At 47.1% G+C, this 138,326-nt stretch overlaps 4 protein-coding genes and 1 long non-coding RNA gene across 7 annotated transcripts; 2 read left to right on the plus strand and 3 right to left on the minus strand.

Annotated features, from left to right (window-relative positions):
• Window positions 1–19,358: 19,358 nt before the first annotated feature.
• Window positions 19,359–30,664, minus strand: LOC117889349 (ficolin-2-like). Of its 2 annotated transcripts, XM_034793356.1 has the most exons (10): window positions 30,493–30,664; window positions 27,197–27,310; window positions 26,852–26,905; window positions 26,213–26,248; window positions 25,714–25,749; window positions 25,037–25,072; window positions 23,970–24,097; window positions 22,258–22,387; window positions 21,096–21,230; window positions 19,359–19,935 (listed from the first exon to the last, which is right to left on the minus strand). In XM_034793356.1, the coding sequence occupies exons 1-10, from the start codon at window positions 30,572–30,574 to the stop codon at window positions 19,688–19,690; spliced, it is 999 nt and encodes a 332-aa protein (XP_034649247.1). In that variant the 5' UTR covers window positions 30,575–30,664; the 3' UTR covers window positions 19,359–19,687. The 2 variants fall into 2 exon arrangements, with proteins under 2 accessions (XP_034649247.1, XP_034649248.1); XM_034793357.1 differs by lacking the exon at window positions 26,852–26,905 and having other exon boundaries at window positions 30,493–30,661.
• A 2,697-nt stretch (window positions 30,665–33,361) lies between these two features.
• LOC117889351 (ectonucleoside triphosphate diphosphohydrolase 2-like) lies at window positions 33,362–71,344 on the minus strand. Of its 2 annotated transcripts, XM_034793359.1 has the most exons (10): window positions 71,198–71,342; window positions 61,922–62,051; window positions 55,660–55,777; window positions 46,652–46,802; window positions 45,005–45,164; window positions 42,285–42,512; window positions 39,835–40,107; window positions 38,401–38,496; window positions 35,836–35,970; window positions 33,362–34,867 (listed from the first exon to the last, which is right to left on the minus strand). In XM_034793359.1, the coding sequence occupies exons 2-10, from the start codon at window positions 62,030–62,032 to the stop codon at window positions 34,649–34,651; spliced, it is 1,491 nt and encodes a 496-aa protein (XP_034649250.1). In that variant the 5' UTR covers window positions 62,033–62,051; window positions 71,198–71,342; the 3' UTR covers window positions 33,362–34,648. The 2 variants fall into 2 exon arrangements, 1 of the variants encoding a protein (XP_034649250.1); XR_004648454.1 differs by lacking the exon at window positions 33,362–34,867 and having other exon boundaries at window positions 35,848–35,970; window positions 38,294–38,496; window positions 71,198–71,344.
• NELFB (negative elongation factor complex member B) lies at window positions 71,215–87,844 on the plus strand. Its single transcript, XM_034793358.1, has 13 exons — window positions 71,215–71,535; window positions 73,193–73,356; window positions 73,554–73,653; window positions 75,722–75,952; window positions 77,307–77,492; window positions 79,078–79,190; window positions 79,645–79,747; window positions 81,067–81,162; window positions 83,184–83,326; window positions 85,571–85,677; window positions 86,339–86,480; window positions 87,062–87,170; window positions 87,420–87,844. The coding sequence occupies exons 1-13, from the start codon at window positions 71,251–71,253 to the stop codon at window positions 87,555–87,557; spliced, it is 1,917 nt and encodes a 638-aa protein (XP_034649249.1). The 5' UTR covers window positions 71,215–71,250; the 3' UTR covers window positions 87,558–87,844.
• Window positions 87,845–104,866: 17,022 nt separating this feature from the next.
• Window positions 104,867–107,871, minus strand: LOC117889385. The gene is made up of 3 exons (XR_004648462.1): window positions 107,761–107,871; window positions 106,732–106,853; window positions 104,867–105,116 (listed from the first exon to the last, which is right to left on the minus strand). It is a non-coding gene; the product is annotated as an uncharacterized LOC117889385 (long non-coding RNA).
• A 27,844-nt stretch (window positions 107,872–135,715) lies between these two features.
• LOC117867190 (P2Y purinoceptor 2-like) lies at window positions 135,716–136,687 on the plus strand. The gene has a single exon (XM_034752016.1). The coding sequence runs from the start codon at window positions 135,716–135,718 to the stop codon at window positions 136,685–136,687; it is 972 nt and encodes a 323-aa protein (XP_034607907.1).
• The last annotated feature ends 1,639 nt before the right edge of the window (window positions 136,688–138,326 follow it).

Raw genomic sequence — 138,326 nt, forward strand, 5'->3', positions numbered from 1 at the left:
GATTTCTTCCTGGAGTTCTAGGAGAAAACAGAGTTAATAAGACACATGTACCTTTAGACATACTACTGATTATATAAAAACTAACAATATGTTTCATTCCAAGAACAATTGTTAACCAGTTAACTCTGGGAAACTTTCCCGGGAGAGTGCATCAGCCACTTTGTTAGAAGCTCCCAAAATGTGTTGTATTTCAAAATCAAAATCTTGGAGAGCTAAACTCCACCGAAGAAGTTTTTTGTTATTTCCTTTGGCGGTATGAAGCCACTGTAGCGCAGCATGGTCTGTTTGTAGTTGGAAACGCCGTCCCCAAACATATGGGCGTAGCTTTTCCAGCGCGTACACAATGGCGTAGCATTCCTTTTCGCTGATTGACCAATGGCTTTCCCTCTCAGACAGTTTCTTACTGAGAAACACGACAGGATGGAATTTTTGATCCGGTCCTTCCTGCATTAAAACTGCTCCCACGCCTCGCTCGGACGCATCTGTGGTTACTTGGAACGGTTTGTCAAAGTCTGGGGCCCTTAGCACAGGGTCAGACATGAGTGTTGCCTTAAGCTGGTTAAAGGCCTTTTGACACTCATCAGTCCACTGAACTGCATTTGGCTGTTTCTTTCTGGTTAGGTCTGTCAGCGGGACGGCGATTTGGCTGTAGTGGGGTACAAATCGCCTATAATATCCAGCCAAGCCTAAGAAGGATTGGACCTGTTTCTTAGACTTTGGAACCGGCCACTTTTGGATAGCATCCACTTTGGCCTGTATGGGATTTCTAGTTCCTTGACCCACCTGGTGCCCCAGGTAAGTCACTCTGTTTTGGCCTATTTGACACTTTTTAGCCTTAACAGTTAGTCCTGCCTGCTGGATGCGCTCGAAAACTTTTTCCAGGTGCTCCATGTGCTCTGTCCATGAATCAGAAAAAATGGCCACATCATCGAGGTAGGCAACTGCAGATTCTCCCAATCCCGCTAGGAGACCATCTACAAGTCTTTGGAAGGTGGCGGGTGCATTTCGCAACCCGAAAGGGAGTACATTGAATTCATACACCCCTGCCTGGGTGACGAAGGCTGACCTTTCCTTAGCGGGTTCATCTAGTGGTACTTGCCAGTACCGCTTGGTTAAGTCTAAAGTAGAGATGAATTGGGCATGTCCCAATTTCTCCAATAGCTCATCTGTGCGTGGCATTGGATAGTTGTCAGGACGAGTTATAGCATTTAGCTTACGGTAGTCCACGCAAAAGCGTATTTCCCCATCTGGTTTGGGAACTAGAACCACTGGAGATGCCCATGCACTCTTAGAGGGGCGGATTATACCCATCTGTAGCATGTCCTGGATCTCCCTTTGTATAGCAGTTTTGGCATGAGGTGACTCCCGGTAGGGTGGGGTTCTAATAGGGTGAGCATTACCTGTGTCAATGGAGTGGTATGCCCGTTCGGTCCATCCTGGAGTGGCTGAGAAAATTGGTGCAAAGCTTGTGCACAGCTCCTTGATTTGCTGTCGCTGCAGACGTCCAAGGGTCGTGGAGAGGTTCACCTCTTCCACGCCACCATCCTTTTTTCCTTCATAGTAGACACCTTCAGGCCACTCCGCGTCATCTGTTTCCTGGGCTGTAAACTGGCAAACGTTTAATTCTCTGGAATAAAAGGGCTTAAGAGAATTAACATGGTATACCTTAGGCTTTAGGTTGGAGGTGGGGGAGGCTATGAGATAGTTAACAGCTCCTAGGCGCTCCTGGACCGTGAATGGTCCTTCCCACGACGCTTCCATTTTATGGGCCTGGAGCGCCTTTAAGACCATGACTTGGTCTCCTACTTTGAAGGACCGTTCTCTGGAATGTTTATTATACCAGGCCTTTTGCTCTTCCTGAGCATCCTTTAGGTTTTCTTTAGCAAGGGCCAAAGAATGTCGGAGGGTGTTTTGTAGGTTGCTTACAAAGTCTAGAATGTTTGTTCCTGGAGAAGGCGTAAACCCCTCCCATTGCTGCTTCACCAACTGTAATGGCCCCTTAACCTCACGGCCATACACAAGTTCAAATGGTGAAAACCCTAAACTGGGATGTGGTACAGCCCTGTAGGCAAAAAGCAACTGCTGCAACACGAGGTCCCAATCATTGGAGTGTTCATTTACAAATTTACGTATCATGGCCCCCAAAGTTCCATTAAACCTCTCCACCAGGCCATTGGTTTCATGGTGGTAAGGGGTGGCAACCAAGTGATTCACCCCATGAGCTTCCCACAGGTTTTCCATGGTTCCTGCCAGGAAGTTAGTTCCCAAATCTGTAAGGATGTCGGAGGGCCAACCTACCCTGGCAAAAATGTCTGTTAATGCCTGGCACACACTTTTAGCCCTGGTGTTGCTTAAGGGTACTGCTTCCGGCCATCGGGTAGCAAAATCCATGAAAGTCAGTACGTACTGCTTTCCTCTGGGTGTCTTCTTTGGGAAAGGACCCAGAATATCCACAGCTATGCGCTGAAATGGGACCTCAATTATGGGTAGTGGCTGGAGAGGGGCTTTAACCTGGTCTTGGGGCTTTCCCACTCGTTGGCACACCTCACAAGACCGGACATATTTAGCAACGTCCTTGCCCATTCCCTCCCAGTGGAAGGACTTCCCCAACCGGTCTTTGGTTCTGTTCACCCCAGAATGGCCACTGGGATGATCATGGGCTAAGCTCAAGAGCTTTACCCGATACTTAGTGGGAACTACCAACTGTCTTTGAGGATGCCAGTCTTCCTGGTGCCCACCAGAAAGAGTCTCCTTGTATAAAAGTCCTTGTTCTACAACAAACCGGGATCGGTTAGAAGAGCTGAGAGGCGGTGGGGTGCTCCGCGCCGCCGCCCAAGCTTTCTGAAGGCTGTCATCTGCTTCCTGCTCGGCCTGGAACTGTTCCCTTGATGCTGGAGACATCAGTTCCTCCTTGGACTGTGGACTGGGGCTTGGTCCCTCTGGAAGCGATGCAGGTGCTGGGGCTGTTTCCATTGACTGTGAACCGCTGTCCGCTGGTGCACTATGTGGTATTTCAGGCTCTGGCTGAGCCTCTTGGGTAGGGTTATCTGCTGCTTCTGCCAGTTCAGGCTTGCTGGTGCCCTCTGGCGTTGGAGTTGTAGATGGGTTTGCAAGCGCTGGACTCAGGGCTGGCAATGATTCTGGTGCTGGTTGTGTTGCCAGTTCCGGTTCTGGGACTGGCTTTGGCTGGGTCTCTGGGATTGGATCCACTACGGCTGTTGCAGTCGTTGGCAGGGGATCCAGTTCCACCACCTTTGTCTGGGTCTCCGGTAACACAGACGGGGCCCTGGTGGATGGCTCAGGAACAAGGATGGGGGTGAAAGCTTGCTTAGCCTGGCTGCGGGTGACTATTCCCACCCTCTTGGCTAGCTTCACATGGTTGGCCAAGTCTTCCCCCAGCAGCATGGGAATGGGATAATTGTCATAGACTGCAAAAGTCCACATTCCTGACCAGCCCTTATTCTGGACATGCAACGTGGCGGTAGGCAAGGTTACAGACTGTGACACGAAGGGTTGAATTGTCACTGTAGCCTCTGGGTTGATGAGTTTGGGGTCCACTAGGGATTGGTGGATAGTTGACACTTGAGCCCCAGTGTCCCTCCAAGCGGTAACCTTCTTTCCGCCCACTCTCAAGGTTTCCCTTCGCTCCGAGGGTATGAGAGAGGCATCTGGGTTTGGGGATCTTTGGTGTGATTGGGGTGTAATGAACTGTAATCGGTTGGGGTTCTTGGGGCAGCGAGCCTTTATATGTCCCAGTTCATTACATTTAAAACATCGCCCTGCTAAGGTATCACCGGGACGATGTTGGTTGGTGGAGACTGGTGTGGTGGGGTGAGAAGGCGTCTGGGGTTTCCCTTGGGATGTGGGTGGGGCCTTGGGTTGTCCCCGGTGGTAAGGTTTTGTTTCGGCTTGCCCCTTCTGATATTCGCTCCAACTGCTACTAGTTTTTTTCTTTTCTGCCACCTCCACCCATTGGGCTCCAATCTCCCCTGCCTCAGTTACAGTTTTGGGCTTCCTATCTAGGATGTACCTTTCTATTTCCTCAGGAACACCCTCTAAAAACTGCTCCATTTTTACTAGGGAAAGTAGATCTTCCAGAGATTGAACATTTGCTCCTGATACCCAGGCATCACAATTTTTGTCAATGTGGTAGGCATGACGGGTAAATGACACATCGGGTTTCCACTTTAGGGCTCTGAACCGCCGACGGGCATGCTCGGGTGTTAGCCCCATTCTGAGTCTGGCCTTGTTTTTAAAAAGTTCATAACTGTTCATGTGTTCCTTAGGCATTTCAGCCGCCACCTCTGCTAAGGGTCCACTGAGCTGCGGCCTCAGCTCTACCATGTACTTGTCTGCAGCGATGCTGTATCCAAGGCAGGCCCTTTCAAAATTTTCTAAGAAGGCCTCAGTATCATCGCCTGCCTTGTAGGTGGGGAATTTTCTGGGATGGGAAGTGGTACCTGGGGGGGGGTTGTTAGCATTGGCTGGTGCATCCTGCTTAGCCTTTGCTACTTCCAGTTCATGCTCCCTTTCTTTTTCTCTCTCCTCCATCTCTTTTTCTTTCATCTCCATCTCTCTTTCATGGGCCCCCTCTTTGGCTTTTTCTTCTTTGGTAGTCATTTTCCTGTTTTCTTGTGCTGGGTCTGCAGTTGACTGAAACTGGGAAGCTCTCAGCTCTGGCTGCTGCTGAGTTAACAGACTTTCTAACTAGCTACTCCCGAGGATGTAAAAATTAAAAAAAAAAAACACAATTCAGCTTGTAAATACCTTTTACCAGTCATTTGCTAATTTGAACACTTCTCTTAACAAAGGACCTGTTAAAAAAACTTAACACCTCTGCCTTCAGGCAAGGAGAGATAAGATATGCATCTATCTACTTCCAGCTCGGCTTTCCAAGCAGCTAGAAGGAGAAAAAAAAAATCTCACTGGCTTTTGGGTTAAAAATGATCCCACCACTCTGCCCACCATGTCAAGGCTGGATCCCCACTTTGAACTTTAAGGTACAAATGTAGGGGCCTGCATGAAAAACTTCTACGCTTAACTACCAGCTTAGCTCTGGTTCGGCTGCCACCATTTCAATGGATTCCCTCCCTGGGAAGCCTTGAAAAACCTTCACCAAATCCCTGGTGAAAACAGATCCAAACCCCTTGGATTTAAAACAAGGGGAAATTAACCATTCCCCTCCTTCCTCCCACCAACTCCTGGTGAATCAGTTCCAACCCCCCCTGGGATCTACAACAGGGAGAAATTAACCATCCCCCCTCCTTCCTCCCACCAACTCCTGGTGAATCAGGATCCACCCCTTGGATCTTGAACAAGGAAAAATCAATCAGGTTCTTAAAAAGAAGGCTTTTAATTAAAGAAAAAGGTAAAGATCATCTCTGTAAAATCAGTATGGAAATTAACCTTACAGGGTAATCAAACTTAAAGAGCTCAGAGGACTCCCCTCTAGTCTCAGGTTCAAAGTACAGCAAACAAAGATAAACACTCTAGTAAAAGGTACATTTACAAGTTGAGAAAACAAAGGAAAACTAACACGCCTTGCCTGGCTATTTACTTACACGTTTGAAATAGGAGAGACTTGTTTAGAAAGATGTGGAGAACCTGGATTGATGTCTGGTCCCTCTCAGTCCCGAGAACGAACACACTCCCAAACAAAGAACACAAACAAAAACCTTCCCCCCCCCTCCCAAGATTTGAAAGTATCTTGTCCCCTTATTGGTCCTTTAGGTCAGATGCCAGCCAGGTTACCTGAGCTTCTTAACCCTTTACAGGGAAAAGGATTTTGGAGTCTCTGGCCAGGAGGGATTTATAGTACTGTACACAGGACAGCTATTACCCTTCCCTTTATAGTTATGACACACCTGCTTTAGGATCTGAGCCAAATAACACTGAAATTAGTGGAAATCCTCCCATTGTGGGTAAAAGACCCACTTTTTCAGGTGGTCTTTTACCCACGAAAGCTTATGCCCAAATAAAACTGTTAGTCTTTAAGGTACCACCAGACTCCTCGTTGTTTTTGGGGATACAGACTAACACGGCTACCTCTCTGATACTTAGCGCTCTTCTTGTTCACAAGGCCTGGTTGAGACTAGCACAGATTGCCCATTAGAACCACTTTAATAAAAAGTTATACTTAGACATGCAGCTCAACAACAAAAAGGCAAACTGAAGGTTCCTACCTCAGCTTTCATTTTGCCCTGGGCCTGTCCTCCCCCACACTCCACCTGTAGGCTTGAGACCAGCATGAGCGGCCCCAGAAATGTTTGAGCTGCCTTGCTGTCATGTACATTTATGAACAATATTATGGGGGGCGATTTTCAAAAGAATCTGAGTGACTGAGGAGCTTAAGGCCCATTTTCAAAAGTGAATGTCAATGGGATCTAGGCTCCTAAGTACCTATATCCCTTTAGAAAATGGGGCTTAGAACCCTATGTCACTTAGAACTTAGAAAAAATTACCCAAAGGATATGTCTACACTACAAAAAAAAAGACCTGCAGCACAGTCGGGGCTGGTCCAGATCAGCTGACTTGGGCTCACGGGGCTCGGGCTGTGGGGCTAAAATTTGCAGTGTAGATGTTCAGGCTTGTGCTGGAGCCTGGGCTCTGAAACCCTGTGAGGAGGGAGAGACTCAGAGCTCAGGTTCCAGGCCAAGTGCAACATCGACACTGCAATTTTTAACCCTGCATGCTGACCTCCTTGAGCCCATGAGAGCTGACCCTGACTCTGAAACTTGGTGTTGGGTTTTTTATTGCTGTGTAGACGTACCCTGAGTGACTTAGAAGCACAATTGCTTTTAACTTTTGGAACTTGTGTTCCTAAGTCACTCAGAGCCTGATTGTTAAAGGTGTTTAGGCTCCTATCTCCCAGGCACCTAAATACCTGTAAGAATCTGGCCAAGTCATTTTTGGAAAATCACCCCCTTAATTCTTTAGTTGAAGGATTATATTTTATTTAATCCTTTCTATTTCTTTGAAAGCAACTTCCTCAATTGCACTGGGCTCTTTTACAAGAGTTTGAAAGTACCCATGGCTTTACCGAGGGCAGGGGCTCTCAACCAGATGGTGGGACCTACCGTCACAGGGTGGGGAACCCTGGTGGGCCAGCCTGCATTCCACCTTAGTCCCACGTTCCGGTGGGGATATCAGTTGGCGGCTCCTTCACATAACCGTGAGCATGGGTGTGTACTTGGCGCAGTTCACCCCTGTTCCCTGATGCCTGCCCCTTTTGCGGCGTGAGGGAGACCTTGGCGCACGCTTATCTGGAATGCCCTAGGTTACAGCCCTTGTTCCGGCTCCTCCTGAACATCCGTTTACGTTTCTGGCTGCACTTTTCCCCTCATCTTTTCATATACTCCCACCCTATCCATGACCCCACAAAGTCACAAGACCTCCTTGTCAACCTCCTCCTAGCGCTGGCCAAAGTAGCCATCTATAAGACCAGGGAGAGGATGTTGGCTGAGGGGGTTTCCTGGGACTGTTGGGCCTACTTCCGATTCTGCTTTCACTCACGTATCCTGGCAGAGTTTCTCTGGGTGGCATCCATGGCCTCCCTTTACACCTTCGAGGAGCAGTGGGCGCTATCCGGGGTTCTCTGCTCGGTGTTCCCTTCAGGTTCCCTTTGTTTGACCTTTTGACCTTCGCACCTGCCCCTGTTACATTTTTGGTTGTCCCCCGTAATTATTTGAGTTTCTGGATCTTGTCCATCCTCCCCTAAGGCTGGGGGAGGGTCCTTTAGCAGTGGCAGTTCCCGGTACCCAATAGGACCACTCTCCCACTGCTCCCTGGCCCTCCTGTATCACATAAGCCATGTTTCTCCATTCACAAGCACTGAGTCCATGTATAACACAGGAAAAACTTATTAAGAGAAGAATAAATACCATATTGATTCAGGAAAATACAGTAACAATGACTCAAAAGCATGCAAAGAATAAGTAAAACACTCACCCAGAAGCATCTTGGGCAGTAGTCTTTTGCCTGAGTTTCCCCACCTTTCGGTGGAGAAGTCCAATGGACAAATGCCCCTTTAACACACCACTTCTCCCTTCCTTCACTGCACCCCACTCACAGTTTGTTGGCATGAGTTTATTGTCAGAGGTTAGCAAAGTCCCAGAGGCCAGACATGCATTCAGATGGGTTTGCCTCCACCGCCTGGGAGAAGGGGGGCAAGGTTTGCTGCCTGGCTCCTGTGACCAAATGCCTGTCTCTTGTCTCACTGCTTCAGTCTGTTGCCTCTCATTATTCTACCTCTTGCCACTGCTTTACCACTGATAGCAGTGGGGTTACTACCTCTTTGGCATCTCATTTTCCTGGTTTGCCATTATCACTAGGAAGAGAGGAAGATTTTCAATTGAGTCTATTCAGCTATGTCTTTAAACTCTGCAATCCCAGCAAGGAGAAGAATGTTCAAATGACATCTAGGACCCTTAAACCAAGGCCAGCCACCCACCCAGAAAAAGAGAAACATCCTCTTCCCCTTCCTTTTTGGCTCACTACCCAGCTGTTCAAGAATGAGCTATAGGTTATGGTGATCCCCCTTAATCAGGGCATATGAAGTTCAGTTCTACTGCCCTTTATTCATACAATACAAGGAATAACATTTAACTACCCCTACATCTAAGACTTAAGTGATTTTTAATCCAAAACAGCCAAAAATGATCACTCTGATACAGGGGGAGTCACTTATGCAAATCAGATCTGCTCCTGAGGTCTTTTCCTCTCATTCATCAATAGATGGTCACAGAAAGCTCACTCACCCCATTGGCTTACATCTATAGTCACTGATGTGTACTGACCATAGAATCATCTCCTGTTGGAATGGGTCTGATCTCAGATTTTAATAAATGCTTGTAAAGAGATATATACTCCAGTTCATCCTGGCTGTTTTGTGTGATAGTTTTACCACATTTTTTTTTCTCAAGGAGAATTTCTGCATTCTAAAAAAGTAAAAAATTACCAAGATGTCTGGCAAAAAATGTACCTATCTCTGAACAGAGAAGTGCTTGAGGTTCAGGAGTATCTTGCTTCCCCTTCTTCTAAATTATAATGATTAGAGTTACCATAATTTCTTTTCATGGAGCTAGTGCTCTGGCAATAAGCTTATAGCACCTGAAAATCCCCACAGGTGTCATTGATCTATCTTGAACCTGTGCTGCTGAGATAGATGTTGAAGTTTGGGTGGTTTTGGTGTTTGTTTGTTTTGGGAAGTGGGGGTGGGGGAGAGTTTACCAGAAGGCACCAGCCCAAAGCAGGTAGGTGTTACTTTCCCATTCCATCTCAAACACCTTGTCACTATGCTTAACTGGACCCTCATGACATTTCACATCCCTGATATCAGGTTCAGAATTCCTGCCTAGAAGATGAGTGGGTAAACTATTAAAATAACATCTATGAGGAATGAATAGTTGTGATGTTATACCCCATAAGGCATTATAGAAATATGCTTATGAGTGTAAATATGACATAACTGGAATATGTTTTATGCTAGTGTGACATTATTGGCATAACCTGTGACCGTATAGATCATTGTTGAAACCAAGGTCCTGTAGTGGCACCAAATCTTGAATAAAGGGGGTCAAATAAGGTGTCTAAGACAAGGTTATGGTTTGCTGGTTATGATTATGCTATCTATATGCATGTATCATTTTTGTATTTAAAGTTATAAGTATTGGCTCTAGACTGTTTGTATTTCAAACTTATGCTATGCTTCTGGGTGACACCCCAGACAAGTTGGTGTCAGCTCTGTCTAGCCTGCTTGATGGCCCATTAAGGACCATCAGCTATACAATTGACCCATTGAGAGAAGGCAGATACGCCTTGTAACTCAGCGAGGTATGCAGGGACATGCCTGTGGACAGAAGGGTTTTCTATGCCATGTGCTGGATCGGTGTCTTTGGGACAAAGAAAGCAGAGCCCACATGGCAAGAGACTATAAAAGGCTGATGCATCACCTCCATCTGGTCTTCAATCCTGCTTCTTGCCTCTGGAGGAACCTTGCTGCAAACTGAAGCTCTGAACAAAGGACTGAAGGACCCATCCCAGCTGGGGATGGACTCCAGAGCCTTGATTTGAATCTGCAGTTTATTCCATCACTGCTACAAGCCTGAACCAAGAACTTTGCCATTACTGAATGTAATCGATTCCATTTAACCAATTCTAGCTCTCATCTATATCCTTTTCCTTTTATGAATAAAACTTTAGATTTTAGATTCTGAAGGATTGGCAACAGCGTGATTTGTGGGTAGGATCTGATTTGTATATTACCTGGGTCTGGGGCTTGGTCCTTTGGGATTGGGAGAACCTTTTTTCTTTTACTGGGGTATTGGTTTTCATAACCATTCGTTCCCATAACAAGTGGCACTGGTGGTGATACTGGGAAGCTGGAGAGTCTAAGGGAATTGCTTGTGTGACTTATGGTTAGCCAGTGGGGTGAGACCGAAGTCTTTTCTGTTTGGCTGGTTTGGTTTGCCTGGGTGTACAAAGGAACCCCAGCCTTGGGCTATAACTGCCCTGCTCTAAGCAATTTGTCCTGAATTGGTACTCTCAGTTGGGTCCCATCAAATCCAGCATTGTTACAGCTAGATATGTAGGAAGCACATAAGGCAGATTTGGTCAACATAGTGTGAAGGGGTTATTCAAGTAATTGGGAGTACTTAACTAACAGTGGACTTTGGGAGACACCAATCCACATCTGAGCTTTCCTGGGAACGTTCAAACTAACATGTAAACAATGGCATCGGCATGCAAAAAGCTAAATCATTCACAGACATGTGACTTGCCCAGGTGGCTACAGACTCCATCTTGTGGCTGTGATATTGCACAGGAGAACAAAGGGGTTTCCGCCCACAAGAGAGAATATAAAAGGCCCTGGAAACCCTTCCATTTTGTCTTCAGCTGGCTCAGAAGATAGCCTCTCCACCCCAAACAGATGCCTGAAAGAAACTGGAACAAAGAACAGTAACTATGGGGTTGTGAGTGATTGCTGGACCCAGACTGGGAAGGAGTCTAGTCTGTGAAAGGTATCAGAGGGGTAGCCATGTTAGTCTGAATCTGTAAAAAGCAACAGAGGGTCCTGTGGCACCTTTAAGACTAACAGAAGTCTGTTAGTCGTAAAGGTGCCACAGGACCCTCTGTTGCTTTTTAGTATGTGAAAGAAGCTTATTGGAACATCTCTGAGGGTGAGATTTACCTGCAGTTAGTTTCCAGGCCTAGACTTGTGTGTTTTTGTTTTATTTTGCTTGGTAATTCACTTTCTGTCTGTTATTACTTGGAACCACTTAAATACTACTTTTTATATTTAATAAAATCATGTTTTGCTTATTAATTAACCCAGAGCAAGTATTAATACCTGGGGGAGCAAACAGCTGTGCATATCTTTCTATCAATGTTATAGAGGGCGAACAATTTATGAGTTTACCCTGCATAAGCTTTATACAGAGTAAAATGGATTTATTTAGGGTTTGGATCCTATTGGGAACTGGTGTCTGGGTGCTGGAGACAGGACCACTTCTTAAGCTGTTTTCAGTTAAGTCTGCAGCTTGTGGGGGACGTGGTTCAGACCTGGGTCTGTGTTTGTAGCAGGCTAGCATGTCTGGCTCAACAAGACAGGGTACTGAAGTCCCAAGCTGACAGGGAAAATGGGCTCCGAGGTAGTCTCAGCATATCAGGTGGCAGTCCCAAGGGGGTTTCTGTGACCGAACCCGTCACAATAGTAACTCTGTTCTATAACCTATAGTTCCTTGAGGGGACATCTTACCAGCTTAGTGTCCGTGACTGAGTTATCACAGGGGAATAAACTTGATTTGATTTAAAAGCGTATTTTTCCTCTGAGAGGCTATTTCACATTCCAGATGGGAAAGAATTTATCTTGCTTTTGCCATAGGATGGTGTATATTTATTAGAATTGCATGACTTTCCCCGGCTGGGAGAGGGATAGAAGGTACTCAGAATCCACCTGCAGTGCTGCCAGGAAAGTCTTCCAGAATCAGTTTATATTTTTCCATCTGCCCTATTTTTTTGAATGACTTGTCCCTGGCAAATACACTGTTTTCAAAACTGCTGAGATTAATACAAAGTTCATTATTTCCTGTTAGAAATCTGAAAAAAAATTATTCAGCATGCCCCATTAACAGTGTGTACGACCTTTCCGGGACCTTTTTGGCAAACTTTGGCTGAATGAGGATTCAGCTTGTATCAGCTTTTCCCCTCTGCCAGGACAACAGAGCCTACAGCTGCCTCCCCCTGGGGTGTTATTGCTGCACTTTGTGGTTCAGCCAGTAGGAACTGACTGCCAACTGGACTCCCAGCACCGCTGATTCAATGGGGAACCCTGTCCCAGTAATGATTGCCGTGTGCTGGAGCTGAAGATCCACAAATCAGAAGCTATTAAGAAGATCAAGTGAGAGGTCCCAAGGAAGGCACTCCTGTTAATGGAATATCCCACCTCTTCTCCCCCAGCATTGTGAAGAAGGGAGGGTTTGCTAGGATCCTGCTCCCTCCCCAGGGTCTAATGTTCCAGTTTAACCTTCCTGAAAAAAGTTCTCGGGGTAATGTCCTGTCTCCTCTCAGTTCTACAGGCCGCAGCAGAAACCACAGCACTAAAATGTTGGTAGTGAAATCACTACGGTACCTGAGTGGAAGCTGAAGCCTTCACTCACCAAGCTGCAAGCTCCCTTTTCCGGAGGGTACAGGGGGATTTCCATGCAGTGGCCTGCCAAAATCTGCTCATAGAGAAAGTGACTCGAATGAGAGAAAATAAAAACAGAATATAAAGGAGAGATCTATTTTGCAGTGGGGAGTATCAGGGACCCTCCCCCACATGCTCCCCTGCCCCATTTCCCCCAAACTTGGGGTTCCTCCACCCTGCACCCCCCAACTACCTCCCCACAACATGTCTGCCCCACCCCTTCTGAAACACCTTTAACTCTTCATACACTCCAGCCCACCCACCCCCTCCACCTTCCCATGGACCATCTGTCATCAGTGTCCTCGAGGCATCTTGGACCAAATTGGTCTCGGTGTTGGCCCCCTCATCCCTCTGTCCTAGGGCCAGTCTGGGGTTCTTTGGGGCTAAACCCCTGCACTGATGGGGGTAAGAGGTTCTGTCTCCTTTCTCTGCACACTGTCTCTCTCCAGCTGGAGGGGGCTCTCACCTGCCTGCTGCAGGAGAACCGTGCCATGCAGGTAGAGCTGGTGCTGTGGCAGTACCCAGGCTGAGCAGAACCTGCTGCACCTGCACCAGTGCTGGGCAACACCAAGGGACCTCAGCCACCCCCCTCCCCACCAGTGCTCCTGGGGGGCAGAGGCTGAGGGACCTTGCTTATGGTAAAGAGTGGGGGACATGGAGCTTTGGCTTGATTTGGGGGGTGACGTCAGGGCTTTTTGCCCAGGTCTGCCAGGGAAGGAGGGGAAAGGAAACATGTACATTGTTTGTTTACAGCGTTATAGTTTATATGTATATAATTTTCCTCAAGAAGTGTTAATAGTGGCCCGCGGTGCTTACTGCAGCTGCACAGGGGGGCCTCAGGGAATAAAGTTTGGGAATCCCTGCCCTAGAGAAGCCCCTCAGCCCCTACGATCTGGCCTCTGCCCTGGCCTTGCATGCAATCCATTCCTTAGGTGGTGGCGTCCATTGTTTCAGCTATCACCAAACAAAGAGGCATTTAACTGATTCCTCGTTTACCCTGAATGAAAGGCAGCTATCGTGCCTATCAACTTTGTAAGAAGTCACAGACTCCGCTGGATTAAAGACAGGCTTGTTCAGAGCCACCCAACTGCAGGTTAACAATAATAATATCTAGCTCTTTTATATAGCACTTTCCACCCATAGATCTCCAAGAGGAAAGGGGGAGAGGAGAATACGGGGAAGGAGGAGACACTCTGAGGTTCTGCTCTCTCCCTTTTCATTTGAGGGCTTTTTCAACAGAAGGTGGCACTCCAGGGGAGCCACCCCATGAAAAGCCAACTCTGAAGACTAAGGGAGATGGGCGAAGGGACAGACAATCTGTAGCTTCACCACCTCAAACATTCCCTATGTAACTGCTTGCCTCTGTATCTATCTATAACTCCAGCTCCCACCCCATGCTGCCCAATAACCCTTCTTCCCCCAATTCAACTAACACTCCTTCACTATCCTATAATCCTCTCTTTCCTTTAACACTCACCACCACCCTTAACTTTCCCTCACAGCCCAAGACATTTTCCCCTCTGCATCAGTTTTGGCCCAAAATAAATATATATTTTTCATTTTTCTGTGAACAACTGAAAATGCGTGTGGAAACTAATTTTGTTTTTTCATACAAAATTTCCACAGGACCAATTCAATTTCAGACCAGCTCTACTCCTTAAACCTTGCAGATTATTAATTGGGGCTCCCAGCACATCACAAAATGTTCCCCAGGTCCTTCACCCCTCACACAGCATCCCTAGAATCTCCCATAGTTCCCTGAGCCTCAGAAAGCCTACCCCAACGTACATGCGTCACAGAAACACCCACGGTAGCCTCTGTACTTCACAAAATGTCACTTATGGCTCCCAGACCCACAGAATATAGTCTGGGCTCCCTGTGCCAGAAAGAACTTTGTCCAAGGCAAGCAACCTCTCACGGGTCTCCTGGGGCTAACCATCCCTCACAGATTGTCCCACAGAGCTAACAGCTCCTCACAGAATAACTCCCAGAGCTCCTGTCCCCTCCGATAAACATCTTAAGGGTTCCCCACCCCTCAGAAAACTGCCATCAGAGTAGATCTGCCTGAATATCCCTTGGATTTCTAAATGCCTGTAGAATGGCCCCCTCAGATCCTAGTTCCTCACAGAACCTTCTGGGTCCCCCACACAAGCACAGAGCATCTCTTGGCACTCTTGGAAGTCTTCACAGAATTCCTTCTACCTTAAACATAAGGTTAATTCTGCACTTCCTGGAGTTAAGCACACTGACTCCTCAGCCTCTGACCTTGTCCCTTAAACCTAAATGTAACCTCCAGATAATAACCTGTCTCTGACTCTAGACCTAAAACATACTTCCAGGCTTCAAAACCTTTAAATCATTATCCCCTAATCCAAAACCACCGCAAACTTTGACTAAGACTAGTCCCTCACCCTGAGACTCCACCCTGTCCACCTCTGACCCCATCCACTTAAGCCTAAATCCCTGTCATTTAAACTGGAATTGAAGTCTTTGCCCTGTAAACCTAATGCCCTGGCTGCCCCATATGCCTAACTTCAAGCCATGCCCCCTTAGCCTGAGCCCCAGTCACCCACTTCAAACCATGACCCCAAACCTTAATCCCCATCCCCTAAACCCAACTCCATCACCCCTAATTCTAAAACTGAATCCCCTCTCTCTAACCCTTAATCCTCTTCACACTAACACTAAATTGATATCAGCTAATCCTGCCTCACCATCCCTTAAAGCTAAATCTATATCCCTATGATGACTGTCTGACAGTAGTGAGAAATGTCACACATGGAACTGCGGAAATCTCCCGCTTCTTTCACAAAAGGCAAACCTCACACCAAGTAGCTTCAGCAGGCTTCGGGTAGGGGAGTAGAAGACTTAGTCCTTCCCATCCCCCTTATCCCAGCAGCCCAAGAGGTCACTCAGAACTGGAGCAATTGATCCCAGGGATGCAAGGCAGAGAGAGTCTTCCAGGTGCAGTGCAGTTGCTCTCCTTACCCCTAGCATTTGCCTCCTCTTTCAGGATCATGCTCTTCTAAAAATGTGTCCCTTAACATTTGCCTATGAAGCTACTAACAATAAAAACCAAAGCAAAAGCACCATGAGGCCTGGTTGGGACTAGCACAGGTTGGACATTAGAACAACTTTTGCTAACAGTTATACTTAAAAAACAGATATTCAGCCCCCCAGAAAGCAAACTGAAGGTTCCTACCTCACCTTTCACTGTGCCCCCAGGCCTGCCCGCCCCCACACTCCACCTGTGGCTTGAGACCAGCATGAGCTGCCCCAGAAATCTTTCAGCTGCCTTGCTGTAATGTATATTTATGAACAACATTATGGTGTGTGAGTGACAGAGGAGCCCAAGGTCCATTTTCAAAAGTGAAGATCAATGGGATCTAGGCTCCTAAATAAATGTAAGCAGAGTCAGGATGAGCTCTACCCTGACATCTGGTGGTGAATTATGGCGAGTGTGGAAAAGACCTCCAGGGGCTGATCTTGTTTGCATAAGCACACCCACTCGCCTGGCAGGAAACAACAGCAACTCAAAGTGGTTACTTTGGCTGGTGTGGGATCCCCAGTTTCTCTGTTATTGGGGCAGGAAGAATAAAGTTTTGTTACCCTGATTCTGTGAATCAAGGCCAGTGAACCTGTTGTATGACAGAAGGACTGAGTGAGTCCTTCACCATTACCTAAGTAGCACTTGCTTGACAAGGAGCATGGGTTACAAAACCCAGTGAAGAGAGTGAGAGAATGGGGACAGGTATTTGTACCTGATGGTATGGGCCCTCTCTGAGAGGTTGAAACACCAATTGCACTACCTCCTTTCTCCACTGTTGAATATCAGAGCTAACTTTGATTCCATTAGAAGTCTAGTTACAGACTGCTGAGCTGAATTCACTTTGGGCCAATGGTGCACTAGCACTGGGGCTCCCCTACTATGAGCTGAAATTGCTAAGAGCTGAGATCACTGAGGCTGTGTTAACTAGTGGGAGAGCCTGAAGCTATATTGCTAAGCAGCTGGTAGAGCAGCTAGCAGAGTGGAGCCTCCTGGGGACGAGCGGAGTGGAGCTGAGCGACTCACAGGTCAGTGAGCAGGGTGGAGCGGCTGGAGAAGCAGTGAGCAGAGCAGAGACTTGTGGGAGCGGCCCAAGGAATGGCTGAAGTGGAGCAGAGCTGAGCGGCTCACAGGTTGGTGAGCAGAGTGGAGCAGCTGCCAGAGCAGTTCGTGGGACGGCGGGAGCGGCTCGCGGGACAGCTGGTGGAGTGGAGCAGTTCGTGGAGAAGGCTGCAGCGGAGCCCCACGGAGAGGCAGCCAGTCGGCCTCGGATCACGTAAGGTGCCCCTTAACACCCTGCGTGCCTCCCCTCCCCCCCCAGCTTGAACTCTGGGGCTGCACTGACCAGGGACAGAGACTTCGGGGGGTTGTTGGACTTTGGGGACTTTGGTGATCCTTGGGTTGCTGGACCCAAGAGACTTTGGGGGGTTGTTGGACTTTTGGGACTTTGGTGATCCTTGGGTTGCTGGTTTCAAGAACCAAAGGGAAAGGACACAGCCCAATTTGCTGGGGTGAGGTTTTTTTGCTCATGAAGCCTGTTTATGGTGTTTTTCCAATTTAATGCTGATGTCGTTTACCTCACGTTATTAAACATTTTCTGTTACACTCAGACTCCGTGCTTGCGAGAGGGGAAGTATTGCCTCTTAGAGGTGCCCAGGGGGTGGTATGTAATTGTCCCAGGTCACTGGGTGGGGGCTCGAGCGGGTTTTGCATTGTGTTATTGAAACGGAACCCCTAGATACAGAACCCGGCCCTTGCTGCTGCCAACTTAGATGGGCAGAAGGGTTACATACCTAAATCATTTTAGAAAATGGGGCTTAGGTTTCTACGTGACTTAACTCCCTTTGCCCACAAACTCCTCTCTTCTCTGGGGAATAATATTAGAAACCCCATGAGATGAACTGTGCCTAAGTTACCTGGCTCTGCTCCCTCAGGGCTGATTGCACTAATGTTATTGGCATGGATTGAGTTTTCAGGGAGGTTTGTTTTATTGTTAAGAGCCTTAAGAGTCTTATTACGGCAGTAAGAGCACTGGCTACTACCCAAGTTCCTTTCCTTCCACTTAACGCTAGAAGGCAAAAAATAGATTTAGTAGGACAGAGAGGGAGGGAGGCACTGAGGGATTTACATCAATATTAATCTGCCTAGTTACGAGAGTTGGAGATAGGGTATGGATGGACGTGACCCCTGCTGGAATGTGATTGCAGTGTTTATGCCCAGGACAATATAGAACAATTAAACATTCTGGAACTCAATGTGGGGGAAGGGTCAGACCAAAGAGTGTCTCGAAGTTCAAGGATTTTTACAAACGTTCTGTGCAGTGTTTGTGTAGCTGTATTGGCCCCAGAATATGAGAGACACAAGGTGGGTGAGGGAATATCTTTTATTGCCTTCGGTTAGTGAAAGGGACAAGTTTCTGAGCGACACAGGTCTCTTCTTCCTGAACAAGAGCTCTGTGTAGCTCGAGAGCTTGGCTCTTTCATCAATAGAAGTTGGTCCAATAGAAGATATTACCTCACCCCCTTGTCTATCTTGATTTAAAAAAATGGCAGCCTAATCTGGATGACATTGGACGGGGCTGGAACTTCTGTTGAGCAGAGACAGAATCTTGACTGTGAAACAAAATGAAACATTCTATATCCACAATAAAAAAAAACAAAGCAAAAGCACCATGAGGCCTGGTTGAGACTAGCACAGGTTGCCCATTACAGCAACCTTTTATTAAAGTTATAATAAGACGTGCAGCTCAAAAAAAAAAAAAAAAGCAAACTGAAGGTTCCTACCTCAGCTGGCCTGCCCTCCCCCACGCTCCACCTGTGGGCTTCAGACCATCATGAGCGGCCCCAGAAATGTTTGAGCTGCCTTGCTGTAACGTACATTTATGAACAACATTATGGGGGGATTTTCAAAAGCATCTGAATGACTGAGGGACCTAGGGCCCATTTTCAAAAGTGAATGTCAATGGGATCTAGGCTCCTAAGTACTTAAATTCCTTTAGAAAATGGAGCGTAGGCTCCTATGTCACTTAGAACTTTTTTAAAATGTTACCCAAAGAGTACGTCTACACTGCAATCAAAGACCTGCAGCACGGTTGGGGCTGGCCCAGATCAGCTGACTTGGGCTCACGGGGCTCGGGCCGCAGGGCTAAAACTTGCAGTGTAGGCATTTAGGCTTGGTCTGGAGCCTGGGCTCTGATATCCTGCGAGGACGGAGAGTCTCAGAGCGGCTCAAGGCCAAGTCCAAAGTGCAATTTTTAGCCCTGCAGCCTGAACCCCGAACCCCAGCTGACTCGGGCGCTGAGACTTGGTGTTGTGGGTTTCTTATTGCAGTGTAGACGTACCCTGAATGACTTAGAAGCACACATGCCATTAACTTTTAATGGAACTTGTGTTCCTAAGTCACTCCGGTCCAGATTGTTAAAGGGATTTAGGCACCTATCTCCCAGACATCTAAATACCTGTAAGAATCTGGCCAATAAAATGCCATGCCCCTCCAGCAGAAGCCCTTCCGCATGACGTTTGTAAAGGATTGCAGAATGGGGATGCTCATTATCTGTACAACAGAAACCTGCTTAGAAGGATATTCCTATGTCAACCCTAATTATCTGGAAACAAAGTGCAGCCTCGGTTACCTTATAAAGAAATGTTTTATTTAGTTCTCAAAATGATCAGCAATGCAGAGCAGACAGAGTGTGAAGGATTTCAATTGTTCTTAAACCCTTTGATCCAAAACTCCGTCTCTCCCCACCTTGCACTGCCACTAGATGAACCATGGAAAACCTCAGCTGGCAGGTAAGGTGGCCCAGCATGCAATAGCAAGTCAGGTGCCAGCAGAAAGTAGCAATCTTAAGGAGAGGGGGAAGAAACCCAAAATTATTGATATAGGTAGTGGCATACAAAATAAGTTTACTCCGGTGACGCGTTCACTGCCGTGTGATCGCCCGCCTTCCTGCTGGGCTAAACAGGCCTGAATTTCATTTCGGACCGTTTGTAGGAGTAGTTGTACCCTTTGCCTGAGTGCCAGTTCACACCATCTGCAAAGCTGCTATGGGCTCCCAGCCAGTACATCCCATTCAGGTTGGAAGTATGGCAGTTACTGTACCACCAGGCTCCCTTGTAGGTTGTTGCACATGCGCTCGAACCAGGATCTTGCTGTCTGTCTTTAGTTGAGAACAGCATGTTGTTGTGGTCGGATAACGAATCCCCTGTGTGAAGTAAATGAAATCACTGTTTATGGCAGGTCACAGGCAGTTTACTTCCTCATTGGCCAAGTCTAATGTTCCTGGAGTCATGCTGTCCATTTCCCCCTTTCGTGAGGCACTCAGAATCCCTTGGGCTATAGACAGGAGTCTGAAGCTTAATTTAACTGCTTCCATCTCGGTTCCTGATGGGGCAGATGCTGGGTTACATACCACCTCCAGCTCTTCTGAGGTGCAGGTATTCCACAGAACGCCTGTGGTTACGTCACCTGACTAGGACTCAGAATTTCTGGGTTTTCTACCCAGGTTTGTCACAAACCTCCTGGGAGACTTGGGACAAGTCGCCAGAAAGTCAACGGAAGCTGGGTACCTTAAGCCTCTCTGAAAATGGCCGTCATAATATCTCTGAACTTCAGTTCCTTAGCTGTAAATCATTCTTCCTTACTTGCACCCCCTGTCTCTTCAATTTAGCTTGCCTCATCTCTCACCATGTACAGCACCTGCTAACTGATAGTACAACAGTACTTGATCTCATTTAGATCCTCTAGGTGCTATCATGGTATAAACAAACAATAACTTCAAAGATCATGCCTGTTGACTGCAGCAAACCCAGCAGGACCAAGGCCAAATTCCTTTGAGGAAGGCTGGGATAAGTTGAGAATCCATAAAATTATACACAGGAGGCCTGAAAATGGACCCATATCAAACCAGATTGCTGCTTCTTTCTGCTTCTAATCTTAGTTTAAGTCAGCTGGTGCAGCAATTCATGAACACGATAAATACAGCTAAACCAACTTTTTCTAACCTCAGAGGTTCATTTCAGGATCCATTTGAGGTTGCGGTGAAGATTCAGGTCTGCTCTTCCCTTATCCGACTAACTCTTCCCATCTGTAATGAAGCTCACCTGCAATTTACCTGGACCATGTTTTGAGCTCTTGACTCTGTCCTGACTCAGGTAAAATGCCCAGTGAGTTTGATGGGAGTTTGCCTGGATAAGGACTGAATAGAAGTGGGTAATAACCTCAGGATTTGGCCTTAGAAAATGGCAGAGTTATTGTAGATGAGGAGAAGTTTAACTTACTTTTGCTCTGGGATTCTGTACACCTCCAATGGCATTGTACCATTTCTCTGTGCTATGAAATGTGGAGACCATGCATGGCACCTACCTGCATTACCCCCAAGGAAATCTCCAAGAATCAGCTTGTAATTTTCAGTCTCTCCTAAAATTTTGAATGACTTGTACTTGGCAAACGCATGGTTGTTATCGAAATCTGTGAGGTCAATGCGAAGTTCATTAGCTCCTAATGGAAACAAATTGGAAAGAAAGAAAAGAGCTCATCAGGTTCCATCCACATTTTGCATCTTTAGGAATTCCTTCAACTTCACCTCACCTCTAATAGAGATAAACCAGCAACACCCTTCCCTTCAGCTCTGACACGAAAACCTCCCCCTTTCCACTGGAGTTATTGCTCACCCATCCTAGACTGGTAGGTTGCACCTCTTATCTTGGTTACATCTACATCTTAGAACCCTTAGTGCCAGAAAAACTTGAAGCAATTATAAAGAAACCCTCGAAACCTTCCCTGGTTATGCATGACTGAATGCCAGGGGCTGAGCAAGATATTTGAAATCGGTTTCATTAGCTCCTACTTGCAGAGCAATAATGACTTTTTAAGGTGCGTTGCTAATGTGTTGAAAACCTGATTGATCAACTGGTTTGCAGAGGGATAGAGAAGGGCTACGGGCAGCTGGAAAGAGTTCTCAAGAGGCCCAGATTTTGGAAAACAAAGCCTTCTCTACATATCCTGCATTATTTTTAGAGTTCTTGTTTGCCAACGTAAGAAAAATCAGCAGTCTCTGGGTACATGCTCTTCCTTAACTTGAGACCAACAAACACCCAAACAAGAGGGGCATAAACAGAACAGCTGTGTCTGGTAGGAAGGAGAAGATAGGAACTTCTGGTAAGGAATATTTGCCATTTGATTCATCACTCTATTTGCCAAACCTTGATTGGAGCCACCAGTGTTAGCTGGTCCAATGAGATTTCACAAAAGGACCCTTTTTGTAACACGCATGTCCACTATTACCAGCATTTGACATTTTGTGGCCTTGCATAGAATTAATAGTGCACCTTAACAATTATGGGATGGCAGCCGCTGTGATACTATGCCCCAAGTTCACCATAGTAATATTATGATATGATTATGGCATAATTATGATGCATTTTGTACAAGGTCATGTAAGGTGTCATTGGAAAACGCTCTACAGTCAAGTATATAGAGAGAACTTGGTGGGGAAAAGTGCACACGATGCATGTTTTTTAGTTACCAAAAGAGGTTAATAGGTGAATATTGTCATTGCCCAACCAGAATTCTGTCAGGCGGCTGCCAAAACCGCTCTTGTATGAATTCCAGTCACGGAAAAAGTCCACTGAACCGTCTGCCCGCCTCTGGAAAACCTGCGGGGAAATGAAAGGGATGCAGGTCGGTTTCTTTCCTGATACACAGGCCATAGAATCTCACCCAGTACTTTCTGACTCGAGCCCACCAATAGAAGTCTAAAGCAATGAACAAATACAATTTCACCTCTTACATGCTGGAAAGTTAAGGAATGACTTGTACATAAGGAAGAAGTAAGTGTCATAAGATAGGTTTCAGAGTGATAGCCATGTTAGGCCATATCAGCAAAAACAATGAGGAGTCCTTGCAAGAAGGAGTGAATATTAATGAGGCCAATGTAATCAAGGTGGCTCATTTCAAACAGTTGACAAGAAGGGGTGAGTTTTTGTAGTGACCCATCCACTCCCAGTCTTTATTCAGGCCTAATTTGATGGTGTCCAGTTTGCAAATTAATTCCAGTTCTGCAGTTTCTCGTTGTCAACTGTTGACAATAACCCACTTCCACCTTAATTGAATTGGCTCGTTAGCACTGACCCCCCACTTGGTAAGGCAACTCCCATATTTTCATATACTGTGTATATATACCTGCTACTGTTTTTTTTTTCTACTCCATGCATCGGATGAGGTGGGTTTTAGCCCACAAAAGCTTATGCTCAAATAAATTTGCTAGTTTCTAAGGGCCACAAGGAACTCCTCGTTGCTTTTGTCATAAGATAGCAGCTTTGGACAAAAATTACGAATAAGGAGCTTGTCTACAGCCATGTTCCAATTGTGCAAGTGAAACTTTCTGAATACCTGGTGCCTTAACACCAAATAGGGAAATCCTCCCACTGTTGCGTTAATAGGTTTAACAGGGAAATTGGAAGTTAAAACAATAAAATGATATTAAGAGCTGGTCAGAAAATGCAGTTCCATTGAAACCGAAATGCTTCATAAAATCGTACTGCACTCCTCAACATTTTGTACTATATATTATAATATAATCAAAATGACACATTTGTGCTGATATTATCTAAATGAAACATTTTTGATTGATCCAAAACAAAACAAAAATAGAATATTCCTTTGGAGAATTTTAAAATGTTCAGGTTTCATTCTGATTTGTAAATAAGCCAAATTCTGAAATAGTGAAATCCTAGTGAAACAGAATTCCTCGGCATTGCACATATTTTCCCTCCTCTTTCAACCCCATTTTACACAATGGGCTATGGGGTTTTCCTTTTATACTACTATAGGTATTGGATACAAAGGTAACCAGAACCTGTAAGACCTCCCTTATCCTCATCAGCTCTTCACTTTTTTCCTCATCGTGTGCACCTCCTCTTCCCCCAAATTCTGACAGAATAGATTTAAACCAGCTACCAGTTCAGCCTCAATTTTATCTTAAACACACTGACAAGTTGGGAAGTTTCTGTTTGAAGTCCTGCTCCTAGCGAACATGTATCACTGGGACAGCACAAAGAAAGAGATTTCATTTTCAACAAGGGTTACAAATGCCTTCACATGGTTGATGTCCTTTCTAGGAACTGACTTGTTTGAGCAAACCCTTGGCCCCATCCCACTCCCTGTGAAATCCATCAGTGATTTGCATTGGCTTTGATGGCAGCAAGAATGGGCACTCCATGATTTGTTCTTACTTACTATCCATCCACCTCCATCTGTGTCCATGTCACACAGCACGGTCATGGCGTTACAGTCATGCGGGTAGATGGTGTACCAGCCGCTCATGATGTGTCCTTTGGCTAACAGCTCCTTGCAGTTCTTTGCTCCTGGAGAGGATGGTAATTTAATGTTCTAAATAAATTTTGCTGGAACGGATAATTACACACGCAGCATTGATCCCTTTTCAAGGAACTAGGAATTTCAAATAGTTGTCTTTGGAGTTTCCAAACCCTGGAGGGCTGGATTTCTGTTTGGCTTCCTAAGTCCTGACTCCTGTTTGAAAAGACAGCAGCAAAACGGTGCATTCCTGATGAAACTGACTCCTTCAGACTTCAAATGGCAATGTACATAAGGAACCACAGTGGGTTTTAATCATTAGTCCATCTTACAGGATTACCTGCTTGTATTACATTCAGTAGGGTTTCTGGTATAACTGAACCTCATGTAACTCAATAATGCTAACATAGCAGAAACAGGGGTCAATTACACTAGTTGCTACAGAAGTCAGAATGAATTGCAAGCACCTTCAACTGTGGCTCTACACTGTGAACTGAGGTCCAGGTCCCTTGAATGGGATGAGTTGACACCTCACGTCATAGGCGCCGACTCCGTGGGTGCTCCGGGGCTGGAGCACCAATGGGGGAAAACTGGTGGGTGCTCTGCACCCACCAACAGCTCCCCGCCCTGGCCCCCCACCCAAGCTCACCTCTGCCTTCTCCCCTGAGCGCACCTTCCCCGCTTCTCCCCCTAGCTCTCAGTGCTTGCCGCCGCAAAACAGCTATTGCACGGCAAGAAGCGCTGGAAGGGAGGGGGAGGAGGGGGAATGCGGCGCACTCGGGAAAGAGGCAGGGCTGGGGCAGGGATTTGGGGAAGAGGTCCAATAGGAGCAGGGAGGGGTGGAGTTGGGGCGGGGACTTTGGGGAAGGGGTTGGTATGGGAGCAGGGCAGGGGTGGAGTCGGGGTGGGGCTGGGGTGTCAAGCACCCACTGGCACCAGGAAAAGTTGGCGCCTATGGCTCATGTAATGTGATTCTGGGAAACACTCACCTGTCTTACAGTGTACGTCCTCCAGCTCCTTCTCGGCTGTTCAGGAAGAAAAACAAAAGGGAGGGGGATTGAAACCAGGAAAAGAATGATATTTTCCTAAACTCCTGCTCAGGCCACAAGGCCTTTATGTATCATGAGTTAAGAGACAGTAAAGCATCTTAACGCATCTCTGACTCCAGCCAGCAGTATGTGGAGACAAGTCCTTCCCTAGACAAAGATCCGTGTCCTACATTCTCTCCAACCACAGATTTTACTTCCCACAGCCCCATCCATAAAAATAACATCCACTTACACCTTAGCTAACATTCTTCACAAGCTGGGAAACATTCAGGCAATTGCAGGGTGTGAAATAAATGTTATCCCTTTAGTTCCTTCTGCATCAAAGATGTACAATTTCACACGTTGGCTGTGATCTGAGCCTCCCCAAACTTTCAGGGGAGATCAGTTCTGGATCCAAAAGCAGATGCACATGTGACAGCCCAGGCTCATCTCTATTTATTGAATTCAAGGGGTTTTTTCGCACTCTTGGATAGCTCCTCAGCTACAGGGATATTAACAAATTCAGTATTGTGCGCAAACGAATTACACTCTGAAAGTTTCCTGTGAGTCAAGTGTACTGCTTTTAAAATGAAATCAAATTATACTCTTGCCATAAAAGAAATTGTAGATGTTCTTACTTATAGTTCCAGGTACTCCAATGTCTCCTTTATCTCCTAAAAACACCCAAAAACACACGGGAACAAATCACTATACAGCCAAGAGACAGCATCCTGATCTGAGTGCTCATCCCAGCATTTGTTATTAATTCCATGTTGGTGTAAAACCCCAGTTCCCCTACATCATCCCATGGAAAAAGTATTAACCATTCTAGAGTTTGATAAGCGTGATGAAGAGGAGAGAGGGCCAAATTCTTTTTCACATCAGTGCCACCCCAAGGACTTGAAGGGGTACAAATGAGAGGGTAATTTGGGCAACTGTGTATGTTGAAGTGGTGGGGGTTTTTTTCATTTTTGAGATGAAGGCTGGAATTTCTAAAGGAGACACAGAAAGTTAAGTGTGCAATTCCCATTGACTCTGGGACACATTGGGTGCACTCCCTACTGACTCAGTCCCTATCACTATGGGTAATACCTAAAAGACAGGCTCAACAAGCCAGAATTATTGGAAGACTCTTACCTTTCAGACCAGGAACACCAATGTCACCCTTCGCTCCTGGTGGAAAACAGAAAGAGTGAATAGAGACGTAGCAATCTCAATGAGAGCTTACAATTGGGGTTCTATCGGGATAAGAGCGGGGTGAATACTGAAAACACAGATCTGTGAATTTGTTTGTGAAAAAATGGCCCAAAATGTAATTAATATCCATTCAATGGAGTCCGACTATTTGCTGTTCATGAATATTTAGATCACTGCTAGTATTAATGAAACTACTTACATGTCCTGCAGACTGCATGAATTCATACTGGAAATTCTTCAGTCATCACTCTCATATTAAAAGGATTCAGTCAACTATATCACATGACTCCACACCACAAATTACCAATGCCTGTAGCAAGCATTTCACAAAACAGCCAGTGGCTGAGAATACTTTGGTGAACACCAGGGATAACAGATACATTCTTAGCAATCAGGAACAGTTCATGAGTGAGTCGTAAAACAAAGAGAGGCCTAAATTTGATTCAGTTCATGCTCTAAATTGAGAGAGAGACAGATGTGGGGAGGGGGTTGTTAAATGTTTCATAAAAGGAAAATTCAAATGTTAAAAATTATTTGATGGTAGTTAAACAAATTTACTTAGTCTTTTTATTATTTTACCTTTCTCCCCAGCTGGTCCCATCTTCCCAGGGCTCCCCTGAGTTCCCTTTTCTCCTACAAACACAGAGAATGAATTTAAACATTTTATATATATTCAAACACAGAAGAAATTAGAACAGACCTGAGCTCCAAATTCTACCCTTTCTGGCTTAATCCTAAAGTAATGTAAAGCGACACTAAAGCGAACGGTCCCAAGCCAGTTTTCATCAGTGGATGATCTTGCTAAAAGACCATGTAAATTACATGCAGGATTGCAATCAGCAACACTATGGTTATTTATTGAGTAATTCATGTTTGTGCCTGCACCATCCAAAGCCGATTCTCACTCAGTGCTGAGGAACGTACCTCTCATTCCTGCAGCTCCGGGTTCCCCTTTGGGACCTGTGGCACCGGGAACTCCAGGGCATCCTTGCAGAATAGTGAGCCTCTCGTTACCACTGAGACCCACCACTTTCACTTCTGGAGACATAAAATAATCATTATCAGAGACACCGGATGTGGGATGTTCTGCAAATTGTGAATTCCAGGCGGAAGCACAATACGTCATGAGATCTAACAGAGCCCTTTGCTTGACTAGAAAGGCAAATACAAACAAGCAATGTAGCTGCCAAGGCCTACTCAAGGGATGCTACAGGCACAAGTAGGAGGAACAAGCCCCTTGACCTTCTGAGCCCAACCCCAGAGTGCCTCTCTGTGGCTCCCACTGTGGAGGGCTGCAGAAGAATCTTCTTTGGACCTTGGGGGAAGCTAGAGTCAGAGTGGAAAGCCTCTGCCCCAAACTCCCCCTCCGGCTGTGGGTTTTCTGGCCTGTCCCTCTGTGGTTCAAACTCTCCTGTCCTCTCAGTCCATATTTCCTCTTGCTCACAGACTGAAGTTTCAGGAGCTTCTATAGTTCAGACTGCATTGAGATTTGCATTTAAAGCAGAGATTAAACCTCCTTCTTACATATGTGTCATGTAATTCATCATCCCCAAATTTACAGCACTTATTCTGAGCACAGAATGGAGCTTCTGAGAAGTCCACTAGCTTGAGATATAATTCTTTAAAAGTTGGCCCTTAGAAAAAGAAGTTTAAAAAACAAACCCTTTGGTCCTTCTAGCAAAGACGATAAAAGGGACGTGGGAGTGGTATGTCCATGACACCTGCATGAAGTAAAGATGATTTCATCCATGATTTCAGAGATGATATTACATTTACACATGGCAAATCTTTAACACAGTACAGGCAGTCCTCGGACTTACGACACAATTAGTTCTTGAAAATTGCATCGTAATCGAAACATTGTAACTCGGAACTGCAATCCACTCCACTGTGGGACCGAGCGTCATAAAGTTGAAACCAATTGTCGTAAGTCAAATCAGGGTGTAAATTCAGAAACGTCGTAAGTGCCGTTCGTCGTAAGTCAAACATCATAAAGTCGAGAACTGCCTGTAGAGTACATGACCATGACAGTCCTTCATTGTGTGAACAGTAGGTTTCAAAACAAGGCTGCTGGAAAGAAAGGGGCAAAGGATCAGATCTTCAGCTGGTGTAAACTGGCAAATTGACTTCAACAGAGATTTGCCAATTTACACCGACCGATTCATCTAGCTGAAACATTGATGCATTGACAACTGTGTTAAAATGACAAGCCGTCACTTTATGTTCTAAGGGGTTCCAACTCTCTGCGTGTGTGCCATGAACACAACAACTGTAGCTTGATATAACAGCAGGGTCAGAGTTAGAAAAAGAATCAGAAACATTTTATAAAACCACATTGTGAGAAAGTTCCAGGTACTAACCCATACAAGACATCACCTATAAATACTGAAAACAGGGGAATGAATAATAAACATCAACAACTTCCTCCTAGCAGAAATTGCCAACATTACAACACATAGGAAATGTGATATGTGAGAAGCATGTTTTGAGTCTGGGATTCTACTTGGAAATTGTTCACTGATGGCTTCACTGTTCATTTCCCTGTTTTCAATGTTTGTGTAGGTGATGTAACTTATAGGTTAGTATCTCTAACCTTTCTTACCATAGCTTTTCGTTTTCTACATACTGAAAGCCATTTGTGAAGGTGATCTAGGAACGAGATTTATACAAGAATGTGTATTAAAAGTGCAAACTTAACTATATATAACATGTTAGAAAATTCTTGAACACTTTAAAGTACTTTCTGAACTGAAAGCCTGTGGAACAATAGAATGGAATGAAGATTAGCAACTGTGCCGCTGTTGGTTTATAGCAACCTGAACCGCAATAGAAACTATCCACCACCAAATAGCTCAATAAACGCAAGTCTGTATGGAAGAGAAAACAAAACAGCTTCCCCAGCTCCTTGTATCCAAGTGCACAGAGTAACAGAGCCTGTCACCAAACCGTATCTTTTGGTGCATCCTTTGTACTAAGGCGCCATTGATAAATGTTGAAGAGATGTTATAAGCACATTAGAAACACAAGTCGTAGGTGTTATAGATGGTGCGAAACACATCAGCAGAAGATGTTATAGATGGTTTTATTCAAAGGTTTATTATAGTAAATAATCATTCGTATTATTGATTATTATAAGCCGTGGTGAGCACCCCATTGACTTAATGGACACTAGGACAATCTGTAGCCATAGACAAGCCATGTATTAAAACATGTTAATCATTTATTAATTGTTTAATAATGGAACCTTAATTGAAAAGGGGATTGTGTTCTGGATGTGCATTAGTACAGCTGCATTTTCCCCCTTATTCTACATTCCACATCAATTGCAAGACTCCGGGTAATACCTCCCAGGGGTAAGGGAATGAGGAAACAGTGTTGTGTAGCCCATACATTGGCTTTGTGGGGGCTGGCACATAAGCAAGTCTTTCATTACATGAGGATGATTAATCAGCCAGAATTGGAGCGACTGGGGATGATATTGGAGATGGTCTCATTTTGAGAAGGGGAGTATTTCAAAGTTCCCCCTTAGTAATTGGGAATTTTACAGCCTTGTCTCCCTCATCCCCATGTCCTCAGGTCTGCCACAGCCCGGAGAAGAGTCCAATACTAATGGGGAGAAGCTGGAAGCTATGGAGTGAGTCTGATGTGTCCAGTTCCTCCCCGTTCAGAGCTCTGCTGTATCATGTGTGTTCCCCGCTTCTCCTCAGAAATCAGCGGAAAGTCCTTTCTACGTGCTCCATGGAGTTAGGGCCCCTGGCTCTGGGGTAATGAGGGAATGGAACTAAGTGGGCAGATGGTCCCAGCAACATGCTCCGTTTGGGACCCAGGGAATTTCCCATCAACACAAACTCCCACTCCACAGCATCCCCTTCCCAGAGAGGAACAGTACGGGGTAGGCATGGTGGGGTAGCCAATGGTAGCATAGCCATTCAGAGAGCCATGCTGCCGAAGAGCATGGAGGAGCTTCCTTTCTCCACAGTTCTCTGGGGTTTGGAGGCTGGGACCCTGCCCCCCTCACCCACAAATTCCTCTCTCCTACGGGGAGTGTTTCTTAGAAACCCCATGAGATGAACTGTGCCTTGGCCTGGTGTCCCCTTCCTGTGACCTCACTGCAGGCGAGTCTACAGTGGCGCTTCGCCATCAGGAGTGGACAGTAACTACTGCAAAGTAGCTAGTCAGACCCATGTTGTTAAAAGGTAACAGCTTTGTTCCTCACTCACCTGGGCAGGTGTCCTGAACCTCACAATCCACAGCTGCTAGACAGAGTAAGGCGAGGAGGGTTTGCTGGACAGCTCTCCCCATGGCTGGTGCTGGTCTCTGCAACGGCAGCTCCACTCGTCTTCTCACTGCCCTCTCCTCTGCTTTAGCATTTCAGAGCTGAGAGACTTTTCCAGGCAATACAAATTATAATATTAAGCTCCACCCCTGACCTCTCAGTCTCCTTAGCCAGTCTCTATAGTCCAGTTTTTTCCCCTGCTGGGATCATTGTACAGGAAGTGTTGCCACGTGGATACAGGAAAATCCGCAAAAGGGTTGACCCTTTTTTTTTTTTTTTAATATAAAACCTCCTGTGGCCTTCTGGTTCCATTCTTCTGGTTCCCCTTCAGAGAGCCGGGGGATTTACACTGAACGTAGAGCGGTCAGTGGGGAGGGTTATTAGGAGCTTAATTCCAAAATTCTTAAGAACTAACCCACAACTACGGAACTAAATACACCTCAGACAAGTCATTTTCATGCAGCGGGTCCTGTAGAAGTGGTTACCACATTCAAATCTCTTGCCCTTTATAAAGCAGCAGCAATGTCCATCCATGCTCTGTGCATTTGCATAATTTCAGTCACACACATACACATTTGTATTCTGCTCTGTTCAGGTTCTTATATCAGGCCCGTCACCTTGGTGTGTGAGCACCTTCCAGAAAGGCATGAAGCCTCGTGATGTTTGGATTCTTCCTAATGGACTGTCCCACCTGCTTTAGGATCCGAGCCAAATAACACTGAAATTAGTGGAAACCCTCCCATTGATTTCAATAGGGTTTGGATCAGCCCCTGAATAAATACCCATCAACAGAGCAACAACCCCCTTCCTGTGGCAGGTATCTTAAAAAAAAAACCCTCACTCCAAAATGTTTGGACTATTAGCACCCCCTAGGATGTAAGAGATCCCCTAGTATGCCTTTACCTAGCACCTGAGCAGAGCACAGGCAGAATAGGGAGGTGGGTTAGCACTCTGAGCCACCCCTCAACTTTGACGAGAGTCATGCTTCATATGGACGCCAATAAAGGTGCCCGCTGTGATGTATCCCTTTTGGTTCTTTCATTTCTCCCCCTGGTTCCCTATAGATAGGAGCCCTCTTCCTTGAGACCAATGCACAGCCTACTATCTATCTCTGCTGTCAGAACTGCCTTCTTCCACTAACTCCACCGTCTCTACCTGCTACCGTTTCCATTCCTCGACCTTCTCAGACTCAGGCTGCAGCGCCGAAGAGAACTCCATAAAGAGGGAAGTTTACACCAGTCTCCCGTTACTCCTGAAAACCCAGTTTGTTGCCTCTGCCACATGCTCAGTCTTCACTGGTCCAAGAACAGATTATTGTGAGGTGTCTTTGGAACCTGGGTCTCTCCCGTACCAGGATGACGTGACCCCCATCCCTTCAATGTGCTTACGTTACCTGGCTCTGCTCCCTCAGGGCTGAATGCACTAACTTTATTGGTGTGGATTGAATTTTTAGGGAGGTTTGTTTTCTTGGTAATAGCCTTAAGAGTCTTATTACGGCAGTGAGAGCACTGGCTACTACCCAAGTTCCTTTCCTTCCATTTAATGCTAGAAGGCAAACATAGATTTAGTAGGACAGAGAGGGATGGAGCCACTGGGGGACTTACATCAACATTCATCTGCCTAGTTTATGAAAGGAAACCTATCTTTCTTCACAACAGCTGGAGATAGGGTATGGATGGACGTGACCCCTGCTGGAATATGATTGCAGTGTTTATCCCCAGGGCAATATAGAACAATGAAACATTCTCAAACTCAATGTGGGGGAAAGGGTCAGACCAAAGAGTGTCTCAAAGTTCAAGGATTTTTACAAATGTTCTGGGCAGTGTTTGTGTAGCTGTATTGGGCCCAGAATCTGAGAGACACAAGGTGGGTGAGGGAATCTCTTTTATTGCCGTCGGTTAGTGAAAGGGACAAGCTTCTGAGCGACACAGAGCTCTTCTTGTTCACGAGGCCTGGTTGAGACTAGCACAGATTGCCCATTAGAACCACTTATTAACGTTATACTAAGACGTGCAGCTCAAACACACACACACACACACACACACACACACACACACAGAGAGAAAGTTCCTACTTCAGCTTTCACTGTGCCCCCAGGCCTGCCCTCCCCTACACTCCACCTGTGGGCTTCAAACCAGCATGAGCAGCCCCAGAAATGTTGGAGCTGCCTTGCTGTAACGTACAGTTATGAACAACATTATGGGAGGGATTTTTCAAAAGCATCTGAGGAGCCTAAGGCCCGTTTTCAAAAGTCAATGGGCTCTAGCCTCCTATATCCCTAGTACCTATATCCCTTTAGAAAATGGGGCTTAGGCTCTTATGTCACTTAGCACCTTTTTAAAAAAAATGTTACCGAAAGGGTACGTTTACATTGCAAAAAAAGACCTGCAGCACGGTCGGGGCTGGCCCAGATCAGCTGACTTGGGCTCACAGGGCTCAGGGGCTAAAATTTGCAGTGTAGATGTTCAGGGTTGCACTGGAGCCTGGGCTCTGAAACCCTGTGAGGAGGGAGAGACTCAGAGCTCAGGCTCCAGGCCAAGTGCAACATCGACACCGTGATTTTTAACCCTGCATGCTGAGCTCCATGAGCCCGTGAGAGCTGACCCTGGCTCGGAGACTCAGTGTCGGGGCTTTTTAGTGCAGTGTAGACGTACCCGGAGTGATATAGAAGCACAAATGCATTTAACTTCTGGAGCTTGTTTTCCTACGTCACTCAGGACCTGACTGTTAAATGTATTCAGACACCTAACTCCCAGGCACCTAAATACCCGTAAGAGAATCTGGCCAAGTCATTCTTGGGGGGGGAATCACACCCTAAATTCTTTAGCTGACGGATTATATTTCATTTTATTTAATCCTTTCCATTTCTTTGAAAGCATCTTCCTCAATAGCACTGGGCTCTTTTACAAGAGTTTGAAAGTACCCATGGCTTTACCTAGGGCAGTGGCTCTCAACCTTTCCAGACGGCTGATTTGTCTTGCCGACCCCCAAGTTTCACCTCACTTAAAAACTCCTTGCTTACAAACTCAGACATAAAATTACAAAAAGTGTCACCGTCACACTGTCAGCAATTTTCAGTAACTCATTTTTACCATGGAATTATAAAATAAATCAACTGGAATATAAATATTGTATTACATTGCTGTGTACAGCATGTAGAGCAGTATAAACACGTCATTGTATGAAATTTTAGTTAGCACTGACTTCACTAGTGCTTTTCACATAGCCTGTTGTAAAACTAGGCAAATATCTAGATAAGTTGACGTATCCCTGGAAGACCTCTGCGTATCCCTGGTTGAGAACCACTGACCTAGGGAACCACCGTCTCTTCCTAGGATTGATATCAGTGTACGAAGGGTTAGTACCAAGAATGATGGTAAAACAGCAGAGACAATGATTGGCTAGTGATGTGATGTGATATTCCCAGAAGCACCATGTTCCAGGAATGCTGGACTAGCACACCACACTAGAAGTGCTCAGGTATCACTGCAATGCTCCAAAGGAAATTTGGATGTTGGAATATAAACTAACTGCTTAACTTTAATCCTGGTCTACCAGATAGGTCATTGGACTGGAAATCGGAAGATCTGGCTTCTATTCCTATGGTCTCTGTGGGCCAGAGTTTCAAAAGAGCACAAGGCCAGATTTCCAATTGATTCTGCTATCAGCCACCAAGGTGCAAATCCAGAGTAACTGATAGTCAGGGAGATACCCCAGAGTACCTCTAGGAGGAACTGAAATCCGAATCTCTTCCACTGGGATCTGCCTTCTGAGCGCCACAGAAAACAACTACCAGCATGTACCCGGCATTCAGGGCTAGTTACCAGGCACTTTCTATGGCATCAGTGTAAGCGACATGTTTACAGCCTGTCTGGCTTGGTGGGGAGGCTCAACGCCGTACTGAACTCCGGAAACCCCATCTGGCTGTTTGCCTCTTGGAGAAGTGGTTGGATGAAAAAAATTAAACACTAAAGAGCTTTTCCTGACACCTATGCAACAGCTCTGCAGCGTCTCCTAGGCCAGACACTCCTTTGTGTGCGCTCATTCTCTCGGTCCTGTAATTGCCCTCTGCTGAGAGCTGACAACCCCTGGGACAACAGTCAGAGTCCTTCCAAGATGCGGTCCTCTCCGTTGTCCTTAGCCATCACACGGTATGCGATGCGCGTGAAAGAGCCAGTGAGCATCAGGACAAAGAGGATAAAGAGCAAGGGCCAGATCCCATATTCAATCGCTTTCAGGGAGCTCAGCTTATCCTCTGGGATGGTGTTGGTCAGATTCAGCATGTACCCAAGAGCCCAGCCAGCTGATAGGTTACCAACCTAAAGCAACAAAACCACAGAGTAAGATTGGGTTCGTGGCAGGTGACTAGTGACAGGTGAAGCCCAGGGCTGGAGGCTCAAACAGATCTCTCAATGCCCAGACCCAAAGCTTAGTTAATTTTATCCAAGTTTCTTTGGTCTCAAAATTGGGTTAGAACACTCAATAGACCAGGCTTTATCAGGAGATTACTAGTTTCTGAAGGGCACTTCTGCTTCCAGTCCTGGCCAAAGGCAGGAAGGGCAGAAGTGCGACTTTTTTTTTTTTTTTTTTTTTTTTTTTTTAAAAGACGTGTCTAGCCAATCACCCCTGCCCCCCAGAGGATTCAGAATCTGAACCCAAATTTCACAGCTGGCCCCTGGCTCTGTAACAGACCACACTAGCTCTCCAGATGTGAACACTCCCAAACTTGGCAAGGCATTCAAAAGCCAGACGGATCGGATCTCTCAACTCAAAGTCATGAAGATGTCCTTTTGCCCTTCGTTTTAAATTCTCTCCAGGCCACCTTCCCTGATCTACCACCTGGAACGGTGTCCTGCACCCCATGATACACTGCATTGTAATAGAGGCCTAGATGCTCGATGTTGGAATTTTGGCCCATTCATTTGTGAGGTCTGTCAAGTTTCACAACAGTGACTGACTGAGATGATAATCTTTCTGTGGCTTGGTTGATGGTCCTGCTTGTCAGACTAGTGACTTTATTTTATAAAAATATGGCACTGGGGTATAACTGCATAGCTCAGGTTCTGAATGTTTGGATTCATTTCTTATTTTATCCGAACTATTCCTCCCTCTCACCCCACCCCTATCACCTTTGCCTGGGAGGAACTGCTGCCAGCCAGAAATGACAGCTTCTATGTAAGATATCACAAAAATGATCATGGGAGAGGACATATCCCTCCCAGGGACTGTTAGCTACCTCCCCACAGACACATCTGTTATCTAAAGCATCACATACTATATTACTGACCTTCTCCTGGAATGTAATCTGGCCAGAGCTGTCCAAATCGAACAGGAATCCCCTTGTACTTAGATAGTAGATGAACGTGGACACGGAACAGTGATCAGCAAGACTGTCTGGTGTCATCTGAAACCTCTTGCTCAGCTTAACAGCATTTGGAAAAGAAGTTAGACACGTAAATATTCACTAACTGCATTTCTGAATGCTCCTAATATGGTAAAATCCAGCCCTTGTTGCGCTGTACCACCAGCTGCTGAATTGCAGCAATGCTCAGGAATGCTCTCAAGCATCTTATTTATGGGTATGAAGTCAATGCTTCTTTCAGCCTGCTAAGCTGCAGGGCTGGTGCAACCTATTAGGCGACCTAAGCGGTCGCCTAGGGCACTAGCATTTGGGGGGCGGCATTTTCTTCGGCGGCGACCGCAGCGGCTGGATCTTCGGCCTCCTCAGTCGGCGGCGGCAGCTGGGGTGGGGGGCGCAGGGAGGGCCGCCTGCAGCAAGTAGGGGGGGACGGCACGCAGGGGAAGTCCCCAGCCCCACTCACCTCTGCTCCGCCTCCTCCCCTGAGCACGCCGCCCTGCTCTGCTTCTCTCCCTCCCAGGCTTGCAGCGCTAAACAGCTGATTGGTGCCGCAAGCCTGGGAGGCGGGAGAAGTGGAGCAGCGACGGCGTGCTCGGGGAGGAGGCAGAGCAGAGGTGACCTGGGGTGGGGAGCTGCCGCACAGCTCCATGGGTGGGGAGGAGCTACCACGGGGGGGTGGGGAGCTGCCGCAGGGCTCGGGGAGGGGGCGGAACAGAGGTGAGCTGGGGTGGGGACCTGCCACACAGCTCCCCGAGCAGGGGTGGGGGGAGCTGCCACGGGGGAGGCGCTTCAGGGCGGAGGGGTGGGTGGGGCAGAGGTAAGCTGGGGTGGGGAGCTGCCGCACGGCTCCCTGGGCCTGTGGGGGCAGAGAGCTGCCACGGGGGGGGCGGGTCGCGCCTTAGGGCGAGGGAAGGCAGGGAGCTGCCGCAGGGCTCGGGGAGGGCGCAAGGTAGAAGTTTTGCCTAGGGCGTGAAACATCCTTGCACTGGCCCTGCTAAGCTGGAGACTTATTTCACCCTCAGGGAAGGGAGAGACCCTCCTTCATCCAAATCACTTTAAAATTTCATTTTTTCTTTGTCTTTTCAAAGAAAAATCTCTTGAATTCCCCATGGAAGGATCTCCATGGGCCCCCTGGGTGTTGAAGGACCTCACGTCATGGGGTGTCCCATGTGGGAGAGAACAAGAGGATGAGGATAGTTTTGTATGGAAAGAAGACATAAGTACGTATAATACAGAAGGGCCAGTCAGCATCCCCTGTCTACTCCTTAATACAAAGGAAGAAGCACTTGATTAAATGAGAAGCCGAGGGAGAGGGGCTTTGATCACAGCTCCCATGGGTGATCTCTCTTCTGCATAACACTGTACAGATTCTATCAAAGTCAGGGACCCTATTTGTTCGGCACAATGTACCTATTGTCCAATGCTGTGGCTTCCTAAGGCTGCTCAGAACAACCACAAAGCAGTGATTAAAAATGGAAAAAACAGGCAAATTTAGATTGGACAAAGTTTGACATTTGCAGAGATTTGGAGTTTTTTATAACCTGGGATCTCCCAGGGACGTCCCAAACATATGGTATAAAATAGCTTGTGTGCACCCTGTGAAGGTAAGTCCCATTCACAGCTAGATGGCACCGCCAGCCAGCTTGAACCACCCAACCATTTAGGCCACATCTCATTGGTGTCAGCAACGAGGTGGAAATATTTCTACCAGGAGGAGCCACACGATGGCTGGAATGTTCCGAAGGGCTCAAGCACTGACAATCACGGCCAGATTTTGAAAAGAGCTCAGCATGTTGTGCGGAAGGTGGGTGCGGATGTTCAGCCCTTGGAAATCTGGCCCAGCCAGACCAAGGAGGACTCGTTACATTCAGCTGTTGTCAGAAGCTGGAAACACCCTGGTCACGGAGGAGGTTGGAGAGTGTGTCTGCTCCTAGTACTTTCTCGCTCTCTGCCTTAAGATGAAGCAAGGGCTTGTGCCATGCTTTACAAAGCATAAAGGAAAGCCTCACCCAATAGGTTATTACACCCATCCCACAGTACCGTTTATGGACAGGTGACTGCCGCATGCGCTGTATCGATGACGAGGCAGAACAGTCTCTGCCTGCATCCATGGAGACCAGAATAGCTCATACGGACACGAGCACCAGATCAAATAGCCAAATAACAGATACGCTGGGCTTGCTTCTGTTACACCCGTGGAGTCCCTCTGCTCAGCCCCACTAACAAACAGCACAGTCTGGCCCACTGAGGGTGTGGAGAGAGTCTGGGTTTAGAGTATTTTTGCATTCACTAGACCCCATTTCTTGAAAGTCCCAAGGCTTTGGAAATGGGCTAGATCTTAACCCAGCACCTAGGAGAACCCCAAGCTCCCCTTCGCTGGGGTCACCTGCTCGCAGTGCTTTCAGGAGAACCGAAGGTCTGAGTTGGGTTTTGCCCGAAAGCGTTGCCTGCCTCACTTATCCCCATGGTACAAGTGGGTTAGCTCACAGTCACCTCTTCCACAGACAGCCCACAGAAGGAGTCGACTGCCTGGCCCAGGTCGGTAGAGGGCGTCATCTTCTTCACAAGATCCAGAGCCTCGGAAATCACCTAGGACAGCAGCAAAAATACTCATTGGAAACTTCCGCCCGTTTGTAGAATGAATCAAGCGAGGCAGCGGCGTGAGGGCGCATATGGCATGTTCCCAGGACACTCTCCCAACACGTCTGTGTTTGGTAGCTGTATGTCTCCATGACACGCACCAGGAGATCAAGCAGAATTCGTTACACCCCGTTACTGACCAAAGGGGCAAACAATAGAAATGTCTCTGGGAAGCTGCTTTTCTGGCCTTTAGCACAGACTAGGGCAGCCCTTGAGCAACTCAGCACCCGACTCCCGCCTGGGGCTTGCAGCAGCAGGGAATAACTGGGGTGCAGAACCATCCTGGCCACACCTCTTCCCAGCCCCCCTCACTGCTAGCCTCAAAATGCCTCCAACATGCCCCTCCACCCCCTGCACCACGGGTCTGGTGGAGGCTCCCTGGGCCAGGAGTAGGGTAACTAGTTAAACTGATCCTCCAGCTACTAAGCTGAATGACTTTCCCTTGTAGCTTGTACGGTAAAGATGTGGCTGCAGCTGCTAGAGACAGACCAGCACCCAGGAGAGAGTCTGGTCTCATCTAGCACCTTTCACGCTCAGACTTTCCAAGTGCTCTTTGCAGACAGGGGAGTGAGGTACCAGCGGTGCAATAGCTGCAGCAGTCGTATGTTCACCCCTGGCTCCCACATGACTCTGGACACTAGAACCTGTGGTTCAGAGAAGGGATGTTGGGCAGAACATCAAAGTAATTCCCTACATTCTGTTTAGAAAGTGCCAGAGGATCTGTAGCTTCCACGTGAACAATAAGCAGATATGAGAAAGGATAGCGCCTCCAGAAACACGGCACCCTGGTACTTCACTGCAGGCTTGGACAGCCTAAGCCTCTGTTCCATCATAGCACTTGAAGCCAAAGCCTTCTAGTCTAGAGGTCTAATAAGTAACCCAGGCTGACACCCGTGATGGCTATCTGGTTCATTAAACCCATGCCCACGTAGACACTTGAGAGTTGTCACTAACCAGAAAGCTATCACTATTTGGAACCTCAAAGAAGCAACACATGTCAGATCCTCTTGGCTTTAGCTAAATAAAATAAATAAATAAATAAATAAAATAAATAGATCTGTTCCTATTATTAATGTAGGGTCCATGACACACGGTAGAACAGGTCTCATTCCCATCCAGTAGAGGGCAGTGCTGCAATACTACCCAGAGTAATTCCAATTCCACCCAGCAGAGGACAGAGCACTAATACATACTAGTCAATCTTACAATGTTTATTAGGTGTTGAGCTGAGTACATCTCTTAAGAACTCCATGCGTAAAGCACACTTTAATGTAATGGAGAACTTACCTGAAATCTAGTTATGTTGGGCTGGAAAACTCCATTTAGGGAACACTGCGAGAAGCCGCAGAACAAGGAGGAGTCGAACAAACTTCCCATGAGTTTCCTGCAGGCAGAAGAGTTGCTGGAGCCAGTTACTTGAAACACATCTTCAGAGGTAGGTGTTCTTAAAGAGGCGTTACTTCCAGTGCAGGGCCCGTCATGCACAGAACCGAACCGAACCGCCCGGGGATAGGAGAGAGGCCAGCAGGGATTAGACACATCTCTCACATAGCCGTGGTCCTAGAGGGAGAGGATAAAACAGGAGCACAGAGAGCGAAAGGTGGTGCTGGAATCTGAACAGGACTTTTCAAATAAAGACAAAATACAATGAAACTAAGGAGAGTTTGGTTTCAACATACGAGGGTTATAACAGAGAAGGCGGATTTTAACAGCTTTGCATAAACCAACCCCCTGCCATTCAGATTCTCATCCAAACTATCTAACCCTCTGCAAAGTTGGGGCTTAAACCTGCATGGTACTGAATGTTTTCGGCTTCTATGGATTTCAGTGGGAGCTGCAAGTGTTTGGCACCTTATAGAACCGGGACTAGTGGTGGGAATTTAGAGAACATGTCCCTTGTAAGTTTCCTGGTCCTTCTTTTCGGATCAGAAATACTGCTCCTCTGACCTTCCCCTTCCCAGCCCAAAGCAGATATGCAGGGAAGCTAAAGGATTTTCACAGGTCAGACTTATCGAAATTTCAAGAACAGGCTGTCTGAGTTTGGGATGAATGTTCCATCTACCAGTCCAGTCCAACCCTGAAGAGAAGAGATCCCCGCAGCCAAACTCCTCTCATCCCTTTGAGACTGGGGAGACACCGCTGGGAATTTGGTTAATCACTCTGCTGTAGCTCTCGTCACACTGATTCTCTAGCATGAATCAAAAGGAAGAACAATCTATTGGTTAGACCACTAGCCAGAGCTGTGGGGGACCGGAGTTCAATTGTTGCTCTGCCATAAACATCTGGGCATTTCACTTAGGGGACTGAGGCACTAGCAGACTATCTGTACAATGGGGAGAATGGCACTGCCTTATCTCACAGCGGTGTTTTGCTGCTCATGCTCTAGTAATGGGTAGTACCACACCTAGGGCTAGCATTTTGGGCTGGAAGCTTCATTTCCTGAATAACCCTTGAATGGCAATATACAAAAACCTGTAGGAGAACACTTCAACCTCCCTGGACACAATAGCAGATTTAAAGGTAGCCATCCTGCAGCAAAAAAACTTCAGGACCAGACTTCAAAGAGAAACTGCTGAACTTCAGTTCATTTGCAAATTTGACACCATCAGCTCAGGATTAAACAAAGACTGAATGGCTAGCCAACTACAGAAGCAGTTTCTCCTCCCTTGGTGTTCACACCTCAACTGCTAGAAGAGGGCCTCATCCTCCCTGACTGAACTAACCTCGTTATCTCTAGACTGATTCTTGCCTGCATATTTATACCTGCCTCTGGAAATTTCCATTACATGTGTCTGACGAAGTGGGTATTCACCCACGAAAGCTTATGCTTCAATACGTCTGTTAGTCTAAAAGGTGCCCCAGGACTCTGTTGCTTTTTACAGATCCAGACTAACACGGCTACCCCTCTGATTCAAGAGCTAGTGTTTATGATCCCCACGACTCTATCATAATGCAAGTGGAGCACAGAGGTCTCTCTGGGTTAAATCGGGTCTAAAGCGAGAGCAGTTCCTCACAGAGAGGTGCAACAGAGCGGCTTTTAACCTGTGTGTGTTACTCACACATACGGTACACAGTCCATCTGGCCATGTATGCAGTACATGTATTGCTCAGCAGCTAGGAAGTAGATGTAGCCTTGGCAGAATTCAATGTTTTATACATAATTTTGCTGGAGAATATGGATGTTTATTTTTAAGCATTTTTTCTATTTTTATTGATTTCAATTTTCAGTTGCAGGAAATTGTGCGTGGGGGGGCAGACAATAATTATTTAATGGCAGTAGATGTCGAGATTCAAAGTTAAAGCTTTATAGCTGTATAAATACAAACTGCCAACATCACATCAAAATATACAAAGTAAATATCCTTCAATCAGACTCTAAGAAGTTCTTAAGGAGCGTTTTTCTTACTTTCCCTATCCGTACATTTCAACCACCATTGATGGAAATATTTTTTCGTCGGTTTGGGCGGGTGCGGGGAAATCAACGTTTAACAATGAAAATCTACTCCTTCCAAGCCTAAGTATACGCCTGTGTTCATGCTACAGACACACATTCTTTGCACGCTAGTATAAACAGTGCTTGTGACGCAGGCTCTATGCTTGTGTACTCATAGGCAAGCTCCTGCATGAGAGAGGGTGTCTGATGTTACCCGACTCTGTATGCGCATTGACTAGAACTTAAGGCATTTAACATTATAGGTTTGAAGCAGCCATGAAGCACATGAGCATGCTCCACTCACCTGTATGGCTTTCAACAGCAGCCTCTGGCGGAGCTGGTCTGTGCCGGAGCACAGGAAGTGGTGGGTGTAGACCCTGTGTTCTTGCCCGTACAGCCGCAGGGTCACTTCGTTCTCAGGATCTGTGCTCCTTTCTTTGATCTTGAAAGTGATCCGGGTTGGGGCTTCTCCTATGGTCATGACTCCAACTGTTCCCTTCCTGGAGCGGCTCCACCGCCCAGTCCAGCCATACTAGACAAAAGGGAACCAGAGAGGTCGATTTTTCGTACACCTGACAAGTATCTGAGTTCAAATGCTCTGAAGGAATGAATGGGGAGGAACTGGAAATGCAACACTACACCTGCCCTCATCGGGGGCACCACCCACTGCCAATCCAGCCCCTGCCACTTCTCCCCATCGTCGAATCTCAGCAGCAAACTACTGATATTCTCCCTTTCTGTATTGGTGGCAGAGGAATCTGTTTAAACAATAATAATAATAGGCCGTACCCACGTTAACATGATACACCGTCACCCAGGGAATTTTCCAAAGCCTTATTCCACATCTAGCAAAATCAACTTTCCACTGGAAAATGGGCACAACCTTTAACCCCAAGCAAGACATCTAGGAGTCTGAGGTCTTGACACTGAATTGCTGCCACACTGTGGAGTGAACCTGTAGCCAGAGGAGTACAAACTGGTAGCATTATTTAGGTTCTAGGAGCAGTTTTGTTTATGGGATGGATCTCGTGTGTTTGAGATAAATGGACGGTAAATACAGAACGAGGGAAAAGGTGTATGGACAGTCTCTGCCAATCACATGCAGGAGGTTGTTGAGTTAAAGACTGCTGCCGGGTTCTTAAAGACTGGATCATTTTTAGAGCTGAGCAAATTCTGGATAAAAATATCCCTGGACTAATATACACGAGAACGACTGCATCATTCCGAAAGCTATAGTAACTCGCACTGAGTGGCTGGGTCACGACAAAAAGTAATTTTCCCTCTGCACACCTTCTTGTCAACTGTTGGGGGGGAATGGATGATGTCCACCTTGATTGAATTGGCCTCGTTAGCCCTGACCCCCCACTTGGTAAGGCAACTCCCATCTTTTCATGTGTTGTAATATATATACTGCTTACTGTATTTTTCACTCCATGCATGCGATGAAGTGGGTTTCCAGCCCATGAAAGCTTATGCCCAAATAAATGTGTTAGTCTCTAAGGTGCCACAAGGACTCCTCGTTGTTTTTACTGATACAGACTAACACAGCTACCACTCTAAAACTCTCACTGTGATTCACTGAATAACGTACTCATTTAAGAGCCGCATTAGTTGTTGAATAGGTGACTCCGGCTACAGGAGTGGACTAGCTCCAATCATTTAACACCAATCATTGCAGACATGAGCACTGAGAACAGCAGAATCTCACCTATGTTTAAAGGCATTGGTCAGTAAGCAGTGATTTGTTACACCATTTCTCTCTACAGAGGCATATCGATAACTACACAGGACTCTCCTCCTAGCCCCACTGAAGTTCAAGTTCCATGGGGAGATCTCCCTTCAGGAGCATCTTGTAGTCGGAGTTCTCATACCCCACTGCTTCCTGCACAGGCAGATGTGACTGGTGCTGATGTTAGTGATAGAAAGGGGCCACAAGAAAAGGCAAGGAGATGTATAGTCAAAACAGTAGCTGCTGTTCTGAATGGCACTACAAAATTAGTTAATTACTGTGCCTATTTTTGGCTAGTCTCACTGCGTTCTACAGCCTGGTATAATAAGCCCTTTGTGGAGGACTCTGTTGTACAGGCATTAGTCTGACATGTAGGACAATCTTAACTGCTTTGGAGTCAGTGTGACCAGACTCCCAGATGTGACTTTTCTAAAACGGCTTTCCACAAATAAAATAATGAAGGGTTTATGGACCGTAGCCAGCAAATGCATGGAATAATGAGCCCTTCCCTTGTACGGCACTGCCAGTGTGGGAATGCAGTGTTCTGTTTAATCCGTACATCCTTGGAACAGAACGAAGGAAACTAATGAATGGGCTAGAGCATGACATGCACAATGCTGCCCTCTACTAGCCAAAGTCAGAACTGCTCACAGCCCCAATACTAAAGGAGATTTTACCTGAGATGAAATGCTAGGGGCCTGTGATACTGGAGCAAAAGGACATGAATTCTGTTCGCTGTCTTTGGCAAGTCCTGAGAGGTAACTGAACAGAACCAAGTGACCCACCAATCTGGAACAACAGTGAAGAAAATTGGTGGTGGTTACCATCTGCAGTAGAGCTGCAGGACTGAGGGGTCATTTTGGTTTTTTGTTTTAAACAACCCCTAAGTCTGGGGCCAGGGTTACTAAGAAACAAACTTCGTTAAAACCTGGACAAATTTTTCTTTAAGCCTTGGGGAGCTTTGGTGCACATCTGTAGAACCCTATCCTAGGGCAGGGGTTCTATTAACCCAATAGTAACAGTTTGACCCCTTCCACACAGGCCAGCCAAACACTATTATCATATAGACTGCCATAACTGAGCGCATAAGAACGGTTTCAAAACTCTGTTGGAAGCCCCATGCAGGCAGAGCCCTAATGGTCCGGTCACTATCTCCACTTGGTTACTATATACTCCTCCAGCCCCGTTCTTCTCTCTGCTATGCTGCGGTGGCACCAGTGAAGTCAGTGGAATCACCCCGGTGTGATGGAGCAGAGAATCCTACTGGTGTCCTAAGCCAACCCAACAGCCTTTACCTTGATGAAGTTCTCCAGAAGATAGTTAACAGTGACCCAGCCAAACACCCCCTCGTTTTGACTGGACAGAATTTCTGCCCCCTGAAAGTCAAAGGGGTACGACTTCAGCGTGGCGGTGACAGCGGCAAGCAGAGCATCTGACACAGTGGGACTGGTGAGGCTGGGTGAAAAGGGAAGAAGCACATTAGTTGTTAAAGGGCCCCAAGCACAATCCTGAGCAACAACAGCCTCAATGCTTCCGGCACGTTGCTCGTTTTGGGGAAATAACACAGTGCAAGTTCTAATACGGCACCAATCAACTGCACTAATCACCAGCTTGGTCAGGTGGCTGGAGAGGAGCACACACAGGCTGTGCCCTTGGGAAGCAAAGCATAAGGTCGTAGAGAGGATGCAAGGTCCAGTGGTTAGGCCACGAGGCTGGAAATTGGGAGATCCAGACCCAATTCCCCACCCTACCCCAGACTGCCTGTGTGGGCATGAGCTAGTCAGTCCATGGGACTTAGACTCCTAAATACCTCTGAGGAGCTGTGCCTCCACTCCTCCTCTGTGAAATGGGGACAGCAGTGCTCCCCTCCCTCTCAGGGTCACTGGGAGGAGAAATAGGTTAGACTGTGATGCGCTTCGAGAACAGGGGCCACTTAAGTACCTCAGATGCAGGGCCGGCTCCAGGCACCAGCGGTGGAAGCACGTGCCTGGGGGCAGCTCATGCTAAGGGGTGGCATTCCGTCCAGTCTTGGGGCGGCACAGTCTGGGCGGCTTTTTTTTTTTATTGCTTGGGGCGGCAAAAATGGTAGAGCCGGCCCTGCTCAGATGGTTTAGCTGGCCACTGTAGTCAGGGATGAACAGAGATGGGGAGCATGGGCAGAGTATAACGGAGGCTAGGGGAGGCAAAACCTCCCCAAACCTCACACCCTCGGGGGGAGGGGCAGTGGTGGATTTGGGGCCCCTGGAAGAATCTCCCCTGCCACAGCCCCAGGGCTGGAGGAGCTCTCGCTTTTCCAGTCTCAGGACCACAAGGGGGGGGGGGGGAAAGGGGGGGCAGAGGGGGGGGGGGGCCGGGGGGGGAGGGGGGGCAGGGCCACAGGGGAAGGGGCAGAATGGGATGGGACCATGTGCAGGGCTGCAGGTGGAAGGGGCGGAACGGGGGAGGGGCTCCAGGCTTGGAGCTCCAGCCAGGGCCAGGAGCTCCAGCGCGGTCCCGGCTCAGGCTGAGAGTAGGGTGACCAGACAGCAAGTGTGAAAAATCGGGACGGGGGTGGGGGGTAATAGGAGCATATATAAGAAAAAGACCCAAAAATCGGGACTGTCCCTATAAAATCAGGACATTTGGTCACCCTAGCTGAGAGCTCGACCCTGGCTGGGGCTGAACTCTCAGGCCCCCCCACCCCACCCTCTCCCGTGGCTCCAACTGAGCTCTCAGCCCCCCTGTCCCAGCCAGGACCATGTGGGGGGAGGGGCCGAGCTCTCAGCCTCCCTCCCCCACTCCAGCCAGGGCCACAGGGGGGCTGAGAGCAGCAAGCGGGAGTGGGGCCTTGGCAGGAAGAGGCAGGGAAGGGAGCTAGCCTCCCCAAGGGGAAGCTAGTTTATAAAATGGTCGTTCACACCCAGTCTGCCATCGGCACATGGGTAGCTGAAACCTTGACTCACTTCAGCAGCCTCATGCCAGCAGTCGCTCCCAAATAGACAGGGGTTTGGTCGTGCTGTTCCTTAGGGATTTCCTTCATTGCCTGGCCGAGGCACAGCTTTAAACTGTTCCCAGCTTCCCCCGGGGATCTGGAGTAGCTGGAGATTCCAGGACCTAAGGACACAAAAGAAATATACGAAATATTACGACAGGGTGGGGGAGCCATTAGCCACAGCGATACATGCGCCTTTCGAGATATAGACAGTTCTGTGCCGAGTTTAGGATTTGCTACAGCAGATCTGCAAGGCGATGAGTCACCTGTGCGAGGCTCCAGCCAATCCACAAGCCAGGGACTGGTCTGGTGACACTCAGGGCTGGTATAAGCGCCTCACTGGTGGAACAGCAGCGGAGTCTGCTCAATATCATTTCAGGGCTTGGAACCCTCTTCTGCCTGCTAGTGGCAACCGACTCCAAGCCTTAGCCTGCCCCTGCCCTGTTCCTAGTCCTTCTCCATCCTTGCTCCAACCCTGCTCTGGACTCCTGATGCTGGCTCTGACCCTTAGCTCTGGTCTACACTACGAGTTTAGATCAAATTTAACAGCCTTAGATCGATTTAACCCTGCAGCCGTCCACACAACAAAGCCATTTTTGTCGACTTAAAGGGTGCTTAAAATTGATTTCTGTACTCCTCCCCAATGAGGGGATTAGCGCTGAAATCAACAACGCCGGGTCGAATTTGGGGTAGTGTGAACGCAATTCGACGGTATTGGCCTCCGGGAGCTATCCCGGAGTGCTCCATTGTGACCGCTCTGGACAACACCTTCAACTCAGATGCACTGGCCAGGTACACAGGAAAAGCCCCAGGAACTTTTGAATTTCATTTCCTGTTTGGTCAGCGTGGCGAGCTCAGCAGCACAGGTGACCATGCAGATCTCATCAGCAGAGGTGACCACGGAGTCCCAGAATCGCAAAAGAGCTCTGCATGGACCGAACGGGAGGTACTGGATCTGATCTCAGCATGGATTCATCTCCCCATACAATCTGAACTCCATTCCCAAAGACAAAATGCCAAAATATTTGCAAAAAAAAAAATCTCCAAGGGCATGAAGAACAGAGGCTATAACAGGGACCCACAGCAGTGCTGCGTGAAACTTAAGGAGCTGAGGCAAGCCTATCAAAAAACCAAAGAGGCAAACGGCCACTCCGGGTCAGACCCCCAGACATGCCACTTCTATGATGAGCTGCATGCAATTCTAGGGTGTGCCCCCACCACTACCCCACCCCTATTTGTGGACTCCTGCAAGGGGGTGTCTCATGCAACAGGGATGAGGATTTGGGGGAGGAGGAGGTTGAAGATAGTACACAGCAAGCAAGAGGAGAAACCATTCTCCCCGACAGCCAGGAACTGTTTATCACCCTGGAGCCAGTACCCTCCCAAGGCAGGCTCCCAGACCATGAAGCCGGAGAAGGCACCTCTGGTGAGTGTACCTTTGTAAATATAATACATGGTTTAAAAGCAAGCATGTTTAATGATTAATTTGCCCTGAAGACTTAAAGAAGCCAAAAGACTGTGGCTTACCATGGCTGCCTGCAAGCCGAATTCTGTTGCCCGGCCCTGCGTGTGTGTGATCTCTCACACCAAACTGGCAGGCCCTCAATATAAGAGGCAAAATGCAACCTTGTACTCTAAAATGTGTCTTTTTAAATACTACTCTCTCTTTTTTTCCCCCTGCCACATCTGCAAATGTTTCAACGCTCCCCCTATCATCTCCATCCCAGAGGCTAGCATAGATAAGGCAAAAAAAAAAACACCCGCACTCGCGATGACATGTTCTCTGAGCTCATGCAGTCCTCCCACACTGAAAGAGCTCAGCAGAATGTGTGGAGGCAAACAATGTCAGAGTCCAGGAAAGCAGAAAATGAATGCGAGGACAGGAGGGACAAGCAAGAAGAGAGGTGGCAGGAGCAAGACGAAAGATGGCGGCAGTGCGATGAGAGGAGGCAAATGCTGAGGCTACTGGGGGATCAAACTGATATGCCCTGGCATCTGGTGGAGCTGCAGGAAAGGCAGCAGGAGCACAGACCGCCACTGCAGCCCCTGTGTAACTGCCCGCCCTCTTCCCCAACAAGTTCCATAGCCTCCTCACCCAGACACCTAAGGACGGGGAGCTCTGGGCACCCAACCACTCCACCCCAGAGGACCGCCCAAGCGATGGAAGGCTGGCATTCAATAAGTTTTGAAGTGCAGTGTGGCCTTGTCCTTCCCTCCTCCCCCACCCCTCCCGGGCAGAGTCACTACCCTAGATAGCAGCTCAGTGATTGCATTGGCTACTTGGATCACAGCAGCCCCCACAGTAGATTTACCCACTCCAAATTGATTCCCGACTGATCGGTAGCTGTCTGGCGTTGCAAGCTTCCATCTTGGTATTCTTGCACTTCAGGGCAGGGGAAAGCAAGTCACCAAGTTCCATGAAAGTGCCCTTATGCATGTGAAAGTTTCGCAGCCACTGGAATTCATCCCAGACCTGCAACACTATGCAATCCCACCAGTCTGTGGGTGTTTCCCAGGCCCAGAATCGGCGTTCCATGGCATGAACTTGTCCCATTACCACCAGGATGTCCACATTGCCAGGGCCTGTGATTTGAGAGAAGTCTGTGTCCATGTCCTCATCGCTCTCGTCACCGCGCTGCCATCGCCTCCTCGCCTGCTTTTGCAGGTTCTGGTTCTGCATATACTGCAGGATAATGCACGAGGTGTTTACAAGGGTGATAACTGCCACGGTGATCTGAGCATCTGCAGGAGATGGTATGTAGTATGGCGTTTGCAGGACAGCAGAGTTGCAGCGGAAGCGGTGGATGATGGAATAGATATTTATAGAGAGATGCCACGAGAACAGATATTTATAGAGAATGACGAGAGGACCTGGGAAGTGGATTCATGAGAGCAGAGTTGCAGCGGAAGCAATGGTTGGAATGCCAGTTTTTCCAACCTATTGCTCCGTCTGCGGCCAGGGCAGGAGAACAGAGTGGCAGTGGAAGCGGTTGTTCGATGATGACAGTTAGCAGTCCTACTGCACTGTCTGCTGAAAGCAATATGGTGCCCACATGGAAAAAAAGGCACAAAACGATTGACTGCCGTTGTTTTCATGGAGGGAGGGGCAACTGACAACATGTACCCAAAACCACCCGCGACAATGTTTTTGCCCCATCAGGCATTGCAAGCTCAACCCAGAATTCCAATGGGCAGTGGAGACTGCAGGAACTGTGGGATAGCTACCCACAGTGCAACGCTCTGGAAGTTGACGCTAGCCACGGTACTGTGGACACACTCCACTGACTTAATGCGCTTAGTGGGGACACACACACACACACGTATAAAATCACTTCCAAAAAAAAAAAAAAAAAAAAAATCAATTTCTATAAATTTGACCTAATTTTGTAGTGTAGACATACTAGGGTTACCATATTTAACAAACAAAAGAGGACCCTCCACGGGCCCTGGCCCTGCCCATTTCCCACCCCCAGCCCCGCCCTAACTCCACCCCCTCCTCCCTCCCACTCCCAGCCACGCAAAAAGGGCTGCCCGAGCGCTACCGGCTTCACGGTTTGCTGGGCAGCCCCCAGACCCTGCGCCCCTGGCCGGCGCTTCCCCAGCGCAGCTGGAGACCGGGAGGGGAAGCGCCCAGCCGAGGGCGCAGGGTCTGGAGGCTGCCCGGCAAACCGTGAAGCCAGTAGCGCTTGGGCTTCGGGCAGCCCCTATGCCTCCGGACCCTGCGCCCCAGGCCGGGCACTTCCCCTCCCAGGCTCCGGCCACGCAAGGTCCGGAGGCATGGGGACTGCCCAAAGCCCGTAGCGCTCAGCTCTTAAATAGAGCCGAAGAGTCAGGGGAGGAGCAGAGCAGCTACGGGAGGGGGAAGTGCCCGGCCGGCATTTTCCCGGACATGTTCGGCTTTTTGGCAATTCCCCCTGGGCGGGGGTTTGATTGCCGAAAAGCCGGACATGTCCGGGAAAAAACGGACGTATGGTAACCCTAAGACATACCCCTAGGCCCAACTGCCATGACTCTCACCACTAGGCCTGACCATCCCCCCTCATGGTTTCTGATAAGATCAGACCAGAATCCTGACTCTAATAATGGCCAATACATGATGCTTTAGTGGAGAGAGATAAAAAGTGAGTAACACGATGCACCTAATTAAACCAACAGATGCAAGTTTAAGGTATCTACCAAACTACATACATCAACATAAGAGACCCACATGAGAGATCTGAGAGTGATAAGTGGGAAAGGATGCAGGAAACTGAGCTGAGGCTGTCAGCTTCCTTCTTAAGTCATTTTCTCATGTTCACAGGGAGGTTTCTACACCATCATTGTGGCTGCTATCAGCCACAGCACAGGAAGCCTCTGTCTAGGAGACCGAGGAAGTTGTCAGTGCAAAGTGTCCTGTGCATGCAAAAGGACACTGCTAAAGCAAGATTCATGGGGGTCTGAAACTGGATTTTTTTTTTTTTTTTTTTTCCCCCAGAATAGCCAAACTATGTGGTCACTTGCACTAAACACTCAGGATGTTTTTTCTGTTTTAAGACCTCATGAGGAAAATGTATCTTCTCCTGCTGAGCTCAATTTATTGTTCAAAACTCAACTCCCGTTCACATATAATTGCAGTTTGTAAAGCACCATTAGCATGCACAGCATTTTATGCAACAGCTAGAAGACAAGCTCCTTGCCCAGTGCTTCTTCCTCTTAAGCCCTGTCAATGCTACAAACAGTGTTGCCAACTCTCATGATTTTATCACAAATCCCCAGCTCCCAGAGGCTTGTGATTATGTGATAGAGAGCTGAGATTTTTTTTTTTTTTAAATAAACAAAGTTTTGGCCCACATGGTTGTGGAGAAAAGCTTGAAAATATGACCCTGAAAGGTTATAACAGCAGAAGACAAAAAGAATTCAGAAGTTATTTTTAAAAATTGCATGATTTTTTGGGCCTGACCCATGATTTTTGAATGTGTGGGGTCGGCAAAGCTGAAATCACCAGAATTAGTCATGGTTTCTGCCAAACTTTTTATTTCATAGCCTTATTAAAATATTTTTAAACAAGATACCTTAGAATTAAACAGACAGCTACAAATATCCCACTCAATTTAACATGACTATCCAATGCCACACAGGCCTAAACAGAGGAACAACTAATATATTGTTCAGGATAATATGGTGTACATTGTTTAGAGTTCTACAGTACTAGCTAGAACAATGGATTGTCATATTGGGACCTGACATATGCCCCCTGAAGTCAGTCTAAGCATGGCCCCAATTCAGGCCAGGATGTGCTTGAAGTTAAGCTGTTCAGTTTTGCCCAGGCCGCACGGATATCAACACGATTCAGCAGCAAAGCAGATGCCAAAGCTCAAGCTCAGTGACAGCACATGGCTGTGTGGTGGAAAAGAGAAAGTTGTATGGACACAATTCAACTGCGGTGGTTGTAACTGGGTCACAGCGAGTCAGCGGCAGGGCCAGGGACTCTCAGTCTCCAGCCTGATGCATTTTCCATTAGCGCATTTTGACAATAGCCAAGACAAGACTAACTATTGTGGGACTTAGACCTACTGAACGTCATTAGTTCTTGTGTATATAAAAAAAGGGGGAGTCCTTTTGGCACCTTAGAAACTAACCAATTTCTTTGGGCATAAGCTTTCGTGGGCTAGAGCGCACTTCAGATGTATGAAGTAAAAAATACAGGAGCAGGTATAAATACAGGAAAGGATGGGGGCTGCTTTACCAAGTGTGAGGTCAGTCTAATGAGATAAATCAATTAACTGCAAGATACCAAGGGAGGAAAAATAACTTTTGAAGTGGTAAGAGAGTGGCCCATTACAGACAGTTTTGACAAGAAGGTGTGAGTAACAGTAGGGGGAAATTAGTATTGGGGAAATTAAGTTTAGGTTTTGTAATGACCCAACCACTCCCAGGCTTTATTCAGGCCTAATCTGATGGTATCTAGTTTGCAAATTAATTCCTCTTCTTAATAATTAATTCGTTCTAGTTCTTGTGTGTCTGAGTTTAAGTGCTTTCCTGAATTGGGGTCTATACCAGTTCCAGTCTCTTAGCTGATTAGTAGCTTCCTCAGTGTATTCATCAGGCTTAGAGGTTTAAGGTAGTTAATAAATTCTTTCTAGCAGGTTTCAACGGATGGGTGTGTCCCAGAACGCAGGTCCCTCACAAATCCAGCATTGTCATTGATAATTCCAAGCAGTCACAGCTCTGTCATGAAGTGCCGTGTAGTTCCCATCATCTCATAAGAGACTTGTTGAATTTGGGACCAGAAAAAAAGAACTTAGGTGAAAGCTACTGGTAACAGCATAAAGCAATCCTAGGCAGACCATAGTTAAAATTTAATCAACTAATCTTTAGTTCTATACATTAGATAGTGAGGAGATGAATGCAGTAAACTATATGCTCCTTTCCAATTTTTCTTTTCAACAAAGTGTCATGAAAATGCTAGATTTTCTGGACACTTAAATATTTCCATTGCTAAGATATTATAATTCAGGTACTCCTTGCTCAATTAACTTCAAATTTGATAGAAATGATTTATCTAGTCCTAAAGCCTAATCCACATCTTTAATCCAATAAACTGTTGCTTATGGATTTTATAGGGGGACCAAAAATCAGGTTTATAATGGAAATTCACTGCAAATACGGAGTGGCAACTGCTGCTCCATATAATAATGTGACTTTGTTTGTCTAGGAGTAAAGCAAGCAGATTTGATCATAAGTTTTCAGTCCTACTGTTAGCCCTAGAACCAATGCAGCTATGCGAGAGTGAGGTGGATTCTAGTGCACCCTGTACATCACCAATAAAATTGCCAGCTAAATACTGTTTGGATCATAGAATTTTTTCCACAGATGACGGTGTAAGAAGCAGAAGAATCTTAGCTGGATTTTTAAATCCCAGGAGGAGCAGTTAGAAAAAGTGTCTTCATTTGATATGAAAAGTCATCCACAGAGGGGTCAGTTTTAGGTCTGTCTACATTACAATTTTGACCCATTTTGTAAGCAATTAGTGGCACAGATGGATCTGAACACAAACTATCTACCTTAGGTACTTACCCTACTGCCACAGTATCTGAGCAGCACCCCACAGCCTTTAACATTTATCTTTACAACAGCCCGTAAGGCAGGCCAGGGCTATTATCTCCATTGTATGGGGGGGGGGGGAAACTAAGGCACAGATAGGCTAAGTGACTTGCCCAAGGTCACTGTCTTGTGGCAGAGCAGAGATTTCAATCCCAGGCCCCCAGGCCCTGGGCTACTGCCCTAACACTAGCCCTATCCTTCATACTCACAGGTTATGCCCACTCTAGGAGTGCTTTACTGGTATAGGAATACCTGTATATGGCAAAGCACACCTCGTATGGATGCAGCTAGCCCAGTAAAACTGTTTTGTGCCAGTAGAGTAAAACCTCAGACATACCCGGAGCAAAACGAGCTCTACTGGTAAATGCAATTTTTCCTGGCATAACGGCATCTACATTAGGGGCTTCTGTCAGCACAGCACATCTCTGACTGGCCTAGCAATGCCAGCCGAAGTCTGTAGAGTAGATCTGCCATCCATAACCAGAGAACCATGTTTCTCCCCCTGCCGATGGCCTATGCTGGCACACAGCTATTTGCTTGTAATTTGTACGTGTCTCTCTACAGCTGGTTTGGCCAGTCTTCCTCCTTCCCAGCTGCCTCATGCAGTAAGGTATCCCAGAGTGCATTGCTCCACATGCTGCTGCTTCAGGGCGTCTGCCCAGCACTCCTGCCTCTGCTGGGGCACTATGGGATAGCTGTTCAGATTTTCCCAGTATGCACGGAGATAAACATGGCTCAGCAGCAAAAAGCAGATGCAAAAGCTTAAGCTCAGTGACTGCACACGGCTGTGTGGTGAAAAAAAATTGCTGCATGTGCACAATTCAGTGGCGTCCATTATAAGTGGGTCAGATGACAAGACCATCCACGTACTTGTGATCGAGACAAATTTCACACCTTGAGAGCGAGAGAGATGGGGTGAGAACAAAGCTCACATGTTTGCCAAATCAGCTGGGAGGGAGGTGGAATTTCACACTTTGGGTGCGTCTGTGGTCTAGCTGGAGGCAGTTTTCTGCATGGCTCAGTTAAGACGATGCCTAGAAGCCTTCTTTGCAGGGAAACGGGCTAGAAACCAGATTTTGCTGTACATGAAAGATAATGCTCTTGCCAGAAGCGGCTTTACGAACGAATAGCTTTCGGTAGGTGCTAACGGAAAATGCATCAGGCTGGAGATTTAGTATTCCTGGCTCTGCTGCTGACTCACTGTGACACTTTCACCAGGTCCCTTCCTCGCTGTGTGCCTCAGTTTCCCCATCTGTAACGTAGGGGCAAAAAAAATGTTGACCTGTCTTTGCAAAGAGTTTTGAGATCTTTGGCTGACAAGTGATCTATCTATCTACGAGGCCACCCAGTAAGGTCGGGCCGCCTGGTTTTCGGTATCTAAAGATCAGGATGCTAATGATATCTAGTACTTTACCTGAGGAGCTTGCAAAAATCAGGTGCTGCTCCTGCAAGCTGATTCCCACGGATACAGAGCCCCTTGGAGGGGTTGCAGCACAGCGAGAGCTATTGAATTGTATTCAAACCCAATATCAATTGTCCCTATAACAGTTGATGCACACCACTGACTAGTGCCACTGACACCAGATGCTGGTCCCAGTGAAGAGACAATGCCATAAACAGTCAATACCACTCCTCCCAAGACATACGGGCCTCTCAAATGCTTCAGCTAGTGCCATCTAATGGAATAGGCAGTTCTGCTTAATTTCCCACCAGATGCTTCAGTCACGAGGCAGAGTAGAAACAGTTGCCTGCGTCTTTAGTTTGTAGGGGGATTTATTTGCACCTCATAATTCTTTTGTGCAGAGTTAGCAAGAGACTTTGTGGTGGACATTGACTATGCAATGAAACGTCATCCAGCGCAAGTGTCCGTACATTAGCAGCAGAACACCACCTTACCTTGCACAGCACAGGAGCTATGTTCACTGATCACCCCCGTATTGTTCTCTTTGCTGGCTGACCACTGGTATATGAACAGGGTAGTGCGGGATGGGCCAGCATCCAGCACGATGCCGTACTGAAAAACAACACATAGGTCATAAATAGATACACTCCCAAAGACACGCATTTGTGCACTGGTTTGTTATTATGAGGTTGCTCGGCTGCACACATACTCAGCATTGTGAACTCCAAGTGTAACCTAAGAGCATCCCAGTGCTTACCGGTGTCAGGAAACGAGTTTCAGATGCCCTGACCAGTTCAATGTACCTCTACTCATAATCTGTATCTAATATGTGGGATGTAATAAATCCTTGGAAAAATAATAACTTACTGATCATGAATATTCTTGTATGGTTAAAAAAAAACCCACGAGGAGTCCTTGGTTTTTTGCTGATACAGACTAACACGGCTACCATGGACTCTTGTGTGGTGTATATACGGCAGTGGTCACCAGCCAGTAGATTGCGATCGGCTGGTTGATCATTGAGCCTCTGACAGTCAATCTCAGTCTGAGTCTAGGGTTGCCAACCCTCCCGGTTTCACTGGGGGTCTCCCAGAATTGGACTTGGTCTCCCAGAGGCTCCTGCAATCAAACCGGGAGATCAGCCACTAACAGTCTGGCAGCACAGTGGGGCTAAGGCAGTCTCCCTCCCTGCCCTGGCCCCACACTGCTCCCAAAAGTGGCTGGCTGGGGGAGGGCAGGGGGTCTCCGCACGTTGTCCTCACCTGCATGCACCGCCCCTGCAGCTCCCATTGGCCAGGAACAGGGAACACTGTCTACATGGGTGCTTTACAGTGATGAAACTTGTTGCACTCGGGAAGGGGGTGGGGGTGTTTTTTCACCTCCCTCCTTTCACTCTGAGCGAGAAAGTTGCAGTGCTGTAAATTGCCAGTGTAGACAAGCCCAGAGACAGGACTTTTAGCTCAGACAAGAAGCATTAAGATCTAGAAGTCCCAGTCCGAATCCCTGCTGCCAACAAGCCACCCAGAGGTGTTGGTGCTATACGACCATTTCAGAATCAGGACTCCAACTGCAAAGAAATCCAGGAGATTGGCTTAAATCACGAGATAAAAGACCCCCCCCCTTTTTTTATCTTTTCGTTCTGGTTTCAGGGCCTTTCAGTTTCACTCACATCATGTTTTCTAGCTTCTCTACAACACCGAAGGCTAGAAACTTAGCTTTATTTTTAATGTTCATGTGATTCCAGGAGTTGGGGCTTGAAGAAAAATGCCAAATAGCAGAGAGTTGTGGTAAAAAAAATCACAAGAGCCGGCAGCAAGGGGACGAACTCTACGTGTGAAGAAATACATGTCTTAGGAGCACAATGAGGGAATGTCTATTAGATGCGGTTTGCCTAATGCACCAACTGGCCTTGCAAATGTCACTATCATAGTTGTTTTCAGGCCCTTCCCCACCCCTGTTCCTCTCAGAAGTTTGCAATGATCCCCTGGAAGCAAAAAAAAAAAAAAAAAAAAAATCAGATCTGCCTCCACCTTCCTTACCGGGAATGTTTTATCTCTAGCAAACCCGCACTTTGGTTTGTTACTGTAGGGTTACTCAGTAAGGAGGGCTGAGTTGTGCACAGTGCTTTATGATTCTAATTAAAACTTGGCAAGTACTGCAAGAAAATTCCTGGCCAGTTGAAATTTCACACAAGCTCATGTGAGCAGTTTTTGATCCTTGTGCATGCTTCAGGGTAACTGCAAAAAGCAAACAAATTCACTGGGAAGGATGTTCCTGAACCATGTTTTAGGGCAAGCAAATGCCACCAAATAATAATCCCAGAAAGTTTCAAATTTGTAACAGTGAGCATTTGCACTAGCAGTCCTGATTCTCATCTAATCAGGGAGCAACATAACATGATCAACATGCCCAGTCAGAAATGCTCAGGTTGGCATTTTTAGAATCCTATAGGATTCGGTCACCCAGCTCCTGTTGAAAGTTGATATAAATTGGGTGCCTAAATCCTGTCAGCCCTTTGAAATCCCAACTTCCAAGTCCAAAATGTGAATTTGGAATGTTCAAAGCAGGGGTTCTCAAACTGGGGTCAGGACCCCTCGGGGGGGGGGGGTCACAGGGTTATTACAGGGGTGGAGGCTGACAAGCTTGCAATCCCACCCCCACCCCCCAAAACCTACTTTGCCTCCAGCATTTATAATAGTGTTATAAATAAATAATATATGGAGATATACCTAACTCATAGAACTGGAAGGGACCTCGAAAGGTCATCGAGTCCAACCCCCTGCCTTCACTAGCAGGACCAAGTACTGATTTTTGCCCCAGATCCCTAAGTAGCCCTCTCAAGGATTGAACTTACAACCCTGGGTTTAGCAGGCCAATGCTCAAATCCACTGAGCTATTCCTCCCCCATGTTAAATATATTAAAAAGTGGTTTTAATTTATAAGGGGTGGGGTCAGACTCGGAGGCTTGCTATGTGAAAGGGGTCACCAGTACAAGAGTTTGAGACCCACTGGCTCAAAGTAATCGCCACTAAACCGTTTGCCAGCAAGCCACAGGCTTAATTCTGTTTGCATATAAAGCTCACTCATGTACATAAAGGTCACTCTCCACTGCTTAAGTCATTAAAGTGAGAGATTCACAAGTACTTTAAAGGTCTCCATTTACACTGTGAATTGGCCTTGCTGTAAATCAGAATTGGGTCCTGGATAATTTTTAAACGCCATTTCCATGAATCTGTTCAATCTACTCGCAGACAAGCCACAAATAGAGAAGGGCTAAATGTGACTCAAAATCTGCTGTGAGCAGTTCCCCCAGCCCTAGTTAGAAAGCTGTTAGTGAGCATTTGTGAGAGGCTTAGGATGACAGACACTGTGGAAGTGCTAAGTATTATTCCAGTCGCTGCTCTCCCCGCTATAATAGCAAACGCTTGCCGGTAAAAGTCACACAAGACTGTTTCATTATGCCCCCTACTCAAGGGGGATGAGGACTGCTGAACTATGAATCGATCTGTGCAGGAAATCGCTTTCAGAAGTTTCCTATGCCGCACTGGGATGAAACCAAGACTTTTCAAGATGGTCATGAAAAACCAACAAGCGACACCGACCCCAGACTAGCCAATAGCTTGGTGGGGGGCACTTCCTGTGATGTGGAGGACTCCAGGGTCACCCACATCGCTGATGAGTGCCCTTCCCACCAGGTTATTGGCTGTGATGGGAGGATCCTCCCTCCCATCCTGGACCTGAGAAACTTCCCCATGAAAGTTTCATCAGATCTGGCCATTTCCCCTGACAAGTTTCAGTTTTCACAGATCGAAGGTCCCCCCCCCCCCCCCAAATCAGCTCTAGCCAGAAGCCCTGTGCCGCTAACGGTTCATTGTCAACAGGCAGGGCTCTGTCCTTGATGTTCTGAGGCCACACTAAGTAGCAAGGTGACAGCACAAGGTTGTTACAGCATGTATATCCCACTTTTACATGATCATAATTGCCCAGAGCAGCAGCTACTAGCCAGCTCCCCAGCCATATAAAGGCTTGCTTTGACTAAACTGCTAATAGCAGAGCACATGCTCTCACCAGTCCACACATCCAGCCCTCCACATCCATCCTTCATCCCCATTCATTCACACTTACCAGACATCTAGAAGTCAGAGAACTAAACCCACTAGCTAAAGGCCATGACAAGAGATACCGTCCCAAGGCAAAGCCCAGGGGTGAAGCCAACTCTCTCCTTCCCCAGCTGCTGGAAAAGGGGATTGTGCTGAAAATCCTGTCAGGTGCTGACCCTGCTTTGGGCTCTCTCATCTCTGGCAAACAAATACCTGATCGCTATTAAGCCATCCCCATCTCTATCACCTCTGCTGCTAGAGTTTTGTCTGTGTTTCCTAATTGCGGTGTGTTGAATGCTATGAGGGTGTGTGTGCGGGTGTAGTATCACTATTAATCTAACCCTCCCTTTGCTTTTCAGCTGGTGCAAAGAGGTAAAGTCTGAGGGTGGAAAAGAGATTATTTTTGACTCAACCTCCATCCTGTGAATAGTTTCAGCCTCACTACTGCTGGCCAGAGCTATCCCAAGCATGGGCAGAATGAAATTGACCTGATTCTGATCAGTTTCGCAGCTACCTGCAGGGTTCTAAATAGCAAAGTGAAAAGGGACAAAAGTGGTCAGTTTTCATTCATTTAACCTTGGGAAAACTCTGAGCAGCACCAGACACACTGGCGCCGTCATTCTTCAGACTCAGGCAGGCATTGCTTCCTCAATTACACTCTGTTCACATTTATAAGCTCATCTTTACAAACATTACAGCTAGAAACTTTTTTCTAAAATGAGAACATTGATTCTCCAAAAGTTGATAGTGCTTGTCTGTAGAAAGCTTCCTACTCTTCATGGATGAGTAGATTTTTCAAGCCCTGCCTAATAAGCAAAGGCTAGACTATCTGGTGGGGGGGGGGGGGGGGAAACCAACACAAAACCACAACTGTGCCACCCATTGATACAGTCACATTCAATGGGAATGCTTCCATGGATGTGAGCAAGGTTGAACTTGGAATAGGAAAGTGTAGGGCCCTCAACTGTGGAGGTTCTTCTAGCAAGAGATCATGGTCAAACTGAACAGCCATTGGGGAGTTCAAATGAATGCTCAAACATTTTTTGCACTATTTAGACGGCTTTACTCCCAGCTACAACCAAAGATGGAGCAAATGCAAAGTATTTTCATATCCTGTCCAAACTTTCTTCATATGTCAAATTAGAGGTCACTGGGGCACAATACCTGTACAATTCCTTATAATGCTGCTGTAGGGAGCGCCCAGGCAGTTCGCAGTCCTAACCAAATTCACAACCTACACACCATTGTAATAATCTTCGTATAAATATGCCTTGTAAGATATCATTTGAAAACTAATAACTCACTGGTCAATAATATGATGAAATGCATGCATTTCATCATATGTAAAGTTATAAACATAAGCTGAAGTTAGGTCTGAAATAGGTTTACCAGACAAGTTTGGATAAATCTGTTTCTCAAGGACAGATCTTTGGCAAGGAAGGGGGGCAGGAACAAACAGATCTGCCTCTTAACAAACAACAGCATGGAACCTCTCTCACCAGACTCCTTGACTGCAACCTCAAGGCAGGAATGAACTTTATCTAGGAGTAACTCTCAGGACAATGCATTTCAAAGGGGGACTGGACTATGAAAGTGAGTGGCAAGCACACCCCAAGTTCTCCCTCCCTATCCATCTCTCTCCTTTTCAGAGAAGATGACAAAAGAAACAGCCTTTGGGAGAGGATCCTGGACTGAGTTTGGTCAGCAGTGTTACTGGAAACACATTGTAAGGGACTTCACCTTGAACCAAGTCTAGTTTGCTACGTTTAGTACTAGGAAACATTTTATCTTTATTTCTCTTGTAACCATTTCTGACTTTAATTCCTTATGCTTCTACTCATTTAAAACCCAGCTTGTTTTATTCTTTAAATCAAAACTAATCCAGTGTTGTGACTGTGTGCGTAACTCCATTTAAGGTAGCAAACTACTGTATGTAGATCCCCTTAGAGGGGCAAGGGACCTAACATATCTGAACTATCCAGGAGTGGGCTGGACAGCGTAGAACACACTTTGGGGGGGGGGGGGGAGAAATCAGAGATTGGGAGTATGTTGGGGTCATCCTACAAGTGGTAACCAAGGCTGTTGGAAGCCAGAGCGTGGCTGGAGTTGGTTGACAGGCTGCTGGGATCAGAGTTGCTGGACCAGGGCTGTGGCTTTACGCAGACACGCAGGGTGTTTGTGAGGAGCCCAGCAGCAAAGCATTGTGAGGCACCCCAGGTTGCAGGGCAGGGGTGACAACCCCTCGTTGGTCTGGACTGTACCCTGGAATGTCATAGCAGTAAAGATATTGTACAAAAAGGAAGTTCACGGTTATTAGTGCCTGTTGCAGCTTCAAGGAGCCATATACCAGAGCAAGCTTTCTGCCTATGGCCCTTTGAAGAAAGGGGGGCAGGCACTCCTGAATTTTGCCACTAAGTTAGTTTACTTACTGGTACAGTGTGTTTAACAGCATCAAACAAGGCAGTTAATGGATTTAGAGACAATGCTGCAACAGATGCAAGTCAAGCCCAAAGTAAAGAGACAGGCTCCCTTTTACAGGGTGACCACATTAGACAGGGATCGAGAATAGTCAGTGCGTGCGGATGTCCATATTCACCCTGGCACATCTTGCACGCCATATGCCAGGCTACGCCCACCTCTGCCGGCCATTCCTTACCTTGCACCTGGGAGGGTTCGGCACATCTTTCGTGGTGACACAAAGCAGCAGGATCCCAATCAGCCCAGCTAAGATCACCAGGGAAGGGGGAAGAAGCTCACGCCAAGACATCAGGCTCCTTTGCCTGCTTCTGCTAAGCAAAAGAGGAAGCTGTGGAGCAGCGAGCACAGAGACAGTGTCTGAAAGTTATTTGCAGCCTTCGGGGGCGGAGCCAGATGTTGGCTTTCAACACAGCTCAAGCCACAAGGCATAGACTGAGGCTTGGTGTGTGTGAAGTGGGGTCCTCTTTCCTACCACCACAGTAAATAAAAATACAACTTCATGCTTATTTAGTGTCTCCAATGCTCAAAGACATTCATGGAGCACGGGGTTAGTATTAGCCCATCTGTAGGTGGGTCTCTTCATCTGCCGGATGTTCTTTTCCTGTGTGACAGTATGAAGAGCTTACTTTAGGCCACTCTTAATTGATACCCTAAAGCCAAAGAAGTCATACATTCTCCTTGGAATGGCCATTGCTGCCTCCTTTATGCACAGTGTGACAAAGTTCCTCCTCTATCTTGGTGGGTCCTGCGCTTATTGGCAGATTTTCTTGCCTCAGAGATTCACCATGTGGGTTGGGGAACAGCCCAGAGACCTTTCCCTCTGGAAGAGCCCACAGTCCAGATCAATTGGGAGGTTTGGGGGGAACCGGGGCCCATCCTCTACTCCAGGTTCCAGCCCAGGGCCCTGTGGACTGCAGCTGTCTATAGTGCCTCCTGTAACAGCTGCATGACAGCTACAACTCCCTGGGCTACTTCCCCATGGCCTCCTCCAAACATCTTCCTTATTCTCACCACAGGACCTTCCTCCTGGTGTCTGATACCGTTTGTGCTCCTCAGTCCTCCAGCAGCACACCCACACCCTCTCACTCTCAGCTCCTTGCGCCTCTTGCTCCCAGCTCCTCACACTCACACCACAAACTGAAGTGAGCTCCTTTTAAAACCCAGATTAGCCTGCCTTAATTAATTCTAGCAGCTTCTTCTTAATTGGCTCCATGTGTCCTAATTAGCCTGCCTGCCTTAACTGGTTCTAGCAGGTTCCTGATTACTCTAGTGCAGCCCCTGCTCTGGTCACTCAGGGAACAGAAAACTACTCATCCAGTGACCAGTATATTTGCCCTCGACCAGACTCCTGTACCCCACTGGTCTGGGTCTGTCACAACAGATTATAGTGTGGTCAGGAGAGCTGGTGCATTTCTGTGCTCTCTAGTATTGTCTATGTCCAGTGGAACTTTAACTTTATTTCTTTTGGGTAAAGTACAGAAAATTAAGGGGAAGTTCAGCAGAGAAGTTTGTGCAAGAAGTACAGGATAAGTGTCCAGAAACAGATCTGGCATCAGCTCAAGAGGAGCGGAACTACCTCAGAGGAATGTGGATTGTGGTGGTGGCAGAGGCTTAGAGATGAAATGGGGAAAACCAAGGGAAAGTGTAGGAGGAGTGGTGGACCAATGAAGTGAAAATAGTGATCCAAAAAAAGAAAACATGATTCATAAAGAAAAAACCCATCCAGTGTGAATGAAAATGAATGCAAAGCATCAAAGCAGGCTGCCAAGTGGGCGGTGAAGAAGGCCAAAGAAAGAGTGTCCTAGATGTCCTGTATGCTGGGCTTTTAAGTGCATTGCAAAAATGAGATGTAAAGGGAAGGAGGATGGTATTGCAGTACCATTGTAAATCTCAGAAATGTAGGGTGGCAAGGGACCTCGAGAAGTCATTAAGTCCAGACCCACCCACCCACCCCCCCGCCCCGTGCACAGAGGCAGGACCAATTAAACCTAGACCATCCCTTACAGGTGTTTGTCCAACCTGTTCTTATAAGCCTCCCGTGATGGGGATTCCACAACCTCCTTTGGAAGCTTATTCCATAACTTAACTACCATTAGAGTTAGAAAGTTTTTTTCCTAATATCTAACCTAAAACTCCCTTGCAGCAGATCATGTCCATTACTTCTTATCCTGCCTTCAGAGGAGATGGAGAACAATTGATCTCAGTCCTCTTTATAACAGCCCTTAACATACTTGAAGACTTATCAGGTCTCTTCAGTCTTCTTTTCTCAAAACAAAACATGCCCAATTTTTTTAACCTTTCCCAATAGGTCAGGTTTTCTAAACCTTTCAGAATTTTTGTTGCTCTCCTCTGGACTCTCTCCAATTTATCCATATCTTTCCTAAAGTGTGGCATTCAGAACTGGACACGGCATTAAGGCTGAGGCCACACCAGTGCTGAGCAGGACAATTATCTCCCATGTCTTACATGCAACAGTCCTCCTAATATACCCCACAATGCCATTAGCCTTCTTTGCAACTACATCAGATTGACTCATTCAATTTGTGATGGACGAGAACACCCAGATCTTTTCAGCAATACTACCAACTAGCCAGTTATTCCCCATTCTGGAGCTGTGCCCTTGATTTTTCCTTCCTAAGTGAAGTACTTCACATTTGTCTTTATTGAAATTCATTTTGTTGAATGAAGACCAATTCTCTAATTCGTCAAGGTCATTTTGAATACTAATCCTGTCCTCCAAAGTGCTTGCAACCCCTCCCAGTTTGGTGTCATCCCCTGATTTTAAGCACATACTCTCCACTCGGTTATCCAAGTCATTAATTAAAATATTGACTATTACCAGACCCAAGACTGACCCCTGCGGAACTCCACTAGATCCAGCCTCCAGTTTGACAGCAAACCATTGATAACTACACTTTTGAGTACAGTCTTTCAGTCAGTTGTGCACACACCTTATAATAAAGGTGGTGTAAATTAAATTCTCTAGTTTGCCTATGAAAATACAATTTGGGATTGCGTCAAAAGTCCTACTAAAAACCAAGATCTATCACTTGCACTGCTTTCCCCACATCCGCTAGGATAGTAACCCTGTCAAAGAAGGAAATTGGGCTGGTTTGGCTGTTCCCCAACCTTTTTCGTCTGGCGGGCACCAGACGATGAGCCACGGAGGACTGTGCCAGCAGACGAGCATCCGCCGAAATGCCGCCGACAAGCAGCAACGTCAATAGGTGTCGCCGCCGAAATGCCGCTGACAAGCAGCGTCATCGCCGCCAAAATGCTGCTGATTTTCGGCGGCATTTCGACGGCGACGCCTCTGGATGACGCTGCTTCTCGGAGGCATTTCGACGGATGCTCGTCCACCGGCCAGAACGCAGGCGCACTTAGACGCCCCAGCGGGCGCCATGGCACCTACAGGCACCGCGTTGGGGACCCCTGCTCTAGAGGTTTACAAATTGAGTGTTTAATAAATTGTTACAGTATCTTTCCAGGTATCCAAGTTAGACTGACAGGTCTATAACCCTCCAGGACCTCTTTGTTCCCTTTTGAAGGCAGGTCCTGTGTTTCCCCTTCTCCAGTCTTCTGGCACCTCACCTATCCTCCAGGCGTTCTCAAAGATAATCACTAACAGTTCTGCGATTGCTTCAGCTAGTTCCTGAAATCCCCTAAAATGAACTCCATAAGGTCCTGCCAATCTGAATGCATCTAACTTATTTAAATATTTTTAACCTGATCTTTCCCTATTTTGGCTTGCGTTCCTTCCCTCTTGTTAATATTAATTGTATTGAGTATTTGTCACCATTAACCTTTTTCGTGAAGACTGACGCAAAATAGACATTAAACACCTCAGCTTACTTGATGTCATCAATTATTAGGTCTCCTTCCCCACTAACCTACACTTGCCTTTGTCTTTCTCTTGCTTCTAATGTATTTAAAGAATCTCTTCTTATTGCCTTTTATGTCCCCGGCTAAGTGTAACTCATGTGGTGCCTTATCCTTTCTGGTTTTGTCCCTACACACTTATGCTATTTGTTTGTACTTCTCCTTAGCGCTTTGTCCAGGTTTCCACTTCCTGTGGGATTCCTTTTTGATTGCCAGGCAATTAAAGAGCTCCTGATGGAGCCATATTGGTGTCTCACTATTCTTCCTAAATTTCCTTTGCATTGGAATAGTTGGCAGTTTTGTGCTTAACATCTCCTTGAGAAACTGCCAGCTCTCCTTTACCTCTTAAATTTTCTTGCCATGGCACCTTATCCACCAGTTCCCTGAGCTGAAGATCGGAGGAGACTACTAGTAACACCTGAACAAGTGAAGAAGAAGGGAAAACAATACTTTGAACATCTCTTAAATGAGACAAACCCCTTTAGGGCAGAGGTGTCAATGTGGTGCCTGATAAAACAAGTTTATTAACTACAAAAGATAGATTTTAAATTACTACAAGTAGTAAGGCATACAAGTCACAATTGGTTACAAATAAATACAAAGTAAAACACAACGAATACCTAACTTAACCAACTAAGTCAATTCAAGTCCTATCAGCCAGTAACCCTCTCCAGTCCAACGATGCTTCCTTTGTCCTTCAAATATTGTCGACGCCGCAAGTAAAGATGAAGGGAGAGATGATTTGGGAGCTTTGTTCTTCCTTCTTATGCTTTTCTTCTTTGAGGGTCATCTCCAACTGATGTTCAGGATAAATCTGTTGGATGGGAATCCTCAGCTGTTTCTTTGTCAAAATGTAAATCTTTGCACAAATCTTCCTGCCAAAGAATGGCCAATGAACTAGATGATAGTCCACTTGATTTTGTTGACACCTGGCTGAGGCGTTAGCTAGCCTTTTGTCTCTGGGGAACTGGTTTGTGGCTGTTTTTAGTACTACCATACAGTAGAATCTTATAACTTTACATACAATGTTGACACACATTTTACCAGGACAATAGTGATCAGCAAATTATGAGTTTTCAAATGATACCTCACCAGGCATACTTTGTAAAAGTTTTATCATAGTCCTATTAAAAGGGGTGAATGTAGGGGTACAGACTGTCACACCAACAGGATAGCTTCTGGGCTTTTATAGACCAAGAAAAGGCATACAATACAGTGTTCACATCAGTGCTGAGGAAATATGGAGTGTCTGAAGTTTTAATAACTATGGTGAATGCCCTATATAGATCACCTAAAACAGTGACCCGAATGTTTTTTGGAATTAAACGTCTATTTGCAATGAAAGTCAGACTGACCCGGGGATCAGCCTGCACCCAGAGCCAGCCCTAATTCTGCTGCTGGTTATCATATTGATGGACTATGTCAGCAGGAAGATCCCAGTTGGGAAAGGTGAGAAGCTGCTATATGCTGATGACATAGCAATAAGGGCATCCTCAAATGAAGTCCTAGAGAAAATAGTAAACCAGTGGTATGACCAGCTAAGCTGGCATGGGATGAAAATGAGAATGATGAAGATCGAGGTTGTGTGGGGCAGTAGAGGTGCCTCCAGAAGACTGGATGTAGAGATTAATGGAGTGAGATTAAATCAGACTGAGCAGTTCAAGTACCTTGGCAGCTGGGCCATGGAAGATGGAGAGCTTGAACATGAGATTTGGGGATGCTGGAAGACTAAAATAACTCAGGTGGTGCATTTGACAAGCATAATGTGACAGGGTGGGGGAACCCCATCCAGTGCAAGATGAATGCACCCCATCCTCCAAGCTGCGCTCTACCTCAGGCCAGTTAGGCTAAATGGCTAATGGGCTGCCCTTACCCACAGGGCAATCACGGTAGGGGGCCAACCTGCTCCACCAGGTCCCAGCCCAAGACCCTAACAATAGTGGAGTGCTCTGCCACGGAGTCAGAAGGGCTCCAACCAAAACATGCCAACTTCCCACAGGACTATAGCTAGTCCCCCCGGGCCACTTCCTACCATGTCTCTCAGAGCAGTAGTTGGGGTGACATCTGGGTCTCTGGGCTTCCCAGAACACACAGTTCCTGGTGACTCCAGTTCCTATTGGACAGCCATAGGTATCTGGGCATCTGTCTGGGTCTTAGCACTACTGGCTTCTACAGTCAGGGTTCCAGCTGCTCCCAGGATGGACCATGCAAAGTACATCCTTCCTCCTTGGCAGTCAGCCCAGACTGAGTTGGGCTGATCCCTATTATACTAGTGCATTTACACTTGGAGCATGCCCAGTAGGGATGGGGTGGGTGTGTGGCTTCTTCAGCCCACAATGAGGAATTAGCCCTTCCCCATCCAGTGCAGGGTGAGTGCACCCCGTCATCCATGTGCTGCTGAGACTGAAAACCCAACTGTCTGGAGCAACGGTGCACCACACAACGCTGTACAGCGGAGAAGCCTGGCGATAAAGAGATGGCGCGTTCAGTGTCTACAGGTGTTTGAAGAAATGTCTTCACACCATACGAGGAGTTACACAAAGAGACAGGTTTAGAAATGAAAGTACTAGGATGGAAGCCAAAGCCTGTGATGTGGCCAACAAAATCCAGGACACGCAACTTCGCTGGTTCAGACACATGTGGAGAGTGAATGAAGGGCACTTGGTGAAGACAGCATGGCAGGCAGCACACGGGGGCTATAGGGGAGGAGGCAGTACACCTATAGGGTCTCCATAGCCAGGGGAGCAGGCAGCACACGGGGCTATAGGGGAGGAGGTGGTGTACCTATCGGGTCTCCATAGCCAGGGGAGCAAGCGGCACACGGGGCTATAGGGGAGGAGGCGGTGTACCTATAGGGTCTCCATAGCCAGGGGAGCAGGTGGCACACGGGGGCTATAGGGAAGGAGGCGGTATACCTATAGGGTCTCCATAGCCAGGGGAGCAGGCAGCACACGGGGGCTATAGGGGGGGGGAGGAGGCGGTGTACCTATAGGGTCTCTATAGCCAGGGGAGCAGGCGGCACACAGGGCTATAGGGGAGGAGGCGGCACACGGGGGCTATAGGGGAGCAGGCGGTACCTATAGGGTCTCCATAGCCAGGGGAGCAGGCGGCACACGGGGCTATGGGGGGGAGGAGGCGGTGTACCTATAGGGTCTCTATAGCCAGGGGAGCAGGCGGCACACAGGGCTATAGGGGAGGAGGCGGCACACGGGGGCTATAGGGGAGCAGGCGGTACCTATAGGGTCTCCATAGCCAGGGGAGCAGGCGGCACACGGGGCTATGGGGGGGAGGAGGCGGTGTACCTATAGGGTCTCTATAGCCAGGGGAGCAGGCGGCACACAGGGCTATAGGGGAGGAGGCGGCACACGGGGGCTATAGGGGAGCAGGCGGTACCTATAGGGTCTCCATAGCCAGGGGAGCAGGCGGCACACGGGGCTATGGGGGGGAGGAGGCGGTGTACCTATAGGGTCTCTATAGCCAGGGGAGCAGGCGGCACACAGGGCTATAGGGGAGGAGGCGGCACACGGGGGCTATAGGGGAGCAGGCGGTACCTATAGGGTCTCCATAGCCAGGGGAGCAGGCGGCACACGGGGCTATGGGGGGGAGGAGGCGGTGTACCTATAGGGTCTCTATAGCCAGGGGAGCAGGCGGCACACAGGGCTATAGGGGAGGAGGCGGCACACGGGGGCTATAGGGGAGCAGGCGGTACCTATAGGGTCTCCATAGCCAGGGGAGCAGGCGGCACACGGGGCTATGGGGGGGAGGAGGCGGTGTACCTATAGGGTCTCTATAGCCAGGGGAGCAGGCGGCACACAGGGCTATAGGGGAGGAGGCGGCACACGGGGGCTATAGGGGAGCAGGCGGTACCTATAGGGTCTCCATAGCCAGGGGAGCAGGCGGCACACGGGGCTATGGGGGGGAGGAGGCGGTGTACCTATAGGGTCTCTATAGCCAGGGGAGCAGGCGGCACACAGGGCTATAGGGGAGGAGGCGGCACACGGGGGCTATAGGGGAGCAGGCGGTACCTATAGGGTCTCCATAGCCAGGGGAGCAGGCGGCACACGGGGCTATGGGGGGGAGGAGGCGGTGTACCTATAGGGTCTCTATAGCCAGGGGAGCAGGCGGCACACAGGGCTATAGGGGAGGAGGCGGCACACGGGGGCTATAGGGGAGCAGGCGGTACCTATAGGGTCTCCATAGCCAGGGGAGCAGGCGGCACACGGGGCTATGGGGGGGAGGAGGCGGTGTACCTATAGGGTCTCTATAGCCAGGGGAGCAGGCGGCACACAGGGCTATAGGGGAGGAGGCGGCACACGGGGGCTATAGGGGAGCAGGCGGTACCTATAGGGTCTCCATAGCCAGGGGAGCAGGCGGCACACGGGGCTATGGGGGGGAGGAGGCGGTGTACCTATAGGGTCTCTATAGCCAGGGGAGCAGGCGGCACACAGGGCTATAGGGGAGGAGGCGGCACACGGGGGCTATAGGGGAGCAGGCGGTACCTATAGGGTCTCCATAGCCAGGGGAGCAGGCGGCACACGGGGCTATGGGGGGGAGGAGGCGGTGTACCTATAGGGTCTCTATAGCCAGGGGAGCAGGCGGCACACAGGGCTATAGGGGAGGAGGCGGCACACGGGGGCTATAGGGGAGCAGGCGGTACCTATAGGGTCTCCATAGCCAGGGGAGCAGGCGGCACACGGGGCTATGGGGGGGAGGAGGCGGTGTACCTATAGGGTCTCTATAGCCAGGGGAGCAGGCGGCACACAGGGCTATAGGGGAGGAGGCGGCACACGGGGGCTATAGGGGAGCAGGCGGTACCTATAGGGTCTCCATAGCCAGGGGAGCAGGCGGCACACGGGGCTATGGGGGGGAGGAGGCGGTGTAGCTATAGGGTCTCCATAGCCAGGGGAGCAGGCGGCACACGGGGCTATAGGGGAGGAGGCGGTACCTATCGGGTCTCCATAGCCGGGGAGCAGGCGGCACACGGGGGCTATAGGGGAGCAGGCGGTACCTATAGGCTCTCCATAGCCGGGGAGCAGGCGGCACACGGGGGCTATAGGGGAGCAGGCGGTACCTATCGGGTCTCCATAGCCGGGGAGCAGGCGGCACACGGGGGCTATAGGGGAGCAGGCGGTACCTATAGGCTCTCCATAGCCGGGGAGCAGGCGGCACACGGGGGCTATAGGGGAGCAGGCGGTACCTATAGGGTCTCCATAGCCGGGGAGCAGGCGGCACACGGGGGCTATAGGGGAGCAGGCGGTACCTATAGGGTCTCCATAGCCGGGGAGCAGGCGGCACACGGGGGCTATAGGGGAGCAGGCGGTACCTATAGGGTCTCCATAGCCGGGGAGCAGGCGGCACACGGGGGCTATAGGGGAGCAGGCGGTACCTATAGGGTCTCCATAGCCGGGGAGCAGGCGGCACACGGGGGCTATAGGGGAGCAGGCGGTACCTATAGGGTCTCCATAGCCGGGGAGCAGGCGGCACACGGGGGCTATAGGGGAGCAGGCGGTACCTATCGGGTCTCCATAGCCGGGGAGCAGGCGGCACACGGGGGCTATAGGGGAGCAGGCGGTACCTATAGGCTCTCCATAGCCGGGGAGCAGGCGGCACACGCGGAGTCTCTGGGCAATGGGCCGTGAGCCCCACGCAGGCCCTTCAGGAAGGCGGAGCGAGCTCCCGGCCCTCCCGCCGCAGCCCGGAACCGGCGCGCCGAGGAGCCGTTTCGCGGGGGACGAGGAGCGCGCGGGACCCGACAGGGCTGGGGGGGCGACAGCGGGGGCGGACCCGGCTGGGCCCGCCGAGGCCGCCGCCATGTTCGCGGGGCTGCAGGAGCTGGGGGTGGCTAATGGGGAGGACCTGAAGGAGACGCTGACCAACTGCACCGAGCCGCTCAAGGCCATCGAGCAGTTCCAGGTGGGGCGCGCGGCCCGGGGGACGGGGCTCGCCGCGGGGCTGGAGTTGCTCTGTCTCCCTTGGCCCAGCGGGGGCTCAGGCAGGCTCCCAGCCTGGTGGGGTCAGCGGGGAGTCAGGGCCCGGGCCCGGTGGGGTCAGCGCTGATCCCTCCTCAGTAAAACGGGTCCAGAGGCCGTGACATCCACCCTGGTGGTGTCCGACGGCTGCAGGTCTTCTCTGAAGCCTCCTCTAGTTGTTTCTGACCCGGACTCTGCTCCAGGGCGGTCCCCTGGTGCTTGCCATGGGCGCAACTGTTTCACCTTCGCTCGTCCTCCCCTGAGATTGCACCGCGTTTGCTCTCTGGCCAGGTCTAGCCGCGCTGCTTCCAAGATGTGGGACAGCGTCAAGGAGGGGTTTGAAATAGATCCAGACTTCTTATTTTTGATGTTATAATCGAGACAAAGTTTGGAGGCCCTCATCACAAGGGGATCTTTAAAAGCAACTTTTAAAATGAAGGGAGTCTCTCTCCCCATTGAACAGGATTTGACAGTTGTGAGAGTAGGTTTCAGGTGTTGTTTTTTGCAGCTTCACACAGGATGAGATGTGAAAAGGAAGCTTTGGTTACTCTTGGCTCTTAATGACAGGTTTCAGAGTAACAGCCGTGTTAGTCTGTATCTGCAAAAAGAAGAACAGGAGTACTTGTGGCACCTTAGAGACTAACACATTTATTAGAGCATAAGCTTTCGTGGACTACAGCCCACTTCTTCGGATGCATATAGAATGGAACATATATTGAGGAGATATATATACACACATACAGAGCTTGGCTCTTAACACACTGGTGCTCTGTAGTATCTTTTCACCTCTGCAATGTAATTTTCTGTAATACAAATGAAAACTGACTGTGTATGTTACATGGCATCTCTAAGGCTTCATGGAACTATTGCATGTGTCGTTACACGATGCTTCAGTGTTTTTAGGATTGGGGTATTGATCGTTTAGCAAAGCTTTGGTATATTTCAGCAGTGGCAGTCTATATATTTAGATTATAAAGTTGGGTTAATGGTGTTTAGCATAAGCTAGCCAAGTGCAACCGTTTTAAAAGTCCTGGTAGATTTTTGAATGATTAGAGAAACATTGTAAGGTACTTCAGGCCCCAGATTTAAGGATAATTTAAAAAAAAAAAACTTGTGAATGTTTTTGTATACAAATGGATAAATATTAATGGAACAATATTTTTTAAACAAATAAACATTCCTCTGCACTGTTTCCTACCCATGCCTAGGAGTCAGAAGCATGGACCAGGACTCTATTGTGCTAGTGTGTCCACACTCCAGTTGTTGCACTATTGCATGAGAACTAGAAAAGGAAACTTGCGAGTCTTTCTTCATTGCCTCGGTTGAGTAAAAAGTAAACAAATGGCATCAGTGATGAAAAGTGAACTAGATTTTTAAGTTCTTTTAACATTAATAGTATTACGCTAGTGCCAGTAGCATAACTAAAGACTTTTTTTAAAATGTTATATTGTTTCTCACTCAATAATGACCATTTAAATTTATCCGAGTGCTTACTTTTTCTTAACATGAGTTGTTTTAGTACTCTGTCTTGTTATTTATTGCCAGCAAGGAATTTGTGTTTAATCCAAATGTATAACTCTGTATGGTGTTTGCTTTGCTAGACAGAAAATGGAGTCCTCCTGCCCTCTCTCCAGTCTGCTCTGCCATTCTTGGACCTCCATGGTACTCCTAGGCTGGAATTTCATCAGTCTGTATTTGATGAGCTGAGAGAGAAATTGCTAGAGAGAGTTTCAGCCATTGCCTCGGAAGGAAAGGTTGAGGAAAGGTGTGTTACTGATCTTGCTGCTGATTATTAATCATCATTAGAAATTAATTGCAAAATTAATCATGGCAGGTAAAGTTTTCAAAAAGCTTAAATGACTTAGTCACTTTTTCAAAAATGACTTAAGCACTTAGGACCCTAAGTCACTCAGGAATTTTGAAAACTTTACCTGGCAACTTTTCTTGCTTGCATGTTTCCAGATACAAAAAGCTGGAGGATCTGCTGGAGAAAAGCTTTTCCTTGGTCAAGATGCCGTCTATTCAGCCTGTGGTGATGTGTGTCATGAAACACCTGCCCAAGGTAAAATCTGTTGCATCTCCTGGTTACAGCCTCTTTCATTCTCTGCTGTTAGCCGGGCTGTATGCCACGTTTGCAAACTCTTCAGTCAGTTTGTCATTCACTGGCAGAAAAATTTGTCTTATACTTTGTTTGATTCTCATATCAGTTAATTTAATGTAGTTCAAAAAGCATTTCATGTTTCATAAAGCACACTCTACTTAGAGAAGTATGTTCTTCTATTTTTAAAATGTGCGTGTCCCCCCTATCTTTCCCAAAAATAGTTTGAGCTCAGTGGTAGGGGGCTTTTCCAGAACTGATTTAAATGGCAAGTATTTGAAGGATGCGGCTAGATTTTAAAAGGGGGCAATATTTCTGGAAAAGGGTACTTAAGAGGAAACAACTCTTCATTTAAGGCACTACAGTACCTTTAATGTAATCATTTCAAAACTTGTACTAGTGCTATTGTATGCTGTAGACTAGAGTTTTGAACTATCACCATAGAATGCTGTGCTCCTTTTTTATAGATTCATAGATTATAGGACTGGAAGGGACCTCGAGAGGTCATCGAGTCCAGTCCCCTGCCCGCATGGCAGGACCAAATACTGTCTAGACCATCACTGATAGACATTTATCTAACCTACTCTTAAATATCTCCAGAGACGGAGATTCCACAACCTCCCTAGGCAATTTGTTCCAGTGTTTAACCACCCTGACAGTTAGGAACTTTTTCCTAATGTCCAACCTAGACCTCCCTTGCTGCAGTTTAAACCCAATTGTTTCTGGTTCTATCCTTAGAGGCTAAGGTGAACAAGTTCTCTCCCTCCTCCTTATGACACCCTTTTAGATACCTGAAAACTGCTATCATGTCCCCTCTCAGTCTTCTCTTTTCCAAACTAAACAAACCCAATTCTTTCAGCCTTCCTTCATAGGTCATGTTCTCAAGACCTTTAATAATTCTTGTTGCTCTTCTTTGGACCCTTTCCAATTTCTCCACATCTTTTTTAAAATGCGGCGCCCAGAACTGGACACAATACTCCAGCTGAGGCCTAACCAGAGCAGAGTAGAGCGGAAGAATGACTTCTCGTGTCTTGCTCACAACACACCTGTTAATACATCCCAGAATCATGTTTGCTTTTTTTGCAACAGCATCACACTGTTGACTCATATTTAGCTTGTGGTCCACTATAACCCCTAGATCCTTTTCTGCCGTACTCCTACCTAGACAGTCTTTTCCCATTCTGTATGTGTGAAATTGATTTTTCCTTCCTAAGTGGAGCACTTTGCATTTGTCTTTGTTAAACTTCATCCTGTTTAACTCAGACCATTTCTCCAATTTGTCCAGATCATTTTGAATTATGACCCTGTCCTCCAAAGTAGTTGCAATCCCTCCCAGTTTGGTATCATCCGCAAACTTAATAAGCGTACTTTCTATGCCAATATCTAAGTCGTTGATGAAGATATTGAACAGAGCCGGTCCCAAAACAGACCCCTGCGGTACCCCACTCGTTACGCCTTTCCAGCAGGATTGGGAACCATTAATAACAACTCTCTGAGTACGGTTATCCAGCCAGTTATGCACCCACCTTATAGTAGCCCCATCTAAATTGTCTAAATTTAATAAGGGAAGATGTTTGTTTAGGAGGAGGGATAGCTCAGTGGTTTGAGCATTGGCCTGCTGTGAGTTCAATCCTTGAGGGGGCCACTTGGGGATCTGGGGCAAAATCAGTACTTGGTCCTGCTATTGAAGGCAGGGGGCTGGACTCGACCCAATGACCTTTCGGGGTCCCTTCCAGTTCTATGAGATAGGTATATCTATCTATCTATCTATCTATTTCAAAATTAACTGAAGGAAAATGTAATGCTTTCTCTAGGAAGCTAAATACTTTAAAACCAGGGTGGTATTGGAGGGGTAGGGTCATGAAAGAAGGGTTTCTGCTGTTTCCTTGGGTTTTAATTGCACTGGTTGTAGAAGTTACTGGCCAGTTCAAGGTTGTGATTTAGATTGGGCTTATAGTCAACTACTTACCATTTTAACAATCAGGTAGGTGAACCCCTAAACTCTTTACTGACACTGCATTGTTGTTCGCAGGTCCCTGAAAAGAAACTGAAGTTAGTGATGGCGGATAAGGATTTATACAAAGCATGTGCCGTGGAGGTGAAGCGCCAGATCTGGCAGGATAACCAAGCTCTGTTTGGTGATGAGGTGTCCCCATTGCTGAAACAGTACATCCTGGAGAAAGAAAACACTCTCTTTAGTAGTGATCTCTCTGTCTTGCACAACTTCTTCAGTCCCTCTCCAAAAACAAGACGTCAGGGAGAGGTAAGAGCAGGGAGAACTTTTACAGTGACGTTTGGAATGGAATTCTCCGATCTCTGTCTTGAAAAGGGAGCATATTTGGTTCCTATCCTGCCAGCATCATCAGATAATTGAGTGTTTGTCTGGCCTTACAACTTTGCTATCACCTGGAAAAAGCTATGTAAATATTTTGGCTAGTTATTTAATGTTAGTTCATCTTCATTAAACAAGTCTTAATTAAATCAACAGGTTAATCTTATATTTAATAGTTACAAATATAACAATACTGAACATTATCTTTATTAGAATAGCACCTAGTGACACAGAGTAATAGGTTAATCTTTTGTTTAAGCGGATTTTAAAAAATAACATTTAAATAGCTAATCAACGTCTTTAGTCAATAATATTTTTCCCCGGTTCTGTCTGTCAGTCTGGGATTTAACCCATCATAATAGTATCTAAGTACCTTTAGCGGGGAGGGAGAGCTCAGTGGTTTGAGCATTGGCCTGCTAAACCTAGGGTTGTGAGTTCAATCCTTGAGGGGGCCATTTAGGAATCAGGGCAAAAATCTGTCTGGGGATTGATCCGGCTTTGAGCAGGGGGTTGGACTAGATACCTCTTGAGATCCCTTCCAACCCTGATATTCTATGAAATCAGGGTTTGGGGTTTTTACAATTTTTATTTTGTTTTTGCAGGAAATAGTAATAGTTCAATAAAAAATTGGGAAGAAGCATCAAAAGCTGTGCATGTAGCTAGACTATGGGACAGTGTGATCTTATTAACGTTACCCTCACCCCAGCCACTCTTCCCTCCTGTTGTATACTACCCTCATTAACGTGTCTTAAACTCGATTGTAAGTTCTTCAGGGCAGGGATTGTGCCTTCCTATGTACTTGTAGAGTCTCTGTTGCAGTGGCGCTTTTAGACACTCCCACTATACACATTTTATTAAAATGCCCCAAGTAGTGTTTTTACCCCAAAAAGGGAGAAATGCCAGAGACTCCATGAAGTCTCTAGGGACTTTGCTGTTACTTTTGATTTTATGTGGTGGGCACTCTGGAACTATGGTGATAGATGGCAGTATAAAACCCTAAGATCACATTTACAACAAAAGCAATTCCTACTGGTATAGTTGGTATAACAGGTCAGATTGTTTAGCAAAGGGAACAGAAGGTCTTGCAATTACAAAAGTCTAGACAAAAATCAATTAAAGCACAAATGGAGTTGAAATGCTGAAAAAGTCTGGTGTGACATGTCCTTTAAAGCTGTATGTTTTAGTTCAGGCATTCCATAACTGATGGTGCAGATAATGAAATAGTTTGAAAGCTGTCGTGTAGGAATATCTTTTGGTACCCTGTGTTTTTCCATTTGGGCTTTAGGTGGTTCAGAAGCTGACACAGATGATTGGGAAGAATGTGAAGCTATATGACATGGTGCTACAGTTCCTAAGAACATTGTTCCTTCGGACAAGGAATGTCCATTACTGCACGCTACGGGCAGAGCTCCTGATGTCACTGCATGACCTGGACATCAGCGAGATCTGTACTGTTGACCCCTGTCACAAGGTAATGAATAGATGGACCGGACACAAGTAGTACTTCAGAGTTTTCAGTCGGAGCAGCTCTCATTTGTGCCTGCTGCCTTGAAGGTCAATAACCCAGAGAGGATATTATCTCCAGGCATAGAAAATGGTTCAAACCTCAAGTCTGAAATTCTTATAGTCCTTGGAATGACAGGTTCAAATCCCAGCAGTGTTAACAAAGCCCTTTGTCTTTCTATGGTAGATAAATTGTTCGTCATGCTGTTTGTGGTGCTTGGTATGAAGTCTTAAAAAACAGTGTACCATCTGACCTACATGGATGCTGCCAAAAACAAAGTTCTTGCCATTGGTTTGCCCCAGTGTTCTTGGCCAGTTTCCTTCCCCTCCCTGTTGTGCATAGGACTGTGCACAAACTGATGCTCTTTGCCCAGAAGTGATTGCATTTCATTAGTTTAGTCTGTGAAGTGCTATGGAGCTTGAAGTATACAGAGCATAAAATTAACAACTATTAAAATATAAGAAGTTTTGCTGTCTTATTTAGCACTGCATTGGCATTTGTAATGTGAATTAAGTCATTCATCCACTATAAATACAGAGTCGCATTCTGTTCTCTACACTTACGTCCTGGTTACATTATTTACACAGTTTTTATTTCTCGTGCGATGTGTGCTTCTGAAGAAAAGATACCAGTGATGAGAAATATATTTAGCACCTTCTGTACAGTGGGCTCCAAGCACTTCAGAAACATGAATTGATCAAGACCCACAACATCCTTGTGAGGAATATGTGGTTTTAATATAGACAGGGAGACTAACCCATAGGGGTTATGGCTTGTCCAAATTTCCAATGTAAGTCAGTGATAGAGCCAGGAATAAAGTCCAGATCATCTGACTTCCAATCCCATGTTCTTACCACTAAGTGATACTGCCCCCTCAGTTACCATGTACTCCATTGTGAACGTGATTCCACATTGATGGGGGTGGGCCATGAGATATATTCACATACTACATGGTATATAGTACGTGTTAATTTTCAGGGAATGCTTGTTGTGGGAGAGGAAAAGGTGATGCCAGTTGAACCTGCAGTACAACAGCTCCATAGATTGATCTTGTGTGTTTGGATGCCTGTTGGGCTTCCTCTGCTGCTGATGTCAGACTGCCTTTAGAACTTCCCAACACACACAGGACTGTGCAAGCAGCAGATACTGCTGGTCAGAGGTTGTTGCTGTTTGTATGGATTGAAAACTTTGTCTTCCCCCTTCACATGCTGCCACATGAACCCATGTTCTGTTGCACTGATGGAGGTATTTGAATATAATTAGAATACCTGTAGGAGCTTAATGCAAAAGCCTCACCGATTGAGGACCTGTTTTGTCACTAGATCTGAAGCCTTTGAAAAGTGGACAAGAGTCTTAAAACTGACATGTGGTGGATCTAATGTTGCAGCTTCCTGTACAACTGTTGGGGAGGGTCGGAAAGGCTTATGTGGGTGTATTTAATTAAATATCGAGCCAACAGTATTACAGTGAAGCCTTGAGGTGATTCATATATTGTAATGGTAGTTTAGAGGAGTTGCCATGAGTGTGTTAACAATGTTGCCTTTCTTTGCAGTTCACCTGGTGCTTAGATGCCTGCATTCGGGAGAAGTTTGTGGATAACAAGAGAGCTCGAGAGCTGCAAGGGTTCCTGGACGGAGTGAAGAAAGGACAAGAACAAGTATTGGGGTGAGCAGTTCAGGCTCAAGAAACTGAGGGATTGATAGCGACGTTCCCATTATCCAGAGGGGCTGAGAATTACTTCAGTTGTTAATTCTCCACAAGTGTCTAGTAACAAAACCAATCATTACCAAACATAGCCCTTCTTAGTGCATTCAGCAAGATAACAGGTTTATTCTCAGTATCCTATCCCAGGGGTCTAACTAGTCAGTGGCCTGTAAAATACAAGTTAAAGGGGTTGTTGTTTTTTATCAGGCAGGACTTGCCACTTATAAGCATCTAATTAGTGATCTAAGGCAGAAACATATTTCAGTTGATATAATACATTAGGTTTTATCATTATAGTTTTTGCTGCCTGTCTTCCTTCCCTCATAGCTTTTGGTATTCTGTGGCTGGGTGTGTGGTTGGGCCATGGGGTTTGTTAGTATATATAAAATGCATTTGTGGTTCTGTTTCCCTTCAGAGATTTATCAATGATCTTGTGTGATCCCTTTGCCATTAACACCTTAGCTCTGAGTACCATACGGCATCTGCAAGAGCTGGTTGGGCAAGACACCTTACCCAGGGTGAGTCTGAGAAACCTGCACAGATTACAAATGAGCCCTGTTCAGGTTATAACGAGACTGTATTTTTCAGCAAGGGAGAAACTGACTGACATTACAGGAGAAGGAATGAAACTGTGTGCTGTCAAATGCACAAGTAAACTGAAAAAGAGGAAAAACATATATTTTGTCCTCATTTCTTTCATTTGTAGTCATTTTAGGTGTCATGTAATTATCGTAGGTACACAATTTTCAGACATATGTGATTTTTCAAGTTGACAGTGCCCCCTTAACATTTCTCACTCTCTACTAGATGCATGCTCTTCTAATTATGCATACTTGCAGGCAACTGCTTTCTGCCTACTTAAACTCCTGCTTCAGTTACAGCATTCCTTACTCCCTGTGCTAAACTCGGTATCTTGCTTTGCTTTGGGCTGGTGGTAGGGGGGATCTAGTAAAGTCAATTCCTGCTGAATGGGGTAACGGAGAGAGAGTTCTCTCTATTGTACGCTTTATTGAACCATCTGAATGTAAAATTATAGGTGTTGCTCTGCGTTTACATCAGCCACACGGAGAAGAAGATGGTACACTTCATAATGTTGTGAGGCACTTGCTCTCTGTAATGCTGCGTTCGGCTGCCGACAATCCCTCGGCGGGGGAGGCAGAATTACATCGGGAATGGCGGCTGGCAAGTGACCGCCGTTCAGCCCTAGAAAGGACTTAGAATGCGGTCTGCTGGTTGGATCCTCAGTTTCCCTGGTATGAACTGGGTACTCACGGGCTGTGCAACAAGAATGTGAATCTTTGCCCCCAGTGGATCAGGACTCAGATTCTATGATGGGAACCATACAAGGATCTAAATAGAAACACTTCCTATATTTCATCCCTTGGGCTGCTTTTTCATTGTCAAATTAAATAATTTCTTTTTATCCTTTCAAGCTTGCAAAAAGGCCAATGTAATTTTTACACACTCAGTATTGGATTTTACTGACAAACATGGATAGTTTCATTCTGACACATATTGTACTTTGTGATGTCACGTAGTTTTTGAAAAGTCTCTAGCCAGTCGTCTGATCAGATGGCCTGACTATCTCCAAGCACACTATCAAATGATTACACTGAGGTGTGTTCTGTAGCATTTGCGGCTGTTTGTGGCCCTTGAGCTATAATTCATTATTTAAATCATAGAAATTGACAGCCCCTGGCCATCTTTTGCGATCTAATGTCTCTGGCTAATGCTTCTGAATCCAAGAAAACCCCTGAATATAAATTACTTCCAAATAAATCTCCAACAGGTCGAGAATTGAGGAAGAACATCACTTTTATTAAATTTGCATTTCCAGGAAAGCCCAGACCTCTTGCTGCTTCTAAGGATGCTGTCTCTGGGACAGGGGGCCTGGGACATGATTGACAGTCAAGTCTTCAGGGAGCCTAAAATGGTAAGCTTCTTGAAGAGTATTTCCTCGTTGATTTCTTCATCTTCCTCTCTCTTAAAAAATCCTCAGGGTCACCTTTTCCAAATGCCTCTAATAAGCACTTGCAAAATTTGTAAACGTCCTATTTGTACGGATGACCTGGGGGGATTTGATAGCTGCTTTCAACTACCTGAGCGGGGGTTCCAAAGAGAATGGAGCTCGGCTGTCCTCAGTGGTGGCAGATGACAGAACAAGGAGCAATGGTCTCAAGTTGCAGTGGGAGAGTGGTGGTGGTCTAGGTTGGATATTAGGAAACACTATTTCACTAGGAGGGTGGGGAAGCACTGGAATGTGTTACCTAGGGAGGTGGTGGAGTCTCCTTCCTTGGAGGTTTTTAAGGCCCGGCTTGACAAAGCCCTGGCTGGGATGATTTAGCTGGGGATTGGTCCTGCTTTGAGCAGGGGGTTGGACTAGATGATCTCCTGAAGGCCCTTCCAACTCTGAGATTCTATGATTCTGTGATTTGCATGCACCAATAGGGTGAGAGTGTACACAAGTGAGTCCTCTTGTCAACTCCTCCCCCCTCCCGCGCGCCCCCCCCCTTTTTTTTGTAGTCTTGAACATCTGGGCTTTAACTTTTTTTATATCTGAGTTTTGCCTCTAACAAATTCAGCACCAATAGCTCATAACTCCTGGGATCTCCGTCCAAATGGCGAGACTGTAGCTCAGAATGAATGTGAAAATAATATTGCTGGGGCTGGCCCTGAACTCTAATAGCAGCTCATTGCATTGTCATTCAGTGGCTAGCACGTCTGCCTCCCCAGTGTTGTGATAGGAATGCTGTGGCGGTATCACATTCAACCCCTGGAAAGCGTATTTTGGATCGCTCAGGTGACCCTCCTCCCACTTTCCCTCTGGCCTGCACTCTGAACAGGTTTGGTAGCTCTGGGAGAAGTTCTATTCAGCTCTCTACAGAAGAGAGGTTAACCACAATACTGGGCAGTGGGAGGAACCTCCAAAAATTCCATTGCTGTTTCTGTTCTGTGCTGCAAAGTGGTGCAGCTCTTCCCCAGGGAGGGTGATTGAGGCATTGACTGTATAAACTGCTAGCTGACTGCACGTTTACCTCAGTGATGTACGTTTTCCATAGGTGTTTGCATAGGTGCTGGAACTAGGGGTGCTGCTGCACCCCCTGCCTTGAAGTGGTTTCCAGCATATACAGGGTTTACAGTTTGGTTCAATGGCTCTCCGCACCCCCTACTCTACAATTGTCCCAGCACCCCCAGGTGTGTGTGCATGAATAGTCAAATACTAAGGTGATTAGGTACTTGCATCGCCCTCGACAAAGCCTTGGCTTACCTCATAACTTAATTGAAAGGTTCCTTCTTCACCTGTTGGTGCTATATGGAGAAAGCTCCACAACCTGCTTCATTTTTAATGAACTTTGTGGTTCCATACGCTGCCGCTTCCCGTTGTTTTAATTTGATACAAAATAAGTAATTTTCAACTGCTGTGGGAATGGAGGAAATGAGTGTGACTTTCCCCTGGCACTCCTCCTGGGAGCATGACTAAGTGTGCAATGGTTAATACTGGTTCAGGGAATTAACAAGATGACTTGTACTCATTAGCATACTACCCTGTCCTTACCCAGACCCTCTGTGTCCAGCAATAATATAGGATAAGGTGCTCTAGACCAGATATGTATATCACAGGGTAATTCTGTTACAGCAGAAAATTCATTCAATAGTGTTCTTGTGTACAAAGTGAAGGATAGTTTTCTGATTATCTCCTTATATTCTACTGGAGGACATGAAAAGAGAAGTCAGTGGTTAGAGCAGGGACTTGGTGCTGGATACCAGTGTTTTATGTTCCTGTCTACCATTGGTTTGCTGTGTGGTCATAGGTAAATGGTTTACCTTAGTTTTTCTAGCTGTAAGATGGGAATATTACATGTCACCTAAACACTTTGAGATTCTTGGATGGAAAGTTACATAAATGCTGAATGGCTTTTTTTATATTGCAATGGCTTTTTTTCCCCCTCTAAGGAACATGAGTTGATCACCAAGTTCTTGCCGATGCTGATGTCCTTTGTGGTAGATGACTACACATTCAACGTAGATCAGAAACTGCCATCGGAAGAGAAAGGGCCAATTCCCTACCCCAGCACCATTCCCGAAGCTTTCACCAAGTATGTCATCCACTACGCACATTAGATCCTTTTTCCAACAAAGCATTAGGCTGTGTCTACACTACATCAGTTACAGCGACGCAGCTGCATTGCTTCTCGTGCAGACTCTCTAAGCCAACGGGAGAGACCTCTCCCATCAGCTCAATAGCTTCTTTCTCAGCTATGTCAGTTGGAGAAGTTCTGCTGCCGACATACCACAGTCCACACCGGTGCTTCGGTTGGTGTAACTTGCGTCACTCTGAGATGTGGATTATTCACACCCCTGAATGATGTAAATTATACTGAAATAATTTGTAGTCTAGGCGTAATCTTAGGTAGCTAAGCTATACCACCGAGGAAGCCCATTATGTGCAACCTGGCACAATTACGAGAGAAGAATTAACTCTAACAAATTCAAGGCTTCAGTTCCATTCAGTGGAACAGTTGATTAAAAAGACACCAGTAAAACTCCAGATCTTGAATAGGTCACTAGAGATTGTGCTGCTGTGGAGCCCGTGAGGGTGCTGTCCAGTTTAGACGTTTCCAGTCAGAGAGCTCAAATACGGTGGCATTTTTATCAAGGGCTCAGATTGAAAGGCACCCGCACAAGAAACAGAACAAAACACGAAGGCCCTGATTCAGCAAGGTACTCTATAGTCGGTGTGACTATTCGTGTACTTAAAGTTAGGCCCGATTCGGCATATGCCTATGAGAAGAGAATAATATTGTCTTGGTGCCTTTGGCCTGAGTTATTTCTACATGGACACTACTGAGGAAAGTCCGTTGTAGACAGAGCTGACATTAAAAAGAAAATTTCGCGGTGTAACGTATTGCCAAAATTAATTAACCATGAGCTACTGCTGTTTAAACCAGATTGTGTGTAAGTGGGTTAGAGAGACCTTGGAGTGAAAGCACAAGAGGTTTGCTGTAGTACTTAAAGCTTTTGTGACCCATGGAAGAATGAAGGTTCAGTTCAGGCCTTTGTAGTGATTAGAAAGAGAATAGTTCTTTGACTAACAAACATGGCTGGTGCTCAGCAGTAACACAATTAGGGAGGTGTGAGGGACTGATCATCGACACTGCTTTTAAACGAGGCACATCAAATGGCTTTGCCCTCATTTTCAAGGAAGCAGAGCCTGTGTCATCCTCTCATAAAGTTCTCAGTGTCTCCTCTATTTGAAAACATTGACGCAACCTGTGTGGAGCAAGTATCGGAGGGGTAGCCGTGTTCGTCTGAATCTGTAAAAAGCAACAGAGGGTCCTGTGTCACCTTTAAGACTAACAGAAGTATTGGGAGCATAAGACTGAATCTTGCATCTGAAGAAGTGAGGTTCTTACCCACAAAAGCTTATGCTCCCAATACTTCTGTTAGTCTTAAAGGTGACACAGGACCCTCTGTGTGAAGCAATATTTCTTACTGTTGATTTTTATATAGGCCTGGCCCAAGGAGGTGGACCATCGCAATAATGTTTCTTGCTCTGACATTTCAGTTCAGTCTTTGCAAAACAAATTCATAAGATTTTTTTGCATTGCTGTTTTCAAATAAAGAAGACATTTGTGTGTCCTTCACAAGCAGAGGAAAGCAACCACTGTAATGGTATTACTGAATTTAGGCGCATTTGGACTGACCACCAATACTTTTTAGCGAGAGAATGAGCACCTTCAAATGCGCTACTAGAAATAAGATGACTATACATGTGATGAGAGGACTTCAGTTTCTCTTTGAAATCCTAAATGTTTGGAGGTTAAAAAAGAAACTTCTCACGTCTTTGCAAAGCAGACAGAAAAGATCTCCGTATGCTCAGTTGTGTTCAGATCTTACACTTGTTCCCAGTACTCTTCTTGTTTGAATGTCAGTACCCAGAATACCACATCCAGTTAGAATCACACTCACAACTATTTCATAGCAGAATTGGTGTCTGAGCTGGGAAACTTTCCAATGAAGCAGAATCAGATTTTCCATTGTGTTTAGCTTAATCCTGAAGCTTCCTTCTTATTATTAACTGTTCAGTTAGTACTGATTATTGGAAAGTAACAATGTTGTTGAACAATTATTTCTTTGGGCCTTGGCAGCAGACAAGCTCTCCTAGATCTGAACACTTTCTCTTAGCCACCACTTCACAGGAGACTTCAGGTTAGCTATTGAGACATTTCCCTGCTTCCTACTCTGTGGCTTCCAGGTTGTGGACCCTGTCTTCTTAAGGTCCTCTTTCGTAAATGAGTTCTTGTTCTATTGGTTAAGAAACTTTGTTTGTGCCATAACAGATTCCTCCAGGAGCACAGAATAGCCTGTGAGGTTGGGCTATATTACATACTTCACATAACTAAACAGAGGAACAAGAATGCTTTTCTCAGGCTCCTGCCAGCACTAGGTGAGTCTTGTTTTCCTCTTATGTTTTGTACCCACTTGTCACATATAGAAGGCCTAGAAGGAGGAAAATAAGGGCTATGGGGGTGACTGTGGTTAGTGGTGACAGCTCTTGGATTCTGCTAGTTTCAGGTCTGCTAGTGATTCACTGTGTGAGCCTGTGCAAGTCCCATGAGTTTACTTACCTGTTCAGTGGTGATGTTTTCCTACCGAGCAGGAGTTTTGTGAAGATTCTTGAGTGTTTGTTTGTAATTGCTCGAATGAAAGACACTGTACTAGCAATGTGATTAGCTGTAGACTGGTCGGAATATTACTGGAAGATATATTGTGTCTCTGAGCAGGTAGCTTCCTGCTCTAAACAGTCCCCAAAAGTTGCAGTGGATCAGAACTTTCCACTTTATCCAAAAAGGGAACTTGTAATGAAACAACACTGAATCTAGCCCAGGCTTAGCTGCTTCCAGAATTCTTCCTCAATAGCTGCTCAGCCCACATCCTGGGTTCTTTCCCACCTCCCTTTATACCTGGGTAGGGTAGTCAGCCACCTGCAGTGGCCAGTCGGCGAAGTGCACATAAAGTTTTTCAGCAGGCTTGTCTTCTGCTAATATGGTAAAGCTTTCAGGGAAATGCTTGCCAGCCTGTTAGTCATTGTCCTTCGTGTTGTGCAGTCGAGACATTCAGTGACCTGGCCTTCAGTGATATTTTCCTGCACCTGCTCACCGGTAACCTCACCTTGCTGGCTGATGAATTTGCGCTGGAGGACTTCTGTACCAGTCTCTTCGATGGCTTCTTCCTCACTGCCTGCTCAAGGTAACCGACGTCCTTCAGAAAGCACAATATTTACAAGATGAATGGGACAGTTCACACCTCTCTGAGCCTGTCTGCAGACTCTTCACTTAGCTCACTCTGGAAAGGCTATGATAGCTGTTGTGATGTTTTTTTTATATGTTTAGATTTTGCAACCAATTCTGTAGAAATAAAATCACTGGAAATAGCAAGTGTTGGTTTATAAACGATTACACAAACCCTAAATCGTTATTCAGAGACAGAAGTTGCAGTGGGGCAACATCCTCCTTACCGTGCAGTAGCAGATCGAATTTCTGCTTTAAACATTATATTTAACTTCAGCCCTCTAATTTCTAAATGCACATAAAGAACCTGTTAGTAGTTCTAAACCCTTGTATTAATTCCTGGCAAGCCTATAGAAGCCTAACGTCCTGTAGCATACAAGCCATTCCTTTACAACTTAAGTATTTTTGATGATTGAAAACAAAACTCCCAGTGTTGGAACGCTCTGACGTTGTTGTGTAACTTTCTCTCTAAAGTGTGGTTGTGTTCTGTACATTGTGTTCTGTGCATTGCTTTCACCACTTTACAATTGCTCTTTACAGAAAAGAGAATGTCCATAGACACATGCTAAGATTGCTACTTCACCTGCATCACAAAGTGGCACCTGCCAAATTAGAATCCCTCCAGAAGGCTTTGGAACCTACCAAGCAGGTAAGAAGGGTCCCAAAAGGAAAAGTAATTGCAGATGAAGGCAACTGCATTCCCTGAAGCTGCTTACTGGAGCCTGTGTTCTGTTTAGATAGCAGCTTTCAGAGTGTATGGAGTATTGACTCAATTATATCATGACTTCCTCTTCCCACTTTCCTCTGTGTTGAAACACTCCCAGTAGTCCTAGTACTTCATGTTCCAGCTAGTAACAGCTTCTTTTGTTTGTTTGTTTTCCCAATGCTTGTTCCGCAGAGCGGCGAAGCTGTGAAGGATCTTTATAACCAGCTCAGCGAGAAACTGGAGCTTCGCAAACCCAGTCCAGCCCAGGTGGCTGAAACTCCATCCATGGAACTGACTTTGCCCACAGTGCCCACCCCAGCCTCGCTCTGAGCCACATGAGCGGGACTCTGAGACAAGAGAAACTAACCTTTGCGTCCTGCAGAGTGGAGGCGTTTCAATGTGTCGCTGGCTACCATGGTGGAAACTTACCTAAAGCCACTGAGCCTTTTGCAGAAGCAGGACATGGTCAGACACTGCAGTTTGTCCTTGAGCGTGCTCAGTATGCAGTGTATTGCATAGGTTTACTTTGCCTGAGGATAGCTAGGTGGCTTCTTGTGGATCTACTCAGCTTGTATGATTTTTTTTTTTTTTTTCAAAAGACAAGTCTTGTTTTTAAACTTTGTCTCTTCTTGCATTTTTAGACTTACAGTTTTCTGGGGCAGTAAAAACCCGGTTGTGTAATCAGGCAGAGGGAGCGAACCCTTGAAGTCTGAGCAGTTTCGCTCTTTGTCCCCACCCTGCTTCTTTGGGGCTTTAAAGCTGAGAGATGGTTCTCAACAAAAGGGAACAAGGCTGCAGATTTTATACTTTGTTCAAAACGGGTGCTTCCCTGTGACCTCCTGGAGACAAGGGCTGTGCATACCTGTTGGTCAATCCCCATGGGAGCAGGACAGGCAGGGCGGGGCCTAGTTCCAGCTCCCTCGTTGGGTTTGTGGCTCACCCTCAGACATAGGGGGCAACATAGTTGCAATGCACCTGGCAAGTTAGGCACCTGCTTCTGATGGCAGGGGTTGGCTGTTCACCAACCTGATCCCCAGCTTATTCCACAGCAACTGGTAATTGGCAGCCGTCCCGGACCTTGGACAGCAGCCCAGGTAGGAAGGAGAGGAGAGGGTTGGAAAAGCTCAGGCGTTTCAATTTAAAGGCTGCTTTTTGTGAACCCAGAGTCACAGACAGGCTGCACCTCCCATCCCTCTCACATCTCCCCTCAATATTTGTACCCATCTCCCAAGCTCAGGCTGGTTGGCTCTCTTTGCACTGAAGAGCCTGCACGAGGTCACCCCCCTTCATCCCCACATGATGCTGCCCTGATGCTGTGGCAGCATCTACCAGGGTCATCACTGGGACCCGGAAACTCAGGACATTCATTAGGAACGGGGCAGACGTGTTGAGTTGCTGCCAGCAGGTGATTGAAGTCCCCAGTCCAAAGTGAGTAGCGCCTAATACTCCCTATGGTCCAAAGACCATAGAATTGTAGGACTGGAAGGGACATCAAGAGGTCTTCTAGTCCAGTACAGCCCATGGCCAACTGCGGGGACCCTTGAGGCCCCCTACTGGCCAAGCTGCCATTTGCCACCTCTTGCGCCATTGGTCGAGGGGGCTCTGGCTGCCTGCTACTGAAGTGGAGCAATGGAACGCAGATATCAGTCTGGGCTGGCCCCTTGGAGGCTAGCTGCACTGAGCAGAGGGCCACCCAAGTCACCTCACTCCATGCATGTGGTGGTTAGTCACTTGGAGATGGCTTGCATGAGCCAACGTACCACCAGAGGGGCCATGGGCTCATAACAAGACTATCCCTGCCCTCAGGAGCTTGCCACCTAAGACACGAGACAACAAAGGGCTGCACCAGAGAGACGGGAGTACAAGGAAACAGTGGTCCGCATGGAAAGTAGCAGCCACAGCACAGCAGCTGCCTAACCACTGTCAAGTCTTTTTTGTAGACCTCACTGCAGAGGAAGAGCCTGCAGGAGGAAAGCCCGTGCAGCCGGTTTATGGGGAGCTACTCCCATGTTAGAGGGGTGGCACGGGAGGAAGTGTGTGTATACCAGGATGGGGTTTCCTAGAGCCACACGCTCAATTTCTGCCTCCAGGACACAACTCTATAATACAAACACCTAGTGGTTCTCAAGCACTTTTCATCACTAGCTTTTAAAGCGCTTTACAAAGGAGGTCAGCGTCATCATCATCATCGTTCCCATTTCACTGGGGAAACTGAGGAACAAAGCGTTGACGTGATTTACCTGCGGTCACCTAGCAGGTCAGTGGCAGAGCTGTGCATAGAGCCCAGGTCTCCCAAGTCCCAGTCCAGTGCTCTCTGTAGTCTCCCCTCCCCTCCCGGTGTACTGGGGCGAGGCCATGCTTGGGGCAGTCACTCAGGATTAGTGCTCCAGTAGCGCTAGTTGCTTTAGGACTCCTCCTGTCCCCCTGCTGCAGCACAACCCACCTCTGTGCTGCTACACCAGGAATCCTGCTCCCAGTGCACCCTCGTCCCCATTCCATATGCTGCTAACTACCCTGTGGCACATCCCCTCCCTGGCCCCCTGTCATGTGGGAAGGGAGAGCCAGGAGCGATGGTATCTGAGGCTGACTGCAGACAAGAGGGAGACCATGGACCTGAAGCTGTTGGAAGAGCTGCTCTCCTGCCAGAGTTTCCCCAGCTAGTAAGTCTCTGATAGTCGACCAGCCTGCATGCTGGCCCCATATGGTTCCCCCCAGTGACCACCACACACCCATCTGTCCCATCTCCCCAGCTGCTTCCCTTGCTTGGCCACTCTCCGTCCCTGGCTCGGGTTTGGTTGGGGAGGGGGCACCTTGGCAGCAGTAGAGAATGGAAGCAGCTGCATAATCCATACTCAGTCAGGTTGGCTTGTTGCAAAAGGAAAAGACAAAATACTGACGCTCAAATAGCTTGTATGATGCACTGATTGACGCGATAAGGGTTATGCCTTCAAAATACTGAAGTTACGAATTTCTTTGTTAAGTTACAGAAGAGCAAAAAGAAGGGAGACACTCTGGGTAGAGTATCAAGAATGGGCCATTTTCAGATATTTATTTTTTAAAATTAGATAATTTTTCTAAAAGTGAACATCCTAGAGAGTCTGCTGCTATCCACAGCTCCTGCTATGCAGACTTGGAGATGAAAACACTTTCATTTTATTGCCTGAAATTACAAAAACTTCTGCTTTAAGGGAAATCTCAACACAGCCTCAACTAGAAGTTGTGTCCATGTTGCATGTTCTCTCTCTGTTCTCCCTGGCCCTGAGTGCAGACTTCAGAACTCTGTATATTGCTTCAGAGATCCTGTCTGCAGAGGATCTTTTCCTATCCTTTGGTCTTAATATGTTCTTGGATTGGATCTTGCCATACTTGACTCACATGGCAAAATAAAACTGGACTATAAAGCAGTGATTTTTTTTTTTTTTGGTATGAATTCTCATTGTGCCTCCATATGTGAACAGATCTGGGTGTTGCGGACCATGAGTCATGGCAGCAAAGACGCAGTGGTGTATGTTTAATAATCCCTAGGTGTCTCACATGGGGCACCGAGAATTAGTGGACACCTCTGACAATTTTGGCCTTACTCTGTCTGTGCCTCAGTTCCTTAGCTGTAAAATGGGAATAATACCACCACCTAATCTCACAGAGGCGTTGTATAGATAGATTCAGTAAGTCTGTGAAGCACTCCGCTAGTAAGGCGAGAACACATGCATGAGGATAAGTTTATGGAGGGAATGGTTTAATGGGATAACGTGATTTTACTCAAATCAACAGCGTGCCATCGCTGGTAAATAGTATCAATGGTCAATAAGGGTCTGGCTGGAGAATCTTCCCTACATGCTCGGGGTTCTACTGATCGCCATATTTGGGGTCGGGAAGGAATTTTCCTCCAGGGTAGATTGGCAGAGGCCCTGGAGATTTTTCACCTTCCTCCGCAGCATGGGGCGGGGGTCGCTAGCTGGAGGATTCTCTGCGACTTGAAGTCTTTAAATCACAGGATTCGGGGACTTCAACAGCAGTGTCAAGGGAAAGGGGTTGGGTCAGCTTTTGTGGCTTGCATCATGCGGGAGGTCAGACTAGATGATCATAATGGTACCTTCTGACCTTAAAGTCTATGAGTCTATGAGGAAACTAATAATTCTATATTCACTGCAGGGTTTGAATGGCGTGTGGTAATAAATAAGCCTATGGGCCACACATTGAATGAGGATAAGAAGAAATATTGGATTCATTCATTGAATGAGGCAGGGGTCCTTTAGAAAAAAATAGTGAGTGAGCATGTAATTAAAGACTGTATTATAATGCACATGCACAAGAAGGCTGAATTAAGGCTGTATTTAATTCTGGAATTTCCTAATTTGGGAATGCTTGACTTTGCAACCTGAATGTTCTCTTCATGTACTTTTACTTGATATAAAAATCATAATAATTAAGTTACTAACAAATTGTTTTTATCTAACTTAATTACAACATAATTCCTGCAAATGCTGCTCTGCATCATGTTAGCTGTCTGGGAAGTTTTATTCTGTTGTTAAGTTCTTTCACGACAAAAAAAAAAAAAAAGATTGGCAGATGCTAAAGTTCTTAAAAGACCCAGTTTTAAATTAAATTTCCACTTAAGCTAATTAAACAGGTTTACTAGTAAATGCTCAGAAAATTCATTTCACATTCTATAAGTAAAATGGAAACTCAACCATAATTATGGAACTGTGACCGGTCTCTCCATAATTCACTGGGAATTTTCTTTAAGGAGCAGCAGGTGACTTTAATTTCCAAGGACAGATTGCAGTCCAAGTGTTGACCACCCCCTGGTGTCCACAAACCAATAATGTATGATTTTTCAGGTTTCAGAGTGGTAGCCCTGTTAGTCTGTATCAGCAAAAAGAACGAGGAGTCCTTGTGGCCACCTTAGAGACTAACAAATTTGCAAACTGGACACCATTACATTAGGCTTGAATAAAGACTGGGAGTGGATGGGTCATTACACAAAGTAAAAACTATTTCCCCATGCTAATTTTCACCTACTTTTACTCACACCTTCTTGTTAGCTGAAATGGGCCATCCTGATTATCACTACAAAAGTTTTTTTTTCTCCTGCTGATAATAGCCCACCTTAATTGATTAGTCTCGTTAGAGTTAGTATGGCAACACCCATTTTTTCATGTTCTCTGTGTATCTATATCTTCCTACTGTATTTTCCACTGCATGCATCCAATGAAGTGAGTTTTAGCCCACGAAAGCTTATGCCCAAATAAATTTTAGTCTCTATGATTTTTCAAAAAAAAAAGAACAGGAGTACTTGTGGCACCTTAGAGACTAAGAAATTTATTAGAGCAAATTTATTAGATGCATCCGAAGAAGTGGGCTGTAGTCCACGAAAGCTTATGCTCTAATAAATTTGTTAGTCTCTAAGGTGCCACAAGTACTCCTGTTCTTCTTTTTGCGGATACAGACTAACACGGCTGTTACTCTGAAACCTATGATTTTTCAGTGTACTTAGGATTTTATAGTACTTTATCTGTTCAGCGCACAGCCCCAAGCCACCTCAGTTGCAACTGTACATGCTCAGCATGCCTGCAAGTCTGGCCCCAGGTGTCACGTTAGACACCCAGAACATGAGGAAAACACAATTTAGTGACCACTCATAAAAAGTTTTTGGTTTAAGTGACTTGCTCAGAATCGCTCAGGAACTTGGTGGCAGAGGCAGGACTCGAATCCAGTTCTCCAGGGCTGCACTCAACTGAGAGATCCTGCAGACAACCACCTCCTTCAGTACGCAACCCTGATTCATCCCAAGAGCAGGTCTGTCCCATGCACTGAAGGAGGATGGGATCCTATGGAAAAACTAGTACATCATCATGTACATATGCAATATGATGCAGTCTTTAATTACAAGGGAGTTGAATTAAGATTTATGATGAGAGTTAACTGGAGCTGGAGAGCTCCATTAAGACACCTGGTTGCAGGGAAGCAGGCCCAATTAAAGATGAGACCCAGCTGGAGAGAACCTGGGTAGTTACTATAAAGAAAAAAGTTTGGAGCAGGAGGAGGATGCAGAGAGAACTGTGTGCAGTGTGAGAGAGTGGACAGACTGGCAGGATCGAGAAGGAAACCTGGGGGAGAGATGATTTTGGGGTCCTCTCCTGAATAGAAGGTTAGCAAGAGGCCAGGACAAAATTAGAACAGCGACTGGGGGTGGAGCAAGCTATGGGGGTGAGTCCTGGAAAAAGAGCAGGATTTGGACTTCCAGGGAACAGGCCCTGGGAGGTGTTCAGTGGAGGAACAGTCAAGCCTGAGGAGGTCAGAAGTTGGTTTAGGTTTGTTCTCTTGGTCTGGGATTCCTTGGGGATTACACAGCCCTGCAAGTCCTGGCCCTGAAAGAAAGATGAAGCTAGAGAGATTATAAGGGGAAAGCTACAGAAGTCCAGGAAGGCAGCTGCAAGGAGTCTGATAGAGCAGACTGCAGTGGGAAGGCTTAGGTTCCCCTACCAGCCCTTACAAAGGGGGTAAGGAGGACTGAAAACTCAGAGAGAAGGATGCAAAGACCCTGGGGGCCCAGAGTTGGTGCTGAAGACCTTGGACTATTGGTTGTTTTTTCTAGGTGAGGAGCTAGAACATAACCTAGCCGGGGGGCTGAGTTGCATTAGGAGAGACCATTGCAGGTCTGAAGCAACCAGCAGGGGCCACTAGAGAGGAAATAACTCTATACGACACTCAACTCTGAGGAGGCGCACAAGTGGTGAGTCCGTTCTTGTACAGGTTGCATAGGCAACCTGAATTGCCTAATTTTTGGAATGCTTGACTTTGCAATGTTAATGTTCTTTTCACATTTTCTTTTACTTTTTTTAAATCGTTGTCATCACAGCCAATCCCAAGGGAACATAGTCTCCTTGCAAATCAAGCCCCACCCAGCCTGATCTCTGGCAAGGCACTTACGGTAGTCTGATTGTACATTCTGTTTACATCCATCACTAGCAGTCTTGTTATGCCACCAAAGCTTTTGGCACGCGTGATTGTTGGCCGTGTAGCAGCATCCCGGGGTGTACACACTCCAGAATTCATTGGAGCTCTTTTCTTCTAGTATGTCCATACCAAGAAAGCTGCCACAGCTGACCAGTACTGATGGATGCAGTTGCTGGGTTTGGCTTCAAATAGCCTCATTTCTGATCTTGTCTTGCTCCTTGATATGGAGCAGCTGAAGGAGGTGACGAGAATAAAAGCTATCAGTCTGGTGTTCTTCAGCCTCTCCTAGTGTCCTCCTCTGCTATCTGCTGCACTCCAGCTTCAGTCCCTCTCCTCTTATCTAACCACCCCACAACCCGACCACCTCCCCTCTGCACCTCTATACCCCTAGCTTCTTCACCTCCTCCCTTGTTCCTATTCAACCTCTGGCTCTTGTAACCCATCTCCTCTCTACCCCCATCCCTCACCCCTCTGCATGTCCATGCCCATGAAGCCTTCTACACATTGCCTGGGCTCAAGTAGGGTGGCCCTGGGACACAGGAGGCCTGGCTCTCCGTTCTGGTGCCCAGTGACACAGTGGACCCCAGTGACCAGGAGGCGTAACTGCAGAGAAAGTCCTGATCGGCCCCTGCAGCCCTGGGCTGGATCATGCCTAGCGCAGATGGAATCTTCAGAAAATGTAACTGACAAGTTTCTACTAAGCAGCTGTGAACTGCAAATTTTTTTTTTAAAGGCTTAAAATTTGGCCAAATTTGGTCAGATTTTCATAGGGGATGGCAAAAGTCATATCCCTAACAGCAGGGCAACTCCTCCTGCCAAATTTCAAGTCCTTCCTCCAAAACATGGACGTGCTAAAGCTTCCCCATGAAACAAGTGTAAGATTTTTTTTTTTTTAATATTAGCGAAACATTTTATCCTAGTCTTGTTCTTGAGCCATTTTAGCTGAACCTTTCTAAAAAATATTGAGGCAGACACCCCCCGACATGCCAGCCTGAATGGTTAAAGTTTGGCCAAGTTATAACAAAATGAAAACCAGGTCTTATAATGGAAAGTTTTAAGCCACCTTAACTATAGGCAGCATGAGCACCTCAGTTATCTAATAGGGCAAGGTCCCTCGCATAGTATCAATTAGTATAGTTTCATGTGATTTACACTAGCTGAGTATTGAACCCAAAACATGTCAAATGAAGTTAGATCTAAGTAAACTATTATTACTGCATTAGAGAGTGAAAGGGGCATTGGATTTACACTCCGTGTCTGTCTAACCCTCAGAGCACACGTTCAGTACCGTTCCACAACAAAGCCAGAATACAAACTGACCCCTGGACTCCGCTCCCTGTAGTCATCTGGTGAACTGCTGTGATACAAAGAAAGCAAATGAAGCTGCTCTGATCTATTAACCACATCATCCTAGCTGAGCTGCTGAGAGCTGTTTGGAGATAGGCTGCTGCCTAACTTTGTCTCTCTATCTCAGGGGTCTCAAACTCAAATGACCACGAGGGCTGCATGAGGACTAGTGCATTGGCCCGAGGGCCGCATCATTTAGCTGGGGATTGGTCCTGCTTTGAGCAGGGGGTTGGACTAGATGACCTCCTGAGGTCCCTTCCAACCCTGATATTCTATGACACCCCCCCTCGCTGCCCGCACCCCTTCCATGAGGCCCTGCCCCTGCCCCACCTCTTCCCTGCCCCCATTCCAACCCCTTCCCTGAAGTCCTCACCCCACTCTGCCCCCAGGTGGTGCAGGAGGGGTGCGGGGTGTGATGGGGGCTCAGGGCAGGGAGTTGAGGTGCAGGAGGTGTGTAGGGTGGGGGCTCAGGGCAGGGAATTGGGGTGTGGGGTGCAGGAGGGGAGAGGGGTGCAGCAGGGAGTTGGGGTGTGGGAGGATGTGGGATGTGGCAGGGGTTCCAGACAGGGGGTTAGGGTGCAGGAGGGGTGGGGGGTGTGATGGGGGCTCAGGGCAGGGAGTTGAGGTGCAGGAGGTGTGCAGCAGGGGGCTCAGGGCAGGGAATTGGAGTGTGGGGTGCGGCAGCGGACTCAGGGCAGGGAGTTGGGTGCAGGAGAGGTGAGAGGTGCAGCAGGGGGTTGGGGTGCAGGGTGTGGCAGGGGGCTCCGGACAGGGGGTTGGGGTGCGGGAGGGTGTGGGATGTGGCAGGGGGCTCCGGACAGGGGGTTGGGGTGCGGGGTGCAGGCTCCAGCCTGGCGCTGCTTACCTAGAGCAACTCCAGGGTGGCAGCACCTCACTGAAGAAGGGCAGCCTGCCCTGGCCCTATTGAAGAGGGACACTAGGACCTGCCGGCAGCCTGCAGAGCAGAGCGCATTCCAGGTGTGCTGCAGGCTCCAGGCTCTGGGGCAGTGAGGAGGCAGCAAGTGGGTGCCGGGAGACACTGGGGGGGGGGGGGGCGGGGGGGGGGCGGGGGCCCGAAACGGGGGGGGGGGGCGTGGGGAGCTCCACGGGCCCCAGGGAAGAGCCACGTGTTTGAGACCCCTGTTCTAGACAGTGAACAGGAAACTTTCCAAAGTGTTAGGTTTGATCACATTTGAATGAAGACAAATGCATATGGAAGGATACGGTTAAGAGGTAATGATCAGTCTATAAGTACCTACATGGGGAACAAATACTTGGCAACGGGCTCTGCAGTCTAGCAGGCGAAGGTGTAACAACTTCCAAGGTCTGGAAGTTAAAGTTAGAAAATTCAGACTGGAAATAAGACGGACATTTTTAACAGGGAGGGTAATTAACCAGTGGAACGATTTACCAAGGGTGGTGTTGGATGCTCCATCAGAGTCAATCTTTAAATCAAGATTGTGGTTTTCTAAAAGATCTGTCTAGTTCAATGATTCTCAAACTTTTGTACTGGTGACCCCTTTCACACAGCAAGCCTCTGTGTGCGGCCCCCCCTTATACATTAACAACACTTTTTTACATATTTAACACCATTATAAATGCTGGAGGCAAGCAGGGTTTGGGGTGGAGGCTGACAGCTCGTGACCCCCCTGTAATAACCTCATGACCCCCTGAGGGGTCCCGACCCCCAGTTTGAGAACCCCTGATCTAGTTCATCCAGAAATTACTTGGGGGAAGTTCTCTGATCTGTGTTATGTAGATCTGACTTGATGATCACAATGATCCTTTCTGGCGTTGGAATCTATGAACCTCTATACAATGGCACCGCTGCACTGGTACATCATGACGCAGCTGTCGGGATTCTGGCTTAAACTCATTCAGAGCAGATTTTACCCCTTTGGGTTATCGTTTGCCTCCTTTTAGAGACCCGATACTCACAGAAGGGATGATGGCTGCTTGGTTTTGATGTCAGCCAGTGAGAGATGTATGTGTTGAGGCTGGCTGTGTAACATTCCCAGACAATTGCCTTCCAAAACCCAGTTCTCTCCATGATTGCGAACACGAGCTAAATGTTACGTGTCAAAAACAATAATGGAAACTGCTTCTAAAGCAAGGTAACGCCCCAAGTGTGGGTTTAAACACTAGCATTAGCATGCTCAAAGGAGAGAAAACAATTCCCCACTTGCTTTGCTACCACAAAATCATATGGTCTTAACAAAGCATTTGTCAATTCATTCACGGATGCCTATTATATGTAAAGAAGGTCTTTGGAGGCTGTTATCAGCACATTTGATGCGTGCACAATGGCTCTGCACAAGTGGAGCCTTGGAATAACTTTGGGACAAATGTTGGTTGTTAAAGAATTCTGGGCCCGGTTCTCCGTTACACTACAGCCCTATTATGCTCCTCTGGCAGCATAAAGGGGATTTAAAGTGGATAGAAATGGCCCCCTGAGAATACCCCTTACCAGGGGGCCCTCCAAGCCAGTGTAGAGCCTGTATGTGAGCTCTCCACCATCCCCACTCATGTCTGTTGTGTGACTGGGAGTTCCATGTGTTTTTTCAGCTCTCCCTGCAAATCTACGGGTCCACTCTGGTACCTGGAGGAGCAAGAACTCTATAACCACTCCACAATGGCCCCAGGACACAGGGTACCGACCAAGGGTGTGTCAGAGGCACAGCCAAAGTGCGCTGCACTACACCTGTCTTTCTCCAGTTCCCATGGGGTGGGGGGCCATTGGGAAGCACAGCTTAAGTTAGGGCAACTCTGAGGCCGCATTAATTTACACCAAAGGCTGGATACAGGAAACCTAACGATGGCTTAAAGCCACCTTTCCCCACCTTCTCTGCCTAAGTGCAGTAACTGAGAATCAGACCCTTTCTTTTGTCATACGTACAAGTCTAAAAGTGGCAGTGACCTCAGATAGTTTCAGATTCCAACAAAATGCTTCCCCCTTCTCCCCCCCCCCTTCCTGCACATGGTTCATCTTAAATTCTTTAAGAGTCAATCCGTGGCGAACAAGTTTGGAAATACACTAGGACAAGGCTTGGTAAGAAGAGTTAATAACAAGTGACAATGTTTCTATTCTCAAAGATACTTAGCTTCCAATACTTCCATTTTCTTTAAAGCAAGCTTTCCACATCCCCCTCAGTCATACGAACAGCTCCTGGGTCCCAGCTGAAGTATTTGTCACTGGTTCCCATCTCTCTTCCTCTTCTACTCATCATCATCAACATCATCATCATCGGACAATGAAAAGAGGACTTCTGTTCCCAGGCACTTCCTTTGGAAGGGAACAGAAAGACTGTCCATACTACAGAATGCATCCTTTTCATTCTCTGGGTCCAAGGGTCCTTGCAGGGTTCCTGAGAACCTATAAGTGCTGCATCTGCTCTTCTCCATGGAGATGCAGTGTTTGAGAACACCCAAAGGTTTTTCCCATAGTGAGGTAAAAGACAGGTCACTGGGTCTTACTGTTCTGGGATGAGACGCCTGACCCTTCTCCCCTGCTGGAGATTCAGCAAGCTTAGAGTTGCTTGAATGCACATTGGATAGCAATTCCACGTCTGTGCTCTCGTCTGGCGTGAGTGGACGATCGAGCGTGGGGATGATAATGGCGCTGTCCTTACTGTCATGAGCTACCCCAGTATCTTTACAGATGCTGCTTTGTGGGAGGTTCAATAAGGCTTCAGCCGTATCCTTTCTATCTGCTGAGTCCTTGCTAAAACTGAGCCCTACGATGTTCTTTAGGGCCTGGCTATTTCCAGTGCCAGGTGTCTTTTTCAGAGCGGTAACAGCGTGATCCCTTCCTCTTCCCTTGTTGATTATTTCTTGAACAGCTTTTAAAGCCTGTAGCGTCTTTATACCAGAACCTCGTGGCAATGTATTCGCATCGAATCCCTGTTCCACGGCCTGCCCTTCCTTGCTTTCCTTTCCTTCCGTTGCACTGCTTAGTTGGAGCTCCTTGGCTGAGAGGATGGGTTTTTCGGTATTTGGCTGCGGCGGCACATGGCTTCGATTCTCTGCTCTCCTCTTGGGGGAGTTCTCTTGATGCACACGCATTCTTTTGCTGACAAGCGCTAACTTGCTGACCTTGTGTGCTAGCTCCATCATGCCATGTGGCATGGGGGATGTGTGCAGGCTGGAGACGTCTCCCAGAAATTCACCAGTGGCACCAGTGAGTGGATTTCTCCTAGTTGTAAAGGAAAACACATACAGTGGGACAGCAGTTAGCATGACCTCCCGAGAAAACACACGGCCACTTGAGGTTGAGAAAGGAAAACCCTGAGTGGATTCTTTTCTGCCAACCCACTGAATTTGTAGCAGCCAATCGGACTGATTCACTAGTAAAAAATCCCTCTCTTCTCAGCTGGGACATAACCTGCAAGTCAAGGGGAGTTTTGTCTGATTGAAAACTTGGCATTCCCATTTTGTAAGAAACGTCAATATTTCAAAATGTGTTCTTCGTCTGAATCGGAACAAAAACCAGTGTTCTCCAAATTTCCTGTGAAAGGGACGTTCTGAAAGTTCCAGTCCAGAAAAATGTAGAAATTTCATTTCAAAATGAACGTTTTGGTTTGAACTTGGTTTTGTTGTTTTAGTTGTATATTCCTTTTACGTTTACACTATTTCGTGCTATGCTAGCAGCAGTGTGGCATAATGACACGTGATATCAAGTTATATCATCATAGGACATAATGTGTCATACTATGCCCTACCGTTATTCATTTGTTCTAATACAACATGATTTGCCACATTATGACAAATCTAGTCGTTGAAATATTTGAATTTATTTTATTTCTAAATTCACTGAGGGCAGCAGCTACTTAGTACTAAGTGAAACATCTTATTTTCTCAAAGCGTTTCCTGTTTGTGTTGTAGTGAAATAGTTTGGCAATTGAACAAGAAAAGAAGATAAGCACTCAGGTCTAGATCCTCGAAGGTATTTGGGTTCAACTTCCATTGATATCAATGGACGTTAGGAGCCTAAATATCTTTGAGGAACTGGGCTTCCGTGTAATAATTAGAGTAGCTTTTTTCAGTATACTTGTGTTAGTCAGTAACCAAACTGCTTCAATGAAAATTTTCCCATCAGCTCCAGAAAGGACCTCAGGTCTGGGCCCTGAATGAGAAACCAGCTTAATGCACCAGAAACCTTTAGGAAAACATTGTAAACAATTTAGAAACAATTCTGTGTCTCACTTCCTGGGGCATTTTCCTCTGCCCTAAAGTTTACACGTTAAAGGACCCAGTCATAAAACGCTGATAAATGGATAAAACTCTGAAATCAGTGGGTGCTTTTGACTCTATGAGATGCATACCCTAACAGTGCCTCCACTCCTGCTTTATTCGTGCCAGGAAGCTGTTTTTATCCTGTGGGACACCACCCTAACTTTGCATACAAGTTAGTTTGTATAGGGGCTGCGAGATGAGAAGCAGCAGTCGCCCCCACAGAAGTCTTAGCGGTTCCATTGGTAGCACCAGGAGCTACTGAGTAGAGCTGATCACATCTCTTGCATGCAGACCCAGAGGGAGGGATAGCTCAGTGCTTTGAGCATTGGCCTGCTAAACCCAGGGTTGTGAGTTCAATCCTTGTGGGGGCCATTTAGGGACCTGGGGTAAAAATCTGCCTGGGGATTGGTCCTGCTTTGAGTAGGGGGTTGGACTAGATGACCTCCTGAGGTCCCTTTCACCCCTGATATTCTATCTCCCACAGAGGGATACCAGAGAGGAGTTGGAGAAAACTGCCCCGAGGAAGCATAGCACCTTGGGCAGTGAGGAGCCAGCGGGCATGCTGAGTGGAGCCTCCTTTCGCCCTTGGACTCAGTGCTGCTGGCATCTTTAAGCATGAACAAAAGGCTTTAAAAAACATGCAATGACACCTGTATAAAAAGATCCAGCCTGAGCAGAGTTGGGCTCGAGAGCTTTGCACCCCGAACTGAGGCCAGATTTTCAACACACTCCGCTCCCATTTAGGCACCTAAATAAGGGTCAAGTTTTTGAAGGAGTTCAACGCCCACTGAAAATCTGCGTCCCCGGCTGGGTGCTGAGCCCTTCTGATGCTCCTGGCCTTGCGGGTGATTCCACCACTCAGAACGCTTGAGGGTCATTGATGGTACGGTGAGAAATGCTCCCTGGTTCACCACAATGCATCTACCCGATTGGAATATTTACAATAAGGGGCTTAATTCTGAGAGACAGTGAGCACCTGCAACCACTCAGGGTGAGGCCAAAACTCATTCGAAATAGACCGCGTCGCCACATCCATCTCCTTGAATGTTCTGGAGCAAAAGGACACCGAGGAGGCCCAGAGGCAATCTCTAGCCCATTGACGTTATCCCTCAGAACGACACCTGGGACTATCATGAATTAATGACACCAGCAGGCTGTGATGCAAAGGATGAAAAGGGGAAGAGAACCAGCAATTTGAAGGTATTAGGATGCAGCCCTGCAAGTCTGATCATTAGAAAACGTGTGCTTGCTGGCCAAACACTGGGTTCTCCCTTGCTCCTGTGGATAACAGACCCATCTGAAAAGGACAGCTCTCATGGGCAGATATGACGCATTGTGATGCAGATGGCTGGAGGGAAATTATGTGTCAGGCCAGAGGCCAGCAAAGTGGGGAGTTGCTGTGCAGAAGAGCTTTGGGGAGGGAAGCACTGGATTGTCATTTGGATCGCTTCTCTAGGGCAGTTTGCTGTGACAACTGCTTTGGGGCTTTTCAATCACCTAAAGATCATTTCCAGTGTGCTGTGTGTATCCGGAGAGTTAATATGTGCTCTTCCTTATAAAGAAAACCCCTCCCTAGCAGTAGACTGCCTTTGGCTTTGGTGGAGTTGGAGCTAGCCCTGATAATGTAGTGGTCTAAGGAGTTGGCAAACCTACTTCGGTTGTAGCCTGTTACTTAGCTCAGTAGTTTCAATATAAGAGGGACACATGCTTTGGTGCTGGCTAAGCTCTGCTTTAAAGAGGATTCCAGCTAAAGTTGTTTCCTAACACAATTTAGACCTGTCTACACTGGGGTCTCGTCTACACATGGAAAATTAGGACCTGAAAATCCCCACCAGTGGTACCAACCCTGGAACAGTAGAGTTGACAGGGTTCAGGCAATTTGATCACCTTCTTCTAGGAGGGTGGTTTAAAAAAATGCCTGGGATAGAAACATCCTGGTGGTAAAACCCCCTGAGTCCTGTTTGCACTACAGCCTGCGCTGGCGGGGTCATGATGGGTCCCCGTTTCGCTAGAGAAGAGCTAGCCTAGCACATCTTGAGGTGGCCAAACCCTTGTAGTTGGGTCCATGTTTACAGCACTGTTCTCAAACCCAGAGAAAAGGCTGTGTGACAGCTCGTACCTGAGGGTCCTATGTCTCTCCTGGCAGCAAACAGGAGGCCAGTTTGTTTGAAGGGCTGATTTAGGTGGCTTCTGACCTGGCTGATGAGCTAGGTAAATGGAGCGCAGATGCTGCTTCACATTCTCCCTGGTACAATAGTAAAAGGTCTTTCCTGGAATAAAAGTACAATGATCAATATGGCATTTCTGCCAGAGAGCCTTAGACAAAGCAATTTCAAATAAGGAAGCAAATATTTTCCATTCGTTGCCTTTGCGGTCTCAAGATCACACCCAAAGCTGCAGAGTTCTCCGCCTTATTTTCCATTTCACTTCCCCCGTGTGCTGGGATGTTGATGCCAGATATCACTGAGAACCCAAGTGTGTCATTCAATATACTTACAGGAATATGGAAGTCACCCATCTTCACTGCCACTGAACCAAGGTGCATCGAAACCACCTCCCGAGTCCTGCAAACTGCATCCTGGCATACAACATGTGGGGGGGGGGCTTGTGAAGGCCCACAGCTCTCCACCCTTCTAACCTTGATTTGAGTCATTTAAGAACATTGATCAAATATGCACATATTCCAATCTTGCAGCCTTATTCCTATTGGCTAAGTAAAGGCAATGAAGAGCCCTTTGCAATGAATGGAACAGCAGAGCAAGGTGGATGCATCAGTTGTGGAGTCCGGTCGTATCTGATAACAGGAACAGCAGAAAAGTGGTGATTGATCATTAATCTCCAGAGTCAACACTACAAACATGGGAGCTTTGTACTTCTCTCCAGCCCTATCTATAACACAGAGACACTGTGTTAGCCAGAGATGTTACACCTGAGCCTTCCCACAAAGGTGCTAGTACACCTTCAGCTCTGTTTCCCCAGACAGTCCTGGCCTATGCTGTTATCTGTACCATGATAAGGAGACATGGTTGACAGAGTGATCGATACAGCTTCACTCTGTCCCTTTCTGACCTGCAGCTGGAGATGGTCTGCCTGCTAGTGTGATGTAGGATGGGCCAGAGCATGATCAGCACTTATTACCCCAAGTGTAGCCAACCCCTACCTCTATTGGGATCGGTCTGACTGCTTGCCATGGCCAAAGAGCATAGTATGGGTCCATCGACAGTAGTGGGCAAACCATGTCAAGCCAAGATTGGGCAGGACTTAGAGAATTGTGGTTGACAACAGTTGTGAACAGCTTTGCACTTTCCTAGCATAGTTCCTCTGTGCTAGAAACTCATTTGCACCCTGTCTTAGTGCCCCGGCTAGGTTTGTAAAGCAGTTCTGAACACAGTTAGGTCTGACACATGGAGGCTGGAGAAACCAATGCTGACATGTTTTCTCCTTTCTTAGAAGAAACCACATTTAAAAACCAGGCTAGTGCCATTTCCCTGTGGTGTGGACAGGATCTTTGTGCTAGTGTTTCAGTCTGTCAGCAGATTCACAAGCATGGTGCAGCCATTCATGTTCTAGAGGCCATCTTCAAAACCAGATGGGGTCCAGTTTGTTCCTGGTGTAACTCTACTGAAGCTGAGGGAATCTAGCCAGGGATGTTGTACAGACTTGTTCTAATGAAAGCTAAGAGGTTGGATAATCCAGTAAATTCTACTGAAAATGGCTAAAGCTCTTGGATTTCTATTGTCATGAGTTCTTACCATCTGCTTTGGGGCCTATGAGAAATCAGCAGGGAGGTGGATTGATGATGACCACATCACAAAACCCGCACCTTCACAACTGAGCCCCTTGGTGGGACTCCTGGAGGAGAGTCACTAATTTCTAAAGAGAAGTGTGTAATTGTTTGCTTCTTAATTAATGCACAATACAATTTTAAATGCCAGGTAGAGGTGTCTTATTGACAAGGTGCATAGAATATAAAGCTTCGTTTCCAGGGCAGTTCAATCAGCAGCATTGAATGCAATCAAGTATCTTAACACGGTGCTCCTACAGCGTCGCCTTTAAACTTTCCAGCTTTACCTTTGCTAATAATACAATGGCATTCCCTATAAAGAAACACTAAGAATATTGTAGTAATGTCACTTAGTTGCAAAGCTTTTAAGGATGATTACAGCCTGCTGTGCTGGTTAGAAAAGCTTGTCTGATATGGGAAGAGAAAGTTACATGTTGATTGAGAATCAACTACCGTACTTCTTGTAAGACACTTGCCTATTGGATATGGACTTCTTACCTGGAGCTATAAACTGGTATTCTGCAATGGTTTGATATCGCTTCTTCTCCAGATCTTCAGGGGTCAGCCTTTACCCAGAAAACAAGACAGGGAAAGCATCAGAGTTAGACCAAGTGTTCGCCTCTTCTCAAGTCCAGGTGTGAGAAAAGCAGGTGACCAGACCTGAGTATCAAATCTTTTCACCTATGCTACTCTCTACTTGCTACTCAGATCATAGCGATTATATGTGCCCGATGTGAGGGTTGAAGGGGAAGGGTGGCATTTGTATCAAGAACATATAAAATACTATTTCAAAAGCTTAAAGAGTGCTTATACCCTGAAAAGCAACTCTAAAAACAGCAGGACAGGCTCCAGGCCAGGGGTGGGCAAACTACAGCCCGCAGGCCACGTCTGGCCCGCCAGCCGATTTAATCCTGCCCTCGAGTTCCTGCTGGGGAGCGGGGTCGGGGGCCGCTCCGCGCACCGTGGCTCCTGGAAGCAGTGGCATGTCCCCCATCTGGTTCCTATGTTTAGGGGCAGCCAGGGGGCTCTGCACATTGCCCCATCCACAGGTCTGCCTCTGTAGCTCCCATTGGCTGGGAACTGCAGCCAATGAGAGCTGCAGGGGTGGCACCTGGGGACGGGGCAGTGCAGAGCTGCCTGGCCATGCTGGAGCCAGAGAAGAGACATGCCGCTGCTTCTGCGAGCTGCTTGAGGTAAGTGCTGGCCAGAGCCTGCACACCTGACCCCCTCCTGTGCCCCAACCCCCTGTCCTAGCCCTGATTCCCCTCCTGCCCTCTAAACCCCTCAGTCCCAGCCCGGAGCACCCTCCTGCACTCCAAACCCTTCATCCCGAGCCCCACTCCAGAACCTGCACCCCCAGCCGAAGCCCTCGCCCCCACACCTCAACCCTCTGCCCCAGCCCGGAGCCCTCTCCCGTACCCTGAACTCTTTTTTTTTTTTTCTGGCCCCACCCCAGAGCCCTCACCCCCTCCTGAACCCCAACCCCAATTTCATGAGCATTCATCGCCCACCATATAATGTCCATACCCAGATGTGGCCCTCGGGCCAAAAAGTTTGCCCACCCCTGCTCCAGGGCCATGTCTGTTCTCTCAGTGACTCACTTCTGAAGAAGTGAGGTTCTTACCCATGAAAGCTTATGCTCCCAATACTTCTGTCAGTCTTAAAGGTGCCACAGGACCCTCTGTTGCTTTTTACAGATTCAGACTAACACAGCTACCCCTCTGATCAGTGACTCAGTATCAAATTTGCTCAGTTTACAAGTAAAAAGATTGTTTCTCTAGCTACCAACCCTCCCTGAGTCAAGGGGGCTGTTCCTGGTTCACACACTATCCCCCAGGAATAATTCTCCAGCTGCAACTCAGTACACATAGCTGAGGATGCTTTGGCCACATGAATTCAGCTCACTCTCCCAAAATTGCTCTGCAGGGTTAACAGGAGTAAAAACTTCTTTGTTGTTGTTCAGTGAACTCAGTGGCAATGCCTCAGAGACATGCAAGAAGATCTGATGTGTGCTATTTTTTACAGTCACTGTTCTGATCATAACTGCATTGAACAGGTCGCACATTGATACAAACCTGAAAAGAAATGCCATTCTTCAGGTAAGTACTTGCCCATTGGTCCATTCTTCCATTATAGCCTATAAGTCAATCAGTTAAGAGTGTGTTCAGGAGAGTGTATTACCTTTTATTCTCCCTCAGTCTGCTGAAAGCACTGTGTCTTTGAGCTTGTGATGGCTGTAAGTGGTGCCCTCTGCAGGCCACACTTCTGTCTTCACCTCTTGTCACAGGACTGTACCGCTTTCCCTGCAGTTAGAAAGGAAAAGAGATGAGTAAGAAAAGAAAGGTCAAATGTATTTCCAGATGAAGTGAATCCCCATGAAACACAAAGGAAGAATCAAATTCAGGGAAGTTGGACAGAGTATTTGTTGGTGGCAGACTCTTAATTGTACTTCTCTTGCAAATAATACCATGCTCTGAAGTTAAAATGAAGGCATTTGTCGCAAGAGATTATTAATGGGATACAGAAACCTTCACTTCTAGGTCACCAGTTCAAATCCTCCTCATGTAGCCAGGAGCCAAAAGTTGTTCCCATCTGATGGGCTATATGAAATGGGTTTGATGGTCTCAGTCTAATCCCTAGTTGACAGATGACCACCTAATTACAAAGCTCCTAGCACCAGGGGCGGCTCCAGGCACCAGCGCAGCAAGCGTGTGCCTGGGGCGGTAAGCCGCGGGGGGCGGCCTGCCTGTCACTGTGAGGGCGGCAGACAGGTAATCTTCGGCGGCTTGCCTGCTGGAGGTCTGCCGGTCCCACAGCTTTGGCAGCAATTCGGCGGCGGGGACGCCGAAGGCGCGGGACTGGCAGATCACCCGCAGAAATGCCTCCAAATCCTTGTGACTAACCGTGCTTGGGGTGGCAAAAACATAGAGCCGTCCCTGCCTAGCACAATAGGCCTCCTTGTTAAACAATCTCTGCAGAGGCCAAAGACAGAATGGGCCATGGAGACTGACCTACCTTCACGCCCACTAGATGTGGTCCCACCACAACAGGGTGGAAACACTTTGGTGAAGAAGAGATGGTGGGAATGTGGTTAGCACCACTGCTGCTAGTGCTGTATCGTTCTGGTGTTCTTCGAGGAATTCAGATTCGAATACACACTTTCTCCAGCAATAAAGGATTGATACGTATATATTCTATGGCGATACTTACACTTCCCGAGTTTTGTTTGATTGCTGGCTTTGGGGGAGCACTGTAGCATCTGGATTCTGCAGGTATCTTGGAGTGAGACCCCAGTGGGCTACCATAGCAGTTGCTCCGCCCACTCTGTCGGTTTTGTATAAACATCCTGTGTGTGAGAAACTAAACATGGTTTCCAGTTCTTTAATATATGAGCCAAATTAATCCCTGTTGTAACCCAATGGTTTCAATCGGCTTACACTGGGGACAAACATAGCCCAATGTTTTCAGTGTAACAAAGTTGTTTTCCTCTAAAAAATGAATATTACAAATAAGTGAGGGGAACTTGAGCACCTCACCCAGCTCGCTGTTTGATTCGATGTCTTAACAATGAGTTTTGCCTTTGTCGGTGAAGTCTGTGTGTTGCAGCTTGCGGTTTGTGAGGCTTTCATGCTCTTCTTCTGAAGTCTTAGTAAGCAATCTGATTAGCACCCCCATGTGATTTATGGAACAATGAATGACGTGGCTTAAAAGCACTGCACCCACCAGGTATTTTTTTCCAACTCAAGACTTCAATTATACTGTTTTCTAAGTGGAAGGACTCAATGGAGCCAGGGGTGGCTTCTAGGGAGCTTGAAGGTAAATGAGTTCTGGCCTTCCTGCACACCCAAGGGAAGCGGCACACTAAATTTAGTATTGGACTGAATGTAAGTACCAACTAAAGGAGAGCAGGGATACTCACCGCATCTCTGTCTCATCTCCTCCTCTAGTGGTAACTAGACCCAAATCACCCTCCACAAGACAGAAAAATAGCCACTGCAAAAAAGACCGTGACAGGACATAATAGGTCCTTCACTGAATCCCATTGCTCTGACCCCATTCAGACTTCCCTGCATCCCAGCGCTTCCCCAGTGTGCATGGCACGGCTAAAGCCTCAGAAGCGATGGGATTTAAGAAAGATGATGCATCTAACTAGCAGGGAAGTCCCTGAGCACTGGGGGGTGCAAATGAGGCTGCAGCAGTCAGACCAGAGGAGAAGCGACTGGGTGTTGCCACCATCTGAAAATTGGGGACGTGGTGGCATTTCAGCCAGGATTCTGAACTTTTCTGCGTGCTCAAATATTTCAAAACAACAGGAACTAGTGTATTGGAGAAATACAGGGCTGACATTGGTCCCAGACCATTTTCTCAAAGTAGCTGTGCACACTAATGTGTTCGTTCCCTAGGGATTTCTGCATGTTAACCACTACGTCGATGGTGGCCCTGGAGGTGTCAATTCCAGATCAGGTAGACATACCAGCGCTAGCTCTGATTGAACAAGCACACCAAAAATAGAAGTGCAGCTGTGGGGATGCAAGAAGTCGTAGGGTTTAGGCAACCTGCGTCTGATTCCAACCGAGACCCTCGGTACGTACTTGGACGGGTTAACCTGTTCCACTGCAGTCACACCCTATTTTTCGAGCTAGTGCAGGTATGTCTACTCAAGCTGGAAATTACACCTTCCCACTCCAGTGTAGATGTACCCTTAGAGAATGAGATAATCTAAATACATGCAAGGAGCAGCAGACAGGGCATGTTGCATTACCTCTTGTGGGTACTTAAATCCTGGTCCGAAAGAGTTCTCCTCTGGGCTGGTTTCTGTCCCACAAGACCTGATGTTGGTCGTTTTGTAACCCAGTGGGAGAGTCTGGTTTTCATTTCCTTCTGTTTCTCAGAGTTTTTCTTAATTCTCGGCTGTCTAACATTTGGTCCTGAATCCTGCCTGCCTCCCATACCAGACTGCAAGAGGATTTCCTTCAATTGGGCTGCTTCAGCCATGCTGTCTTTATGTCTTTTTGATCTTTGTCCTTTATTGTAAAACTAGAGAATTATTTATCTGAAGACAAAAGGAGAGGGGAAGGATTATTATATAGAGAGAATCCCAGACCCACATTAAACAACTAACTTGCTGTTCTGTAAATGACAGACACAAATCAAAGTTATAATATTAATAGTAATGTCCGTGTGTGCATTTGTGTGTGTACACCTGTTACATGAAGGTTTAGTATAAAGACTTTATTGGCATGGCTGCATTATTCCCGAGTAGCAAAGCAATGCACGAGTCAAATCAATACTCAACCAAAATCCTTAATGGTCCACAATGTTGTCGCTCACTACTGCTTGTCTCGCATCTCTCTATCCGGGACAGAGTCATCATGAAGGTGATGTCAAACCGACTCCATTAGCATTTGATTTTTGCCAATAATATAGTGCTCTCCTCCTCAGTGCACCTGGCTGCAGCAAGGAGCCGGCACTGGGTGAAACAGTAGCTCTTTATAGCCAGTGCCAGCTGACAAATATTCATGCTGATTGCCCATGAGGGAATTTTGACCCATCCCAAAAAAAATGCTGTAATGACCTGCCCCTTCCTGGGTGCACACACTATTCAACAGTGGTGTCTCCAGGTCACTAGCACAGCCTTTTTACCCCTCTGATCTTCTCAGGGCACCCACTTTTTTTCTTAACTGTGTTTCGAGGGCTGTGCAGAACTCTTCAAAACCCACCAATTGACTGCCTCACTGACCTCTGGGTTTGACAAAACACTAACCCAAGTAAATGTAACAATGGTGTCCAGTAACCTTCCTATCTCTTATTCCAATAGGGACAGCCTAATCTTATCTGAGCCCAGCCCCTTGTGACTCAGACTAGCTCTCCCACGCTGTCTGGGCTGCTGCTCCCCCTCCTCAGAGGAGCCAATGGACCAGCCTTTGAATTCAAACCCCCAAAGTTCCAAGTGAGCCGTCTGGGTGGAGCTCTTAGTCAAGAGTCCAAGCCCCCGGATACATCTACACTGCTTTATAAACCCAGCTCTGTCAGACCTGGGCTTGTGGACTTGGTGTTTCCAAGCCCATGCTTGTGTCCACACTGCATTGTAAATCTGGGCTTATAAATGCTGGACCCAGGTCTCTCAGCCATATTAATTCATCCAAACTGCACTACACAGACCTTCTGGCTCGGGTCTGTGTCTTGAGGTGTGTCCACAGTGCAAAGTGACAGGGCTTGGACCTGTGTGTGGACAGAAAGAGGGTTTGGGTTCAAACCTGAGTCAGACCCCAAGCTTAGTGTGCAGTGTAGACATACCCTCTTTGTCTCCATGCACCCAGTTCTTTTTTGGGCTTCACCCCATAACATACCCCATCATACAATTTTGCTTAACATATATCCTTTGACAACATCTCGTATTAAACAACTTTCAAATCAGCATAGTTCTTTCTCCACCAATGCTAGTAATGCTTCTTGCCCGAGTCTAATCTACCCCATCATATGTTTTATTTATGCCACATACTTTAGTTTATAGGAAACTGAGGTAGTTTAAGGAGATTATAAAATATATATTGATGATTTTCATATCGTTCCCTCATTACAGCAAACCTGCATTAGTATTTTGAGTCTAACTCTACAGGCCTAGAACAGAGAGGGAAATTATAACTAATACATTTTTAAAAACCTCTGAAATGGCTTTTGTGTATATATAATAATTTCAGTTGACAGCCTGATATTTCCCTGTGTTTCTAATGGACAGAACTGATGGACTACATTGGAAAGAAGGGTTTTCAGCAATCAGGTGGGATAATGAATGCATTTCTAGCCCTACAGGTTCACAAGGTATTTGCTTCTTAAACTTTTCACTAGTCCAGGACTGAATATTGCTTTTTCTGCACCTAGAGCCCTTGTCCCTTGGGGCAAGGGGAGGGGAAGAGGGAACTCCACAGATGGGAGAAAGCAGCACACACATTTTGTAGCAGCTTGGTGGTTTTGCTCTGGTTTTAAAAGGCAGCTTTTTGAAGCTGTGCAGAGGTTAGGAGTGTTAGAAGTTGTCACAGCAGAAAAGAGTCAGTGGACACAGGGCAGGTGAGCTGGTCAAAAGTGCAAGAGCAAAGACTTGCCGGATTGGTTTTATGATTTGCTGAGCTCTTCTTGACTTAAATGTGAGTTGAGGACTTCACAGGATTGAACACGGAGCAGTTCACTGGATTGATCTCTCTGGGATCCAGATCTACAGCCTTTATTCACACAGACCTCAGTTCAGCGGAGCACTTAAGCAAGGGCTTAGTTTTATCTGAGTTCCGGTTGTCCTCAGTATTAGGACTAGAGGTTGAGAGTTTCTTTCTACCAAGCTCTTGATTTGAAATGAGAGTGGCGGAGAGGGAGGAGGGGGGGGCAGAGTAAGGAAAAGAAATGACTGTGCAATTAGGAACGGAATTAGCATCTGATCATAAACCAAAGAAGAGAAAATAGTACCAGTGTATGGGTGGTGAATTAAAAAAAAAAAAAAGCTTTTTTGTTTTTAGGAAAGGCGGGATGGTCCAGTGGTTAGGGTGTTAACCCAGGACTTGGGAGACCCAGGTTACATTCTTTGCTTTGTCATAGACCTCCAGAGTGACCTGGGGCAACCTCTTTGTACCTCAGTTCCCCATCTGTAAAGTGAGGGATAACAGCACTGCCCTGCCTCACAGCGGTGGCGTAAGGATCAATATATGAAAAATTGCGAGGTACTTGGATACTCCGGTCAGGGGAGAGGGGCGGACCATGTAAGTCGCTTTACCAAATTTGAGATCCAGTTAGAGGGAGATGATAATATGCCTGTGTGGAGGGGACAAAGGAGATGCACTGATTGCTGTACTCTGGTCCCACCTGAAGGTGTCAGAGCAGACAGCAAGGTAAATACATTTTCACCCTCCCGCCTCCCCGTCTCCTCCATACATGAGTGCTACAAAGCTCAGCTGCCTTTGATGAGCCTCCAGGGGCATCACGGGCGCAGACGGGCTTCCCTCTAACACAGCAGTCTCCCCGACCAACATCGAGGGCACCCTAGGCGGGGGTCGTCCTGCAAAAAGTCCAATGCAGAGCCCCCCCTTGGTGTGAGAGCAGGGCAGGCGGGGGACTCACCCGAGAAAGTAGCCGCTACGGGGGGGGAGAGCCGTTGCCCCTCAGCCCCACACGGGAGAACAATGAGGTGGGGGGAACCAACTCCTCCGGCTTGCGGCTCTGTCCCAGCATTGGAACGTTCAGACACTGGAACGTTCCAGTCGCCCCGCCCCGGGACGTTCAGACAATGAGCGTTCCACCCGCTTCCCCGGGGCTCAGAGGGGCTGACAACGGTCAGGTGCAGGGCGTTCCGCCCTCCGCAGTCAAGGGAACAGGGCGCCTGCCGCAAGGAGGCAGGAGGGGCTGTGGCTGCTGCAGGGTTGCTCTTCAGCACCAGGGACAGCTCCCTATGTCCTGCCTCTGTCCTGACGCAGGGGTGGTGCGGCGCTGCATCCTGCTCCCTGCCCCCTGCCCATTGGGGCAGTGCACAGAGGCTGTCACCCTGGGCAACGTGCCGGCTCTCTGGGGAAGAGGCTTGTCACTGGAGGGGTCCACTCCAGAGCACTGATGAGGGAGGAGGTTGAAGGGGATCCTCTCTTTATCCCTGGCAGGGGCAAAGAAGTTCCTTATCATTGGGAGAAGAGGTGGCGCTACCCTTAGCTAGTGTGGGGATGCCTGGTGGGAAGAGGAAACAGGCTTGGAGTTATTTGATTCCCTGGATGGTGGAACATGGGTGTGGGGAGGACCCTGAAAACATTTTCCTGGCTCCTGGGAGGAAGGGTTGGGAGACCTTATCCTGCTCCATGGGAAGGAACCTTGTTTTAATGCCCCTCTCATTCGAGAGCCCAGTCAAAGGGGCAATGACCTGTCTGGTCATTAGGATAGTCTAAGGAACTATATTCATAATAACAGAATAATGAAACACCCAGAGCACTTTTCCTGCACGCTCCAAAGCCATCCCATAAGCCTCAGTTTTGCCTTGGACACATAATGCAATGAGTATCTGCTTCTCCTCACTCCCACACTGGATAAAATATTTTCACAAACAAGATAAATAATTGTAAAGTCCCTTTTACTTTTAATGACTGGGCCAAATTTGCAAAAGGAACAGTTAGGCACAACTCCATTGCCTTCAGACAAATTTTGCCTGTGTATACCAACAGTGAATTTAGTTCAGTAGATTCAAATTAGACTCATGTAAAGAATTCCTTAACTATGCAGCAGTATCTGTTATCCCTAATATCTGGTGCTGGGAAGTTCAAAACAAGTATCTCTTTGGGAGAGGAGTGATTCATGTCTTCAATAGAGCTGGTAAAATTATTCATTGCAAATAATATTCACCGTGAAGTTAGCCATGGTTGTTTTTGAATCATTCACAAAGTAACCCTTATAGTTGTGAATGTACTTGTTGTTCATTGGTATTCACCAAACAGGTTGGAAGAACAGTTTCCAGCCTATGGTTTGTTTTTACTATTTGCCATGTGTGAGTAGTCGTTCATTTCACATAGGCCTTGTCTACACTAGAACAGGCTTGCCAGTAAACCTATACTGGCAAACCATCCTAATGTAGACACAGCTTATTCCGGTTTCCTGAACAAAATAAGCGATGCTGGCAAAAAGACTTCTACTTTTCTAAAACTACATCTACACTGGGGCTTTTGCCAACACGGCGGTCTCAGGTGGGACTGTTTTTTTTTTTTTCACTCTTAACTGACATCGCTCTGAAATGTAAACTAGGCCATATCGTAGTCTTCCTGTTCCCGGATTGGATGAAACTTTTCTACGGGAAATTAATATATATCAAGTAGCAAATATTGCACAATGTTTGTGCTTCCTGTGGCTTTTGGATGAAGAATCTGTGTGCTAAAATTCATATAAATGTCAAGACGTGAACATTTTCAGGTGTATCCAGTGGTTGCTGGAATGTTCATTGTGGCAACCCAGTGAAGTAAGGCTGTTTATTCATGAATATACCTTCCAATCTGTGGGGGGAAGGGTTAAAATGTTGTTATTCAACCAGCTGTAATTTTCTCCAATAATCAGAGGGCATGGGAATCATTTTGTATTCACAAGATGCAGCACATCAACAAATAAAACTCTTTAGGGTCAAATTGTGCCTCCTTTTGTTCAGACCAGTGAACACTTTCTCACACGAGTGGGTCCACTGACTTCATGTGAGCTCACCACTGTAAGCCAAGGGGTCGCCATATGCCCTTTATTAATTAAAAATTGTAGAGAGTGATTTATAAAATGTCAATGTTGTCTTTAGTAGGAACTCCCATGCAATATGAGTTATGCGGTACATCTGAACCTATCTCCTGCAGCCTGGCAACTGTCTCTGTTGCTATAGAAACATGGTTTCACCATCCTTTCATGCTGAACTTCAAGTATTTCCATTCCTCCCTCTTGTTAACATTTTATAAGTTGCCAAACACCCTCAGTTCTTGTTTATTTTATTCTCTTGATTATATGAATAATTAGGATCTCTTCCCAAATTATGCAATTAAAAAAAAACATTATTCAGCACTTCTTGTTTCATTAACCGAAGAGTATTTGATAGCTGAATAAAAGTTCTAACACAATTTAATCTACACAGTCAGTTTGCACTGTAACTATTATTGGATGTGTTTAAGATACAGATTTATAACCTATTTAATGTTTATGAATCATCTTTGTGAATCATCATGTACATAACAGAGGTGATGTGTTTAAAAGAAAAATGTTGAAAATATGCCTATTGCACAAAAGTATCCATTAGCTCAAACACTTTTTCTTAACATAACAAACAGCCTTTGGAACTCACTGAGACATGATCTTCCAACACTAGAGCAATGAAGTCTATATAAGTAGATAATATTATGCAAAGAGCTTAGCAGGATTCAAAAAAGGATCAGACCATTGGCTGGACAGCTCAAGAGTGCTACATGACAGCAATGTATTTTTCTTATTATCTGTGTAAATAATAAAAATATCTGCAGGCTACGTTCCATAGGGCACAAGACTCTGGGAAATACCTAACCTCATGCTTCAAAACATAAGGCTACCACTAATTGCCTGGAGTTGGGAAGCCATGTCCCCCTGGTTACTGCAACATTTACATTATGGGGCTTTCCCACCTTTCCCTGAAGCATTTTGTCCTGGTCCCTGTGGGAAAGAGGATTCTGTGTTAGATGGACAGTTGATCTGATCCAGTTCAGCAATTCCTGTTTCCATAGTAGTCAGCAATGTAAAGGTCATCAGGTTCACTTTGTGTCATTCTGGGCCCGATCCCTAACTGGTGTAAATTCTCACAGTTCCATTCAGTGGCGCTAGACCAATTGGATCGGGCCTTGGATTTATCACTGGAGGGGTCCAGATCACTGATGGGAGAGGAGGTTGAAGGGGATCCTCTCTTTATCTCTGGCAGGGGCAAAGAAGTGTCTTTCTTATTATCATTGGGGGAAGAGGTTCGGGCCCAGTTTTGGGACCTCCACTACAGAAGGGATGTGGACAAATGAGAGAGAATCCAGCGGAGGGCAACGAAAATGATGAGGGGCTGGGGCACATGACTTATGAGGAGAGGCTGAGGGAACTTGGGTTATTTAGTCTGCAGAAGAGAAGAGTGAGGGGGGATTCGATGGCAGCCTTTAGCTACCTGAAGGGGGGTTCCAAAGAGGATGGAGCTCGGCTATTCTCAGTGGTGGCAGATGACAGAACAAGGAGCAATGGTCTCAAGTTGCAGTGGGGGAGGTCCAGGTTGGATATTAGGAAACACTATTTCACTAGGAGGGTGGTGAAGCACTGGAATGGGTTACCTAGAGAGGTGGTGGTTTTTAAGGCCCGGCTTGACAAAGCTCTAGCTGGATGATTTAGTTGGTGTTGGTCCTGCTTTGACCAGGGGGTTGGACTAGATGACCTCCTAAGGTCTCTTCCAACCCGAATCTTCTATGATTCTAGACATTTCTACTGTTAAAGGCCTGATCCTGCAGGTCTGATTCTGGCAATCGCTCGCTGATGCAAATGGGAGTTTTGACTGAGGAAGGGTTTCTTCTAAAACCCAAGGCAGAATCTTTTGTAAATGCTGCCTCTTGATTTTAAGTGCTGAATAGACGTGGCTCTCTCCATTAGTCCTTCAAGTATCCAGACAAGGCAGACTATTCAGAGAAACCTTTACTGTTCTGTGAAATATAATGCCGGTTTGTTTTGTATAGCCAGGGGGTCGTGCACAGGTGCTGAGGTCAAGACCACCCTACCTTTCCCATCTTGCTAAATAGGAGAGGGTCCAGAAAGTGGAGAGGGAAGTGCTGGTGTAGTAAAGAGTGAGACCTAATGATATTATGTACTCCTTTCTCCTACACTGGACAAGTCTCAAATGCTTTACAGAGTTAAATACCAATTGAAGGTTTAAATAATGAATAATAGCAATGGGAGCAAAAAAAAAAAGGAGAGAGAAAAAAGCAAGGGGGGAAGAGATGTTCTGCCTGAGAAATCCATATAGAAAGAATTTGATTTGATACTTGTCAGCTGTGGGTCGTAATCCTAACAGAAATACTGGGAGGAGACCAGCAAGAGACTCCAGATCAGTTGATTTTTGGCATATACAATGCTACAGTTCCTAAGCCTACGGGGTACAAAAGCCAACTCTCTCCTACTCCCGCCAATCAAAATGGATTGTTCTGAAGCCGGATTGCTTGTGTGATAAAAGTGTAGGAAGCTGATGGCTGCAGAGTAATGCAGAAATAGCATGAGAGAGAGAGAGAAGACAAGAATCAAGTAGCAGAGGAGATCATCAACAGCATTAACGGAGACGTCTATAACCTCAGCAGCTGTGTTGATGCTGCTTTCTGTAATAGGCATCAGCCTTCTATCCCTGGGGAGATTTTACAGCATTAATTTGCTCTGCACAATTGCAGCCAGCAAGGCTTCCCTTCAGCAGCAGCCTTTCCCGACTCTCCACCTCCCTCTGCTACAGAGAGAGAGAGGCCCAGTAGGAATCGTACCTCTCCAGCTGATCTTCCTTCGCTCTCTTGGCCCAATGTCTCCTGTGCCCAATGAAGCAGATCCCGAAGTGCCCCGAATGGACCCAAGGATTCTGATTTTCCTTCTCTATGTGGTGATCCTCCATGAGTTGGTCAGTGGCTGGATGGAGTATCAGAAGCAGGTAACCAAACCTAAGAAGCAAGTGGGTCCAGTTTGGTCCTCTAGGTGAGTTGATGCTTAATATTAAAGAAGAGGGGACTAGCTGGATGCTTGATTCATGTAGGTAAAGACGGGGAAGGTTGCTCTCTTATAGATGGTTACATTGTGTACGTATATCTCCCTCTGCACTGTGTGAATACGCTATCGTGGGTTAGGGCTGTTAATCTTTTGACCATGCACAATACAAACACATTGTGGATTTGATTGATAGTCACGGATTTATGCTTATGATTTGTTTTAATGTGGCTAGATACTATAACTGAGTGACTTAGTCTCCCAAACAGCGTATATTGGAGGAAAAGAATGTGGATAACTATATTTCATGCACAATATTCATCAGTGTAACATAAACCTCAATAGAGGACTTGCAATCTGAGCATTTTAGATTAAATCACTAGAGATTATGTTACTATCGAGTGCTCTCTCCCCCACTCTTTGTTTGGGCTCTGCCCATTATACTAATCGTTTTTTCCCCCTGCACAACATGAAATATTGTGTGGGGAGATGAGGCTTCAAAAGAAAAGCCGCAAATGTCCTTAATACTTACTATTAAGTGTGTGTCTGTGTGATCCTTAGCCTTGCATTCCAGTAACATAACATCCTCACGCTTGTGATAACCGTGTCCGTAATAATTCTGGAGTTTTATGACATATTATTTGGCATCAATTCATCAGGCACGTATGCAACACACACTGCTAAAAGATTAAAGAAAGAGAACTCCTATTCAAAGAGAAAGAGGAGCCATTAAAATGCCGCTCGAAAAAAGCTGTTCCGTTTCCCATCATTCAAACGATCCCAGGTCTCCGAGCCGCTGGCAGTAGTGAAATGACAAACTCCTGGCCTTGGAGCAAAAGGTACCAGTGACACAATTCTCACTGGGTCGCAGAGCCAAAGCAGAAGTGAAACAGCTTGCAATGGCGCCCAAGAGCCACGGAGGGGTTATTGTTTATATTCTATTAGTACCCTAGAGGCTCCAGCCCAGATCAGGGCACCATGGTGTGGGTGCTGCACATACACATAAGTAAGGGCACGTCTTCACTACCCACCCAGATCGGCGGGTAGAAATCGATCCCCGAATCGACGCGCGTACTCCACCTCGTCAGGAGGAGTAAGCGGCATCGATGGGGGAGCCGCAGCGGTCAATTTGCCGCCGTCCTCACAGCGGGGTAAGTCAAACAGGATACTTCGACTTCAGCTACGCTATTCGCGTAGCTGAAGTTTGCGTATCTTACATCAATTCCACACCGCCCCTCCCCCTCCCAGTGTAGACCAGCCCTAAGAGACAGGCATGTCCCCAGAGAGCTTATGGTCTCTAGATAAGACAGACAAAGGGTGGGAACATAAAGCAAAGTGGCTTGCCCAATATTGCACAGGCCAGTGGCTAAACTGCAAATAGAACCCAGGTCTCTTGACTCCCACATCAGTGCCCAAGCCTCCAGAGCCACATGCGGCTCCTCAGAAGTTAATAGGCGGCTCCTTGTATAGGCACCGACTCCGGGGTTGGAGCTACAGGCGCCAACTTTCCAATGTGCTGGGGGGGCGGGGGGGCTCACTGCTCAACCCCTGGCTCTGCCAGGGGCCCTGCCCCCACTCCACCTCTTCCCACCCCCTCCCCTGAGCCTGCCGTGCCCTCGCTCCTTCCCCCTCTCCGAGCCTCCTGCACACCCTGAAACAGCTGATTGGGAGGTGCGGGGAGGGAGGGGGAGGCGCTGATCGTCGGGGCTGCTGGTGGGACGGGAGGCACTGAGAGCGGGGGTGGGGAGCTGATGGGGGGCTGCTGACGTATTACCGCGGCTCTTTGGCAATGTACATTGGTAAATTCTGGCTCCTTCTCAGGCTCGGGCTGGCCACCCCTGCGCTAGACCAGTGGTTCTCAAATGTATGTAATTGCGCCCCTGCCCCAGTGGTGAGCTGGAGCCGGTTCGCACCGGTTCGCAAGAACCGGTTGTTAAATTTAGAAGCCGGTGTAGAACCAGTTATTAAAGGGGCCGGCAGGTGGGCAAACTCTGGTCCGTGGGCCACGTCTGGCCCATGGGACCTGTCACTTTGAGCAGCATGGTAAGGGGGCCGGGGCTGGGAGGAGGGGTTGGATAAGGGGCAGGGAGCGGTTGGAGGGGGCGGAGGTTCTGGGGGGGCAGTCAGGGGATGGGAAACGGGGGGGTTGGGTAGGTGTGGGAGTTCTGGGGGTCTGTTGTGGGGATGATGGTAGATGGGGTCAGGGCAGTCAGGGGACAGGGAGCAGGGCGAGTTGGGTAGGGGGTAGGATCCTAGGGGGCAGTTAGGGTGCAGGGTCTCGGGATGGGGTAGTCAGGGGACAAGGAGCTGGGGGGTTGATGGGTTGCGGTTTTGAGCCGGAGCGAGTGAAGCCCCGCTACGCCGCCAAAGTGCCGCCGAGGACCCGGTAGGGAACCGGTTATTAGGATTTTGGGAGCTCATCACTGCCCTGCCCCCTTCTTTGTATCTGGAGTAGTTTGTCTCTCTCCCGCCCGGCCAGTTGCCACTGCTCTCCGATCGCCCAGCTCTGAAGGCCGTGCCACTGCCAGCAGCCGTGGTGAAGTAATGGTGACATAGTATGGTATTGGCATCCTTACTTATCTGCTGCTGCTGTCAGCGGCACGGCCTTCAGAGCTGGGCGCCCGGCCAGCAACCATTGCTCTCTGACCGCCCAGCTCTGAATGTGTGCAGTAAGTTTTTTCTTAAAGTTTCTCAGGCCCCCCCAACCCCCCAAATACATTCTGTGCTCCCCCCCAGGGAAGCATGCCCCCACCAGTTTGAGAACCTCAGCTCTAAACTGCACTTCCTGCCTAGCAAAATGACTTGCATTAAGATTGGTATAAATACTGGTTAAATGACTTGCACTAGGACTCACAGCCATGGGTGCTAGTGAAACAACTTATCCTAACAAGCAGAGCCACCAATATTAGAAGAATGACTTGCAGTAGGACTATTTGCAGTGACTTATTGTAGCCAAGTTGGTCTTTCATTGGACCAACTTCCGTTGGTGAGAGGGACAAGCTTTTGAACTACACAGAGCTTTTCTTCAGGTGATAAGCCTAATTGTGTTATCACTGACATCAAAGTCAAAATTCTCACAGTGGGGCAGGAGGGATAGCTCAGTGGTTTGAGCATTGACCTACTAAACCCAAGGTTGTGAGCTCAATCCTTGAGGGGGCCATTTAGGGATCTAGGGCAAAAAAACTGTCTGGGAATTGGTTCTGCTTTGAGCAGCAGGTTGGACTAGATGACTTCCTAAGGTCCCTTCCAACCCTAATATTCTATTATTCTAATTTGCCTTGTCTAGAGTTTTAGAAGACATTAGCACATGCTAGCTAACACTCTCTACAGCACCTTTGAGCATAGTCAAGACAAATCCTGAAGGCAAAATTCACCCTCTTCCAGAGGGGCCAACACTAAGAGCTAGGTGTCAGGGCATGTCTACCCTAAGAGGTGTGTCTTTAACTTGGGTTGGCTAACTTGGGTTAAAACAGCAGTGAAGTGGGGTAACCATACATCCTCTTTTGGCCAGGACAGTCCCGTTCTTAAGCCCTATCCTGGCTGTTCCAACCTTTTGGGGCAAAAATGGGCATTTGTCCAGTTTGCTCTTGAAAACGTGATCGGTTGGCAAGAGGAAACAGGACAAATGCCCACTTTTGTTAAAAACGTGGAGTGTGGAGGAATGTGGCGGGGGAGGGTGAGTGGCAATGCCAGCCCCATGTAGGGGGAAGTAGGGCGCAGGCGAGCAGCGACACTACTCCCATTCAGGCCAGCCCCACACGGGGAGAAGGGAAGGGCTTGGGCTAGCCCCATGTGGTGTCCCGTTTTCCCTTTGGGAAATATGGTCACCCTAAGTGAAGACAATCCACTTTTAAGCTGGGTGAGCCGCTGCCCTATAGGGTTGTACTGGAGCTCCTAACCCAAGTTAAAAGCTGAGTTGCCGTGTCTTCACTGCTGTTTTAATTCAAGTTAAGCTCATGCCTCCTTTTTTTTCATGGGGGGGAATGTCACCAGTCTGAATTTCATGTTGTGATTCAGCTAATCTCTACTATGCGACTCACTTCCCCCACACGTTCCCATGAGCCCAGCTTCACTCGTGAGCGTTTAGGCAAATGCCGTGATGTTCTATTTAGAAGCTGACATCACAGTCACAAATACGCTCTCTAATTGCCCAGTTCAGGGTGGAGCAAAGCTCATCACGTCCAAGTTTTTAAGGCTGGCGAAGGCAACCAACAAGCAGTTTCTAGCAACGTATCATGGAAAGCAAAAGTACAAGCAAACGTTAGGTTTGTGTGCATTTATTTTGGGTGTTTTAGAAGAATATCTACCTGTAGAGTGGGGCTTTCAAAAGCACCGAAGACAATAAGCAGCACAAATCCAGTTGGCTCGCAGTGGGATTTGTGCTCCTAGCGTCCATGGGCACTTTTGAAAATCCCACCCTCAGATTCAAAGACAAGTTGCCCCTGCGGCCGTTGGTATTGCAACATTTAGACACTCCTGATTTAGTAGCTGGCTTATTACAATAACTAGCAGCTTTGCAGCATTGATGGAGTTCCCAGAATCATCCCAGTTTCAGAAGCGCTAAGAGGAAACGGGCCAGACTTCCACGCCTGTGATCTCAAACCCTTGCGTAGTAGGAAGAGAGCCTGAAATATAAGCCCTTGTATTGGAGACCTGAGCTAAAGTTTTGGGCAAGCTTTGCTGATATAAAGCGAAGTTAGCAAAAGTCAGGCTGTGAGCAAACGTCAGGCCCCGCCTGCTTTCAAGTTCACAGAATCTGGCAAGAGCAGGGCTGATATTGCAGAAACACAAATTCGTAAGAAGTGCTAGGCACAGATTACTCACGCAAACACATTCCAGAAGAGTGGTACCAGAACATCCCAGTAACAAGGATGGTACAAAAACATTCCCCACAGATAACAGGAACACACTGACCCCTCCTAAAAGATAAGGTCAGAATAACAGTGTAATAAATAAAAGAGGTTTTAATCGAACCAACATGTACAAGGTGATGGGTGATAATTCGCCACGTCAGGAGGCAGTAACTAACTATGTCAGAGGGGCAGTACTAACTTGTGTGTATCGGGGTACAAAGAGGTATCTCTGAGAGAGTGTCTTGGTCCAGCCAAGGGGGGAATGGAAAGTCCCGCCATTCACTGAGCTGTGTCCATTGCCACGGGCATACGTCTTAGAATCCTGGTAAAGTCTTTCAGGTGCTATTACCGTGCTTTGTCCACAATAAACCAGGCCTGGTGCCTTCGTACCTTAACGGCTCCTGTGGTCATGGAGTGGTTCGCTCAAGGTCTGCGGTGCTGGCTGGCTGTGCAAAGCTGGGGCAGTGTAACCCACACACCTCCTCAGTGTGGTGTTCTGTCCCATCTAGTGGCACCGAGACCACTTAGAGAGAGCGTTAAATGAGTCTGCTCTACAGCCAGTTGGCTTTTAGCTCAATCAGTAGAGGCTCATGCACTAAGCTCCAGAGGTCCCAGGTTCGATCCCGCCTGCTTATAACCAGGGTCTATCAGCATTACAGCAGCACGCAGTGAGATCGCACTCATACGCAGACTAGCAACACCTTGAACTTCAGGGAAAGTGCAGGTCCTCATCCAAACCGATCAAGCATTGGCCCTTACCTAGGAGTCTGGGATGCTCCTCCCCTTAAGGCCCATTCCTGTGCCTAAGGTTGTCAGCTCACTGACTCCTAGGGACTGACTCCTAGCACTGAAGCATATCAGTAACAATGGCTCATTTTATGTTTTTTGTAGCTTCACACGATCAAACCACTCTGGCTCCTCCAGGCGTTTGCTGCACTCGGCGCGGAGAGAGCGGTACCGGGATTGGCGGAAACCGGGGCGAATCATCAGGAAGGCATGAGGATGCCTCGTGGGTCCTTTCTGAAGCTTGGCATGGGATGCTCACTGATCCTGAGACACACAATCCCTTGTGAAGTCTGCACTGTGAGGGCCACCTACCTGTCATCTTGCAGTAGCCAGTGTGAAAGCATCCAGGTACCACAGTCTGCATCTCTGCTGACACGTCTCTTCCTGAGACTGACCAAGCTTTTATTGCTCCGAGATTGCTGAGTCGGGCACAGCTGAAGAGGCAAGAATAAGTTTCATCCAGGGATCAAGGTGCTGTTCCTCAGTGAGGACACACCCGGACGAGACCCATCACAGCCACTGGGTGAGATCAGCCAGGGGTGGGGTGACGTTTATTTTTGTCACGCTGCAAAGAAAAGAATGAGCTTGTCCATGTATTTCAGAAACATCCATTATTGTAGCTTTTCGGGGTGACTCTTCTTTTTCTTTCCTAGGGCAAGTGGGTTGCACTTAACTCCTACAGAGTGAAATTCACCCTCTGTGGAGGGCCACACGCTATTTCAGTCCCACTGAAATTCTAATTTGAGGACTTAAATGATGGACAGGCAAAATTTTCAACAGTCATTGCTGATTTTTGGGTACCTAACCTAGGACACTTTATAGGGGCCCGATTCCCAGGAACTCCTGAGCACCCACCTTCTAAAAGTTAGTCTCCTTTACGGTGTCTCAATTTGGGCATCTAAAAATCGCAGCACTCAGAATTAATCACTTGTGAACTGTTGGCCCTCTGCACAGGAATGACTCTCACTCACAGGGAGAAAAGAACTGTCTCTTTCTCACACCCACCACTCTGAAATGCATCTGAGACATACAGATCCATCTCACTGCATGGCATAGCACCACATTAGGAATTAGTCCACCTGCTAAAATCTATTCATAACATCTCCCAACCAGCGTAGTTCGGATGGATCTGAGTAGCAGTGCCTAATGTAACAGCAGCTTTTGAATGAACAGATAGATGGTGCTGAAAGATAGTGTTTCTCTTAGTAGAGTCTTTATTTGAAGCATTGACATTATGGTGTAGGGAAAAGTCTCAGTTTTCACCTCCTGCAGTCACATGTAGCCGAGTCAAATTAAGAATGGAAGAGGATCTGTTACTATTGGACGGACTCTTGTAATAAGCTTCACATGTCCTCTAAAAATGAATGGTGTCCTTTGTAGGTAGAACTGGCTGCCTTATTTGTTGAACAGAACAGTCAGCATGAATGTAGCTTTTTTTCTGTGTGCGCCTCTTCCGCTCTCTGATTCCTTCTCGTGGATTCATTATATGGAAGGCTTCACCGAATGTTTTTCAACGTTTGTGGTGCTGGTTGTTTTCAAATTGTTCGCTTTGACTATCATGGTGTGTGACTGACTCCTTAAGTCACATGGGGTTGTGTCTGCTCCCTGACTGGGTGATTTCAATTTTTTAACTTAGAGAATCCAAACAATAAGTAGCAAATAACTCACTTTCTGGTACTGAATTTCAGTGAATAACCAGTCTTGCCAAAATCTGTGGCACTGTAGCGAGGCGACGACTCACCGGCACGGCGCCTCCTGCTGGTTGTCCTGGGAATTAGCTCTTCCAGCCTGGAGCGCCCTCTGCAGGCCGGTGTCTCTCCTGCTGCTGGCCCCCGTGTCCCTCCCAGACCCCGGTGCCCCTCTACATCAGGGTTCTGCTCCCAGCAGTAACCCACAATCTGGGTCTCCCCACCCAGGGGAACTCCCAACCCTCTATCCCCACCTCACCTCAGTGACGACTGCCAGTCACCATCTAGCCCCCGCTCACTGGGGCAGACGCAGTCTGTAAACCACTCATCATCAGCAAGGGGGGTTGGACCAGCTGCCTCTGCCTAACCCTGGACTGTCCCTCTGCAGCCCTAGTACCCTCTTGTGGGCTCTTAACTCGGCCTGCAGCCTGGGGCTTTGCTAGGCTGGAGCTCCCCAGCTCCCTCTGCCCCTCCCCAGCACTGCTCCACCCTAGGTACCCTCCTCAGCTCCCAGGCAGCCAGGTCCTTCTCTCTCAATGAAGCTAGAGAGAGTGTCTCCCCTGCCTCTGGCCCTCAGCCCTCTTATAGGGCCAGCCGTGGCCTGATTGGGGCATGGCCCCACCTGTGGCTGCTTTCCCCCAATCAGCCTTTCCTTTCCCAGCTGCAGCCCTCTCCAGGGCTATTTTAACCGCTCCGGGCAGGAACGGGGTGGCCACCCTGCTACAGGCACGCTTCGAATTTGTGGGCATTTTCAGAAATTCCCAGTGTGTCGTGAATAATAAATAACAGAACCCCTGAATAACAGCAAACCAAACACAATGTGCTTTAGTAGCGGAAATATTAGGGAACCCCTTTTTTTCAAATAGCTCTAGTTCTGTGGGAGAAACATACAACTGGATTGTTTTTCCTTGCTGTGCGTGGTCTGCTGGCCCCTCCCTTGTCTTTCTAGTCTTAACATGAATTTGATTAAGAACAATTGTATATAAACGGTGGTTTTACTTAATTGTTTGTGCAATGCATGATGGGATTGCCCCTGGTTATAAAAGCCAAGAACCTGCCCTCAGCTGAAGCCAGTAGTCCTGGAAGCTACTAAGGGTGATGCAGTCGGGCTGTCCTGATAACTGCTTTGTTAAGGAAACATTAATGGGTGAGAATACCTGGTTATGTTGACCATACGATCGGTTTATATTCTGTGTTTACTTTTTCTGTAGATCTTCAAATAAACTGATTTACATGTAAAACATTGACTGTCGTCCTCTTTGCTCATTCCTTGCACACCTCCCAGTAGTCTTTGAGTTCAGTGGGCAGAATCCACCCCTGCGCTGAGCCACTTAGGAGACCCAGTGAGACTACTTGTTCAGTGAGGCGCTATTCGATGTGGCTGATGGTATCAGAATAGGCCTTAAATAAATGCATGGTCCTATTAAACAATAGGACTGAAATGCACCAAGAATGATCTTTTTATTGTCTAAAGCAGTGCTTCTCAAACTCGGGCCGCCGCTCGTGTAGGGAAAGCCCCCGGCGGTCTGGGCTGGTTTGTTTACCTGCCACGTCCGCAGGTTCGGCCAATCGTGGCTCCCACTGGCCGCAGTTCGCCGCTCCAGGCCAATGGGGGCTGCGGGAAGGGCAGGCAGCACATCCCTTGGCCCGCGCCGCTTCCCGCAGCCCCCATTGGCCTGGGACAGTGAACTGCGGCCAGTGGGAGCCGTGATCGGCCAAACCTGCGGACATGGCAGGTAAACAAACCGGCCTGGACCACCAGGGGCTTTCCCTGAACAAGCGGCGGACTGGCTTTGAGAAGCACTGGTCTAAAGCATGTTTTAAAAGAAGCAGATGTCCTTTGCTAAAAGCCCCAAGCTCAATACATAATGAGTGCCTAGTGCAAAAGCCACCCTGCAGTGTGGCCATCTGATGTCCTTCTAATCTAAGGCAATACCAAAATTCAAACCTGGAGAGCTTGTTTTAATCTGTTGCTGTGAGACACAGCACCAGAATTCAAAGATGCTACAGTCATGGTTAGTTTCACTTGTACTCTTTATAGTCAAAGAAACCACAAGTATCTTTGCATCCACAGGGGGCATCCTGCAATATGTTTACAGCATCCAATCTTACTAATTCTCTCCTCACACCACTATGGGCAAAGCCATGCCTCAGGATCAAGACCAACTCCATACTGAAGCCAACTTGAATAGAAAAAGGATTAACAAAAATTAAAGATATAATACAAGACGACAGACTGGCCTCCTTCGAGGACATGTGCAACAAATGTCAGCTACTGCCGGCTCACAGTTTCTTCTTCAAGGATTCATGCAAAGATATGTGACAACTGGTCCGTTTCAACTCTCTCAACACTAGAAGAACGTGTTACGCAAAAGTCACTTTGTAGGAATTGTTTATAGATGGCTTATTGCATTACACACTCAAACTCTGTCTCAAAATAAAATGGGGAAATGAACTTCGCCTTGCAGCTGGGAGGATAACTGGCTTAATATGAAAACTACCTCAAGTTCTTTATCCCTGCGATTCTTCCAGAACAAGTTATTAAACAGGTATTACTGGACTCCAGAATGAATGCTGGAGATGCAAACAGCCCCGTGCCAACCTACCACACATCCTCTATACCTGTCCAAAAATGCATGTCTTCTGGAACACCATATTCAGTGCTTCCTCAAAACCTTTAAGCATTGCTCTCCTTCTCCAAGCGAGTGTATTTTAGGGGTGCTGGGTGTTGTATGACCAGGTAATTGCAGTAACTAATTTTAGTGGCCAAATAAGTTATTTTGAGAAAATGGAAATCTGCAATTCCTCCCTTCTATACAGCCTGGCTTAGTGAGCTCTCTGCTGCTGCATCAGTGGGAAACTGAGTCTGTCTAATAGCGACGCTTGGGGAAAACATGAGACTGTGCGGTGACCCCTGAAACGATTGTGTCCTTTTGCCGTTTAGTATATATTAGTCTCCAGTATTCAGAGGTGAGGTTCAGATTTTGTCACAGATATTTTTAGTAAAAGTCACGGACAGGTCGCGGGCAATAAAAAAAAATTCACAGAAGCTCGTGACCTATCCGTGAATCCCTGACAAAATGGGGAGGGAGAAGGGTCCAGCACCCACAGCGGCTGGGGGCTCTGGGATCCCCTCTCTCCCCACTGCAGTGGCTGGGAGCTCTGGGGTCCCCCTATGGGCCACTGCAGCTGGGCTGCTGCTGGGGGGGCCCCTCGCCACCCGCCATGGCTGAGTGGCTGCGGGGAGCCCCATGGCCTGCAGCGAGTGGGAGCCTTGGGGTCCCCCGTCACTCTCAGCAGCTGGGAGCTGTGGGGTCCCCCCACTGCCTACGGGGGCTGGGAGCTCTGGGTCCCCCTGCTGCCTGACAGCTAGGAGCTGCTGGGGGCCCGACGCCAGCTGCGGGTGAGAGGCGGGGCTGCTACCTGACAGCTCCAGCCCTGGGGCAGAAAATGTCACAGAGGTCTCTGGAAGTCACAGATTCCATGACATAATCATAGCCTTTCTCAGAGGTTATGTTCTCACTTATTTATCTATTTAGTCACTCGAACAATTGATGGCCTGCGTGACCTCTACGGGTTTGGGCGGGGGGGGGTTGTTTGTTGATTTACTTGTTTTATTTTCCCCCCCGGGTTTTACAAATAGTGAACGCTGAATGTCGTTATTTATATGGTGTTTCCATCTTGTGCACGTATTTATGTTTTGTTTCATTACGTATTTATATGTTATATAAAAACAATAAAAAGAAAGTTTAAAAAAATAAAAAGAAATTATGGCCCTTAAAAGAAAACCACCCCCACTAGCATGACAAAAGCCATATCCCTATTATAGGGGCCACTTCTGCTTCACTTTGTGCTACACTTTGCACGGGGCCTCAGACAAGAATCTGAGAACTGGAACCAATGCAAACAGACACGTCTCTGGCACAAGACCAGCCTCAGCAACTGCATTATGGCTCCCATTATTTTTCAGTTTTGAAAATCAAAGGGCTGAAATATGTAATTGTAAGTTCAACCCCACCTACAAAGAACTCCATGGCCTTTGAGAACCGCTGGACAACTCCCGAAGTGCCAGACAACGGCCGGACAGTGCCTGGAGTAATGTGGCTGGTTGCAGCCGTGGATTTGTGATCTTAAACACTGCCCCAAATGCTCCTGTAGGGACATAATAAATAATAATAATAATGCCTAGGTCTTACTAGAGCACTTTTCATCAGTAGAACTCAAAGCTCTTTATAAAAGAAGCAACTGTTTGAAGTCTCCCCAAAGCTAAGAAAAGCAGTGTGGTCACACGCTCTAGGGTTAAGGTTGATATGATTGCTACGCTCTAACCCACTCTAACTTTTCACAGAAACTTCCTTTTTGGGCTGAAACTTCTTAGAGGAACACTGGGGCTGCCACGCCAGATCAGAGCAGTATCCATCTAGTCCAGTGTATTGTCTCCAATACTGGCCAGTACTAGATGCTTCAGGGGAATGCACAAGAAACCAAGGAATGGACAATTTTGGAATATCCTGCCCATAAGGGAAGTGTGTACCTAACCCCCGACAGTCAGTGATTGGCTTATGCCCTGAAGCATGAAGGTTGCCCCTTATGCATTTTTATATGGAGATACACACCTATCTCATAGAACTGGAAGGGACCCTGAAAGGTCATTGAGTCCAGCCCCATGCCTTCACTAGCAGGACCAAGTACTGATTTTGCCCCAGATCCCTAAGTGGCCCCCCTCAAGGATTGAACTCACAACCCTGGGTTTAGGAGGCCAATGCTCAAACCACTGAGCTATCCCCCACCCCAACTGTGGATGTTTTGTGATTCATGCTAAACTCTTGCCCTCAATGATATCTTGTAGCAGTGAGTTCCACAGATTAATCGTGAATTATATAAAAAAGTATTGGCCTCAGTACTCAGCTTGAAAGCTTGAGCAAAATCCATTCACCCATTCTCAAGTGGTATAAAAAGGGAAGGAGGGACAGGTTTCAACAGTACACTTTTTCTGCTGTAGTCCCATTTTGCAGGCCGTTTTTTTGCACACAGCCAGCTGAAAAATGGCTCAACTTAAACATGACAAATTTGGCATGGGCCTGGATCTCAGGGAGGAAGTCATTTTGCTAAACATAAAATAAAACCAATTTCCTCAGACTTTGTGGACTTTCCCCCAAATCGGGTGATGTTTGAGGTGTACAGTAGGCAAGGTGAACAAAAATGAAATCCTGAGTCCCCAGAAAATGTCATTGGATGGTCCTTTGTGAGTTGATCTGGATGTCAATGAATAAAAAGGGTTTGAAATTGCTCTCCGTGGCATTAGTAAGTGTGACATCTTTACCTTTAGGGCCCATGGCTTGTCCCTAGGATTATACTGGTCTGGAGCCTTACTCCTGGGTCAGCCACAGGGATATCAGCAGAAGCAGTGTCATCAGTTTCCTCATTGGATATTAGGAAACACTATTTCACTAGGAGGGTGGTGAAGCACTGGAATGGGTTACCTAGGGAGATGGTGGAATCTCCATCCTTAGAGGTTTTTAAGGTCAGGCTTGACAAAGCCCTGGCTGGGATGATTTAGCTGGGGATTGGTCCTGCTTTGAGCAGGGGGTTGGACTAGATACCTCCTGAGGTCCCTTCCAACCCTGATATTCTATGATTCTGTGATTCATTGAGTAGGTAAATTCCTGGCTGATCCAACCTGGGCTGATCTCTCTAGTCATCCTTATTTCCCTCATGGGACTGGTGTGAGGGCTTTTCAGAGATGGTCTTTGGATCAGCACTCCACTGCCCAGCTACTTTCATTACTAGTAATAAATGGGTGTAATGCAGTTGTGCTTCACGGCCAAAACTGAGATTGTCTAACTCATCACAGCTGCCCAGGCCACCCTCACCTGTCAATCCCTGCAATCAGCACACCAGGTGTGGGTTTATCCACCACTCTGCAAGACCGTAGTAACCCTCTGCCTGCCAAGCTCAAGATGGCTCTGTACTCCCTATAATCTTTCAGATTGGCTCCTTGTTTCCTCCTGGATTTGTGTATATTATTGGGGGAACCATTTCCAAGTCTGTTTTGGAGCTCAGATCCCGCTCGTCCCCTGGCAGACTGATCCTTTTCTGAGTGGTACAATTCCACCTGGGCACAGGCGGTGCTTGAATTGCTTGGAGGAAGGAGTTGGCTGCCTCAAGGCTCTGTTGTCTCTGCAAGCCCTGTAGACACCACAGAGGGAGATGACCAGGAGCTCACAAGCTCAAAGGTGCTTTTGCAAAGCAAGTACTCAGACTGTTTCCTGGAACACTGTATCACCCACTTCTGTTGCTGACTGAAACGCCCTACGCTGCTGCAGTGTCATTGCCGAACCGTCTCTTCCTCCTGAGAGTCACCTAAGCCTCTTCCGTCCCATCAGCTCTGCCTCTATCTGCAAGCTTGAATGAATTTGTATCCATGTGGCTTCCGGCTGGGAAGGCTGCAACTCAGCTGGTGAAGCACAGCTCCTCTCCCTGAGAAGGGTGGTAAGTTTCCCCCAGACAGCTTGTTCAAAATGGCTTATTAATATTCTGTTTTTAACAATCAAACATGCATATGGGATGATAACCAAAAGCCAAATTCACCATTCAATTAGACCCAGGCAACCCACCCACCCCTGAAGTCAATAAGGCTGCATGAATGCCAAGAGGGGGGAATTTTAACGCCGAATAGTAAACCAAAATGATTGCTTTGTGCGGAGATCCAGGGTCGGATTCTATTCTCGGCTCCTCTTAAATCCGGAGTAATTCTATTTACACTGCGGTGACTGAGAATAGAATCTGGCCCTTACGTAATTACAAAGCTTATGGTTTATGGCTTGTATAATTCCATTTCACGTTAAATAACGCTCAATTGGCTTTTTCTGGTTTATTTTGTTAGTTTAAAGCTGCTCTCAATTTACTAGGCAATTCCTGGCCCTTTTCTTTGTACTGTACCTCAAATCTTCTCCTCTTGCATATCGTTGTAAGTCCTTGCTCGGACTCTGGTGCCGCCTTCATGCGGTGCTTGATCCTGCACTCTTTACTCGGGCAAAACTTCCCTTGAGAGTAGGATCAGGTCCAAGGAAGGGGCTCTGAACTGAGCCCAGTCCTGATCTCACACTGGTTTTATACCACTGTTGTTCCTGATGTATCCCCATGAGAGGAAAATGAAGCCCATGGCCTTTTATCCTTGTACAGCGGGCAGCTGCCTGTCTGAAATCTGTGGTCGTTCTTTGAGCCAACAAAGCTACTGCTCTGGAGAGAGCAGAAAGAGTCCACTCCAAATGTGTCCATAGCTTTGAGTACAGTGTCACTGCCCGCTGAAGTAGGTGGCCCCTAACATTTGTTGTCTCGGACTTGCTTTGGAAAGCCATGTAGGCTGCTTGGTTTGGAGGATCCTGTTGGGAGGCAGCTAAGGGTTTATGATGCTAATCTGGAAGGAATTGCTTTGTAGCATAAAGTAGCAAGAAGCAGAATTTGCATCACCTTCCCTGATAGCAATTTGCAATTGTATAGCAGTAACTCTTCTCACCTGAGCCTCATCGGGGCTTTGCAAACAATAATTAAGCTTCAACAACCCCCTGGACTGGGTAATAATTAAGATTCCCCCATTTGACAAAGAGGCACAGAGTGGTTAAAGTCACCCAAGGTGTCTCAGGGCTGGTGGAAAACCGAGGACTTGAATCCAGATATCCTGATTCTTGGTCCACTGTGCTAACAAGCAGATAACACTCCCCTCTAAACCCCCTCACAAATCCTTTAGCCAGCTCTTTGGAGAGCCACAATGTAAAGACACCGAGTGGCCCTGAAGTGAACAGAAAGATGCAATTTAATTGTCTAACTCATTCTCTCATGAGAGAATGAAACTATGTATGTTCTAAGAATACCTCTGTGACTGTGGGGGGACAATGAACATTCTCACGCTCACTTCCTCCCACACACGGCTCCAGCCACACCCAGCTAGCTAGCTAACAATACATAGCTCATTGCTGTGAATGTGGTCTCCAGAGACGAGTCCTGTGAATGTCTTATACCCCACGTTATGGACCCAGGGCAGGAAGAAGCAGTTGCACTAGCTCGCTGAGGGTGCCTGATAGGCAGTCTGACATGAGCTTCCTTTCCGGGCCTGTGCAGGCTTTAAGATGACTGACGAAAAACGAGAAGTAGTGTACGGTACGCCGTAGCATTTTGTCCAAAACACTGTGGCATTTTGGGGGGGACAACACAAGCTTCGAAAGCTGAGCAGTGACTGATGTTGCAGGGTGCCTACGTTTATGCACCAAAATACCTGCACCTCAGTGCAGATTTAAGAGCCTGAAATGTCTACTTAGGTGCTTTAATATGGATATACATCATGGGCGACGGATTGTCATAAACATACAGTTAAGGGTTAATTCCTCTTTTACCTGTAAGGGCTTAAGAAGATCACATAACCTGGCTGACACCTGACCAGAGGGACCAATGGGAGGACAACATGCTTTCAAAGAGGGAGGAGGGAAAAAGTCTTTGTCTGTTCTGTGTGGGCTTTTGCCGGACAGGGAGAAGGAACCATCCCACTCCTAACAGAGTAGTAATTAGAGAAGGAATTTATTAAATTACTTTTTTTTCCCCTTAAAAGAAGCATTTTAATTAAAGCCAAAAAAAATGGTGAAAGGAATACCTCTGTGAGATAAGAAAGCAAGATAATCTCACAGACAACAGATTCAAAACACAGAGGATTTCCCTCTGGGCAAAACTTTAAAGTTACACAGAAACCCAATTTGATTCTCCCTCTATTTTGCAACGGAAATTTAATACATTCCTTCTCTAATTACTCACTACCCTGTTAAGAGTGGGATGGTTCCTTCTTCCTGTCTGGCAAAAGCCCACACAGAACAGACAAAGGCTTTTCCCCTCCTCCCTCTTTGAAAGCATCTTGTCCCCCCCGTTGGTCCCTCTGGTCAGGTGTCAGCCAGGTTATGTGAACTTCCTAACCCCTTACAGGTAAAAGAGGAATTAATCCTTAACTGTATATTTATGACACAGGTATAACAGGCCAGGGAAGGCTAAGCTCTGGCCCCGCCCATGCTCCACCCTCTCCCCCAAGCTGGCAGGAGCCCGGGGGGGTTCAGCTGGGGCTCCTCCGGTTGTGAGGAAGGGGGGGCGCTCGAGGCTCTGGCAGAGGCGGGGTATGGGCAGGGCCTTGGGTGGAAGGGGTGAAGCTGCGTGGCTCTACCCATGACCTCCATCCCCAACGTTAGGCTCCCATGTTTGAAAATTGAGCTGTAAACAACCTGTCAGTGGGGCTGAGGGCTTCACTTGTGTGGGCCCAGGTGATGGTCGATTAAAATGAACCAAGTCCCATGTGTGCCTGCCAGGTTACAGCTCTGTGTCCTGCCCTGAAGATTCTAATTAAAAGAGCAGCATTTGGGGGTCCCAAAGGGGAATCCCGTCTGGTCCTTGTTGGCGGGAAGAAAGGTAGCTGTGTTACAGGGCTTGGGAGGTGGAGGGGTTAACACCAGGAAAGACTTGGGGGGAGTGGCAGAGCAGTCCATCATCACTCTCATCCCCTCTGCCCTCCCTCAACAAAAGACCCCAGGACTGGTGCGCTCTGAAGTAGGGCTTATGCTCAACAATATCAGATATTGCTCTCCTGAGTCTCAGTACCTGACCTGGGAGGCGTATGCTGCCTCCCAGTGGGTTGGGAATTTCCTGCCGGAATGATTTTCTGACAGCAAATGCAATTTCTGCAAAATCAAAACTTTCTGTGTGGGGGGAGAAAATTCCAATTTGCCATCAGGAAAATTGAACTGAAATATTTTCTTCTGGGTCAGATCCACCTGAATTACAAGACCCATAAGACAATGCACTGAGAGGGAAATGCAGTTGAATATTTCATTGAACGGGTGTGAAGTCTTTCTAAAGTGGATGATTCCAGCATTTTACAAGTGGCTTTTGGAACCAAGTGTTTAAAAATACACCGGGTCAGGGCTCATGTGTTCCAACGTTTCCCCTGGGGTAGTCAGTAATGCCTGACGTTACTGAAGAATCCAAAAGTGCTTCAGAAAGTATGCTACACAACTGAAATGCAGCCATCTCTGGGGCAAAGGGCAGCAATCAGCCATGTAAAACACCTCGCACAACAGTGGGAAGAGGGGAAACTTTTGGCCAAAGCCCCTATTACTAAGAAAAACATCCCAGCTATTTACAGGTCCATGGGGAGCAGACAGGACTTCAGTTCTTAGGACCCACCTATAATAATTTGCTCGGTGCTCTAAATGTAACCTTTTCGCTTTCCCCGTAATACACTGGGAAAATTGAACCCTGGTATAAGCAGGCTCAAAGCTACTGTTTTCCATGGGTTTGCATTTGCGTATGAAAGAGCAAGCCAAATTCAGCCCTATCTACTGTATTTCATTCTTTGGTTGGCTAAATACTTAGTTTAATATGCTTGGCAGATGCCGTTAGCCAAAGGGACATCATATTGCAGTGGACTTGCAGGACCCAGTAACTGTGCTGCAGACCTGCTTCTGACGTACTTCCTGGCATTGTTCTAAAATTCGGCTCATCGTTATCTCCTCAAAGGAGAAGAGGGACCCTAAAAGTGTCAATACTTTCTCTTTCTTGCCCCTTCTGCTGCAGGTCACCCAAAGTATGGAGACTTCTTCCCAAGTGTTTAGCGCCACCAGCTTTCATCCTGTCACGAATGCCAGCACAGAGTGCAAGCCACAGGTGCTGCCCCATGTCATCCCCGTCCTGCTGAGCATTCTCTTCTTGGCCTGCCTCGTTCTGAACAGCATCAGTCTGTGGATATTCTGGTTCCATATCAAGCAGTGGAATTCTGGCATGATCCTCCAGTTCAACCTAGTCTTAGCGGATGCCCTTCTTATTCCCATTGTGCCGCTGATTGTTGCCTATTTCAGCATGGGCAACAGCTGGCCATTTGGTCAGTTCCTCTGCCAGCTCAAAATCTTCATCCTCAGCACTCACTTATATGGCAGCATCTACTTCCTGACGCTCATCAGCATTCACAGGTACGTTGCTGTCGTTCACTACAGCTCCAGGACCCTTTGGAAGAAGAAGTCCTTCCTGAAGAAGCTCAGCTTGTTTGTATGGTTTCTCCTAAGCATCCAAGGGCTGCCCTTGTTCGTCGTCCTCAAGACTTCATCCATCGAAGGCTCTGTGAAATGCATGAGTATCCATCAATCGGAGTTCACCTCTCTTTACTTGTACTACAGTATCTTCCTGGTGACGGTCAACTTCCTCCTCCCCTTTGGCATCTCCTTGACCTGCTATGCCTTGCTGGGAGCTACCATTGCTAAAATGAACAGTACGAGCCTCCGGGGCAGGGTGATGAAAACGAAGTCCTTACAGATGATAATGGTGTCCCTGGCTATCTTTGTCATCTGCTTTGTGCCACTGCATGTGAGCCGGACCATAGGAGTGATTGTAAAGTATTACAACCTGTCCTGTGAGCGCCTGCACCAGGTGGAAATTGTGTATTATGCCTCTTGGCTTTTCACCATGGTGAACTGCTGTCTCAATCCCTTGATCTACAACTTCGCTAGTGAGAAGTTTAATGAGTCCTTCTCAAAATCCCTGAGAAAATTCCGGTTCTTAAAGTGAATTTGCAGGATTCAGGGCCCATGCTAGCACTTCCAAGGGGACCGGTCAGAGGTGCTGTCAATTCTAGGAGCCAGATCTTCAGCAGTGCCAGAACTCTGCTCGACACAGTTTGGAGGCAGCAAACGTGGCTCTAAAGGTGCGTCTCCCCTGCAATGATGGGGTAGGATTGCAGCTCACGGAGAGCCATCCAAGCTTGATTTAATCTAATTCGCTTGGGTACCAGAGAAGTGAAGCTGTGGGAGTCCCCACTTCAGTGTATGCTGTGCACGGCCGCCTGCAACACTAATTACTCATGGGGGTAGTCCGTGCTGAAGTGCCTGCTGCTGCTCCTTCATTGCTCCCGTGCTCAAGCTAGCTAGATTAAAGCTAACTCATGTATGGCTACATGAGCTGGAATCCTACCCTATGATTGCACTGTAAACATACCTTGATCCCCAGGGCTGCTGGATGTCAGTTCACCCCCTGGCATAACTTAGAGCACCCTCAGGACTGCTCTATGGTCTACCAGCTATAATGGTCTCCAAGGGATCATTCCTGTAGCCAGGGGATCACTGGAGTGTAAGGGTGTTCTTGCCATATACTTCTCCCAGTCACCCCCACCCCCCGCAAACTGACAGCTGTAAGGGGAAATCCTCAGATAGCTGGATCTACTAACTTTTGTTTTCCTTGGTGCTGCTGGAATGGCCCAGCACAGCTAAAGTGGGGTTGACGATTTGGACCTAAGACTGTAAACTAAAAGAGAGTTTCTCACGGTTAGCAAACCCAGTGAAAAACCCCATTTCTGCAAAACACATCGAACCCTTGTCTTCCATGTAAATCATAATGCAGTTTCTCACCAGGAGAAAAAAATGTCTCTGAAGGTGACGAGCAATGCAAGGTGCAGGACTTGTGAACCCAGTACAAAAGCATATAGGAAAGAGAACCTTCCTCCGGGTGAACATCCTATCCCCACTTCATGGCATTGGCTGCAGAATCTAGAACAGGGGCAGGCAACCTATGGCACACATGCCAAAGGCGGCACGCAAGCTGATTTTCAGTGGCACTCACACTGCCCGGGTCCTGGTCACCGGTCCGTGGGGCTCTGCATTTTAATTTATTTTTAAATGACGCTTCTTAAACATTTTTAAAACCTTATTTATGTTACATACAACAATAATTTAGTTAGATATTATAGACTTATAGAAAGAGACCTTCTAAAAACATTAAAATGTATGACTGGCACGCGACCAATTTTTATCTTGCAGGATGTTCACCTTACACGGAAAGTGTGCTTCCAAAATATGCATTTAAGCTAGCTATATTTATAGTGTGGTTTTACAAGTTACAAAACTCTCTGTACGTCACTAAAATCCAATCCACCCATTCGCAACTGTTCCTTAATTTAATAATAATAATAAAATATATCATAAGAACGGCCATACTGGGTCAGACCAAAGGTCCATCTAGCCCAGTATCCTGTCTTCCAACAGTGGCCAATGCCAGGTGCCCCAGAGGGAATGAACAGAACAGGTAATTATCAAGTGATCCATCCCCTGTTGCCCATTCCCAGTTTCTGGCAAACAGAGGCTAGGGCCACCATCCCTGCCCATCCTGGCTAATAGCCATTGATGGACCTATCCTCCATGAATTTATCTAGTTC

The sequence above is a fragment of the Trachemys scripta genome, chromosome 17 (genome assembly GCF_013100865.1).
Source record: "Trachemys scripta elegans isolate TJP31775 chromosome 17, CAS_Tse_1.0, whole genome shotgun sequence".
In the NCBI taxonomy this organism is placed as follows: Eukaryota; Metazoa; Chordata; order Testudines; family Emydidae; genus Trachemys; species Trachemys scripta.

What these genes read in the sequence shown, in the direction of transcription:
- LOC117889349 (XM_034793356.1), bottom strand. Translation starts at nt 30,574, where the DNA reads ATGGGGAGAGCTGTCCAGCAAACCCTCCTCGCCTTACTCTGTCTAGCA. An exon ending in TGGAGTACCTGGAACTATAA is followed by an intron (nt 25,073 to 25,713) that starts GTAAGAACATCT and finishes CTTCCTGAACAG; the next exon opens with CCGAGAAGGAGCTGGAGGAC. An exon ending in CAGATGGAGGTGGATGGATA is followed by an intron (nt 22,388 to 23,969) that starts GTAAGTAAGAAC and finishes ATTTCCCCGCAG; the next exon opens with GTTTTCCAGAGGCGGGCAGA.
- LOC117889351 (XM_034793359.1), bottom strand. Translation starts at nt 62,032, where the DNA reads ATGTCTTGGCGTGAGCTTCTTCCCCCTTCCCTGGTGATCTTAGCTGGG. An exon ending in TTCTGGAGAACTTCATCAAG is followed by an intron (nt 42,513 to 45,004) that starts GTAAAGGCTGTT and finishes CCTTTTGTCTAG; the next exon opens with TATGGCTGGACTGGGCGGTG. An exon ending in GTGGGCTGTCTGTGGAAGAG is followed by an intron (nt 35,971 to 38,400) that starts GTGACTGTGAGC and finishes AATGCTGTTAAG; the next exon opens with CTGAGCAAGAGGTTTCAGAT.
- NELFB (XM_034793358.1), top strand. Translation starts at nt 71,251, where the DNA reads ATGGGCCGTGAGCCCCACGCAGGCCCTTCAGGAAGGCGGAGCGAGCTC. An exon ending in GAAGGAAAGGTTGAGGAAAG is followed by an intron (nt 73,357 to 73,553) that starts GTGTGTTACTGA and finishes GCATGTTTCCAG; the next exon opens with ATACAAAAAGCTGGAGGATC. An exon ending in CTTTGGAACCTACCAAGCAG is followed by an intron (nt 87,171 to 87,419) that starts GTAAGAAGGGTC and finishes CTTGTTCCGCAG; the next exon opens with AGCGGCGAAGCTGTGAAGGA.
- LOC117867190 (XM_034752016.1), top strand. Translation starts at nt 135,716, where the DNA reads ATGGAGACTTCTTCCCAAGTGTTTAGCGCCACCAGCTTTCATCCTGTC.